The sequence below is a fragment of the Natrix helvetica genome (assembly GCF_964273705.1).
Source record: "Natrix helvetica genome assembly, chromosome: 1".
In the NCBI taxonomy this organism is placed as follows: Eukaryota; Metazoa; Chordata; class Lepidosauria; order Squamata; family Natricidae; genus Natrix; species Natrix helvetica.
Genome location: NC_138548.1, coordinates 109,590,350 through 109,734,528, shown reverse-complemented (window position 1 = coordinate 109,734,528; position 144,179 = coordinate 109,590,350). Strand labels below are relative to the sequence as shown.

The window sequence follows — 144,179 nt, the reverse complement described above, 5'->3', positions numbered from 1 at the left end:
GAGTCCAGTAGTGAGATCCTGCTGGTTTAACAACCGGGTTGGTGATCACATGTTGCGCATGCATGTGTGCATGCACAGTTTTACCAAAACTTACCTTCCACATTACTTCTTGGTAAGTAACACAGCTGAGGTGTGGCAATCTGCTCTGCCACGCTAATCAGCTGAGAGGATATAGGTAAGTGAAGCATAAGGGCGGGCCCACCTGATCATCGGAGCGAACTGGTTTGCTCTCAGCTGATTGTCAGAACTACCGATTCATCCTAACCGGTCCAAACCGGCTAAATCCCTCCTCTGGTTGAGTCCAAACAGTAGTGTTGGCTTATTTGAGGAAGGAGATGGCTCTATCAGGCATAATGAGGAAGTGGTGCATCCTTCTTTAACAAATCATCACTAGACACAACAATTCTGGACAATTTCTTTCCCAGGGTCCAACTCTCCTTTTTTAGGGAAGGTTATTGAGAAGGTGGTCAGGTTCTGTGGAATGGTTTATCTCAACTTATTTTAGTCAGTTTTCAGATCAGGGCACAGCACAGAGACAATATTGTACTTCTTTACGATCTTGAATAGAGACAAAATGGGAGTCATGCATCCATCTTGATTCTGCTTTATTTTCTTAGCGAGACACCTTATTATCAATCATGGTTCTGGACGTTGGAAGGAACACGATTGGAAGGAACACAAGAGTGCAATCTGATTCCCTTGCTAACCAGTTGTGGCAAGGCACAAGCCACACCACAGATGAAAGCGGTAATCAATTAACTTATTAGGGTTAAGCAGACAGCTTATTAGTACAGTAACAGGCAGCAGCATGTGGGGCACAAGCGGCTTCGGAGGTGAAAGCAGTAACCAATTAACTTATTAAGGTCAGAGCAAGGGACTTGTTAGTTTGTGGTTTGTGCTTGTTAAGCATGCAGCACACCGCGGAAGAAGGCCACTCAGGAAGAGATAGCTTGCTTAAGCAATCTCTCTCCCAGGATTAAGGAAAAGAATGGGTCAATCACAGGGCAGGGAGGGATTCCTTCTTATATTGGTGACAGCTATGGCCAAGATTCATCTTGTGCATCAGTCACGCTCATTCCAACATTTGAGAGGTTCTTCAGACAACCACTCACTTCTCCAGTTCTCTCCGGTTCAGGTGAATCGGTAGCGGGGGCTGTGGGAGGCTCTGCCCACCTGTCCCAACGTAATGTGTGAGCACTGCGCATGCACAGATGGCAGTGCGCATGCATAGACATGCACGTTCACATTTGTGAACCAGTAGGGAAGGTAAGTGAGTCCCACTGCTGCCTCACAGGTGGACTACTACACTATGTTGTATGTGGGGCTGCCTTGAAGACTAAATATATTACATATATTATATATTAAGCAGTAAATACATGCTGATGATGATACCACAGTAGTAAGTTGTTTTTATATTTTGCAGTCTCTGCTTTGGGATACAACTGACACTGATCTATCATTAACGAGATACATCTCAAGTAATTAAGTGTGGATAGATGCTTGTGGAAATGATCTGGGGACTATATTGTGTTTTTGCAGTTTATCCAATGATGATGATGTCATAGAACTCACATTGTTTACCCATTGAATTAAATAGATACATCTCAAGTGAAGACAACCTTACGAAAGGATGCACATATGGCAGGGAGGAGTAGAGGTGGGCTGCTGCCGCTTCGGCCCAGTTTGGGCAAACCGGTAGTTCTGACCAGCAGATGGGCCCACCCCACGCCCTGCCCCTGCGCTATCCTGTCCTGTAGATTTACATGTACAATGCCTGTACATTTAGGCAAGAAAAACGAAATGCACACGTACAGAATAGGCGGTACCTTGCTCAACAGCAGTAACTGTGAAAGGGATCTTGGAGTCCTAGTGGACAACCATTTAAATATGAGCCAGCAGTGTGCAGCAGCTGCCGAAAAAGCCAACACAGTTCTAGGCTGCATCAACAGAAGAATAGAATTAAGATCACGTGAAGTGTTAATACCACTTTATAATGCCTTGGTAAGGCCACACTTGGAATACTGCATTCAGTTTTGGTCACCACGATGTAGAAAAGATGTGGAAACTCTAGAAAGAGTGCAGAGAAGAGCAACAAAGATGATTAGAGGACTGGAGGCTTAAACATATGAAGAACGGTTGCAGGAACTGGGTATGTCTAGTTTAATGAAAAGAAGGACTAGGGAGACATGATAGCAGTGTTCCGATATTTCAGGGGTTGCCACAAAGAAGAGGGAGTCAAACTACTCTCCAAGGCACCTGAGGGTAGAACAAGAAGCAATGGGTGGAAACTAATCAAGGAGAGAAGCAATTTAGAACTGAGGAGAAATTTCCTGACAGTTAGAACAATTAATTAGTGGAAAATCTTGCCTCCAGAAGTTGTGAATGCCCCAACACTGGAAGTCTTTAAGAAGTTGTTGGATAGCCATTTGTCTGAAACGATATAGGGTTTCCTGCCTAGGCAAGGGGTTGGACTAGAAGACCTCCAAGGTCCCTTCCAACTCTGCTATTGCATTGCATTGCATTGCATTGCATTGCATTGCATTGCATTGCATTGCATTGCATTGCATTGCATTGTATAATCGTGTTTTTGAAGCCACGTGCATGCACGGAAGGCACGCGCTCACATTTTTGGTTCTGGGCAAACCAGTTGTTACATTATGTAACACCCACCTCTGAGGAGGAGTGTATTTGTACTTTATCTACCATGATGATGATGCCACAACTCTCATATGTCTGTCCCCATCTCGTCTGGCTGTTCATGTCACAAGCATGCATGCCCTGAATGGACCTTTCATGCAGATTAGTGACACAGCCATATTTTATATTTAAGCCCCACACCACACGTACACAAGTGTTGTTGTATTATTATTATTATTATTATTATTATTATTATTATTATTATTATTATTATTATTATTATTATTATTATTATTATTATTATATGATTGTATCACAGCGGCCAGTTGTTTCGCTGGATTTGGCATTGATTACTAGTCGGGCCCCACCCAGGGGCCTAGGACGTCTTAACGTATTTTCGTAATATACGTGCAGATCCAAGCAATGCAGTTTTTTGCATTTGACTGATGGTGATTTTGTCAAGTTTTAACTGTTTTAAATGTAATTCGGGTGCTTTTGGAATAGCACCCAGTGTGCTGATTACCACTGGAATTACCACTGCTGGTTTGTGCCATAATCGTTGAATTTCAATTTTTAAGTCCTGGTATTTCACAACTTTTTTCATGTTCCTTCTCCTCAACCCTGCTATCACCTGGTATTGCGATGTCTATGATTGTAACCTTATTTTTCTCAACCAGTGTGATGTCTGGTGTATTATGGGCCAGTATTTTGTCTATTATTATTATTATTATTATTATTATTATTATTATTATTATTATTATTATTATTATTATTATTATTATTATTATTATTATTATTATTATTATTATTATTATTATTATTATTATTTCATTCATAATAAGTTCCTTTTCAACTGTAGATACTGACTTATTGTGAGTTTATGTGACATCCCTGTCAGATTTCTCTCTCTGTTAATTTCTTTCCTGCCTTTTAACACTAGACCAGAAGAATTGTGGAAAAAAGAACATGCTTAAATATTAAAAATAGGCTCTTTTCTTCACTTTTTAATCACTGGTAAAATACAATTGCTGTCCATTTATCCTGTCCCTCTCCATAGAACCTCACACCCTCAAAAATTGCAGTCTTTACTGGTACTTCACCATCTCCAATTAACGGTCCCCTGGAGTCACACACCTAACACACACACACACACACATACACACCAGTACAATCCCCCATATGAGTGCAACTCTCCCCAGAGTACAAGTCCATCAGGCTCTCCCCACTAAATTCCAGGTCCATCAATAAGTCCAAACACAAATCACCAAGGCAAAATCCAGATACAAGGTTCCAGAAAGCCAAATCTAAAATCCAAAAGAGCAAAGAGTCAATCTAGTTCCAGAGTCAAGGCACGAATTCATGAAAGCTGACCAAATACACACACAAAACAGCCAAGTTGTTCACAGCGTCACTCTGCTCCAGGTACTGTGTTAAATAGTGGCTAGCCAGTGTAGCTCATAAGGAGGAACGAGGCCGCCCCCTCGCGCTCGCTGACTTCTGCTGAGCCTGCCTCCTTTCTGCTTTGCATGCCTGTGGATCAAGTGAACAAGGCAATTCCATCTCATTTGCATTGGCCAGCTACAGCTGTACATCTCTCTAAGCCTCTGGTGCTTCCAGTGGGGCCTTAGGGGTCTCCAGCTGCAGATGCCCATCTCATGTTCCTGCTTTAGCTGGCCATTCATCCGGTTGCCCCTTTGATCGCCCCTCCAGCGATCTCTCCTCTGTGTTTGGCCCTGGCTCAAGAATCTTCAGCAGCTTCTCGGTGCTCCTCCTCACCTCCATCCGAAGTCCCTGGAGCTGCTCTTCCTTCTCTTCTGAGCTGGCGCCTGGGAAACTATCACATTATTCTGTGTAAGCCACCTAGATAAAGAGGTGAGCAAGCCCCACATTTCTTGCATTGCAATAAAAAAGGCATCAGTACTGTATGTTTGGTGAAAGCTGCAAATGTCTCATGGACTTTTCTACATACTTTTCAAATAACAAATATTTATTCCCTAATTTATTCTTTTATTGCCTCCACACCTCACCACACTAATGAAAGCTTACATAATGTGGGATGGAGAAAACTACTTAAAACATCCACAGTATGATTAAAATGTCTAATTTGAATAACAGTTATAAGCCACAGAAAAACTGCAAACCTCTGGTCAAAAGAAATCAGATGCTGTTGAATACCAATAATCACTACAAACATTCTCAATGGTGGGATTCAAAAAATTTTCACTACCGGTTCTGTGGGTGTGACTTAGTGGGCATGGCTTGGTGGGTGTGGCAGGGGAAGGACACCGTAAATTCTCCATTCCCACCCCATTCCAGGGGAAGGATACTGTAAATTCTCCATTCCCATCCCACACCAGGGGAAGGATATTGTAAATTCTCCATTCCCACCCCACACCAGGGGAAGGATACTGTAAATTCTCCATTCCCACCCCACTCCAGGGGAAGGATACTGTAAATTCTCCATTCCCACCCCATTCCAAGGGAAGGATACTGTAAATTCTCCATTCCCACCCCACTCCAGGGGAAGGATACTGTAAATTCTCCATTCCCACCCCACACCAGGGGAGGGATACTGTAAATTCTCCATTCCCACCCCACATCAGGGCAAGGATACTGTAAATTCTCCATTCCCACCCCACACCAGGGGAAGGTTGCTGCGAAACCCCTATTTCCTCCCAATCAGCTGGGACTCAGGAGGCAGGGAATACATGGGGGCGGGGCCAGTCAGAGGTGGTATTTACCGGTTCTCCAAACTTCCAAAATTTCCGCTACCGGTTCTCCAGAACTGGTCAGAAGCTGCTGAATACCACCTCTGATTCAGCTCCATTAATCTCTGTGGGTGGATGTTAATATAGTAGAGAACCAGATAGACACTGCTTGATATAAGCAGCAGTATGAATATATGCTGTTCTTTACATAAATAACAGGCTAAACAGCCTTTTAAAATATGCTTAGAGACCATGCCAATTAATTGTCCAGATAACTGTTATTCAACCAATGTCTCTAGAGCATTTATGCATTGATCATATATCTATGCTACTAAAACTCTCAAAGTGTCTATTTGTCTATTGTACCCTCAAATTAGCCAAATGGTGCAAAATACTGCTATAATTTTGAATCAAGGTATGCGCTAACTTAAAGAATGTGTAAAAAAAAAATCCATTACTTCTGTGGAATTAAAGTTTCCACAATGTTTAAACCAGCTTCCCCTGTGATCTCTGACTTCTGATACAGGCAAAGCTGGCAGGAAATTGGAAGCTGTTCCTGCTCCCACTGTTTTTTGTTTGTTTTGTTTTGCTCAATCATGGTCATTTTTTCTCTGTTTAGGTAAGAAAATATTGACTTCTTATTGAAGTTTATTTGCCAACACAAATATTTTTTTCTATCTATGATACATTCTTTTTTTAAATGATCATGGGACTGACCAGCTTTGGGCTTAAAAAAATATATGGTCAGCCTAAAATGTAATGTTCAATTCTGATCCCATCAGACTGCACCACCTTCCTTTCAAAGAACGATCCAACAGCTCAGGATCGTCTAACTCACCTCTGGATATCCCAGTCATTTTGATGGTGAAATGGACGATATGCACACAATAATTAGGTGTCACATGAAAGTGAACCAAAATGAAACACACACGAAACCACAAATGCAGTTCGTCATTATGACTACATTTCCCAAGATGCAATGATGCAACTTTTTCTGGCAGTCCCTTTAGCAACTTCTCTAATAGTTAGTGATAAGAAATGGAAGGCATGGGAAAGAGATCCTGGGTCCGAGCTACGAAATGCCAGCTGCTGGTGACCAGCCTCTTCATTATGGTAATAAAATGGGAAATGTAGCACGTGCAGGTTGTACCACGTTGACTGCTGAAATTTTAATAAGGGGGTAATTTCATTATGAACATTATTAATGGTGCTGAATGTTTAAATAGTTTTAGGGAGCCTGAACTTAAACTGAAGGATTCTACAAGGCTGAAGGTCTTATCAGGACTGCACAGCACTACATTGTTTTAACCAGTGGCTTGCGGTTTCTCTTTGTCAGTTGTAGTTAGAAATGTAGTCTTGAAAGTTAGAAAGATCTTAACGTTGCAGTCTTTGAGCAGAGGCAGATCAGTACATTCTCCTTTGCCCAGAAAACATTATATTATTATTATTATTATTTGTGGAAAACACAAATTTAAAGGCTTTTAAAAATGGAAAGTGATGTAGCACCAGGTTTTTAAACAATTTTAAATCTTGGGAGATGCAGCTTTGGTTGACTTTTACAATAACTTAAACAGGGGAAGCAAATGGTAACTTCTGAAATTCCTCCCAAGCCCTTTTTCATCAGCAACCAAAGAAAGGATCTATTCTATGTAAAAAAAGTAAGCTGTGGTATTTGTGTATGAGTGTGTGCTCTTTCTTCCTGATCTAGAAGTGTGTGTGTGTGTGTGAGTTGTGCATGTGACTTTGGGCCCTCCACCTGTGTTGCACCTGTTATGTTTTTGTTTTTATTTTATTTTATTTGGTTTGTCAAGCATGTATGAAAAAACAAGTATGAATATGAATATAACTTATAAACATCTAAATATAAGCAGGTATAAGAAATGAGTACAAATTAATGGGAACAGTAGGATAGGGACGATAGGCTTATGCATACCCCCTTACAGACCTCTTAGGAATGGGGTGAGGTCAACAGTAGACAGTTTAAGGTTAAAGTTTTGGAGGTTTGAGGATGTAACAACAGAGTCGGGTAGAGCATTCCAGGCATTGACCACTGTGTTGCTGAAGTCATATTTTCTGCAAACAGGTTTGGAGCGGTTTACTATAAGTTTGTATCTATTGTTGGCTCGTGTATTATTGCGGGTGAAGCTGAAGTAGTCATTGACAGGTAGGACGTAGTAGCAGACAATTTTGTGTACTAAGCTTAGGTCAGACCGTAGGCGGCATAGTTCTAGATTATTTCAATTCTAGTGGCCTAAGGTATATGAGTTCCCTCTTGATCATGTGACCAGGAGGGAGGGAGCCTTAGAATGGAGCAATTGACAACGTTCTAAGCACTTCTTACCCTTCCCATAAGGATTCATTGAGAGTATTTGTTCAGCAATATTTGTCTCTGCAATCCTGTTTGGATCAAGCTTATGAGTCCAAGCTAAGCTTCAGCCCTGGTCTGTAATGCATGTGACAGTCTCGATGAGATCCCCGGCTTGGAGCCCACTATACCTATGGACATCTCCTCCAACCTCCTGCTCAGTTTGCTGATGCATCCTTAATGTTTGTTTTGGGGGAAAAAATGTTGGATGCTAGCACGTTGTGGATGAAGCTCAAAGGCATTCTTAGAAAATGAGAATAAAAGGTGGACAAAGCCCAATGCTTTGTTTCCAAGGGTCTCTACATGCCAGAACTGAAACACTCAGTTAAGGGACTGGCTTTTGTCCTGGAAATTTACCCCTTGAAATAATTAGTCTTAGTAACTTCTTTCATCTCCTTGTGGTAATCTTGCTTTTCTATATATTCCTTCCCATACTGTGAAGTGCAAAAACAAAAAGTTGGAAACTTCTGGATTCAGTCCTGGAAGCAGAGTGGGAAGTTTTTTACAGCCCCATTAACCCCCACCCCCTCAAATATTCCCCAAGGCAAGTTTCTCCCAGTCCACAATCCTGAATATCCCATGAAATAAAAGCAAGCACATGCTGTTTATTCCCTTCTCATCAGAATATTTCAGAAGCAACAGCAGTCCTGCAAGCCAAACTGAATTATCTATTTTATTGGAATAAAAAAAAAAAATAGTAGCAGACTCTAAGCACCTGGAACCAATTCACACTTTATCAGTTCAGCTCTGGTACCAATGTGTTACAGGTAGCCTCTGTTAACAATCATTTATTTAGTAACCATTCAAACTTGGGACGATGCTGAACAATCCTGACTAATCCTTGGAGTTTGGCTGTTGCAGTGTCCCTGGGTCACATGATCCAAGTACTTGGCGCCCAGCCTGCAATTATGACACTGGAACATCCTACAATCGTGTGGGTGCCATTTGCAACTTTTTTTGCTGGTCAAAAGCCACAGGAGGTCACAAATGATGATCATGTGAGGTTCTGTTTAACAACCTCTCATGATTCGCTCAACCACTGCAATCAGGAGTAACAGAGTGCTAAGTGTGAGGCCGTGCATTATGTTCATGTTGGTTAGCAATGGCAGATCTGAACCCAATTGCCATGGTTAATTGAAGACTAGCTGTAGTTTATTGAACTGGGGCAAAGGACTGTGTTAACTTTCTGAATTGTGTGTTGATCCCCCCCTCCCCCAATCATGTTCTACTACTTTGTTAGGGACAGAGATAAACTTTGCTCATCCTTATTATCTTTTAAGTGGAGAGTGGGAGTGAATCACAGTGAATAACTTTTTTTTGCTAAGTTCCATTGTGGCAGACTAAGAAAGAGGCAAGTAGCCAAAATCATATTCTGAATTAGCTATAAGTAAGGAAGCTGTATGTGGCTTGACAATTGATGAGCCAATTATATTTCCTGGATTTGGCTTGGCTTGGTTTGGTTTGTTGTGTTGTTTTGTTTTTGACTGGGATCAATAGGGGAAGATTTGCTAAAATTCTCTAGAATTCTATAGGTCAGGACTACATACTTGCAAATGACCACTAGATGGCAGCAACAAACTTTCTGTACCTCTTTGCCGCTTTATAGTGGTTATCTGGAGTTCTGTACCTTTGATATGCTGATCCCAACTTAGTCTTACTTGCCTCTTCCCACCAGCCTACATAGGTAATAAAACCCAAACAGTTCTATCCATGTTTTTAATGACTTAATTAAGTATGTCATGATAAATATTGACTTGAGACTGGCTTTTTCTAGTCCCCAGGACTAGCCGGCCTGGCCTAATTGTAATTACAAGTAACACTCACTACTGACCTTCCTGGATGGCTTTTTAAATTTTAAATTTTGGGGTTTTAAATTGGTTTTAGAATTGTTTTAATTATTTAATTAGTTTGGGTTATATTTACAGACTGTATGTTTGCGTTGTTATGTCTGGTGTTTTATGTAATGTTTTGTTGTTTTTATATATGAACGGTCTGTACACCGCCCTGAGTCCCTGCGGGGAGAGGGGGCGGTCTATAAATTTAATAAACCTAAACCTAAACCCATTCCAACTTTGTAAACATGCTTTTTTTCCTCTTCTTAGCTACTTGGAGTATCAGTTGGCGTACTGGCCATTATCACCCACAGTGGGAAACATTTCATTGTTATAAATTCTGCCTCTTCAGAGACGAACTCCTATTACAGAAATTTCCATACTTTTGGTAAGTATTGGGAAATTCAAGATTCAGTCTCTAATACTGGAGTACAAAATTAAAAGCAATTTATTTCACTGACAAGATAGGAATTTTGTTCTATTTAGCATTTATTTTAAAGACTGATCATGATCTAAATTTCTATGATTTACATTCCTTATATGGAAAAAATATATAATTTATTTCAACTTTTTATTAGGTTCTGGCTTCAATTGGTTGAATCCTATACTGATCAGCTAATAAATTTCTTGGTTAATGAACATATGATCAATTTAATTGGTGGAGTTGGTTAAGATGTTAACTTTGACTGGGGAGCCCACATTCCAAATACTCCCTCAACTTCAAAAGACAAGTTGTTCCTCCGGGCTCACTATATTCTCTCAAACCAAACTTAGTTTATAGAGAAGTTATTGTAGGATATAAAATTAAGTTGATCTTCTCAACTTAAAGCAAGATATGTATTCAGTAAATACACGTGGTAAGAATTCTTAAAATACATGACAGTTCTAAGAAAAGGTCATTTTCGAGACGGGATACTTGTATGTAACTGAATTTTAAAACGGAAGTTAAATAATTAAAAGATCAATAGGAAATTGTAATGATTTAGCCAGAGCATAGAACTATGATGGCGAACCTATGGCAAACATGCATGCATTGCATGCAGGTGGCATGCAATGCCCTCTCTGTGGGCACACAAGCTGTCACCCCAGTTCAGGTCCACTGCGCATGCATGCATGCCTCCCAGGAGCCAGGTGGTCTTTGTCGTGCATGCACAGGGGGTGGGCAGGGTGCATGCAAGGGGAGTGCACGCACGGGAGGCGAGAGCAAGCAGGGATTGCATTTTGGGGGTTTGGGCACCACTGGCATAAAACAATGCAAAGTAGTAGTGCAAGATCAGAAGACATGGAGAAACCTGGCCCACAGAATCGCCAAGAGTTAGACAGGACTGAGTGAATCATCATCATCTTCATCTGTCTACAGCAGTGTTTCTCAAACTTGGCGACTTTAAGTCCTGTGGACTTCAACTCCCAGAATTCCCCAGCCAGCTATGGAGTTGAAGTCCACAGGACTTAAAGTCGCCAAGTTTGAGAAACACTGGTCTACAGAATCATATTGAGTCAGGAAGGCCCTTTTCCCCATCCAGTCCAACCTCCTACTTATAGTAACAAGGGCACTAAGCAGCAGAAAATGAAACAAAATAGAATGTAGACCTGAGAACTCAAATCGCCCACCTGCAGAGAGAATGGAGAAAAGAGAGAATCCCAAAACCCCAAAATGAAGATCAAGTGTTCCATGTATCTTGGTGGATTTTTGGTTTTCAGGGTTGTCCTCTGTTAAAGAACGGATTGCGTAACACCAATTTTCCACAACTTCACTAGAAAAATCAATCTAATTTTTTTTTATTAGTAGCCTTATTTCTCACATACTGGAACTTTATTATGAGAGCCACTGAATGTCCTAGCTTGGAAAGAAAAGCAAGATGTATCCATATAATACTATTTACTAGTAGAATTCAACTCAGTAGAAATTCAAAGATGAATTTGTTTAAATTGGTTGGCTGAACTTGGTTGATCTCAAAAACAGTTAGGTCAGATTTGCTTAGTTAGTCCTACCCTGTTTCCCCGAAAATACATCCTGTTCTGAAACTAAGGCCTTGCCACATTTTTTGCATGGAAAAAAATATAAGCCCCCCCCCCCTGAAAATAAGCCCCCTGGACAACCCCCCCCCTCCAGCCAGGCAGAGCACCGCTCACCAACCTAGCGGTATCCTGAAGGCGCCAAGCCGTGGGAGCCGGGGGGAAGGCACTCACATTGCTTGCAGCCTTCGGGATACCGTTAGGTTGGGGAGTGGCATTCTGCCTGGCCAGAGGAGGGAGTTGCCGGGCAGCTGCTTCCTTGCGAGTGGGCTCCCAAAGAGCCGGGCACAGCCTCAGGGGTGAAGCAGCCATGAGGTGACCATGCTCACGAGCAGCCGCATGGCAAACCCCCTCTCCAGCCGGGCAGAGCACCATTCACTGACCTAGGGGGTATCCCTAAGGCACCGAGCCATGTGGCTCTCTGCCCGCTCCCCCCCCCCCAGCTCCTGCAGCTTTGCACATTCAGGATACCCCCTAGGTCAGTGCATGGAGCTCTGCCCGGCTGGAGAGGGTGGTTGCGCGAGTGCCTGTTCTGCCCCCAGCTCGCATGCCTCCCAGCCTCACCATGCCCTGACCCAGCTCTCCCTGCAGGGCCAGGGCGCCGCCGTCGCTTTCGCCGCCAAAGCTGCGTTCAGAGCATAACTTCTTCTCCGGCTTCCAAACTCTAGGACTTGGCTTCCAATTCTTCCAGCAGCGATCGCTCTAGGAGTACACTCTATGGTTGTGGGTCCTATGGCAGCTGGCCCACAACCATAGAATGCACTCCTAAAGCGGCCGTTGCTGGAAGAATCAGAAGCCAAATCCTGGAGTTTGGAAGCCGGAGAAGAAGTTATGCTCAAAGCGCAGTGGCAGCGGCAAAAGCGGCGGTGGTGCCCTGGCCCAGCAGGGAGAGCTGAGCCAGGGCATGGTGAGGCTGAGAGGCATGCGAGCTGGGGGCAGAACAGGCACTCGTGCAACCACCCTCTCCAGCCGGGCAGAGCTCCATGCACTGACCTAGGGGGTATCCCGAATGTGCCAAGCCGCGGGAGCTGGGGAGTGGGCAGAGTGCCACATGGCTTGGCGCCTTAGGGATACTTCCTAGGTCAGTGAATGGCGCTCTGTCCGGCTGGAGAGGGGGTTTGCCGGGCGGCTGCTCTTGAGCATAGTTGCTTCACCCCTGAGGCTGTGCCCGGCTCTTTGGGAGCCCGCTCGCAAGGGAGCAGCCACCCGGCAACCCCAAAACAATAAGCCCTCCCCTGATAATAAGGCCCAAGCCATATTTTGTGGGTCAAAAGAAAATAAGACCCTGTCTTATTTTGGGGAAAACGGTGGAATGGGAGACACTGGTATCAGGAAGTTCTAGGTCTGTAGATTAGGCTGGAAAGTAAAAGAAAAAAGCAATGGCAAATCTCCTGTATTTCTGCACACCTGAAGTAGGACCCAGATCAGAGATATAGCTGTTACAAAGACATACTATCATCATTCAGTATCAAGGCTACCAAATGCCACTTAAAAACCCATGAACTCAGAAAGGAAGAAGGCAATAATTTCATTCCCAAGATTATGAAAGTCATTTACACCCTTTCACTACCAACAGTCAATCACCCCTTGGATATGTCTTCATTCTTGGCTACCATAAGGATTCTAATCTGGCCAATCCATATCTATGAGTGTTTTACCAAGTCCAGCTAAGCTATGAAATGTCAGGAGATCAATGATCTGTTACCAAGTACCAGTCAGAGGATCCTAACAACATTCTTGCCAAGCAAAAAAAAATCACAGGCATGTCCATATTATTTTACTTTACTTACTCTGATGCTGGAGGATAGTTATCAGAAGGGACCTTACTATACAGAGTGTTGTATACCTTTTTCTGTATTACCTTCATTCCTACAGTTTCCTACATCGGGATGTGTCTGAGTATTATTCTGGCTATGGCTGCTCTGATGAGCATTGTTGCCACAATAAAAGAACTGGAAGGTGCTATGGCAGCTGTAAGTAGACTCTGTTGTTGAATAATATAAACATCAATTAGATTTTTCTAAAAACTATTTTTGAAATATGCCTGTATTTAAGTGTGAATGACTTTCAAGCAAGAACCTAAGTGATTCCATCTTGGGATACTTTCTTGAATTATTATAGATATCAAGATATGTTGGAAAGTTCCTGTGTGGGATATCTTGTACAATCTATACTGCATGGAAAATAATATACTGTACATGAAAATATACGTTAAAACCAATGTCAACTGAAAGACATAACGAAATTAACACGAAAAGGATATTTTCCCCCTCAGTGCTCCAAATCTAAATTACTTTAAACAAAATCTTATCTAATTTCATATGTTATTATAAATTTGCATACTGTGTACTAAAAATGGCTTCCTATTAGCTTATGGTTTGCTTACAATAATGTTTTCCAGTATGGGATAAACTTGAGATGATAAATTATATTTCTGAGACTTGCCTGAATGTAAAGATGGTTCTTCAATAGCAATAGCACTTAGACTTATATACTGCTTCATACTGTTGTGCAGCGCTCCCTAATCAGTTTACAGAGTCAGCGTAGTGCCACTCCAACAATCTGGGTCCTCATTTTACCAACCTCAGAATTTCGGAAGGATGGAAGGCTGAGTCGACCTTGAGCCAGTCAGAATCTAACTCCTGGAGTGAGCAGTGAGTTACCCTATAGTACTGCATTCTAACCACTGCACCACCACAGCTCATTCATTCATGTTAAATGAATAATCTCCAATGCTCTTTCAGAATTGGTTTTAGAATTTATCTGGATTTTCTGAAGCAAATTCTTCAGTTTCTCTAATCATATCCACATACATATTATTATTATTATTTTGCATTACACTCTAAACCAGTGGTAGTCAACCTGGTCCCTACCGCCCGCTAGTGGGTGTTCCAGCTTTCATGGTGGGCGGTAGGGGTTTGCTGTAACTCTGCTTTATAAATTTTATAAAGGAAAGTTACTTCCCTACTTTATAAATCACCATGACTGTGGAACCAGTGGGCGGTTAGAAAATTTTACTACTAACAGAGATACAAAAGTGGGCGGTAGGTATAAAAAGGTTGACTATCCCTGCTCTAAACTAACCATGCCCTTTATAAGTATAGCATCATCACAAGCAATGTGTCCGATAGTTGTGTTATATTTATATTTTATATTTATGTATACTTAACTATATCTATATGTATTTATATTGTGTTTTTAATATGACTGTACACCGCCCCAAGTCCCTTCTGGGAGAGGGCGCGGTTTATAAATTGAATAAAAGTTAAAGTTAAAAAGTTGTGTTATCAGTGACATTAGATAACACAAGAAATGTTTGCTATACATTTTCACACAATGCTAACCTGATACAAGCTTTATATTCAGGATCAATTAGGCCATGCTATTGGCACATGAATGGCCTTGGACAGCACATAAATTTGAATCTCTGCACTATTATTTTCGTTTCCTATGAATAATTCACACAAGCAGGTGCCACAGGCCAGAGACGATTTAATATATCTCAAGAATTTTCAGTATCTCTGTCGTCCCAAACATCTAACTCCCTGTTATTACTAGTCTTATTGTCTAGACTTGCCATGACATTGATATATGGTTCTGGGCCACACCAAATTACAAGGTGAAACAATCCTTTTGAGAAGATGATCTATGTTGAGGGAAGATTTCCCCCCCTCCCCCCCAATATACTGCATTGGATTTAGTCACAGATTCAGAGGTATGTAATAATGAAGGAATTCGTGCTGCTGTTGCTGTTGATTGCTTTTGTTTTATTTTTTAGTGTGTGTGTGTGTGTGTGTGTGTGTGTGTGTGTGTGTGAGAGAGAGAGAGAGAGAGAGAGAGAGAGAGAGAGAGAGAGAGGTGAGGGTTGCTTGTTCAAGTCATAACCATGCCACATCTAGTTAGCTTTGGCACGTTTTTTTCCATATGCCATCAGCACAACCAAGCAAATGTACCCCAAACACGATTACTTTATTCTGCCCAAGTTAAAATCTCTGATTTTGCAAGTTGATATAGATGCTTGCCTGCATCCCACCAGCCAGAAGGTATATGCAGTGTACGGTACTGACACATTCACACTTAGGTTGCTAGAAGTTAACCTTTTCCTAAATCTAGAGGAAACACATTGGCAAACTTCCTCCAGCAATTCATGATGGAATCCTTAAGGTTTGAGAGAACACTTCCAGTTCCTCCTAACAGCTTCATTCTAAAAACCATCCATTATGAATATGTTTAGCATAACCAAAGAAGGAATCATTCCCTTGCATTATTACAGTGTCAAAGAATCAGAATTCACAATTATGACCTTGGATTTAGGGATCAAGGCCTCGTGCCAGTAAGCAGCTAATTACTACTATTTTAAAGTCTATTTTTAATTAAGACTATTAGTACTTCTGAACTATTCTGCACAAGTCTAACTCTGCTGGGAACTTATCAGGAGGTTATCAACAGGGCAAGATTGTCTTGTATGTGAAAGGACATCAAAATAACAGCTGCTCTGTGAAAGCTGTCATTTGGGAAATGACTGAATCATATGGATTTGCAATGTGTTCAGTTTTGTCCTTTAAATAACAATTTCTATTTTTTTAAAAAAAAAAAATAGAAGAGACTTCTCCCATCTTTTGCTTCTCATCCTTCTGTGCCAGAGGTGGGTTGCTCCCGGTTCAGCCCAGTTTGGCTGAACCGGTAGAGGGTTGCAGAACCGGCTGCAACCCAGGTCTGCCACACCCCCAAACCAGTTCTCTCGCTGCTGCTGGGCCACCCCCATTTTGGTTTTAGTGATTGCGTGTGCGCAGTTCACTGTAAATTGTTCTGCACATGCACGAAGAACAATTTACATTGAACAATGCATGCACGCCTGGCGCACACGTGTTGCAAACCAGTAGTAAAACTGGCAGCAACCTTCCCCTGTTCTGTGCCCTCTGTTACTGTCTGACTACCCGTAAGAACTGTAGAGCCTGATTTTCCATTTCAGGGGAAACTGACTGAATTTCTATGAAACATTCAAGTAACAGCTAAACAATAATTTTTATGAAATGCTTTAATGTGGATTCTTACATTGAGCAGATGGTTCAGCTTGATGACTGAAACGGCCTTTTCCAATTCTATGATTCTTTACTTATACCAATATTTAATCCTTATTTTTCTGCAAGTCATCTTAGATATTGGACTGTATATATAGTTGTTGTGTATCTGTTTTTTTAAAATGGCCCCCCACATAATTCAAAAGGAAAGATCAAAGCCCATGTAATAAAGACTGAATTGAAAATAAATGTAGACGTTAGTCTCACAAAGTAGGCAATGACCACTTATCTTAATGTCACTTTTTATATGTCAGCTTTATACAGGAATCAGTGGGCTAATTTATTTCAAGGAAGTGAATGGAAGACTATTACATATATTCCAGTTATTATGAAAAAGTAAAGAACAACATACTGGCTTAATGAGGTGCAGTATAGGTAGAACCAAACTGTGCTTGGGACTTATTTTTTTCCTGTCAAGGGATTAATTAGTGGATTTTGTAACCAGTCTAAGGACCAGTAATTATGACAAGTAAAAGCTTCTTGCAAAAGAAAAGGTAAACATCTTGGTTTAGCTGACTTAGTATGCATGCTGAAAGTATTTGCTTTATGTTGCAAAAAAAATAATAATCACCTGCAAAAGATCCATATACTGGTTGATTACTTTATATGGTTCAGGTGAGATTAATATGCATGTACAGTACCTAGAATTGATAGCTTTCCTAGCAGCATCAACAGTTTTATGTCACTAGAGTAGTGATCAGCATCAATGATAATAATGATTAAATGATAATATTTGGTTTGGAAACCCATTTCTGAGTTTTGAAGATGACTCTGTTTGGCTCAGTCCATTTGAAAGTGAGTGGTACAAAACTGAGTGGGTGGCTCAGGTATAAATTTGTTTAATAAATATAGTGATCAACTCTTTTGTGCAGTGATACAATGAAAGTAGAACATCCTTCCAAACAAAAAAGAATTAAACCTGGCAGAGGTCGTGGGACACAGCTCATGAACTCTAATGAGTTAAACATGCAGTTAAAGATGGTTTGAGGCCATGTCAGGCAGACTGTGTATATATTTAAGATTAATAAATCATGTCCAGGACTGATGGATTAATGTATTTATTTACTAAATTTATGTCAATGTACTTCCAAAAGAATCATGGCAGTGTGTGTGTGTGTGTGTTTGTGTTTGTGTGTGTGTTTGTGTGTGTGTTCAGCATAACTCTGGAATGCCTCGAGCAATTTCAACCAAACTTGGTAGATAGATGACTTACTCTCTGGAAAGACAGCCCTAACACCCCTCATGGGTGTGTGTTTTGTTAACATACAGCCTGTTGTGCCTTAAAATGGATTCTACTGTACAGTGGAATTGCCATGGTAACAGCTTCATAGTACTCCACATAGAGGCTCCCTCTGGTAAGGGAGAATACAATACAATACAATACAATACAATACAATACAATAGCAGAGTTGGAAGGCACGTTGGAGGTCTTCTAGTCCAACCCCCTGCCTAGGCAGGAAACCCTATACCTTTTCAGACAAATGGCTTAAAGACTTCCAGTGTTGGGGAAGTCCCTCTTCTTTGTGGCAACCTCTGAGATATTGAAACACTGCTATCATGTCTCCCTTAGTCCTTCTTTTCATTAAACTAGACATACCCACTTCCTGCGACCGTTCTTCATATGTTTTAGCCTCCAGTCCCCTAATCATCTTTGTTGCTCTTCTCTGCACTCTTTCTAGAGTCTCCACATCTTTTCTGCATTGTGGCAACCAAAACTGAATGCAGTATTCCAAGTGTGGCCTTACCAAGGCGTTATAAAGTGGTATTAACACTTCGCGTGATCTTGAGTCTATCCCTCTGTTTATGCAGCCTAGAACTGTGCTGGCTTTTTTGGCAGCTGTTGCACACTGCTGGCTCATATTTAAATGGTTGTCCACTAGGATTCCAAGATCCCTCTCACAGTTACTACTATTGAGCAAGGTACCACCTATACTGTACCTGTGCATTTCGTTTTTCTTGCCTAAATGTAGAACCTTACTCTTTTCACCATTGAATTTCATTTTATTAGATAGTGCCCAATGTTCAAGTTTGTCAAGATCCTTCTGTATCTTAAGCCTATCTTCTGGAGTGTTGGCTATTCCTGCCAGCTTGGTGTCATCTGCAAATTTGATGAGTTCCCCATTCATTCCCTCATCCAAATCATTGATGAAGATGTTGAAGATACTGGGCCTAAAACAGAGCCTTGGGGTACTCCACTGCATACTTCCCTCCATGTAGATGCAGCTCCATTGAAGACTACACGTTGAGTGTGGTTGGTCAGCCAGTTACGACTCCATCTGGTGGTGATGCTGTCTAACCCACATTCTTCTACTTCATCTAGTAGTAGGTTATGGCCTACCTTGTCAAATTCCTTACTGAAGTCCAAGTAAACTATATTGACGGCATTCCTCTGGTCCACTAATTTTGTCACTTTGTCAAAGAATGCAATAAGATTAGTCTGGCATGATCTGTTTTTGACAAACCCATGTTAGCTTTTGGCCAACATCTAACATTAGAAATTACATTTGGTCCTGACATTTCCCCCCTATACATAAATACCTGGGCAACACCGGGTTATCAGCTAGTTCACAGTAAAAATCATAACATGTCACTACAATTCAAATAAATCAACATAATTAATCAACGAATAAAGGCAAATATATGTATCCCAGGATCCAATCTGGGTTGGTTACCCAAGACCAGAGGTTTAGTCTTCCAAGCATGCTGTGTCACATTCAGTTGAAAGAGAAGTTTCCTGAGGATGGGCTCCAGCTTGAGTCTGAAAGCTTGGAGGATCAAACCTCTGGTCCCAGTGATCAACCCAGATTAGATCCTGTGTAACTAATCAAACCCAATAAATTTACACATCAGTAATAACATTAATATAAATAGGCATCCAATGACAGTAGCTATATGTGTTTCTGAGTATAGTAATTCTGAGTTTGACTAATATCAAAGTCTTCCTGAAGTTCAGGAAAAGTTTCTGGATTTTTGATAAGAGATTGTCCAAAGGATATCCGGGGGGTGGGGGGTGGGGGTGGTGTATTTTTCACATAGCCCCAAATCTCCTAATGGGGTACCTGCAATGTGTCCACCCAAGGCTGAAATGAGTATTTATTCAGAAAAATTCAAAGTCAGATTTCCAGGTCACCATCTGATTTTATATTTTAAATAAGAAAACTACAAATCACAAAACTTTTCATTTTTGTTTTTGTGATATGTTCTTTAACAAAGATATTGCTGAAAAAGGGATTTTGAGATGTATTCTGGCAATGTAATGCACATACTTTTGTTGAATAGGAGATTGCTTCATCTCTGTGATCTCACAATTCATGACTCCAGCTGGTTATCATGGAAATTTAAATCAGACATATATATTTTTTTAAAGGCATTTCCTTTTTTGCATGCATGGACTTGATTGTATAAACAAAATCTGGTCTGAACAAACTGGCCAAGTTCTGAAAAGGAGTTTTAAGAGCTTGGCAGTCTATAGGATTTTGCTCTGTTGGGTTTCCTACATAGAGATAATATTTATTCAATAAACTGCCCTGATTTTCCTTCAATCGATCCCACAATTATGTTCATTTTTATTTTGCCAATCTATTATACCAACCAAGTATATCATAAGAAACTAAAGTGATTGCTTTCTTTTATTCAGAAAATCATGATCTAATCCACTGAAATGGAGTCCTGTACAAAAACACTGAAAGAAAAAATGAAGATTGTTTTGAGGAAGAAATATATAGGAAAGCACCTAGGAAGAACATGGCTGGAAATGATTTCTGGGGCCAAAAGCTATAACCGCTGCACTTCATTTAACTGAAAGCATTAGCTGATTAAAACTTGAACGGTGTCATTTTTACTGCCACTTTTTCATTTTTGTTCAAATACATGAACCTCTAAGGAAAAAAAAACATTTAAAAAGTGATATATACAATACAATACAATACAATAGTAGAGTTGGAAGGGACCTTGGAGGTCTTCTAGTCCAACCCCCTGCCTAGGCAGGAAACCCTATACCGTTTCAGACAAATAGCTATCCAACATCTTCTTAAAGACTTCCAGTGTTGGGGCATTCACAACTTCACAACTTCTGGAGGCAAGCTGTTCCACTGATTAATTGTAATATATGTTAATATATGTCTTTCTAATCATATGTTGCTCACAATCCTTTTATGTTATCAGATTTCTGTTTGCTTTAATGTATAAAAAAATGGAGAGAGAAAATCCTGAAAGCCGGTGCAAAGTTTTGACTGTTAGACTGATACCAAGGAAGATCCAGATTCAAGTTCCTCTCCAGCCATGGAGGTTTTCTGGGTGACTGAGCTACTCTCTCTCTTTCGGCCCAACCTATCAAAAGAACAAGGGAAACCTCAAGCCAAAACAATACTTGTTTCCAATATACATCCACTCACTCGCAGGCAGGCAGAAAAATCCATTTGCTCTCAGAGGAAAACTTACGTCTCCGTGTCTTTCAATTTAAATCAATTAAGTACTCTAGGTTTGAAATTAATTGAAGGAAATAGAATAAATATTGTCTTTTATTTAGGGACACAGTGGCTTTGTGGCTAAAACACTGAGCTTGTCGATCAGAAAGGTCAGCAGTTCAACAGTTCGAATCCACAGAGTAAAAATGCAAGTAGAAAAATAGGGACAACTTTGGTGGGAAGGTAAACAGCATTCCGTGCGCCTTTGGCATTTAGTCATGCCAGCCACATGACCACAGAGACACCTTCGGACAGCCCTGGCTCTTCGGCTTTGAAATGGAGATGAGCACCGCCCTCTAGAGTTGGGAACAACTAGCACATATGTGCGAGGGGTACCTTTACATGTACCTTAGTTTTTTGTTCTGTTATGGGTGTGAAGAACAACCTTTCTATTTCTTAAAGCTTGTATGTTAAAATAAATAAGGTACTGGAAGTAGCAATGGCAGCACTTACTAAGGATATTTTGATCTTTTTTATTGTAGTGTTTCTTCTGTTTTACTATGGTTTTCTGTGCTTCGGGAATGGCCACGTATTGGACTGTCACCAACAGTATTGTGGTAAGTGAACAAAGCGAAAAGACAAATAGTTAAATATTGCACTGCACATCAACTGCCAAAATTGTTCTGCACTTTCAAATAGACTATTTACAACAATCTCATTCATGTAAACTTAGAGCCATAAAATGTTTCAAACCTCTCAAGTGTCTTCAATCCCTTTTTGTTTCCAAAGTCTACAAACTCGATAATTCTCAAATAAACATGTTTCTGAGATCTGTTGCATGGTATTATCCCTTAGGAATATTTCACTGGAGCTTATAGGATAATTGTAAGGCTAATTTTTGGAATTGTGCATGGCTTCAGTTGGGTTGTGATGTGGAAAGGCAGAATGTAGATCATAGGAACGTAGAGAAAGGGCAGTTATACAGCAATTCTCCTCAGATTTTTTTATGCTGCTCCTGATTTGGCTAGTTGAGGGAGTGCTGGTCACCTCAGGAAAGGTTCTCTGAATTGTGAGGCCAAGAGTGATAAGAATACTCTCAGGATAGCTCAAAAATGTTTCTAAGTTTTAGGGAGTGAAAAATCATACTTCTGTGGAAGTGTTTCTACAGGGAAAGAGTTCTAGAACTGGAAAGATTTGGAGCAAAGCCAGAAAGGACAGAAACTACAAGTAGTCATGATTGGGTCCCAAATTTTTGTTGCTAAGCAAGACATTTTTAAAGCAAGTTTTGCCCCATTTTACAACTTTTCTTGCCACAGTTGTTAAGTGAATCACTGGACTTGTCGAGTGAATTACATGGTTGTTAAGTGAATCTGGCTTCCTTGTTGACTTTGCTTGTCAGAAGGTCGCAAAGCGGGATCCTGACCCTGCAACCATCATAAATATGAGTCAGTTCCCAATTGTCTGAATGTTGATCGTGTGGCCATGGAGATGCTGCAATTGTCCTAAGTGTAAAAAAAAATGGTATTAAGTCACTTTTTGCAACCCCGTTGTAACTTCAAATGGTCATTAAATGACCATTTATACAAGGATTGCTTGTAAATTACCCCTGATAATGTACTTCAAGAAATAGCTGTGATGTTTGTGAGAATGGTTCAAGCCCATATATATATATTTATCTAGGCTTTATCTAAGCTTATTGCTGTCATTTCTTTGCACAAAATATCACCTGTGTAAAAGACAATCGCATGAGTCTTCTTGTCACCTATCCTTCTTCCTAAGCATATTCATGCATAAATAACTCTCTTGTGTGAATTGGGTTACTGAGTTCAGTGGGATGAAGTAGGTACAGTTTACTTTTATTACAAAAAATATGTTTGGAAGTGCAGTTTTAACTTGAGAAAGTATCTCATTGACAAGAAACAGCATTGGAAACATGCAGAACCTATTGATCACCACTTGGTAGAATTTATTATGGCATATCATAAACTGGGAGTATGGGTGTCTTTAAATGCACATGATTTCTGTTTAAACACAGTTGCTTCCAAGTTGGTAATATATTGTTTACCAACAAATGCATAGAGTTATGCAATCCTTGACACTCAGTTTTATATTCCCAGCAATATATTAAAATATTATTTCAAAATATAATCCCAAGAATTATTTCATTAATCTGGACTTGCTTGCACTATTAGGTTGTTAAACTCCATGAGAAGAAAAGCTACATTTATTTGACATGTAATAAGAAGGAAGTTGGAATGTGTTCAGATGACTGTTCTACCTCCTGGATTCTCAAAATCTTAAAAAGACTGTGATTCAGAATCAGTATTGACAAGGAATTAAAATTTTATAATTGAACATCTATCCAGGGCTTAAGGAGGTGGTCTTATCAATATTCTGCTTCTATGGATCCAATGCCATTTATCTATGATGCCATCGGTTTAATTTCCAATATACTGAATTTGCTGGAATGAGGAAAACCAACAAGCAAGAAGCTGAACAAAAATAAACATAGTTGTAGCTCAGAGTTGAAATGAAGGGTCCTTGGTGCTCTCTGAGCTTCTTATCTTGCAGATGTTGCATTATCAACATCATCATTAACAACAACAACTTTAACATCAGACCAATAATCAAACAATACCCCAATTTATCAAAGGGATAGCTACATACAAATTCAACAATTCTTGAGAAAAGCCTCGCTACAGCTGTAAAGGAAAGAATATCTCAATCTGGACTTTCATGCCAGTACCCAATCCTCTGGACCAGTGTTTCTCAACCTTGACCACTTGAGGTTGTGTGGTCTTCAACTCCCAGAATTTCCCAGTCAGCCATACTTGGCCAAGATTGAGACACACAGCTTTCCCTACTATCCAGACTAGGAATTATGAGTGAGATATTCATATATGTATATGGGAGACTCCACAGTTAATTTAGATTACTTTGCTTAGGGAAGTGAGCCATGTGGCATGAGATTCTTCAGAGGCTGTTCTTTTCATGCATCAGCATAGTAATGATGACAAAGGAATATTGTGTAAGCTGTCTTGGCCTGCAGTATTTTGATTAGAGAGCAGAGCTGATATAAACTAAAATCCTATTCTCTGGGTCATCCAAACTGGATGCAGTTTGCTATGTTGAAAGACCCAGAGAATAGGATTTTAGTTTGCTGTGTCTGACTGGCACCAGGTTGGAGAAATCGTGCTTAATATAATGTTCTTTTAGAGAATTGTCTGTTCATTTGTTATAAGACTTCTGGAACACTTGCACTGTGAAACAATTGGATTTGATTCCAATGACAATCCAGACTAAAAACACACAGAGCTGCTGTATTTTAAAAACACATGGCATTGCTCTTTTAAAGCCAAGAAACAGGCAATCTGCCATTCCAGCTAATAACCATCTTTCATAGATGTTAATGTGTGGTGTTCTTTTGGAACTCTTAGTTGAGGTTATAATTATATGTATTAATATAAAAGTGTCTCTTGTCATCACCTACATAAGAGATACAAAAAGTATTCCATGCTTCCCCCTAGATCCAGCCTTCAAAGTCAGAAAGGCTTTAAAACTGATCTTTAAAAAAAATTAATTGTTTGGGAGAAATTAGACGCTAGCTCCACCAATCTATAGAATATGGCCCTTTATGAACAGTGCAAGGTTTGCCAGTGGTCCTTGAGCAATCAAAATTGTAGCGTCTTGATTTCAGTACATTGTAGAGTGGAATATATTATGTAGCATCTTTCATTCTCAAACTGAACTTACTGGTGATAACAAAGAAAATTATTAACAAAACAAACCAACATCCCAGTTGGCTAAAGAAAATTTTTACACATTATGTTAACATAGGCAGCCCTGATAAATTAAGCTATAGGCTACAGGTAGTCTTTAACTTATGACCACAACCGAGCAAATTTACTGTTGCTAAGTGCGACATTTGTTAAGTGTGTTTTGTCCCATTTTACAACTTTTCTTGCCACAATTGTTAAGCAAATCACTGCAATTGTTAAATCACGTCACAGTTGGAAGTGGATCTGGGTTTCCCCATTGACTTCGCTTGTCAGAAGGTTGCAAAAAGTGTTCACATGACTCCAGGACATTGCAACCGTCATAAAGGTGAGTCAGCATCCAAAGGTAAATCACATGATCATGGGGATGCTGCAACAGTCATAGATGTGAAAAATAGCCATAAGTCACTTTTTTCAGTGTTGTAGATTCAAATGGTCATTAAGTAAGCTGCCTGCCTGTATATAGCTGTATGGCCTAGTATATATTTTTAAACCTTAATAGTTGTTGTGGCACAGTGGTTAGAAATGCAGCACTGGCAGGCTACTGACTGCTAGCTGCAGTTTGGCAGATTCTCACTGGTGCCAGGTTGGCTCAGCCTTCCATCCTTCCGAGATCAGTAAAATCAGGACCCAGATTGTTGGAGAAATATGCTGACTCTGTAAACCACTTAGAGAGGACGGTAAAGCACGTGAAGTCTAAGTGCTATTGTTTAGCAACTTTAAGGTGTGAGGACATCAATGCTGGCTGCTGAATTCTGGGAGTTGAAGTCCACGTATCTTAAGGTTGAAAAACACTGGTCTTGCATTTCATGCAAAAGAACCAAGGTCAACTAGAGCCAGATAAAGCTCTGCTGAAAGATTGGAGAATCATTGCAAGTCAGTGCTGGCAATGCAGCACTAGAGAAATGAATGGTCTGATTCAATTTGGACCAATTTCCTATGTTCTTAATCTCTGTTCCTTTGCTAAGGAAGGCATATCATCCTGGTACCCCATTGAATTCAGAATATAGGACTGCACTTTTGGTCCATGGAATGAAAATCAGTAGCAAAGGAATAGTTCTGTAAATATAATAATAGATGAAGCTTTTTAAATTACTGTGTCCACAGTATACATTTAATAGAACTGCAGAGAAGAATAAGGAAAGAGTATATGTATATGTACAGTATGTGCGAGAGAGTAATTTTGTTTGCTATTAATTTTTCTTTTAAAATTCTGATAAATACATTTTCTGAAAACTAATTAATTACTTTAATGGAACCAACGTTTTACTTTCCAAGCAATCCCATGCGTATTTTCATAAAATCAAGAAGCATTCTACTGAGTGTTGATTCAGGAAATTGCGCCTAAAAGGAAAACTTTATTTTAAATTAATTATGAACACTTAACTTTTAAATTATCTATGAAAAGCGGGGAAACTGTCATATAATATCCTTAAGGACAAAAGTATTCTAAAAGAATTTCCAGAATAATTGTGGTATTAATTTGCTGCAACAAAACACAGCAACCTTTGCCATTTTCACAAATTTATTACTGCACAAACCTTTTTCGTCCAGAGTTTTGCTCTATGCACCATTGAATCCATTCTGCCTTTGGGATGTTACTTCAGAGAAACCAAAGAAATATAAATAATGCAGACTACATAATAAATAATGTACCAAAATCGCAGATGTAATTGAAAGCATTTGAAGTCAAAGGAGAACTTTCTGTCTTTCACTTCTCAGCCTTGTAGTCAAGGAAGATTTTGATTTGTGTGCTTCTCATTTGGCTAGCTTAGAAATTAAGTACTTCCATTATGCCACACAACGTATACCTTGGAAGACAGTAGTTTTGAAATTATATTTGGCTAAAACAGAACAGAACAAAACAATTTTAGGCTAACAGGATTTACATTCTTTTTCAAAGAAACCTGAAAGTCCCCCAACAGGTATTCACTGTAAATTAGCTTTCAAGAATACATTTGTTTATTCACCTTGTACTGTATAGTGCCCATGTCCCCCAGAAATGACACTAGGCCGCTTAAAATCATTAAACCATTGTAAGAACGGGAACAAGATGCACATGGGAAGGAGGTTGGGTCTTATCTGATCCGTTAATCACCTCCAGAATGATGCGACCCCATTGAGACCCCAGGCCGGTTGGAAGAGCCAAGTCTTCAGGTCCTTATGGAGGGCCAAAATATATGAACTGGCGTAACTTCGAAGGACTCCTTAGTTCATCCCAATTGTGTCCTTTTCTGGACTGGGAAGGCATTTGGATTACTGCAATGCACTCCCTTTAAGTGGCCTTTGAAGTCACTCAAAGTTACACTGGTCCAGAATGTGCCATGTTGGACATTCCTAGGTTCCCCTTTATTATACTCTGTTGCATGAACTAAACTGGCTCAGTTTCTTTTGGGGTACAATTCCAGATTTATCGCCTTTAAAGTCCTACATGGCATAGGACCAGATTATCTGTGAAAGTGGCCCTCCCTGAGGCTATCTGCCTATCCCACTATGTTCCGTTCCTGTTGCAGCCCCTGTCTCATGGATCACATTCCCCCTTGATATCTCATAAGCCCCCGACTCACCCGTTTATCCTACTGAAGAGCATTTAAAACTTGCTATTCCTAAGTACTGAGATAGTATGAGTTCACAGCAGAATAAGAATGCTGTTGGTTCATGAAGGAATGGTGGTTGGGGTGCTGGGTTTTGTTGTCCTTTTTGCATTTATAGCTGTAGATATTGTTTTCATTGGTTGCAAATATGGCAATACAAACGTGATAGATGATAGATGATAGATGATAGATAGATAGATAGATAGATAGATAGATAGATAGATAGATAGATGATAGATAGATAGATAGATAGATAGATGATAGATAGATAGATAGATAGATAGATGATAGATAGATAGATGATAGATAGATAGATGATAGATGATAGATAGATAGATAGATAGATAGATAGATAGATAGATGATAGATAGATAGATGATAGATAGATAGATAGATAGATAGATAGATAGATGATAGATAGATAGATAGATAGATAGATAGATAGATAGATAGATAGATAGATAGATAGATAGATGATAGATAGATAGATACAAACAAACAAACAAACAAACAAACGTTATACAATTTGCTAACTTTTGTTGCATATTGAGTTATAATGTTCTTGGGGGTGAGAGGGGAGGTTGTTGTCAGCTTAAATGTAGATGCAACTTGATTCCACGCTAATCAGCTTACTTCCATAATTTAAAAAACAACTTCTTTTTTATTTCCTATCAGCCACTCCAATAATTATTCAGTTACATTTTCATTGTTTCCACTATACTGTTATATTTTATTGAATCTGATATTTGCACAACATTTAGATATCTTTTATTTGCACAACATTTATATATTCATTTTGAAAAGTACTCCACAAGTCCTTTTATAGGGATACTTTAACAATTCCTGCAAATAGAGAGAGAGGATAATGCAGGGATATGAAGTGATAAATTAGGTGATAGAATCTTACAGTGTTTTATCCATACATTTTAGTTGCTCAGTTTTGTGCAAGAAAAAGAATTGGCTTATTGCTATTGGTTTGTATACAGTACATACAGTAAATATATACAGTAAAATACTAGCCTCCCCTATATTTTTAAACTCTTTTTTGAGTGATGTCATGCACAGCTCCACAAAATGGTTTTGCTTTAAAATAAAAATATTTAAATCTCACTGAAGTCAATAAAGATACATTTATTTTAATGCCCTTTGATTAGTCCTTTATTGGACCTTTCCTCAGTTTTAATGCACTTTTTATTGAATAATTTTCAACCAATCAGCCATCCCCAGCTAACATCAAGCTCATAAAAATATTCTAAACTTCCCATATTCTAGTCTGTTTTAGCAAAATGTGCATGTGCTTTTTTATTGGTTGGCTTTTGTATATTTACAAGACAATAATCTTGAAAATAAGCAGTGTGTGGGTGATCATAAATAATACCACCTCCCTCCAAAAAAATTCATCAAACAGTCAGAATTGCTAGTTATATAATTGTCCACTGAATCCCATATTCATTAAGTCTGAGAAAACAAACAAGGTATGAATTGCTGAAAACTGAGAAATAAACTACATTGGGATGCACGTAAGGCCATGCAAACATCCGGTGCACAAACTGTGTTGAGCACAGAACCACTGCTTTCATATTTATGTAGAATTTGAAATGGATATTTTTCAATGGAAAAAGTTGGAAAGTATTTCAGAGTACGGAGAGCAGGAAAAAGACAAAGCCGACAGCAGCAATGCTTGGTGGCTAAGAGGAAGTACAAGAAGACAAACCCTGGAAAATCAAGGGTAGGGTTGGATTTGCTGCTCTTAAATTCAAGGGGAGCAGTGGCAGGTGGCAGCCTAAGGGAGATGAAAAAAGGAAGATGTTGCAAAGGTCAGAGGAAAGGTGGGTGAACTTCCTTTGATTTGAGAATGGTGTATCCAGTCCAGTGGTAAAATTCAAATTTTTTTTACTACCGGTTCTGTGGGCGTGTCTTGGTAGGCGTGGTGTAGCTTGGTGGGTGTGGCTTGGTGGGCATGGCAGGGGAAGGATTCCATTCCCACCCCATTCCAGGGGAAAGTACTGCAAAATCTCCATTCCCACCTCATTCTGGGGCCAGCCAGAGGTGGCATTTGCCGGTTCTTCAAATCACTCAAAGTTTCCGCTACCAGTTCTTCAGAACCTACTGGATTTCACCCCTGATCCATTCCCTATGCACAAAAACATGTAAATGTATAGCAACCACATTTTATTTTACCAAATTATTGACATTCACACATTGTGATGGTGATATCATCTATGTAGGTGGAAAATGCCATGATTGATGTATATGATGTTGTTTATGAAGATGTGAGAAACAACATTTCCAGCCCCAGAAGACAGGAGCTATATTCCATTCACAAGATGGTAAGTTGCCGATGGTTTTGGAATAGGTTAACTTTGCCCCAGCTTAGTTCACTTTTTACTCTTTCGTCCCAGAATTGCCAGTTGAGATAGCCAATGAGCAACTTATCAGTGGCAGTTCAATGTAGGAGATCTCTGGCTGAGGCATTTTGAAAAACACCAGTTCCCAATAGTCATATCCAATATTTTATTTCAGCAGAATTTCTTTCACATTTTGAATAATACGAAACTAATCATGCTTTGGGAATAATCTGATGCAAGATAAGTGCATTTCTGCCACTGATTTAAATGGAGAACAATGAATTGTTTTCTGTAAGAAACTTGAAGAGATCTGAAAATATTAATTCCTTTTATTTCCCTTCATTTATTTCAGAGAATGGAAAAAGTAGGAGGGGCATACAAATAAATATAAAAAATAGTGTCATGTTTAAAAAGGAAATAATAGTCCAGAAGTTTGGGAGAATGCAATACCTTTCTTGGCACTGGCATAGGCAAATCTCTATTTCGAAGTGATCAGCTTTGGCATAAACATGCCACTTTTTGCAACAGTCGCAAGTCTTTTACTCTTCTCAATGGCTTACTAGGGAAAATGGATTAGCAGCTGGAACAATAATTAGTACAGCAAACATCAATAATTGCACTGAACTGAAGAGATAACTTTATTTTGTTTCCTACACAATTAATTCAAATTTATGTTGGCCTTTCTCTGGTACTTCATTTGGAGTTGCTTTCACCTCTTCAGAGCTTTGACAAAAGAATTATTTTGCTTAATCATTAATATACTAATTCCTACTTTCCCCATACTGTTACATGTGCATCATATTTCTAAATGAGGAAAACACTTGCCCTATCAAGGAATCTACAATAGAAGCTAACTAACAAAGCAAAGTGGAAGGAAGATGTAGTGTTGTAACTGAATGACATCTGCAACTCAGTGTAGTAATTCTGAATGAGAGGATAGCTAATGAATAAGGCATGAAAAATAGCAGTATTCTGAATATTTGAAAAATACTGCAAGATAAAGAAAACATTGTGGGAGGAGTCATATACAAGTCCTCTCCAAAAGGGGACTAAATGAAATATTTTTCCTGTCAGATTGTTTTTTTAAAATATCTAACAAGGGCCATAAGAAATATCTGTTTCTTATACTTAACAGTTCTTGCCTCCTTTCTGTACAAAATTCACTTTTTTTAGAACTCAAAATTCATAGCTATATTTTATGTTTATAATTGCATAGTTATCGTTGTATTCAAAAATAACTGCAATCCCAGATTCTGTTATGAGCTTTGGCAACACATAGCTAAAACAGTGACAACTGATTTTATATATATATATAGTTAAGGAACTTACAAAATATAAAAGGAGTTTGTTTCCAAGCTTGTTGGGAACCAGAATATATAGTTTTATGATGGCCCTTCTATGCTGCCTTTAATCACTGTGAAATCTGGGAACAATCTAGAAGCAATTATCAGACCACTGGACTAATTAATGAAATGCAATCATAGAAAACTATCACATGTGTCACTCAGAGTCTTACTAAAGTCTGTAAGGGCTAAGAAATGGAGCCCTGAACTAAAAGTAAGATAAATCTCCTTCCTCTCTTCAGTGAAAAGTGAAAGAAGCTTTATTGAATTAAATAAATTAAAAAGGTTACATTAAATAATGATAATGACCCAAATACAGTTAATATGTTTCTATCAGAAGTCTTACTGGGCCTCTATGTGTGCATGTCTGGAAATAAAGCATGTAGCCTTTTTGTGGGGAAATGAGGGGGAGCTTTTGTAAATACTTTCTATTCCTATTGTCCTGCAACTAACAAGATTTGCATAACATGCTACGGCCAAATATCAGCCCAAGATATCTATTAGATATCTATATTTCCACATAACCAAGGTACTGATTTTACCTTCAAAGCCTTTCATGCCACAGGACCAGGTTATTTGCAGAACTTTTCTTTTTCCACAAGATATGACAAGGTTAGGTGCTGCAGGTCTCTTCGATTACAAAATGTCACCTGATGGGACCCAGAAGGCAGCCCTTCTCTATTATGGTACCAACTCTATGGAACAACATGTCAGAATATTCATGAACTGGAATAGGACATAACAACAGGTCAGCCATTGGGGACTGGCTGGAATAGGACATAGTAACAAAGGACAGCCAATGAGGGCAGCAAGGAGCCTGGGCGTGGCTTAGGTTTAGCTTAACTGCCCTATACAGAGGAGATTCTCTGTCTGTATTAAGCTCTGAAATGAAACAAAACTGGTCTGCTGCTCTGATCTGAAACTGAAGAATCACTCTTGTTATTGTATATATTACTTCATGTGTTATTATGTATATAAAGAGAAGTTAATGAATCCTGCTGAATCAGTTGCCTGTGTGTGCTTTCTGGATTTGATTCTGCAACAAACTCTGACACAACATATATCTCAGATACAGATTGTCTTGTTTGCTGGCCATTCATCAGGTTTTCTCCTTTGGCACTGGGCCAGAAATAAAGTGAATCCATTTGAGAAGTTTACATGTGTGGATACAGTATATATGAGTTGCCTTGGGTTCAGTGTGTTTTTATTAATATTGTGTGAATTTGAGGTTTTTAATTTGATATTAGCACTCCAGACTCATATGACAAGTGGGCAATTATACAAATTAAATAAATAAATAATCTCATGAGTAACCAACTGGTTATCAAGATTTTACCAACCACAAGAAAGAACAAATCAGAATAACCAAAGAGTATCAAGTAAAAGAATAATAAAAAAGAAACAAAATCGAAAGTGGGCAGATTCCTTCTCAAAAGCTTGTAACAACTCCAATCTAGTTTTTTTTCTCTCTAAATAAATAATAATATGTTTAAAATTCTATTTTAGTTTCTATGTTGTGGGAAGAAGTCGGCCTTTGCAGAAAGAAACAGCATAGAAGATGAAATGTGTACATCAGAAATTCTGGAAATAGAAGAAGAGGTAATAAAACACTGGACTGTGAGGCCATTCCTTTCTCTTCAGGCACTCAGGGATACTTTCTGTACAGTATGGGAGTAACATCAGAATCCCCCCTCACCCAGGGGTAACTTCAAAAATTTCAGCAACGAATTCTCTACCTGGTTGCTGGGTGGGTGTGGCAATGGTGGGCGTGGCCTGGTTGGCCTTATCCACCATAGCGGAGGGGGACATTTTCACCTTCCCTAGGCTCCGGAAGCTTTCCTCAAGCCTCTGGGGGAGCGAAAACTGCCTTCACCAGACTCTGGCGGCCCTCCAAAAGGCCCATTTTCCCCCTCCCCAAGCCTCCACATGGGCCCTGCACTTACCTCGCATACAAAATGGGCCATGTGGAGACTCTTGGGAGGGGCAGGGAGAGACGGGAACAACCAGGGGTGGGATTTGGAGGCTCTTCGAACCAGTTATAATGTTAGCTATGGGTTCTTCTGAACCTGGGCAAACCCATAGCAGCCCACCCTTGCCCCCACCCCAATCTTTGTCCCATGTTCTGCTGTGAAGCAGGATTCCGAGCAGCTGTCATGAGGTTAGAATACAGTGATAGAGATTGTCACTTTCATCGTGGCATTGAGCTTTCTCTGTAGGGTGAAGCACAGTTCCCAAAAATATAGTAGACCTGTGAACAGCACTATAGAAAAAATGGCATCCTTGGCACTTTTGAAGCATATAATGCTTGGGTGTGCAAATCATCTTGCAGCCCTAGGATTCAGGACTTAAAATTATTGCTTTCATGGTACCATGGTAGGAAGGTTGATTTTACCTCATCATCACTAGAGGCTAAATTATCAACTTCTTTTACTGCCTTTTGATAAGGCTTATGGGAATTTAAGAAACAAACAAACCTTCGTAGCTTTATTAAGCCTACTGGAAAGGAACAGCTGAAATGAACAAAATGTAAAATATGTCAGTTTTGTCTCCATTAAAACAAAAGTAGGATTTCCTCTGCTCTAGTGTTCACATTGACATTTTATTTAAAATGTGAATAAAATTCAATCAAATTCCAATAATTTGCGGTCTTACTTCCACGCCTTACACATATTTAGTCAGAGAATAAGGACATTGTACTTTGAAGGCTCTCTTCTTGTTTTGTGAACTTAGAGAAGCCCTGGGAGAGATGAAAAGATTTGCTTTGCAAAACACAAAATGACTCTGCAATCCAAAGTAAGTGATCTGCTCTTTCAGCAGTTAATTAAAAAGATGCAGCAGTGAGAAAACACAGGGCCATTACAAATGAATTATGAGGGCATCTGGATCCTCCACAAAACTCAGTGGTTGAGCCAGAGAGAGATTGTACTGAAAAAGCTTTTTGAAAGAACATTTAGTTGTTCTTCCCTTCTGAGAGGAGATTTGTGGGAAGAATATGCTAGAAGTTTCATTCCCTGAAATTAGATGCCTGCCTTTTGTTTTTGGTTTTTCCTATTGCTGGATTTGGAGACATGCTACCATTCTTGTTATATCGGCTTTCTACTTATGAATAATTGTAGCCCAAAGATGAAACATGCTGATTTGTTCATTAAAAATAGATGTACACTCTTAGCTCCAGGTTATGATGTGTCAGAGTCACCATGAGATAATATTATCCTGTAAGCCAGAATGAGATACAGCATCATAGTTAATGATTAGCCATTACCAAAGTAATTATACTGCACTTCCTGTTTTACCCCCTTTTGGTTAAGATGGTCAGCATAGCAAACTATACAACCTGGCTTCCTTTTGTTGTTAGCTTTCTTGCATGGAACCGAGACAGAAAGCCCAAACTATAATAAAATGACATCATGATTAATTCTGAATTACCTTACAGGCCTTTCTACTATAGGAAGGCATTTGAGGTAATGCAAAAATACTTAATAACTGCAAAGCATCTTTCACCTAAATTAAGTGAAACTTCATTTTTATTCTGAAGATCATTTGTATTCTAAATTGTGGAATTTAAAACGCAAGTGTAGTCAGCAATACAGATATAATAATATGAGCATTACAGACCTCAGTGGTAGCCTTTATTTCAAAAAAATAAATGAAAACGTTTTTGGTCGGAGTCTGCTGATCTGTTATCTGTGCTGCTCCCTATTTATTTTTTTAAAATTTATTTTATTTGATAGGTTGTCAAAGAGCCAAATCTCTGGGCCTGGCAATTGCTTCTATTAACTTCCTTTCCTAAATCTTTCAATATCATTTTAAGTGGCGTTTCACTTAAGAAAATAATTTCCAATTTGTAACAGACAGGCAACACATCATGCTAAATGTTAAGCTTACCATAAAATCTGAATTCTACCTTAATTTCAAGCATACATCAGAATTGAAATGAGCATCATAGTGTATGAAATGGAGTGGAAACCCACCTCACTCTCCAGACAAAAATCTCTTTCTTTCCACTCCACAAAGTAGCAATAAAACTTAGGGGAAAAATAACCTGAATCCTAATTAACAAGAATGTGACTAAGAATATAAGTAGGGAATATAACATAGAGATGAAACCTATCAATGAAGGCTGATAGAACTGTAAAGTCCAATGTGTTTCAATAAGAGTTTACTCCCATGTGAGTGGATATTAAGTCTATTTTTTTTCAAACTGCAGGATTGTCTCCAAGAAATCAAATACTTCCTGAAAAAACATATGGACATTGTCTCTGTACTGATGACCATCACAATTTTCTTCATGGTAATTCTTTGTGTTCCAGTATCTCTCTCTCTTTCCTCCTTTCCTCCCTCCCTCCCTCCCTCCCTCCCTCCCTCCCTCTCTGCCTCTGATTGAAGCAGCATTGCAAACTGAACAAGGAGATGGAACTAAAGTTGTGCAAAAACTGAGTAAAATTTAAGTTTTGGTTAAACCAAAAGAACTGGCAGAGATAAATTATTTGTTTGGAATTCAGACTTGTTCTCTATGGCCATCTAAGACACCAAGAGTTACCTCTGGATAAGAGGGACGGCACATCAATCAATCCAATAAATAAATAAATAAATCTTCATTGAGGATCAAATCCTGAGCCCCATAAAACACTCAATATACTCTGAATTGTTCTTGGGCTAGTCTTTTTATCCAAACCAGAAAGTCGTCTTCTTCTTAGCGTTATTCTCACGCTATCGCGGTTCCACTTATCTCAACCAGAAAGTAAGAAGAAATAATTTTGGCTGTCATGGTTATTAGCCATTACAGTTTTTCTTTCTGAAAAGAAGAAATTCCAGCTCTATTATTCTGAATAAATTATACTGGTAAATACAGTATCTTCAGACATTTCTAGATTAACCTTCTCTGATCCCTATCAGTGAATCACTGTCCTAGATCTAGCAGAAGTGTTTCCAAATTGCTGCTCTCTGATCTTTCAGAGGCTTCATAGTAAAATCTACCCCATCATTTTAAACCAAAATGTGATTTATTTAATTTTGACTTAGCACTAAATTTAGCCCAGAAGTCTGCCTTGTGAACCAAGGTTTATGGCTTAATGTGATGTGTGAACCCAACCAATTAATGATCAATTAGAACTCCATAGTATTAGCTTATAGTAATTAAGTTACTAATAAAAGTATCATTCAGACATGATTTTAGATAATTTTAATTTCTTTCACAGAGAAATATAACTCTTTGTTTTCTAATGGTCCATTTATTAGTCCACTGCATTTATAAATACAAATCTACATAATCAGACCTGCTTAAATTTGCATAGAGGTAAACATTTTTCTTTTATAAAATAATTTTTTTAATGTACACAAGTATGAATCAACATTTTAAAACTTGCATTATTTTCTGCTTATGTAAGGATGTGCAAACACCTGCTCTCTAATTGTCAATAGTTTCTTTTAAGCTAATGAATTAAAAACAGAATTAGATTGTCCAGTAACTAAATATGGCATATTAAATGATCAAGAAGTTCTTCTAATGGATTAATTTAATCAATCACCTGAGAAGCATTGCTGCTTCATGCACCGGAATGAAACCTCAGTAAATTCAGTGTGATTTGAGTTAGATCTGTATTGGATTAGACTGCAAATTTTATATGCCAATATTGTTTGCATTTACTATATCATATCTCCCCCTAATATATTGGGGTAGAATTTCTTTCTAATTCTCAGTCTGGCATAGATATTTCTTTTCCAAGCTTGAATGTCAAGACAAGCTCAGGCCTTATAATTATATAATTATAAATGAATTGATGAGCAATATTTTTTTTAAATCTACTTGAATTTTGGTACTGAGATCAGGTAAAATGTTTCCCACTGCAGTTTCTTAAGATAAACCCCACTGTACTTTTAGTGCCTTGCTTTTTCTCCCGAAATCATGATGATTGGATCAAAGTCTGTGTCACATATTCTATTTTGCGGCTGATTTAGGATTAATATCATGACAGAAAATGCACATACACACATAATTGCATCGTCTGCATCTGCTTTATCCTGTTTTGTTGCTCCCTTCTCTTTTAGACATTTATTGCATTTTATTATTGGTTTCTTTAATTGCTGGTAGCTGCATTAGGGTATAAAAGAAATGGATTTCTGGGAAATTGCTTTGAGGAGAAAGAAGGAATAGCAGTGTAAGAATTAAGATGAAAGATTACAACATTTCCTAATTATGTTTTAAGAACATAAAGTATTGATCCTCCCCTTTGGAAAGAACATTTGCCTCCTTCCTTGCATTAATCTTTCCATTTTACGTGGAATTATTGAAGGCGTGACAAGGCTTTGCAAGTCACTCCTTTTTGCTAATGGTATGCAATGTCAACTTATTGATCAGCATTTTTTCTATTCATAACGACTACCTCTTCCCACTGGAATGGCCTCTCCAGCTGAGATCTAGTCAGCAGGTATTCTATCAGACAATTTAAAGCTCGTTTGAATAGCAATGGTTGGTTCTCCTATTGCTTAGATTAGAAGGATTTTTTGGCTGTGCATTCCAGGAGTACGGAGACTTGACCTGGAAGAAGTAAAAATTATCTTTTGGTTTATTTTCCTGAAAGACTTTTGTTTTCTCAGTCATTTCAAGCCCAATCCATTCTGTTTGACCTTACACAATGAATTCAGCATTTTTATATATTGAGGAAGAAAAGGAGATAAAATGCACTGTGTGTGGAGGATGATGCATGGATAGATGTTGTGTGTTGTATGGATGTGGTGGGTGACACCCACTTCTGGCTTTGATATGCCTCCTCCAACAAATTATCCATGAGAAAATCGGTCTAAAAAAATACTCTATTCCTAGTTCAAAAAATTGATTTTATTGTAATTGCATTTTGTTACTTCTCATAGCTTGAAAGAGCGGTGCAGAAATGTTCTATTTAACCTATATATTTTCAAATGTTTGTTTCCTTTTCATTTATTTATTTTGTCTAGATTTATGGGATGATACTAACTTCGTTCCTTTGGTACTCTATCCATTGTAAGAACAATTTGGATCGGAAGGGCAAATATGTCCTGGCAAAGCTATCCGAAACTGGCTTCTGATCTGCACAGAAGAAGGACTGGGACTTTCCATAGATGCGAGTGAACAATGTGGGAAGCTTATTCTCCTTGTCACCTGTTTTCTCCCCACAAATGACCTGTTCCAAATATACTTGAGCAAATAGGCAAGTAAGAAGCCTGCACTATTTGTTGATAGGCTATTTAAAATGGTGCTCATCCAGGACTTCAGAAGCACAGTATTGACTGTAAACACAAAGGCATGACATAAACCCAGCAGCAAGAATTGTTCAACCACAAGCATACTCGGCAACTGAAAGCCATCATTTGGGGCTCCCAAAATAGCAAGTCAAAACAGAACAACTCTGAACTCATTAACTAGCAAACATCTTTTTAAAACTCTGCTGAATGAATGAGGAAAAATGCTCTGCTTTTATTTATTTTTTGTCCATCAATTTTCAGGATAATCAGTTCTGCTGCAATACCTGAATTTAAACCCTACTGACACTTTTGTATACTTTCTTGATTTAAGTAAACCTCTGGAGATAACTTACAGTATCTGTCTAATGTAAACATCAGTCTTGCTTCTATGACAGAAATTGAGTTTTGGTTTGATCCATCATCACTGAATTTCATTCCAATCAACTAAAGTTTGCAGTTATTTAAGCTGGACTATTAAAGAAATTTATGGAATTGAGTGTGACTTCCCATGCATTCAGCTTTGCTCTGTGTTTAGTGAAGGCAATGAAAAACAATCACAGTCTTTTCTTCCAAAACAAGCATTGATTGACCAATTTCAGCACAGTAACCTAAATTCTTAACTTCCTATGGGAAGTGAAAATCTGTTAGCTCTGAAGATATACCGTATATCAAGTTTTCTTTAATAGGTGTCATGAAAAATATTAAGACTTGTCATTTATAACTAGTCAGTTGATAGCGTAGTCCTGTGTCCCTTTAGATTCACAGAGAAGAAGGCACTTTGGTGATAGCATGGGCACTCACAGAGCATCCATCACCAAATGTTTCTTTTCCAGCACTATGCTATAGCCCTTGAAGGCACCCATGCAATCCTGGGAAGACATAGTTGCCTCAAGGGACTGCCAACAGGGGCCATGTGCTGCAAAAGTACCTTTTCCCCATTGAATCCAAAGTAGTGCTCAGCTATCAGTTCATGATACAGGTGCTTACAAAAAGGCAACGTATGAATAAATGCTGGAAAAAAAATCCAAGCAGAACAAGAAAGAGGAAACCAAACCTCAAAGTTTCCAAATCATGAACAGGCAACTGTTTTCTTCTTTTTTAAAAATATTTTTTTTATTTTTCATTTTCAAAACAAACACAACACAAAAAATCTTCCTTCTTTACATACTGTAGAAAGTGTATCAGTTGGTTACAAAAGACTTTCGTGCATCTCTTCCACAGTCAACAAACATAATTCATATTAACTCAAGTATTTTAACTCAGATATTTATACATGTTACCATCATCATACCTCCATTTTCATTTGACTATAACTGTTTAAACGTCCTTCAACATAAAATATACCAAGATTTAATACATAACCACATACTGGCATTTCATTTACTATTTCTAAAATCCTCCAATAACACTGAATCCTTATGTCCTATTCTAGCTAAACATCCATAATATTTAGTAACAAAAGTTTCTAATCCTCCTTTCTAAATCACTGTTTACAATTTACATCCAGTTTCCTTATGTTGTACACATACATACATACATACATACATACATACATATACATATACATATATATATGTTTCCAATTCTACGCGGGAGAAAACCCGAACAACCAAAGACGTACATATATATATATATACATACATACATACATACATACATACATACATACATATATATATATATATATATACACATATACATATATATATATATATATACACATACATACATACATACATACATACATACATACATACATACATACATACATACACACGTTGTTATCATTATCCCTCCTTTATTTGACTATATCCTGTATCATAACATTTCCCCCCCTGATAATCAAGACTTAACTGAATCTAACTTAGTTCTTTTTTATTAACCTTTATATATAATCAAAAAGATTTCTAATCTTCCTTTCATGGGTACCATTCAATATTCATATCCAATTATTACTTATCATGACGCTACACATGTATACATTATTATCATTATCAATTATTTATTTAACTATATCTATTGTCACTAAATTTCACTAAGCTTAACTAATTTTAAATTATACACTTCCATCTATCAACCTGTATCTTTCCAGTAGCAAAACAGTCTCATGTCTTCTGCCATTTGTGGTATCAGTCCTCTAATCATCTCCTTAATCAAATTTGTATGGACTCCTCTTAGCAACTCATTGCTTATAAAATCTCTCATGTAATTTCGATGCTCTTCTTCTGTTTCCTTAATTAGCTTATCTTTAATTGTCAGTAGTGTTATCAATGATGTTGCTAATAAAATTTCTCTCTTTAAATCCATAAATTCTTTTGTTTTTTCTTCTTCAGTGTCTTGCCATCTGGGGTAGAGTTCCCCTCCATTTAATTCCTCTTTCAGTATTCCACTCTTTCCATTTCCAGACACAAACCAATCACCATAAATATCAGCAGATTTAATTTCATTTTCCTCTTCGGTTTTTAGGATTCTAACCTCCACTTTTTCCACTTGATAAACATCTACAACTTCTTCATCATATTTTACTGTTAGATGTCTCTAAGTCTTCTAACTTCTTCTCTGTCCTCTCAAATGTGTTTGATAATTTCTGAATTTCTAAGAATATCTTTTACAGCCTTAAAGTTTGTTTGTTGTTCAAAACTTTGTTGAAGTTGCGCCATTATTTCCAGCTAACAAACACTGCTGCTCTGGCTTAGAAGGTTTTTACAAGATTAAGCATAAATTCACAATAAAGTTTTATTTTCACTTTTCTCTGTTAAAGATATACTTCAAAGGGACATCTGTATGCTTTTCTTCTTATCACTCTCTATAAACAAGCAGTGAGACCTTGGAATGCCAAGCCAGGATAATCAGTAAGGAAAGTAAAAGTGTTTCTTTTCCAATACACAGACTTCCAGCCTCCAAGTAGCAGTGTTATTGTTACAATTTTCTTTGTTTCTTTTTGTATCTTTTTTATATTCCAAGTTAAAAAAAAGATCCGATTCTTGAATGAGTTAGAAAAACACCCACAGTAATGAAAGAGGAGAATTTTAGTCCATAGGTTACAAAGAATAATAAAAGAAAAAAATAGAAGAAAACTTAATCCATTCGTTTTAAAAGGCTTGCATAAATTCCATCCATGAACATAGCATTTAAAAAGTAAGATAACCCACTGTCCAAAACCATTCAAACCTTAATTCCGCCACTTATTCCTTCTGTTCTCCAATTTAAATTAATTTTAAGTTTTTTATAGGCATTCTCTTTTAAAAGGGTAAAAATTCCGCACCAACTGGAAACACTTTCTCTTTCCGTATCCTTCCATTTTGGAGCCTCCCCGACTTCATCAGCCTTGGCTGGATTTTTTGTCGCCGGCTTGAAGAACTTCTCTTGCATCAATCAGGGACTTTGTGATGTCCCTGAGATCAGCAAGACGTATTCTTCCTGTTCACCATCTCTGCGGGACAGTTTAGGTCCGATTGGACCACCCAGCGGCAAAAGTATTGGCTGTACGTCCATATCGTTGCGACGTTGGCTCCTCCTCCAACAGGAACTGTTTTCTTATAATGTACCCAAAAATTTGGAGATTCCTACAATTCCAGTAAAAATCACACATAGTATTACACCAGGAGTCCATAAGTTTTAAAAGGGGAAGAGAAGTCATAGCATTTTTAAGCTAATCAGACTTGCCTGATTAGGCAAAGTGAGAGCATTATAAAAATGTCCCAATAAAGGAGAATATTTGTAGCTCAGGGTTGAAATCCTTGTTGCTCTCTGAGATTGGTTGTAAACTTGCAGATGTTTTATTATCCAAACTAGGTGACACCATCAATGCTAATTATTAGCACTGATGGTTTTACCTCGTTTGGGTAATGAAATTTTTGTAACAAAACAACCAAGCTCAGAGATCACTAAGGACCCCTCATCAAAATGTACTCCTGCCTTGCCAATGCAAGCACATATCAGGCTTACATGGCAAAGCCCAGCATGAGTTTTGAGAAATAGTTAAAATATAGGATCTAGCCTTTTGTCATAGCTACATAATACTGAGAATAGGGATTTCTGATGTAGCATGTAACAGTATATCTATACCCTATAGATTTCAGAGGAAGGTATTAGTAAAATTAATGACTAATCAACTGGTAACATTAAGCTAAATCAAGAAAGTACAATGGAAGTTCTGCATCTTAGAGGAAGTAGTTTGATGGTTTCCTGAAATCCTTAATCCAAATGATGATCATTCATTTTATCAACAATTTGTGGGCATGCAAGTTCATTTATCATTTTGGAACATTTTGCTATTTCAAAAAATGAGAACTCTTGCATAAAACTATTATGGTATTTAATCTACATATGACTTTTAAACGTGCTTCCATAATCAACCAAGAACCCAACTAAGAGAAATTCATCTATTTGCTTTCCTTTTTCTTCACTTGTTGCTCCCTTTTCTTTGCCAAATTTACCTAGCGGTCTTTGATATGTCTTTGATATGAATTTTCAGATTCATATTCCACATTGCATTATATAATGTATTCAATTTTCACTGAAAATTATTTGAGTTCTCAGCTAACAACACAGTATCAACTGCGTACACCTACATTCACATCCTCACAAATACTACGCTGTTGCTAGCACAAGCATTCCATATAAATTTATCCATAAATATATTAAATTATCAAAGAGAACACACAATCCTTGACTTACTGTCTGTTCAGTAATTCAATAATAATTCAATTTATGTTTTGTTATTCAAGCACTACATAATGGAATCATTCATCAACCACACTTCAATTTCATTCTCTTGAAAAATACTATATAATTCAAGTCTATCAACTTTATTAAATGGCTTTACTAAACCTGTTGCATAATACATTTTTATATATTTCTCAGTTTATCTGCTGCAAATAAAAAATCTGTTTTGAAAACCTTTTGCCTGATTCTCCCCAAATGTTGCTCATTGTCACTTCTCATACTATTTCAGTCAAAATTCTGCCAACAACTCTGTCACACTTAACACTTAGCCACACTTAAAAAATGAAATCTCCTTTAGTTTTTGTGTGCATTCTTCCTACCTATATATTAGCAGAGTGCAACAATACTCCTTGGGTCACCCTGGCAATTGAGACAAGAATTCCATTTGTTTCATTTTTAACAACATTCACACTCCTTGATTAATCTATCTTATTTACTTCAGATACTAACAATTTCAATTTCTTGGTCTCTTTGAGTATATCAGCCACACTGAGTCTGACTGGACACAAGGAAGAGTCTATATTGGGATGCTTTTTTCCCAACCATGTCCATTTCTTGGAGAGTGCCTGAACAAGCCCTGCAGTTTTCTTGTCAAGGTTTTTCAAAGGAGGTTTGCCATTTCCTCCTTCCTTGAGACAAAGTGAGTGGCTTTGTACCTAAGACAGGACTAGAACTCATGGTCTCCCAGTTTCTAGACTGATGCCTTAGGCTCAGGCTAGCCGTAGAAACTACCCCAAACTGGATCTCATATTAGAGATTAGCTCATGGCAATAAGGCAGCAAATTGTAAATGTTTTCTTACCCTTACTGCATTCCCCGATAGCTGGCCAGCACTCCTACTTAGGATGAACCAGTCCCTATTGGATAAGGAGAGCTCCCTTACTGGGCCATTGTGAAGATTATTCAGGCTGTCATTATTATTATTCAGGATATAGTCACTCAGATTTATTCCTCCTTGGACTCTGACTGGGCACGTAGGCTGAGTTGCCTGGGGCCTGGTCTGGTGTGATCTGGGATGTTTGAGCCAATGACTCCTGAGGAAATAGCTCTCCATTCTGTCATGCTGTCAAGTAGCCAAGAAAGTGAGCTGTGATTGAGTCCGTGCCACAGCATCAGCTTCCTTGATGGTGGGGGTGGTGCCCGCAGCCTTGAAAGTGGCAGTGGTGCCCCTAAAGAGGCCATCTCTGGACCCAATAGCCTTTGATAACTATCAACTATTCCAATCCTTTTTTGGTATAGTTTGCTAAGAGGTTTGGTCTGCAGCTGATGACAACTCTGGAGGATATGGACTATCTAAACTACTTTTAGTCAAGTTTTATGCTGGAATTTAGTACTGATACAACTTTGGTTATGCTAAATAAATAAAATAGTAGAACTTTTCATAATTTTCATTGAATATTTTGATTAATTTGCTATTAAAGCATTTAATAGTAAAAGCAGATACAGACTAAACTCAGGGGACAAAAAGAAAGAATGAAAAAATAAAGTGCAAAGAAAGAAAAAGAAGTATGATTAAAAAAAAGATAAAAATGAAAGTAGTGACTTCCAAAAATGTATTTTACTTCATAACAAGTAAAAACAAAATTGCTAACTCTTCACCCCTTATAAACTTACAAGCAAATCTCTTTTTCCCATAACCCATCTATAGGCAAATCATTAAATCAGTATACAAATAATTTTATAGAGATAAGTTTCACTTGTCTCACATGTGTTTGATCTGTGTCAGTGGTGGGTTTCTGCCGATTCGCACCTGCTCGGGAGAACCGGATGATGAAAGTTACGGATCTGGTGAGAGGAGGTTCGACCAGAAGTAACTTTCACACCACCTGCCCCTGCCCTGTTGCCCGCTCGCTCACTCCCCCCCCCCGTCTGCCCGTCAGCACTATCCTAGCCTAATTCAGTGTCAAGTCCAATACCTGGGAGTGAAGGTGGTGAACTAAGAAACATGGAGAGGTCCAGTGGCACAATCCACCAGACAGCAGCGGAAAGCTCAAGAGTTTTCTCCTGGATTCCCCTCTGATCTCCCAAGGTTCTTTCCCCAGCGTGCGATAGCTTTCTCCTGGATTCCCCTCTATCTTGCCTTCTCCGATCTCCCAAGGTTCTTTCCCAGCATGCGATAGCTTTCTACTGGATTCCCCTCTGTCCTGCCTCCTCAAATCTCCCAAGGTTCTTTCTCCAGCGTGCGATAGCTTTCTACTGGATTCCCCTCTGTCTTGCCTCCTCCGATCTCCCAAGATTCTTTCCCCAGCGTGTGATAGCTTTCTACTGGATTCTTCTCTGTCTTGCCTTCTCCGATCTCCCTAATTTTGGCCCTTAATTCTCCAGTTGTCTATTTTTGGGAGGTTTTCCCCTCTCTTCCCCCCCTTCATAGGAGTCCCAAAAAATTTTGCCACATAGCTTGGGCTGGTGGTGGTCATGTGACTGAGTGTGCATGAGTGATGTCAAGTTGGCCATACCCCCCGGTCACATGACTGTCAAGCCACACCCACAAAATAGGCCACACCCACAAAATAGATTCTAAAAATATTTGAAACCCACCACTGATCTGTGTTGAAGTTCTAATCAATGAATTTCTAAAGCAGAATAAGCTAAAGAGAAACTTAAAATTAAACTTTGAAAGGGAAGAAGAGTTTCAACAACAGAGATTGGACACTCCAGTCAATAAAGCTGTACACTGTATCCTGTGCAGCAACCTAACCTTTGTTTTTCTCATGCTGCTTGACAGACTGCAAAGCAAAGCAAATGATATGCTACGTATTGATGGGGACCTGCTGAAATCAGGAAATAGAGACATGGTAGACATGACCTACGGGGACGATCTTGCAAAAAAATTGAATAGATACTAATGTCAAGTGACACTCTTCATACATATATTCATGATATATCAAAAGATATTAAATAACAAATGGCTGAAGTAATGCTCACTTGAAAACAAGCGAGCAGTTTGATTTGCAGCTGAATGAAACAAGTGATGGGAGTTACATTATTAATTCAGAACTAAATTAGGCCAAAAAAATGTCCATGCCCTTTTTGCTACTCTGTATAAAAACAATCTCTTTCTCTGGAATGAAAATTAACAATTGCATTCAAGCGGAAACCATCTTTTTGTTCACTAAACAGCAAGAGTTTCTTTTGAAGTAAGGTCAAAATAAAAACAGTGTTCTGCATATTTTTGCACAGGAAGAAAAAGACCAGGAATGGTGAAAAGGAACAGTTTGTGGTGTTTAGTTTATACAACTGGTTCCTGTCTTTCACTGCTATTGTTTTCAATGCGTTGTGTCTGCTCATCTGTTAAAAGCAGACCTTTTCTTCTTTGTTGCAGTAGACCAAGGCAACAGCTGGTTATTGGTGATTTCTCCCCTCTTCCAGTCCACTATTCTTCAGATACAAGGAATTTCAGGGGAATTTTCCCCAAATCCACCTCCCCCACTCACTGGCAACATCCCAATAGCTGCAGCCACTTATTCGTCTATACAGATTTACAACCAGGAAAGAGTTAAACAAACCTTCTCTTGGCTGTCACTGCAGTAACAATGGGCAGGCAGCAGGATGTGGAACTTTTGCCTGTTTCAAGGAAAATTAAATTAAAAGGCTTTGCTTCCCCTCTTTTATGGATCCATAAAGCATCCATAAGAGTTGTCAAGTTGTTTAATGGGTACTAGGGAGTAAATCTCCTCACACTGAGAAGACATATGGACAGCTAGCAGTGGTTCTGACAGGGACATAAATGACAAAAAAAACACCCCAAAACCCGGTGTTAAACTGATACGTAACCCAATTTGGCTCAGATGGAGGTATTTTCCTAGATTCTGACCTTGGCTTCCCCTTTTTCACCTCATCTCCTACTATATCTATTAAATCATTGAGCATTAGGGGGGGAAAAAACCAGGAATGGGATCCTATGTCCCTTCAAATTCTCCTGAACACTCACACTAATGCTTAGGGTGGGTTATTCACCAATTGATGGGAAAATCAGGATATATATTCTGAACAGTCTCTGCATCCTTGAGAGACATGGGCAATGGGAAGCACCACCATAATCCCATTTGACCTCAATTTCAGAATAGGAAGTTGGCATATAAATTGATTTCCAGCAGTACAGGATGTGAAGTCCAACTTGTCCAAATATTGAAAGAATTGTTTTGTAACTGAGGATTGTTTCCGTATTTGCATGTTGGAAAATACAGCTGCCATTTTTGATACTTTGACACAAACTCACCCTCATCAACACTAGGCCGTCTAACTGCCTACACTTATATTAGCCTATTCTGAACCAGAAATGGATGGTGTTGTTTTTAATTGTCTATTTTTGTTCAAGCTGAATATTCATGTCACTCATACAATTGCTCACTGTACTTTTGAAAGAGAGATAAGTACTGTAGAATCCAATGGAGATCAGAATATAAGAAGAGAGACAGGAGGGGAGAAATGGCACTAAATGAGAATATTTGTAGCTCAGGGTTGATATAGGAGGTCCTTGGATGTCTCTGAGCTTGGTTGAGTTCTTGTAGATGTTTCATTATTCAATTCATTGTTTGTTTCATTGGGTAATGAAATGTCTGCAAGAAAAAGGGTGTTGGTACTTACCTGATATGCCTCTTCTCATAGTGGGGGAGGAGTATCCAGGATAGGTTGACCTTGTCCTCTCTTGATTGGACTGAGTCAGATAAGCTCTTTTAGCCATGCCTTGGTCACCAGGCTCCACCCAGTTATTGGCAAAGAACTCTATCCAACTCACTGTGTCATCCACTCTAGACTTTATTTTATTTTCAAACCTTTATTTATTACTTCAACAGAACAGTTCAACAAACAACATAACAATTTTGCAAGATACCCATATCAAGAAGGGGCTGGATACTCCTCCCCACTATGAGAAGAGGCGTATCAGGTAAGTACCAACGCCATTTCTCCATAGTGAGGGGAGGAGTATCCAGGATGGGACATACCAAAGCCCTAGGGAGGGTTACACATTTGAGTATATGCCCAAACTTATGCCTGGTGAGGTGTGTCCCCCGCCCTGTGAACAGCCTGCAACACCCTACATCCGAATGAGGCTTCCGCAGAAGCAAAGGAGTCCAACTTGTAATTCCTCACAAATGGTGAGGGGGAAAACCCTGTGACTGCCCTATAGATCTCAGATAGTGAGGCCTGCATGGCCCAGGCCACCGAAGTGGCCGCGCTTCATGTAGAATGCGCTGTGATAGAGCTCAGTGTTTGCAGACCCTGTGCCTGATAGGCAGAAGCAATACAGGTTCTTAACCACCTGCCTATCGTGGTGGAAGTCACTTTGTTCCCCAGGGACCCCGGCTGGAAGGAAACAAATAGGGCTTCCGACTTCCTGTTCGGCCTGATTCTTCTGAGGTAAAGCCTCAGAGCCCTCCTCATGTCCAAGGTGTGCCACTTCCTCTCTAATGGGTGAGAAGGGTCCGGGCAGAAATTGGGCAATATCAGCTCCTGCGAGCAATGGAAGCAAGAACACACCTTGGGTATGAAGGAGGGGTCCAACCTTAGCACTACCCTTTCCTGGTGGAACACGCAGAGATCTTCCCTGGTAGACAGAGCCTGCAGTTTGGATATCCTCCTGGCAGATGTGATGGCCACCAAAAAGGCCACCTTAAGTGTCAGGAACTTCAGAGACACATTATGTAATGGTCCGAACAGAGGGCCTGTCAGAGCGTCCAACACCTTCTGTAAGTCCCAGGAAGGGTACCTGTGCACCATGGCCAGTTTAAGATTGGAGGCCCCCTTGAGGAACTGCTTGACCATCGGATGGTGAGTCAGTGTCTGAGATCTACCGCACAGGAGTACCAATGAAATGGCCGAGACTTGTCTCCTAATCGTGTTGGGAGCCAACCCTCTGTCCAGCCCCACCTGAAGGAAGTCCAGAACTTGTGCAACAGTGGCCCAGACTGGATCGTGGCCCCTAGAGATGTACCATGTTGAAAAAGCCTGCCCTGTAGCGCCGTAAATAAGCTCTGTGGAAAGTCTGTGAGCTGCCTGGATAGTCTGTATAACCCTAGGGGAGAAGTGGTCTTCCCCCAGGATGCTCCGCTCAAGCGCCAAGCGGTCAACTGGAGCCACTGAGGGTCCGGGTGTTCCAGCGACCCCTGACTGAGGGAGATCCTCTTCTGGGGGATCCTCCAGGGCCTGTCCACCGAGAGGGATTGGGGATCGGCAAACCAAGACCTTCGGGGCCAGTGTGGGGCAATCAGTACCACCTCCGCCCCCTCCTGCAAGATTTTTGTATGACACTGGGGATCAGGGGTAAGGGTGGATAGGCATAGAGGAGCCCCCGGGACCAAGGGAGAGTGTCTACCCCCTCCGCCCCCTGTGTCCAGTACCTGGAGTAAAACTTCAGGAGCTGGGCATTGAGAGGGGTGGCAAATAAGTTGACCTCTGGGTGTCCGAAGTGCTCTGCCAGCTCTTCAAAGATTGCTGGCTACAGCTTCCACTCCAAATTGTCCACCTTGGTCCGGCTGAGCCAGTTGGCTCTGATGTTGTCCACCCCTGCTATATGTTCTGCCCTCAGCGAATACTGTCTAAGGTCATAGGCTATCTGAGGTGCTTCTGCGTTTTCTCATAGTTGGATATCCAATTCTGAGTTTGTGGTGGGTTCAGGCATGGGGACCAGCCTGTCTGACCCGTTTGCCATGGCTAGAAGGGTGCTATGATTCTATGACTAGGATTAGCTCAGAAAATTTCCTGAATGTATTATGAATTCTTTGAATTCAATTCACTTGTCGGCCACTAGGGTGGGTTGCAAGACTTTGTAGATGCAGGCACAGTTCACGTATCAGCCACTAGAGTGCATTGCAAAACTTGTAGACACAGATGCAGTTCACAGTTCACTGGTCAGCCACTAGAGTGCATTGCACAACTCAGTAGACGTGGATGCAGTTCAGTGGTCAGCCACTAGAGTGCATTGCAGGGCTTTGGAAATGCAGGGCAGTTCACGAGTTGGCCACTAGGGTATGATGCAATGCTTTGTAGATGCAGGCGCACATCACTTGTCGGCCACTAGGCGTTGCAAGTGTTGACTTGGAATACTGGATTGCAGTTTGTAGAGGAGCCACTAGTGGGCGCTGCTTGTGCCTACTGTTTGGAGTGATTGGTAATGGCGCCTTCTTTGCTGTTAAAGGATGGAAGGCTGAGTCAATCTTGAGCCAGTGAGATTTGAACAGCCAAACTGCAGCTAGCAGTCAGCTGAAGTAGCCTACAGTACTGCACTCTAATCTCTGTGCCACCTTGGCTCTAGTTGCCAAGGCTATTCTGCTGGTTAAATTTGTCAAGTTGACTCTCCAATTTTGGAATTCCTAAGGGTCTTTACCCAAACTCGGAACCCGTCTTGGACCTGGCTAATTTGGTACCTTCTATAGGGGTTGAGCCCTTCCCAAATAATTCATAAACAATAGTAACCAATCCACAAGAGCGTAACAATCTCTTCAGCTGAACTACACCTGCCTTTTGGCCCTTTGGCTGCCGAAGGCTTTGCAAGGTAAACTGGTGTTGGGATGGTTGGGGTGTCTTTATTGCCCCTCATTGTCAGGACAACTTACCATTAAATTTCAAAGGATTTGGGAAGTGAGTCTGGGCTAGCTGACCTCTTTCTCATTCGTTTCATTTCCATGGAGATCTTTCCATGAGGCTTTTACAACCACTTAAGGAGTAAGGCTTGGAATCTGCATCAGGTTTCTCTTTCTTTGTTAGGACACATGTGTTTGGCCTTAACAACAGCAGATCAGATTACATAGGTTGGGAAGGGGTGGGGTTGCTTTATCATGCGATTCCTGGATCCCTTCCCCTGGAGCTCAATTAGATGGAAACAAGGTCGATCTTGCTTTCAAACAAGGAAAGAGAGGAAACATGATTTTCTAACTTTGCAGGATCTGCTTTCTCAGTGTATCAGAGAAGAACAAAAACAGGCTTTTCAGAGCAGATTGAATCAGCTAGGTGGTAGACGCTGCATTTCTCATGCAACTCTTGGCCCCCTTTTAACATATTTTCTTAATCACAACAGAGTCCTTCATCTCAGGAGAGATAATCAGCCTTTCTCACTGAAACCTGATGTTGGTGGGGGAAATCCCGGCAGCTGATTTCAGTTAGACTGCAAACAGAGTTAGGGATTCAACTTCAATGTCCCTTTTACTCGAGGGGAGCTCAAAATAACCTCATCTTTACATGTTCTGCCTCGGGTGGTTGCCCCACCCCATGCCTGCAGAGGTAGAAGGGAGGCTTGAGGAGAATGCCCCGTAGTGAGGGTGACTGCCATCCCTGGATAGAGTCCCAGATGCCTGAGGTATCAATGGGAATCCTCACTTGCTGGGAGGAATCCTCCTCTGTGATCGCTTCAGGCTCCAGACCAGGGGGAACCTTCTTGCTGATGGCCTTATGGCAGATGCACCCTAAGGCTTTATGCCTCTGCCTTTCATATTTAGAGGCAGGTTTGGGAGACTCGGAGCCAGAGCTTGCCTCTTTAGCCGCCCTGGAGGAGGTGTGCTTCATTTTGCTCTTTGCCTTGCCTCCCCCACCCTTGGATGGACCTTCAGGGTAATATCTAACCTGGTTGGAGGCTCTTCTGCCCTTCCAGTAGGGAAGCTGGCTTTAGAAGCAAGGACTTGATTCCTGCCTGTGTCCTCCGTGCTGCAGGAGGCCGCCATCTTGGGCCACATGGGGACTCTCCTCCTCCTCCTTTTCAAATGGTGCTGCCGGTCAGGGCTTTGAAAAAGCGGCTTGTGCTACTAAGAGCTGCTGCGCTCTCTCCTGTGGCCTCCTGCTGTTAACAGCAGCTGGCTGAGAGCCTTGCCGCCCCCTCCTCCAGCTGCTTTCCTTTCTCTTCCTTAAAGGGAAAGTTTTTCCTTAAAGGGAAGACCTTCTTTAAAGGGAACGCCTCAGCAGCTGAGTCTCGTTGCCCTGTCTGGGCTTCTCCGGCTAGTCAGGCACTCAGAAAAGGATTGAATAGGGCGTGCATAAATCGTGATAGCAAGGGACATAGGATGACAAAGCCCAAGGTGGCGAAGGGAATCCTCACCTGGAGGGAGGGGTCCCCTTCTGCAGCTTTGCCAGGTGAAGAAAAACCTAGTAATCTTTCCTCAGGTTCCAGGCCGGGGAGGATGGTGCTGCTGGCCTTGTAGCCGATGCACTCCAAGGCTTGGTGCCTCTGCCTTTCATACTTGGAGCTAGGCTTGGGGGGGTTGGATCCACAGCCTGCCTCTTTAGCCCCCTTGGTGGAGATATGCTTCCTTTTTGGCCTTTGCCTTGCCTCCCCCGCCCTTGGCTGATGCCTCCAAGATGGTTTCTAACCTTTTTAAGGGCTCCTCAGTGCCTCCGGTGGTTGCTGGCTGCGGGGCTGAGTGCTTGGCTCCTGCCAGCCTCCTCTGAGCTGCTGGGGGGGGGGCATCTTGGACCATGTGATTTCAAAATGGCTCCCGGATCCAAATTCAAAAAGCTCCTGTTTGCTGGAGCACCTGGAAGCAGCTTGTGCCTTTGCAGGCTGCTGTGTGGCTTCCGCTGCTCTCGCCTCCCCCTGCCTCCTGCAGCTCTTTCTGAGCCTCTCTGGCTCTCACCTTGTTTTCTGGCGATCGCTGCCAGCGCGGGTGCTCTAGGGCATTTTAAAACGCTGCGGTTTGTCGCCCAGCCCCTGAGGGGAGTGGTGGAGTGTTCCAGCACTCTTAGAGCTTCCTTGGGCGTCACCCTTGCTGAAGAGGCCTCTGCGGAGCTCGCTTGCCTGTCTTTGGTGAGAGTCCTCACTTACTGCCCTCGCTCTGTGACCTGGGCTGTGCGCCACCTTAGCGGTTGTTGTGTGGGCTTTCTACCCCCGCTGGGGGTTTTCTCAGCCTCTAGTGATTGCTCAGGCAGCGTGGAGGCAATTTGCAGCAATTTAAAAATTTTCCTTTTAAGTTTCTTCAGGATCTCAGGATGAACACAGCCGTCCGTTGATGGACTGAGTCGATAAGTGGGTGGAGCCTGGTGACCAAGGCATGGCTAAAAGAGCTTATCTGACTCAGTCCAATCAAGAGAGGACAAGGTCAACCCCCATCCTGGATACTCCTCCCCTCACTATGGAGAACAACCAAGTTCAGAGACCACCAAGGACCCCTAACTTGTTGTTATGGAAGGAAGTTTCTCTGCCTATATCAACAGCAAATATCAGACCTCTAACCAATATAGGTGAGGGGCGGCAAAGGGTTAGAGCCAATCAAATTAATATTCTGATCTTAGTAAGGCCTTCCATGTGTGTTATATATTTTCAAAAGGACATTTTATTCTTAATTATGTGAATGGCATCTCACAGTTTGGTTCTTGTGTTTTCATTTTATATAGAGCAGGATAGAGTAAAAGAGAAATTCATCTCATTTGAATGCCAAACTGGCTTCTGAGCAACTCTAATGCAACCCATTTGCTTTAGATATTGTGTCCCCATTTTCCAATGCAGGAAGAAGATGCTTTTTGCAACCAAGATGAAGTTTGGAGCTAAATAAGGAATTCTTTTAAAATACTTCCCTGACTGAAAAATAAAAATAAATAACAACAGCGACCAATTCCATATGTTATGGTCAATCAGAGTCCTATTCAGATTCTGAAGTATATTTAGCTCATTGCTGTAACAGGCTGTTTGTTTATTTGGTCTCAGCAACTGGTGGTCTGTGGCTAACTTTGTCTGGGTTTAGGAGCTAAGCCGTATTGGGTCTGGTTAATATGTGGAGGGGGTCTCCCAGGAATACCAGGATTGTAAACTATACTGAAAAGTAAAAAAAAAAAAAACAATATCAGAAGATGGTAATACTAAATCATTTCTGTATTGTGGTCAAGAATGCAAGAATAATATGTATGGATATATTGGTGCAGTCACCAGGAGTTAAACTCAAATTGAGGGTGTCTTCACTTCTCTTGTTTGTTTAGAACACGTTTGACGGGAGGAGCACTAGAACCATATAACATAAACAGTGTCTGCCTTCATCTGGGAGAAATATAAAACATTTGCTTGGTCTGAGTTCTTCCTATGTTAATGGAATGCTTTAAAATGAAGCCTGAGCTATCCAGCCAGAAATCTTCTATTATACTGAAGCAGAGTTTCAAGAACTACAGCCAAACTCAGGCCTGGAAACAATTTGCAAAGCTAGAAACAAATCTGGAATCTGTCTTTTTTCCCTCCTCAGACACAGAAGCAGCCAGAAGTGGAGGCCATGGGGAACAGGAGAAAGAGGATCAGATTCCAAATTCTTTTTTCCAAGATGAGAACCCAGAGAGGAAAATATTCCTGTCAGCATTGGCATGCAATGGAGAGGCCTAAGGATTGTGCCCTAAGTAATCTCAGGCTAAAATGATTCGGCCTTCCCACCCCCCACTCCAAACCTTTGATCATAACAAATAATTTGTAATCTAGGGCTTGGTTGTGTATTTGGGGGTGGGGGACAAAAAATTGATCCTTCACATGTCAAACTGTTTGATTACACTACAGGCTTAAATCAAGAGCAAGGGGAAAAAAAGATTGGTCTAGTTCTGCATCACAGGAAGGAGAAACTCCATCTAGCATTTGCTTCTATTCTTGAAAATAGACCTGAATTTCTTAGAATTACACAAAAGCTAATGGTTGGAAGAGATTCATGTTAGTCTATGATAGCAAAACACCAAAAGAAGCCAGATAGCACTGTTTCCAGTTAACACGTGTTATTAAAAGACATACACGTTCATTAACAGTTCGCTTCATCTGATGCATAGAGGAGCTATATTGATTGGGTTTTTTTTTACAAGAGTTATTTAAACTGAGAGTATAGCAAACATTGGAATGAGAAGAACCATGGTAACTGGGTAACTATGCAAAATATTTGGAGACTTTAGCAAAGCTGAGATTGGATTCCTCCCTCCCCCTCCCCCTAAAGTTTGGGTTAGGGAATGTGTGTAGAGGTAAAATTAGACTTAAATTTTAATAGCTAAAAGTCTGTAGAGATTCTCTGTCATCCAGGTCATGGTTGTTCCAAAGCAGGGGTGGGTTCCTGCCAGTCCTAACCTCTTCTATAGAAGAGGTTCCACAAATCTACCATGCCGTTTAGAACCAGTTCCAGCTCCCTCCCCCCACCCATCCGCACCGCCCTTGCCCCGCCAACCGCTTGCTGATTGGCTGGCTCACCAATCACCCCACCCGCCTCTAAGAGTCCTATCTAAACCTTAAAGTCTTAAAGCTGTCAAGTTTGAACACCCCTGGGGTTTTTTTTCTAAAGGGTTTGGGGTGCAAGTGTCTTGTAACTTGACAGCTTTAAGACTTGCGTGCTTCAGATGCCAGAATTTCAGAGCCAACATTTTGGTTGCTAAGCAAGAGCGTTGTTAAGTGAGTTTCACCACATTTTACAAGTTGGCCACGCCCACCCAGTCACATGGCTGACAAGCCATTCCCACTCAGTCACATGGCTGGCAAGCCACTCCCACCCGGTCACATGGCCGGCAAGCCACTCCCACCCAGTCACATGGCCGGCAAGCCACTCCCACAAAACAGGCTACACCTACAGAAGAGGTTCTAAAAAAATTGAAACCCACACCACTGTCCCAAAGGTGCTTTTTCAGGAGGCGAACTGGACTTTCTTGTTTTTTTCTTTGGAGACATTTCACTTCTCATCCAAGAAGCTTCTTCAGCTTTTGACACGATGGTGGGGAATGGAAGGATTTATATTCCTTGCAGACAGCTGGTAGTCTGCATCCTTTTAGAGGGTCCTTGAAGCACTTGGAAGTTTACCTGTGTCCTCAGGGTCACCTGAGAAGTGCTCCTGATTCCTGTAGTCTGCAATTTTTTCCTCTGGAAATCCATTCCTACTCCCATTCAAAGGGTGTTCATCCCAAATTGTATAGCCAAAAGTCTGAAGAGATTCTCAGTCATCCAGGTCATGGTTAAATAAATAAAATAAAATTTAAAAATAAATTTAATTTAATTTAAAAATAAAATTATTATGGTTGGCCACACAGTCGTGAATTTGATATCTTTATCTATCTATCAAGTCTTCTGCAAGGCGAAGTTGTTGTTTGAGGGTGTTAAAATCATGGTCACAAGATATAAGTTATTCCAAATATAGCTGCCTTTTGCAGCTAACAGGACATTTTGTCAATGCCAATGGTGTTCAAATGGTGCTCCAAATACCGTATTTCAGGATTGCACCCAAGACGCTTATTTTTTACTTTCTTTTGTCACAGTCTTTCTACTTCTTTTTGCAGATCTTTGTATTATCTTCATATCTTCCTCTTCTATTCTCCTAAATCCAGCTACTGCAATGCCCACTATTCAGACTTGTTTTGATTTTTGGTAATTATTGAATTTGGGTATCATCTGTCATCAGTGGTGGGTTCCGGATCCCGTTGCAACCGATACAGTTGCAACAGGGCCCGGCGTCCACCACATGAACACGCACGGCACAAACATGCATCTTATCTCTTGCAACGCCTCCGTGATGCTCCAGCTGTTCGGCGGAGCATCACGCAGACGCCGTGTGCTCTGTGCACATGCACGGAAGCGCCAAAGAGCTCAAATACAGGTAAGGAGCTCGGGCAGGCGGGTGGGCCCTCTGGAGCACCATACCGGAACGGTACCCGGTGCTCCGGGTAGGCACCGTTATGCCCGTACCGGGGTGTACCAACTGCAACCCACCATTGTGAGTCAAAGCACTTCAGCTTCTTTATTTTCTATTACCTTGTCTATTTTGTGCTCCTACTGTTCTTGGTTGCAGGCGAATAGCATTTGTTATTGTCGTTGATAGGATTATTATAAATATTATGTCAAGTTCCTGAGCATCCTCTCCCTAAACACTTGCAATGGACAAGCAGAATCAATTTGTGGGAGACTAAGATGCCTAAAGCCAAACCATAAAGGAATTTATAGGTTAAACCAAATATTTTGAACTGGACTTAAGGCCTATTGGCAAAAGGCTGCAATTGCAAAATTAGTAATACCTGGCAACCTGATTTTTCACATTTTGTTCCAACTGCAAAGTCTAAGTCATCTTCAAAAGTAGTCCCACACAGATCACATTGTTCTAGTCTAAAGTACATGAAGATGAAAGCATTAATCACTGTCACCATGGCCTCTCAGTCCAGGAAGAGCTACAATTGGGGCATCCAATAACTCCATCCTTCTGGGATTAAATTTCGGCTTGTTTTATCCAATTTAGTCCCTCCCAGCCTCAAAGCATTAGCAAAAGGCGAGAGCTTCAATGACATTTATGTCCTGGATAACAATCTATATCAGTACTATCAGCATACTGATAACTCCCCTCAGATTGACAGGGGACCTTTCCCAATGGCTTCATATAGGCCAGTGGTTCTCAACCTGTGGGTCGGGACCCCTTTGGGGGTCAAACGACCCTTTCACAGGGATCACCTAAGACCTTCAGAAAACACATATTTTTGAAAAAATACGGAAACCATAAAATAATTTTATGGTTGGGGGTCACCACAACATGAGGAACTGTAATAAAGGGTCGCGGCATTAGGAAGGTCGAGACCCACTGATATAGATAAAAGAGAGCCAAACCCTAGCATCCAATACAGAAGCAGATCCTTAAAGGTTCTTTCCTCATTACCTTTAATTGGAACAACCCACAAAAGGAGAGGATCACCATTAAAAAAGTGCTCCTTACTCCCAAACCTTATAGGCAGTCCAGTAGGATACATTGGTCAATATTACAGAATGCTGCCAAGAGATCAAACGACCAAGAGGTATAAAAAGAAAATAAAGAGATTTAGCTCATTAATTGCCAATAAGGTACAACACAATGTTAAATATATGTTAAATAAAGTCTTTCAAGGAAGTTCCTTTTCTTAGCTCATATTTTGTTAATCCATGAGAATGGCAAGCACATTACATTAAATTCAAATATTTAGAAAGCTATGTGGAATTTATTTAACTTTTGTGTTAACTTTAACTTTTGTGTGCTCTTTTTTTTTATCCCTTGCTTTTTTGCTGTTATTTGTAGGTACTCTTCTCATTTTGGGGGGGAAAAGTTTCCCATGTTGATTGTGACAGTAATTAGGCTTCCTAAAGAAGTCTTATAATATAATCATCCTCTTTGTTCTCCATCATTCCTACATAAAACATGTCATATTGGATTCGGGTGGCCTATAAATTCAATAATATAAAAAAACAAAAACCATAAATAAAAAATCTGGCTCATCCTTCTTAACTATAAATCTTTAAGTCTGACAAAACCCATATTGTATACGTGGGAAATATTCCTAAATTGGTTTTTAAAAAAGTAAGGAAACAAGCAGTAAATTCTAGAACAGTGTTTCTCCTACTTGTCACAGAACATATCCCTGTGCAAAATTAAGAACTTTTATACCCCAAAGATTTTGAGAGAAAACTTAAAACTATTCTATTAAAACAATGAGGTTGGTTTTGAAAGGATAACTCGAAGATTAAATATTGAGTATATTCATCTAAAAGAATAGATAAATACATATGTAGAAAATTGGCTAAATTCTAAGAAATTCAGAACTATGTGTGACAGATAAATGTAACTTCTATGTCTGCTTTTTACTTCACAAAAAGGAAATAAATGTTCCCAGTGGACTAAACACAAACTTCAGAAATGTTTCTCAATCAGACATGAAAAATTGTTTCCACTCTAAAGAGAGCTGCCAGCTATAATTAACACATGGCACATTCTGTTAACTCTGTAATGCTCTTTTCAATGAATGTCTTAGTTCAGCCTTTTCCTGAATGCCCTGTGTAAGATCCCACTATAATTCTGAGTGAGAAATTTTTCCATGGGTAGTCATCTGCCAAGCCAAATAAGCAAGCCTTGTTTAGTTATTTCCTAGGTTTTTGTTTCATTTCATCATGAATTCCTTACTTACTCCTGAAACAAGAGACTGACCTTGTATGAGCTCCTTTAGAAAGGTGCAAGGATTTTCACATATCCAAGCCTTTTGTTGAAGCTTCTTTCCCCTACAACCCTCATGTTTTATACTGAAAGGCCATGGGTTACTATCATTACAAAATAAATTAAAGGTGAACAGGACTCTATTGACAAAAATATCAAAATGTGGTTTCATTTCCCCCTTTTGTGAAAATAATTTACATTGGCCTCACACCTTCATTCTTGTATGTAGTTATGTCATCATAAAGCCAAACCTGTTTCATGACTCCACTCACTGTAAAATTCCTAACTGGAGAGATTCACACATGTAATTAATTCAAGAAGAAAAAAAATGTAGAGAAGCCTAACAATGATACCCAGTTTGGGGACAGCTGCCCTAGACAAATATTATCCAGGCACAGAAATTACAAGGTAATCCAGATCCAAGATTAAAGGCAAAGGATCCTAGTTTTACTTTTTGTTTAAGATTAGATACTTCCAAACCACTGAATTTCAAATCCCAATGCTCTCACTAGATAGTTTGGAACCAGCCTGGGATCATTTTCACATGTGCTCATTTCAAACTGCAAAAAGCAGGCAGGGAACACCATGAGACAATCTGTGTTTTTCCTTCCGAAGACAAAGAGGAGAATAACAACAACAAAACCCAACAACAAATGTTCTGCAAATAGCCTGACCAATTGCACAGACAGATCCTGGGGTTTGGAAGTAGCCCAATTCATTTCCCATCAACCTAGGGTTTGTTTGCTTTAAATTATGCAAGTTCAGAGGCATGAATTTGGAAGAAGTGACATTTCCCCTGCATCAAGAACTTTACAAAATAATCACAAATCCCAGGCAGGGTATCCATTCTTCCCTCTCTGTTCCCCATTCATGGCAAAGATATTTCAGAATTTTTCAAAAAGTGGCAAAGTTGTGATGGTTGGAGGTCACATTTAATGCTTGTGTGCATGCATCTGCGCGTGTGCGCGCGCACACACACACACACACACAGACAGACAATGGACAAAATGAGTGAATAAATGGTCAGTGCCACCATATTTCAAAATGGGACCTTTGAGTATCAGGAGAATTTGAAACTTGTTTGTTTTGTTTAAACTATGCAAAGCCTATTTTAGAGGTTTTATTATTCTGCATTTTTCAGCCAGCTTACCAACAAAGGGCTCAGGACAGACTATGTTTATGAGTCCTAGGCTGTTCACTTTTAAAAGACTTCAGAAACAGATAAGTTTACAATACAATACAATACAATACAATACAATAGTAGAGTTGGAAGGGACCTTGGAGGTCTTCTAGTCCAACCCCCTGCCTAGGCAGGAAACCCTATACCGTTTCAGACAAATAGCTATCCAACATCTTCTTAAAGACTTCCAGTGTTGGGGCATTCACAACTTCTGGAGGCAAGCTTTTAGGCCAGGACTTCTTTTATAAACCACCTTCACTACATAGTTAGGGAGTCATAATAGCCCAAACGCTTGCACAGAAAAGGAAGTTGCTGTTTGCATACTATAGCAAGAAGAGAAGCTAACCCAGACCACAAAATAGTCTGAATTCAGCATAAGCCGTCACAGGGCCTATGTTTTTGCTGCTTACACAGGAATTTGAAATTAAGCAATTGCTTGCTCAGATCACTTCTTTGGAATTGGGAAATCTCAGAAATCCTTGGGAAAGAAATTTGACTGTAAGATGCCCTATCCTTGGCCGATCTTCGCTCTGTTCTATCATGGGCCAGCCAGGGCGAGGGGATTTTGATTTTACGGCAATCTTATCAATGTAATATGGCCCCCTTCAACATGTTTTATTTTGAGCTCCTTAATTCTTTGGCAGACTTGCTGTAGATTGCTGTAGATATGCCATCCCTTGCAGTGCTGGGGAAGCGTTCCGCATTTCTGAACAAACAAACTTGTTGCTTGAATCATGGAGGGTTCTGTTTTCCGGGATGGAAAAGGAATGCTTTCTGTGTGGAATAACGGAGGCTGAAAGCAATCACAGATAATTTTATTGCATCAGCGATCAGTCCTTTTTATTGGTTCATCGCTTTAGCAACCTTTTCGTCATAGATACTACCATCAGCAGATCGCTTATTAAATGAAAATAACGGGCAGCAGATTGCTTAATAATGAAAAATGTTTAGATGGTTTTAAAAAAACAAACAAACCACGATGACCAGATAGCAAGTCTGCTTCCCTCCTTTTGGAGGAAGGGAAGGTGAGGGAAGGGAACTCTTTCCTCTGTGGTTCCATTTCAATACAAAACCAGCCCTGCGCTTCGATTTCACCAAAAGCTGCATCGGGAGACCGCATCCCACGGCAGGGACTAGTTTAGGTTTAGATTTATTGGATTTATATGCCGCCCTTCTCCTAAAGGACTCAGGGCGGCGTACAACACAAAGACACATATTACAAAAGTTAAAAGAAAGATTAAATAGAATATACAAAAAAAACCAATAGACATTTACAATGAGATTTAGAAATTAAATTAAAATTAACAATTAAAATTAATAGTTTCTCTCCTTTTATTGAGCCCCCCCCTTCCATTGAGACAGTGGCGGCCGGAGCCACGGCCTCTAGGAGGCAGTGTGATTTTTTTTTCGTTTTGCCTTTCTACAGCCAGTGGGAGGAGCTACTTGGCTAGAGTCCAGGGAGAAGAGGGAGGGTGTCTGCAATCCCAAGCAAGGGAGGGGAAATAACGGGAAAAGAGAAGGGGTGGCTTGGTTGTCTTGTGCCTGAAGGGAAAGGGGGCAAAAAACAACAACCCATCTCGCCGACCTCGTAGCTACAAGACGCGCAGCTCCTCCTTTCCAAAAGAAGAGGCTAAATCCTCGCCGCAGCGATGGGAGTGGAAGGCTGTACCAAGTGTATCAAATACCTGCTGTTTGTCTTCAATTTTGTCTTTTGGGTGAGTGGCGTCTTCCTGGGCCTTCGCTTGCTCCGTCCCGGGTTGGAGCGGATTGGTGGTGGTGGTGGTGGTGGTGGGAATCTCTCCGTGATTAACGTCGTGGTTGCTTTTCTCCTCGCTCCACCAAAACAAAGAAGCGAGCTCCGAAAGGAAGCTCCAGGCTGGCGTCTCCTGCTACCTTGCCCTGGTGCACGAAGAAGCCCGGGCCGGGAGAGCCTTTTTCCTCCCCGATTTTCCTCCCCCACCCGCCGGCGCGAGGTTGAAGGGATGGCTGCCTCATCCAGGCAGCAAGGCACGTTTCTCCTGCAAAAGCGCTCTGCTGCATCGCCCGAAAAGGGACGTCGCGTGGAGGGAGACAGCAGAGCTCAAGGACCTGGGTTTGCCCCAAAGCAATCTGAGTACGGGGTGGAAGAGTAGGAAGAGCCGAGCGGGCACAGATTCGAGAAAAAAAAAATCCCCCCCAAACCGGTTTTCTTTCTTACGTCTCCCCCTTAACCTGTTGTTGTTGTTTTAATACAAAGTAGAGAAGCCTCCTTTGGTTTTGATGCCCTGTGATGTTTCGTGCAACCGTGTACTTGTAGCATCTTTAAACTCCTACTTAGCCAACTTTCATGTTATTCTTTATACTAACTCCCCAACCGAAGGCTGATTCGTAATAGGAGACTCTTGTGAGAGCTTTGTTGCGTGGAGCAGATTTGGATCTCCCAAGAGACTTCTTGTCCCTTGCAGTTTGTGCCAACTCCTCTCTATAAATCTAGTGGAAAGGATGAGTTTCCTGTTTGTTAAACAGCTTTTTTTTTAAAAGGGAGCTTGTATTCCGTAGATTGGGGGGGGGGGGGGTTGGAACACTAGCTAAGTGGTTATGTCTAAGGGGGTTTCATTTATTTATTTTTCAAAGTAACATGTCGGAGGGGAAAAAAATCTAGCATTCATTTTGCTTCTTTCTATTTAATGAATTATGGAAATTAGCCTGAGAACTGAAGTGATTGGGAAGAAGAACGTTCGTGTCTATAAAAGAAGAAATTGAATATTCATGTGAATGTTGGTTTAAAATGGATGACTTACAGCGTTTTTTTAGACTGCCTTTCATGATCTCATCTTTCCCTCCTTGGTTGTTGCACCAACCACACCCCGAATCTCAGAAGGTCTTGAGTTTCTCCAAGTTTCCGTGGTTTCAAGTAGAAAAGAAATTCAGGCTTTCACATATTACTTAAAATTAATATGGGGAGGAAATTAAGTTTTCACCTTCAGATTTTGAGGCTTGCTCTTGGCTAAAAATAAAAAAAAATTGTGGGAATGTAGTGTGAAAATGTTTATAAATCTAATTACGTTCCAATGTTAGCAATGTTGAGTACTTGTTGAGGAAGAGGGCTAAGATATCTTGTATATGTTAAATGCTTCTCTGAAACTGTCCCAATTAAACCATTTCAATGAGAAGCTGTATAGAAATGTTTTACATGCCATCATCTCAGATAAGGAAGGGTTTAAAAGTAAACAGCAAGATATGTATGTCTGTTTCTGGAATGTTCTCTATAAACACTGTTTAACTTACTTCTGAGTAAATATATATACAATGCTAAAACTTATTGATAGAAATTCTTATAGACATATTTGGAAACTCATAAACAATCTTAAATAAAACAAATTCCTGTGTTTTCTTTTATCCCATTCGTGCTAGAGTTACCCTGTTTTCAAGCTGCGTCAATTTGTGATGCTCCTTAAATCTGTGCCCTGTACTCTTCATTAAACTCTGGAGAGAGAAAGGGATTAAGAAGAGGTAGTAGATTACAACTGAGTTCATATATTACATTAGTGCCAGTGTGGTTAACACTTTTTGAATAAGTAAACCGTAAGTTTATGTGTTGTGGTTTGCTTCATCCTTGTACACCAACCAGAATCACTGTTGTGAGATGTGTAGCATTATAGAATAATTTTGTAGTTTAGAAACCAACAGTGGCTGGTTTCACACACAGCCCTGTTTCCCCAAATCAAACATCCAGTGTTTTAACTTGCTACAGGATATAAACACTTGAACACAGTAGATCAGGTTTCCCCAATCAGTTTTTATACCTAATGGAATTCATAGAATTCCCAGGGTTCTGTGAAAAGAGCTGGACAATTTGTAGACATCTGGTTTGGAGTCTCTGGGAATTCTTTATAAGCAATTTCTAAACAGCTTGGTCAATCAAGATTATTTCTCAAGATTTTATCTATTGTGTGTTTTTGTGTGTTTAGATATTGTGTGTACATATTCATACATGCACATTCACCTACAGTGGCAATGGGTGCTCTATTGGAAGACCTGAAAGCCCAAGTAGGGAGAATTTGAAGAATATATGTTTGGTCTATAAGAGTCATCAACAACTTGCTCACATATAATACATATATATCATTCATTTAATATGCTTGAAAAAATTGAAGTGATCTTGGAATTTCCTTTTTTCCTTTTTCATGATTAATTACATAAAGACTGGCTGTACTCATGTACTCTTGGTATGGTTAATCTGTTCCTAGAATCTTAAAACAAAAGCAGAGTGTAGAGAAAGGCTCTCAGATTAGCCTTCATGCATGCACCAGCTGCAGTTCATTAATTATCCTTTAGCTTCACTCATGGAGGCTAACTGTGACAATGGTTTAGAGCTCTGTTTCTCAGACTGTCAACATTCAATTTGAATTTGGGATTCTGAGAGTTATAAGGGTCCTGTTTTAAAAGGATTCTGATCAGGTACCAGAAAAGAGTTGAGGGACAGAAAAAAGGGATAGCTGCAAATGAAATTATAGTTGTTATTATTATAATTGATATTGAACAGATGGAGAGAGAATTATGAATAAATAGGCATAAGGGATTTGTAGTATGTTGAAAACCAGGGAATGAGTCCCTGAATGTGTTCCAAAACAATTGTATTGACTAAAGCAAAATGGACAAAATTGCTGTAATCTCAAATCGTTCCATTCTGCCTCCCAAAATAGGGGAGGGGAGACAAAAATAACATCTGTATCTCTCTCCACTTTCTCCTTATCTAGAATTCTTTCTTATCTTTAGGTAGTGTTTATAGTGGTAAAATCTGAAAAGGCTGAAACTTTCAAAGAAGGCTATATAAGATTTATTGCGCAACTAATCAGTTCAGATTTTTCTTCTGCTGTGTTACCAGACATTTGTTTTCAACTTCTTGTAGTGAAGGTTAAAGTTAAACTTTCCTTACTGTTTTGTCCATTCAGTTCCACATTTCCTTGTGAGCGATTGCTTAATAAGAGAATTTTCTACAGTATAACTGCCCTTGTTATTGCCATTTCTCTCAGCCTCCATTAGTCCACTTCCAAATACTTTAAAAAGATGAATATATGAATGTTGCACACAGGTGTTAGGAAATCTTGCGTTAAGAGAAGATCTAATTAAGATATATTTATGGGGGTTTCATGCATTGGGTACAAGAAGGCATAATGTTTCCTGCCTCATTTTTGGAAATTGTTTCTCTTTGCCTTTTTCTAGATTGTATTTTCTTTTTCCCAGACAAGAATGAAGTTTACTGACTGTCCCAACAGCAGAATCATAGAGTCAAATGGAAGTGAGGAGCTTTTGGTGAAACTTAGAGCATTTCGTGCTAAATGTTTCCTTAGAATAAGAAAAATAAATCTCATGTTCAAGAATAGAAGCAAGGACATTGGACTGATATGAGATCATTTCTTGTAGCATTTTTATGAGTTGTACAAACTTTAAGGTCATTCCATGCGAAACAAAACATACTGTAGCCTGTCAAAATAGTGGTGGATGGGAAGAAAAATATCCCTTCTGAAAATTAGGGGGGGGGGGTTTCCTTAAAATTTCAAGCTTAAAATTAGCTTGAAATGTAAAGAAGCAGCACATGGGAAAGACAATGCAGTGAGATAATTTTTGCATTTCTCTAAAGTAAACAATTATGGAAAATGATCCTATTAATATTAGCACACATGTCTCCTTATATTTCCATAAAGTCTGCATAAATAAAGTCCATAAATGCAGAGCCTCTGTGATTGGTATTGGGGACAATGAGTTAGCAAATTCTTATAAACAACCACTTGCTAAAACATGCTTACAAATTGAAGAGAAGCAGGAAGAAATAAATTATATTTCCAGCTGCAAATGGCCTTGCCAATAACATTTCAATGAAGCCCGTTCCTTGGTGTTTTTATGCAAGTTGGGATTTAAATCTAAATAAACATTTTCTTCTATTCTTCCTATAATAGAACTCTCATAGCAAGTGGCAGTCCCCAGGAACTATCCTAGGTGTGCAGTTTGCTAAATTCACAGTTGGAAGAATCACAAACTCTAAGAATTTGTATCCTTAACAGTAATTGAAAAGTGAATATACTGGGGACAAAGAGGGCATAGAAGTTAACCTTTGTTGCAAATCATGTTAATTATGATTAAGAACTTCATCATGATTCTTGTTTGAACATATCCCCTGATACTCTATGGCAGGGCTGTCAAACTCCTGGCCCATGGGCCAGATGTGTCACGTGCTGGCCACACCCATGCCTGGTTTAGCAAAGGGGAAAAAAGTCCCAATACATCACATGGCGCCACTGTGATGATGTGAGTTTGACAGCCCTGCTCTATGGTGTCCAGGCAAACAAAAGTATAAGAGTCAGAAGAGCCCTTAAGAGTGTCCTCAAACCCAATCATCAGGCAAATCTGTTCTCTCATATTCCTTTCTTAGTGTTCATTGACTTATCTGTGTATGGGCACTGAAGGCAACAAGATATATGAAGCTGAACAACAAATTGACTGCTTTGTGAAGGAGAAAGCTTGTTTGGAGGTTAGAGAAAAAGAAAAAACAGTATGAATGTTGATTGTACAATCATACAAAAAGTTGCCCTATTTTTCATTTTAATCTTGTAATAAGCTTTAGTATAAATAAACAAGTGAGATGAAGGATGTGGCATTGTTTAAATGCGTTCTTGTAGCTGTAGAAACCAAGAATTAAAACTTGAGCACTTTTTGGGCAAAGTAAGTCAGCTGTCTCATGGCAGCTCCTGGTGATCTGAAAACAATTTGGACGTCCCACCTGTATTCTTGCAATTAATCTATTATTTTCAGGTGAGTAGAAAACTTTTCCCATCAGCAAAGTTGAAATAAACTTCAACTACAGGTATGACCAACACCTGAGTATCAAATTAAGAGAAGCTGCTTTTATTTATTTTGTTTATCACACTTATCTAGCTGTCTGTCTCACTCTTTTACTTAGCTTTGGGGGACAGCACAATGTTTTGATGATGTCATACAATGCTGCTCCTGCTTTCTCTCTATTTCTGGATTGTGTTTACAGCTGTTTGCTGTGAAGTCCAAACTGGATAAACTGTTTAGTGCCAGTCTCAAGACAGCTGAAGAGAGTTTGTAAAACTATGGCTTGTAAATCAATTTGTTTAGCAGCTTATAGGTTTACATAAGGATGAAGGAGACAATTGATGAAGATAAAGGAGAGAAGCATGTATATAGGCTCATGATACATTCCTAATTCTCAAACCATGGTTGAAGCAACATCTGAATTGAGGTTTCATCTCCTACTATTATGCCACTTCATTCTTTGTTTTTGAGAACTCTGGAACTGTCTCTTAAATCTCATGAACATTGGAGGTGCTATAGAAGGAAAAGTGTTGGGTGTTCCATTGGAGATTTTATCATGTCATTCATAAGGTACTTCATAATATAGTATTTATAATAAATAATTAAAGGCAGGATCTATTATGCTTGTTTCCATAGCAGTTGAATTGATACAACTGCATTTGTCCTTTGATCTCAAATGTTACACATTTACCACTATACGTGTACTTTTAGACAGTGTTCGAAGAAATGTAGGCAGAATTCCTGCAGTTCCAATTCCCTCCAGTTTTTTTTTTTAAATAACGGCTATATCTGATGATCAAGCTACAGGAAGCATCCCCCATTGTGCAATCCTTTACTGGTAAATATAAATGTTGCATTTCTAAAGTATATCTGGCAAACAGTGGTCAAAGTATTTATTGAAGAATCAGAGAGAGGTGACCTTTCTTGATGGTTTGCTCTAAGTACTCAGCTGCTGTTTAGTAAATATTTACTCAGCTGGGGCTTCCTATTTAGTGTAAATCTGTTTCCCTATTACCATTGTTAACTTGGAGTGAATACCTAATGCTGTTAATAACTTAAAACTGTTACAGTCATTTTCCCTCTAAGCTAAGTACCCCAATGGATCTTAATCTTGTTGGATTGCTTTATATTTTATTAGTCTCCTTTAAATATTGGAATATAAACTTGGATATTGCTGCTAATGTGGCTGCATTGTCTTTCTCTATTTCCTCCTCCCTACTTTCAGGATAAAAATCCTCTCTCAACAGCTTGCAAATAATAGATACAATTAAAAATGAAAGCTACAATAGGTAGAATTTTAAAAGAAATGTTCAAGGGTTAGTGAGCCAGCAGATTTCCCATTCATGGAAAGGGATGTACAAGATTTGTTTGCTGAATTCTTGTTACGTTCCAAGCAGATAATAGAAGAGGGAAGGATTTTTTCCCACTTTCCAGTGACCGGAGGTTCTTTAAATACTATTAACTCTATACTCAATTATTTGTGAGCATCAAGTTGTGCACATTCTAACACCCCAAAGTTTTCTTAATAAGCTATACAAGGCATGGTTTTTACCAATATCTTGAGGAATAAATGCTGTACAATATAAGGAACTAAGGATTTTTTTCATTTTAGATGTATAATTTATCTAAGCCCAAGTTTCATATGGTTTTAAGGGGATATGAAGAAAAACCATGTTCTTATATATGAGCTAATTTGACTTTTGTTCACAAACAATTCTGAAAAATAAAGAGCATCCCATATCATTTGTGAATATCATCTGACTCTTTGGGTGGAGCACTTCGAGTTTTTTAAAGCCTTTTAAGGGTTTTAAGTATCATGTCAGGATCCAGGCCATATAAATGTATAGAGGGAGGATTCTATCCAGACAGCAGATACTGTGACAGAAAATCCCACTTCCAGGTTCCCATAATGTGACATTATTTGGACTAGCACTGATGATGTTACCTTGTTTGGATAATGAAACGTCTGCAAGAAAACAAGCTCACGGAATACCAAGGACTTATTATTTTTTTGGACTTGGCCCTGGACCATGTCCGCTCTCTCCAATCACATAGTCTTCTTTACATCTTCTTTTACCAATTCTGGGGCTGAGAAAAATCATATAGTAACTACTTAAAAACAGACAATTCTTCAGATAGCCAGGTTCTATCATATGAAGAGCTTTATAGGTGGCAAACAGCATCTTGAGAGCTGTGGTGGCACAATGTTTAGAATGCAGTATTGCAGGCTAACTCTGCCCACTGCCCTTTCCGAGGCCAGTAAAATGATGACCCAGATTGATGGGGGGTATATGTTGACTCTGTAAACCACTTAGAGGGAGCTGTAAAGCACTCTGAAGCAGTATATAAGTTTAAGTGCTATTGTTATTTACATTCACCCAGAAACCCCTGTTTTGAAGCAACAGTGTAACTTGGCCATCTTACTGCAATTTCTGAGTGGTCTTCAAAGGCAGCCTCAGTAGACCACATTACAGATATAAGGTAACAAGGGCATGAGTATCTGAAGGACTTCCTAATCCACAAACAGGCACATCTTGTGCAACAGATGGATCTGTGCAAAGGCTGTCTTGGCCACTTTTATCATCTGCTTTTTAAGCAGGAGCTATGAATTGAGGAAAACTCCTAGATTGCATCCCAGTCCTGAATAGGATATCATACTCCATCATGGACAAAAAAAAGAGAAAAATCTCTGGTCTTGGGTGACTCAAATATCCTTTTTGTCATTTAGAAATGAGCTTGATTCTCACTTCCCATCAAGTCCTTGGGTATTGGACAAGACAAACTGCATCATTTGATTGATCTGAGGTCAAGAGGTTTAGCTGGTGACACCTGATCCAAAACCAATGGATGGCCTTACCTAATGGCCTCACGTAAATGCTAAACAAAGAGGCAAGAGTGTCAATCTCTGGGGCATCCCACCTCCCTAAATTAGAGCTTTAGACTTAGTTTCTCCCCCTAATAACATAGACTCATTCTTCAGCAGACTTTGCCTAATCAGAGTTCAGTTCCAAAGGAATCCAAGCAACTTTATCTATTAGATAACTAAAATTGTTCATACATCTCTGTCTCTAATTCAAACTGGGCAGCTGTCCAAGTCAAGAACATGCATTTAACACTGCAAACTGGGTTATATAATTACAAGTAGTAACTGTTAGTGAATTTCCGTTGTATTTGTCACTCCTAAACTTCACACACACATTTCTGTTTCTTGTGGTCGCTGTAAACATGACATAGACTTAAAATAAGATATTTGAGTCATGTATGTTGCCATTTTTATTTCATGGAGATTATATACATACTGATTAGCTGTTGGCTATTTTCCATAGTGAGGGGAGGAGTGTCCAGGATAGGTTGACCTTGTCCTCTCTTGATTGGACTGAATCAGATAAGGTCTTTGTGGCCACGCCCTGGTCACCAGGTACTACCCAGTTATCAACTCAGTCCATCAACGGATGGCCGTGTTCATCCTGAGATCCTGAGAAAACTTAAAGAAATATTATTTGCTGCAAACGCGATCGCAATTGCCTCCAAGCTGCCTGAGCAATTACCATTGGCTTGGCTAAACCCCCGGTGGGGGTAGAAAGCCTGTGCAGCAGCTGCTAAGGTGGCACGCAGCCCAGGTCACTAGAGTGAGACCCAGCGCACTAAGTGAGGACTCTCACCAAAATAGACAAGCGAGCTCTGCAGAAGCCTCTGCAGCGAGGACTACGCCCGAAGAAGATCTAAGGGCGCCGGAGCACTCCGTCGCTCCCCACGGGTTGAGCGACAAACCACAGCATTTTAAAACGCTATGGAGTGCTCGCACCTGCAGCAATCACTGGAAACAGGAGGCAAGAGCTGGAGAGGCTTGGAACAAGCTGCGGGAAGCAGGGGGAGGCGAGAAGAGCCCCCTGCGGCAGCGGAAGCCACGCGGCAGCCTGCAAAGGCACAAGCCGCTTCCACGTGCTCCAAGGAATAGGAACGTTTGAATTTAGAGCCCAACGCTATGTTGAAACCACATGGTCCAAGATGGCAGTCCCCAGCAGCTCAGAGGATGCCGGCTATCACACTATCTTCATTTAAATATTTAAAGCTACAGAAATAAAAGCACGTGTTCTCACTGATGGCAAAAACTACTATAATCACAGCACAAATGCAGTGTTTCCGAGAATGATTGCAATAGTGAAACAAACTTTAAACTTGTCCTGGTTGTCTTCATTCATTGGACTGTTCTGTGAAGCTGATTTCTTTTCATCATGTGAGAAAGCAAACCCAGGAGGTCATAATTTATGAGGATTCCAAATTTGGGATTCTAATTTGTGGCTCCAAAATAAGGCTGGAATGTGAAAGATAGCAACTAACCAAGATTAGAAGACCTGTTAAAGACAAGGAATACTGTTTGCATGAAGGGAGGAGGGAATAATCAAAGTATGGTACTCTTAATAATCTAGGATGCATATAAAAATAATCACCCATAATGTTTATTTTTATATAAAAAAATTGGCTTTAGTGAATGTTTAAACAAGTGATGACTTAATGCAATGTAGAGTCAAATTGTGTTATCTTGTACTCTCTTAAAGCTCTGTGCATATGCATTTTAGGATGTTAAGTTATATATATAGGAGTCTTAGGGTGGATTTTTTTCTTCTTCATTTCTCTCTGGAACTACTGGCTTTGGCTATTGCAAATCTGTTTTTTTAAAAAAAAACATCACAGCCAAAACTACAGTTTGAAATCTAGTTTGATTATAAATGGTTATGCTGACAGTGTACTGGCAGCACATATTATGACAGTGTTTGAGGGATACGTATTTATGTTTGCTAATTCCCAAACATAACATTCCTCTCTGACAATTGTAGATTTTTTTTCTTTTAAGAATAATACATGGATTTGGTTATCTTAGATGCTTTATCCAACAATAATACAGGTCTTCTCTTCAGACAATTTGAGTTAACACAGCTTGTAACACAGCTTGTTTTCAAGGTTCATTTCAAGTTCAGTTTATAGTAATTCATAACAACCCGAGTAAGAGATTATACTCCATAATATATTTTGTCACTGAATATTTCATATATGGCTGTAAAACATAAAATGACTTTAGTGACTGTAGCTCAGCAGTGAATCATTTTGACTTACAGAAAATCTGTGAGAGAACTCTGTCCAAGACTTTCTTTAAGAATTTTTGCCTATCAAAAGTCACAATATAGGGCTAGATGAATAAAATAGCCTGATCTTAAAACAGCTCAATCAAATAAAATATTAATATTTGGTGAATCAGGTTTGACTCATAGGAACAATGTGGACATATCAGAGTTGTTTTGTGAGAGATGGACGGCTCTATAAATGATTAATAAATGTTTTTCAACAGCAATACAAACATGGTATTTACCAATGTCTACTTCCAGAATACTTTCAATTTACTAATTAATTTATAGCCCTGAGATGTATGGTGTCTGTCATCAAAGTGATAACATGTCTGATCTTGTTTAACTCTTTGAGATTAGCCAGGGTTAGCTGGGTGTGGCCACTTGATGGGATAATGTAAGTGTCTTGAAGTTGATGTTGATCCTTGGTGATTTCATAGACAGAAATTAGTTTTTGCAAAGTAACACAAAAGTGATACAAACTTCAGTACAAATGCTCTAAAATAGGAATGTGGCAGATGAAGCACTTGTGTTTTCAAGTCACCTGCAGTTTGATTACAAACAAATAACCATATCATAATTTTAAATAAATAATATTAATTTATATTTTATTTATGTGCCTTAATAAGCAAAAGTAACAACATGTCTTTCTGGATTTCTGGTGAATGAATTGCTTTCTTCCAAGGCACAAGCTTGCCTCTGTGTATTTGATACAATTTTTGCTGTATAAATCTCTCACCGATGTCCCAGGGAAATGTAGGAAACAGCCAGGTCTATTTGCAGTTTTGGCCATGAGCCTAATGCGGAAGGTCAAATTATTTCAATAGAATGATTTCCACGTAATGTGTGTTTATTGCTTCTCCTGGTTTGCTTTGCTACTGTAATGATGATTTCTGGTTTGCATTAAGGGATTTTTTTTTTAGTCCAGGGAGTCACCCATTTGAAAGGATTAAAATTCACATCTATTTTTGGATCGTATTGCATGCTGTTCTTTGCCAGTATTGGCAGTGGCCAACTGGTCTGTTCATAGATAAATATTCCATTCTCCTCAGAGGCGTCAATAACAGGAACTGTTACTTCTCTTCTACCCTCCATGCACTTTCTTTACTCTGTAAATAACAATATCCACATATTCCTAATGTACTCAGCATAGTTTCTTACATTCATATTATGATAACTTATTTATTTGAAAACCCCATAAGGTTTAATGATATTTATGTTCACGATGCTATTATTTCATGCATATTATTATGATGATTAATCTACGATTAGACTCACAGTCGTTGAATAATTGATGGAGGTGGTGATTCCATATATAATAAACTCCTTAAAAGAGTTTTATTTAATGGGAGTAAAGAATCCAGATCATGGAAGGTAATTACCCTATTGCCTGATCAGGATTTCAGTTGGAATACCATGCCTGCGGTCGGACCTCAGCATAGTACACAAAATTGTCTACTACAATGTCCTACCTGTAAACGACTACTTCAGGTTCAACCACAATAATACATGGGCAAATAATCGATACAAACTCAAGGTAAACCACTCCAAACTCAACTGCAGAAAATGCGACTTCAGCAAAAGACTGGTCAATGCCTGGAATGCTCTACCCAACTCCATTGCTATATCCTCAAACCCTCACAGCTTCAATCTTAAACTGTCTACCGTGGACCTCTCCCCATTCCTAAGAGGTACTTAAAGGGGGCGTGCATAAGTACACTAGCTTGCCTTCCCTCCCTGTCTTACTGTCCCCATTTATCAGTATTTTAACTAAGAATTGTACAGTATATTTTTTACCTCCTCCGTCTACGTCTATGTCTACGTCTATGTCTATGTTCATGTCTATGTATTTGTATATGGTTTTAACATGACTGTACACCGCCCCGAGTCCTGTCTAGGAAAGGGTGCGGTCTAGAAATAAAAGTTTTTATTATTATTATTATTATTATTATTATTATTATTATTATTATTATTATTATTATTATTATTATTATTATTATTATTATTATTATTATTATTATTATTAATAAAAGTTTATTATTATTATTATTATTATTATTATTATTATTATTATTATTATTATTAATTTCCTTTGTTTATATTTATGTTCATAATTATACTTGCTACCTTGAACATGTTTGACAAACAAATAAAATAAAAATAAAATAAATAAAAATGTCCAGTTCTCTATAACAAAATTCAAAAATAATTTCCACAAATTGGAGCAAATTCATTGACAATGAAGGACCTGAAAACCAAGCCCTATGAGGAATAAGAAAAATCCCTGAGTATCTTAACTTATAGAAGAGGTGAATGAAGGGTGACATGAAGATTTGTCACATTGAAGAAAAAGTGGACTCACTGCCTTAGAGGGCAGTACCAAAATCTGTGGGTTGACTCTACCAGAAAGAAGTATCTGACTAAAAGGAACTTCCTTAGCTGAGCTTGGGGAACTATTCCTTTCTCCTCCCCCAAAGGTAGTTAAATAATGAACTGCAATGTCTTCTCTTGCTAAATTGAAATGAGGAGGAATCTGGAGGTACCAAGCAGAGTTTCACAATGCTGTGTATTTTTTTAGCAGCACTGATATCTCTTCTGGTAGATGAGATCAGCCTTTGTGAGACCCTTGTTCAGTGTCTAGAATGTGGAATGAACAAGTATTATTTTGTGCTCGAAAAATCTTGCCTTTATTCGTGTTTCTGAAGGCCAGATTATATTTATGTATTGAAACACTTTCCTGTGGGAAAACCATTAATTAGAATATGAATTTTGTTAGCATCTTAGTATAGTAGTTATAAACTGCTAAGCTTAACATTTCCTTCTACAACCCAGTGTCCTCCAGAATTGCTGATCTAAAAGATACAGAATCCTCATCCCAGCATGTTGAGGAACATATGGACGGCAAATAACATAATTATTATGGATCAATTAACTTGTGTGATCCAGGGTTACTTTCCATTAGACAAATATAAAGCATTGAATGTAATAGCTTATATTCTAGTATCAAGAATATAATATTATTTCATATTTTTAATTATAATTTAATTTTAGTTATTGGATTTGTGTGCTATTATTATCATGTCCAAAGTCAGTCCAATGTAAATTGAAATTATAGGGGTGACATACACCAGGCACTGTGGCCAGATTTTGCTTGTTACTGCAATAACTAATATTTTTGTGTTATTGCAAGGAAAGCTTTTGTTTTTGTTTTACTGCTATGGTACCACAGACCTTGTGCTGTAGAATCATTCTATACATACATACATACATACATACATACATACATACATACATACACATACATACATACATACATACATTGTTAAAATCTTTCTGATGAGTAATGTGGCCTTGGTGCTGCTTAGAAAAATCAGAAAGTATTTATTTTAGATTATTTATCTCTTGTTCCATTCCTATGATTCTGTGTAGTTTAGGACAATTAAAACAAACAAAAAAGTTGCTGAAAAACAGATACTTGTTATTAGTGTAAAATGTATAAAAAAACATCTCCATGTGATAAATATAAGAGGGGCCCTTGAATCATCAGGCACACTAGTTAAGATTTGTGGTAAGGTATTCTAGATCCAGAACACGCTGTTGAGCCTTTTAAAATCAATGACAAAAATTCTATCAATTATTTTTCTACTCTGGACTTTTCTTTTAATTTTTTGGTGCTTTCCAGTCAGTACAGTATTACAGTTTTCTTGTCTAGATTTTGGAAGTGGTTTGCCATTGCCTCCTTCCTAGGGCTGAAAAAGAATGCTGTAGTGTCTCTTGGTTTTTAGTCTGGAGCCTTAATCACTATGCCAAACTGGCTCTACTTGAATTAATCTTCAACATATAGTAATTTTTTGGAGTATAAGATGGACATTTTCCCCTCAAAAAAGAGCCTGAAAATCTGGGTGCGTCTTATACACTGAATACAGCATTTTTGCCTACCACCCCACCCCCCTTTCATCAAACTGGCTGTGCATAGCCTTTAGGAGGCTTTTAGAGTGCTCCTGGGAGCTGGGGAAGGCAGAAATGAGTGAAAAACGGGCCATTTTTTGCTCAGTTTTGCTCCTCCAGCCCCCAGGAACACTCTATAAGCCTCCTAAAGACTATGCATGCCCTTTTTTGAACAAAAAGGGCCCATTTTGGGGAGGTCTGTAGAGTGCAAAAACTTTTTTAAAAAAATTTGCCTCTTCAAAATCTTGGTGCGTCTTATACTCTGAAAAATACAGTACTTAGTTATGGTTTGATCATATTCCAAATTAGCTTTCTATAGTAAGCAATTGATTTAAAAGACCTTGGTTTAAGAGACATTAGATTTAAGAAACAAAACTTGCTGATTCTGAGTTTTATCCAAAATTGAGGAACTGTATGGCTTTGGCTTGAATGGTTTGTGTTGCTTCTGTACAATGTACAATGCAAAGTAGATTTTATCATGTATGAATGATTTTGGATTCAAACCCCACCCCCACCCTTTTACATTTTAATGAATGCTTTTTTAAAAGTAAGAAACAGAGGTAAATCTTGGCTGCTTTTAAAAAAAAATGGATGTCTTTATTGTTTTATTGATTTCTTATTGTTTTAACTGTTCTATAGTTTTCAAATTGAAAACCACCCAGATTAACTTAGCTGAGATGAGTTGCTATAGAAATTGAATAAAAAACAAAAATAAGTACGTGAGATAACTGTTTAATTCAGGGTCCTCTGAAAATACGAGGCAATCACTTTCCCGGTCATCTTCTCTCCTCTTCAAATGAAGATAGAGCAAAAGTCATTTAAAATTGTTGGTTTGCAGTGCAGAACTTACAATTTAAAGAATCGTATGTATTTCTTCAAGACTAACAGGATTAAGGCAATTCATTGTGCTGGCCATTTTCATAAAACACTATATGGCATAGGGTCATGGTATTTTGGGGACTGCTTTACTCTCATTGTTTCTATCTATGCCATTAGGTCAGGCAGGAGGAGCATACTCTAGGACTCATCTGTTTGGAGTGTTAGCTAGTGGGAAGCAGGAAGCATCCCTTTTATTGTTATATTTTTTTCTAAAATTACACATGCATTTTTGTGTGTATTCTTATTAGTCATTTAAATTGCATTGGTAAGATGGTCAGCCATATAAATTGATATAAACAAACAAACCAGATACACTTTTAACCTTGTGCATACATCCTGATATTTCTTTCTGAATACTTGAATCAATTTAGTTCTCAATTATGTGGATTGTTAAAGCATCTATTTAGAGGGGAAGAAAAAGGAGGGTGTGGTAGCCATACTATTTCCAAGTGGTTTCCTCAGTTCAAATGAGTCATGGTGCTGTTTAAAGACAGTTGTTCAAAGATTGTTGCGGATAGAGTTTGTCTGTTCCTCCTTTCCACTCCACTCTCCTTCAACTACAATTTCTAAATACAAAGGCAAGTGGCTACAAATAAGGATCCTGTCAGGGTTCCGAGTAACACCCCCAATAAAAGAAGACTCAGAGACTAAGCATTCTCAAAGATCCATTTTATTAGAAATGTCATATTGGCACATCTGGGAAAATCCGAATCTGAAAGCTTCCAGTTTTTCCCCACCCAAAAGAAAGTCTAAGTCCCTGTTCCATCATTCACAGGTCCATCACATGGTCTAATCCATGCACTGTCCTAACTAGCAAATACTCGCCAGTCACACCCCTCAAAGTGCAGGGCAGGATGGCCTTGACTCTGGGAGAAAGGAATGTTATTTTGATTACATATCTCCCAGCTTCATGTAATCCCCCCTCCCAGTTTCCCATAGCACTAAATGTGGCAGGCTGAAGATCTAAGGTCCAAGATGGCTTCCAGGCCTGACAGATCCTAGATAAGAGACTCTTAACAGTACTGACAGAAGTAAACTTTTTTTGTGATACTAAATGATTTGGATCTATTGCAGAGAGACAAGGATGTCACCATTCAAAGAGTTAGTTTCCAGCTTTGTTTTCAATAGCCTCCTAAACCTCCTTTTCATAGGTTGGTTCGTCAGATGGGAAGCACCTTGTCACAATTTAGTCCAAGTATATTTTAGCTGGGCTACTTTGTGTAATATTTCCCTGTCAAATTTCTTCTCAGCTCCTGTCCAATTACTCCATAAGAAGGTAAAGCACGGGGGTGAGTAGTAGCAAAGTTGAGAATGTCAGTATTTCTTCCTTGAAACAGTATCTCTGTGGCTGGAGGAAAAGGAAGAAAGGAAAGGATTCCAGAGGCTGTGTCGGCGATCTTGTGTATACAGGAATTTGTATGCATTCAGGAATGCTTTCCTTCCAAGGTCAAAGCCTTTTTTACGGCCCCCCTGAGGCTATGCCAATCTCAACACTGCAAATTTGGTTTCCTTCCTTCGTTTTCCTGTCTGACTTTCCTGCAGGATTTCATCACAGAATTGGCCGATCCTTTACGTCATTTCTTGATTCTGTATCCCAAGACCATTTTCAAAGGATGATTATCTCTGATAAATGTCTAGTGAGTTTTCAAAAAGGAAATCCCATAGCCTCCCTAGAGTAGGGCTACAGAGATGATAAATTATGGTCTATAAATATATATCTAAGTATTGATCTGTAATGAAATTGAACAGGATGTCTAGCTTCCATTGCTTTAGCCACAGCAGCAGTAAAATGGCACTTCCCCAGATTAATTCAGTATTGCTCCTTACTCCACTTTAGTGATATACAGTGTTTTTGAGTCACCAAGGGAACATCAGTTATAGAGCTGCTGTGTTACAGGAATGCAACAACAAATAAATCAGTCGAAACACAGAAAGCTTGAGGTTAGCAGGAAGAATATTTGTGTGAAATGACTGTAGTTTAAATTATTATAAACTTTACACCTGACTTTGGCAAATGAGTTCTAATTAAAAAAGATTCCACAGACTTGTAGTTTCCCTCCCTCTCTGAGGATCTGATTGTAGTACGTATAAGATTACGTATAAGATGTTTGATTCTATACAGTACTTTCCTATTTTGAAAGTAACTTTTGTCATCACTGGTGAATGACATCTTTTGAAATATTTGAAGAGAGACTACATTATCTAAGCCTTTTTAAAACGGTTTGCTCTTGTAAAATCTTTTCTTTTGGTGGGGCCCTTAAACTCTTGAAATTGATTGAAATAATACAGTTTCAACTCTGAAGTTAATTGTGCCAGCCAGTGGTTACAGTTTACAGTATATCTTTAAAAAAATTACAGGGATTTTTTCATGGGAGATGACCCAGGAAAGGATTCCCCACCACAAAGAGATCAAAAGGAGGAATAATCTTCATGGTGATACTGTCAGTTAGGGGACGCAGTGGCTGAGTGGCTAAGATACTGAGCTTGTCAGTCAGAAAGGTCGGCAGTTTGGCATTTGGAATCCCTAACGCTACATAATGGAGTGAGCTCCTTGTCCCAGTTTCTGCCAACCTAGCAGTTCAAAAGCATATAAAAGTGCAAGTAGAAAAATAGGAACCACCTTTGGGGGGAAGGTAACAACGTTCCATGTGCCTTTGGCAATTAGTCATTAGGAGATGTCTTTGGACATCGTTGGCTCTTCAACTTTGAAACGGAGATGAGCATTGCCCCCTAGAGTCAGGAACGACTAGCACATATGTGCGAAGGGAACCTGTTAGATACTTGTTCTAACTACAGTGGTTTCCACCAAGGTCCTCTGTTCCGGTGGGAACAGAGGTTTAATCCTGTTGGTCGAAGGGTCTGACAGCTCCTATAAAAGGGCTGCTGTCAGACTCAACCTTTGCTGGATTGTTCTCACTTGTACTTCATAAAGAGGTGTTGTTACCATTAAAGCTGTGTGTGCCTATTCATTACCCAATCTAACACTGGTGACGAGGATGGGATTGGAAGGCAACTAGGCGAACCAAAAAGAGCATAGCAATCCAGAAGTACATCCAGCCCAGAGCTCAGCGCAGCTTCAAGCAGCCATTTTTGAGCGGCAAACTCAAAACGCCCTCAGAACACAAAATGGCCATGCACGCCCCACCGACTCCGTATGACTCAGTCACTGAGCACTGGGACTCGTACATGCTATGATGTGACTGCTTCCTCGAGGCAAACGACCTCATGGGCCTTTCTGAAGGCCGCAAGAAGAACATGTTCCTTGGATACTGTGGCCGGGAAGTGTTTGAGACGGCGAAAGACCTCTCTGAGCCAACACCGCTGCAATCAGTTGCCTGGTCCATGCTCCAGCAGATGCTGAGGACCCACTATGCCCCCAAGCCGTCCAAGCACCTTCGCCGGCATGAGTTTAACATTAGGAACCAGAAAGAGGGTGAGTCAATGAATGAGCACATTGCGGCACTTTGCAAGGCCGCCACGTATTGTGAATTCCGAGACCTGGACGAGCTGATTCTGGACCACATAATTTGCGGCGTGCAGGACATTGAGGAGGTTACTCGCTAAATCTAACCTCACTCTGCAGATCGCCTTGGAAGAAGCCAGGGCGTCTGAATTAGCCGTCAAATCTACTGAAACTCTGCAGCGCCAAAGCGCTCCACAAGACATGTGAAAGAGTACATGCATACATTGCGAGGCTGCAGAGCTCAGAAGGCGAGGAAAATGAAAGCTGCCGCATGCGTAGTAGCTGTGTCCAGCTGGCGCACACATTCAAACCGCGTCTACTGCCTTGTGCTAGCTGCAGAGGAGACCATGCCAGATCGGCTTGCCTTTTCCGCGACGCAACCTACCAGCACTGCGAGTGAAAGGGGCACATCGCCAAGGTGTGCCGGAGCAAATTCCCTGCCACTACCTGGCAGCCTAAAAGCGCACCAAAGCGCCAACAGAGGCCCAACCAAGGGGCCTGGCAGAAGCCACCACGCCGCTCAGAGGGTGACAATAGAGTCGCCTACCATACGTCAATTGGCCAAGTCTGCACCAAGTGGCCAAAAAACCTGAAAGTCACAGTCCTCATCGAGGACTCTCCATGTGAGATAGAGATCGACACCGGGTCATCACTGACCATCATGCTGTGCTCTACCCTAAAGCAGGCTATCCCTAGCCTAAAGAAGCAGCATCTTCGCACCCCTGACATCCGCCTATGAGACTACCAGGGGAACTGGGTCCCCGAGTCCTTTCCGGGAGAGGGGGCGGTCTATAAGTGTGAATAATAATAATAATAATAATAATAATCGTGGGCCAAGGTACCTTCCAGGTGAAGTTTAAGCAGTTCAGCAGGAAACTCCCAGTGACAGTGGTCAGCGGCAACCTGCAGAGCCACCTAGGGCTAGATTGGTTCCAAGCCCTGGGCCTAGAAGTGACTGGTATCAACGCCTTGAAAGACAACAGCGCTGAAGCCATCTTTAAAGGAGTTTGAGGACATCTTCGGCACTGGTCTGGGTAAGTATGTGGGGGCTCCAATATCCTTTTGTTTGGACCCCAACATAGCCCCAATAAGGCTAAAACCCAGGAGAGTACCTTTTGCTCTCTGTCCCCAAATTGACAGGGAAATTGACAAGCTCGTATGCCAGAGAATCCTAGAGCCGGTCGATCATGCACGATGGGAGACCCCTATAGTGACACCTGTCAAATCTGACGGGCCTGTCCGCATCTGCACGGACTACAAGTGCACAATAAATAAAGCGCTACAACAAAGCGCCTACCCTGTACCCATTGTACAGCACCTCCTTCATTAGGCCCCGGAAATTTATTTTGCAAAATTGGACATGGCACAGGCATACCAACAATTGCCTGTAGATGGTGCTACAGCAGAGGCCCAAATCATTGTGACGCACAGAGGTGCATTCAAATGAGATCGAAGAATGGGTGGCTACCTGCACACCGTGCCAGGAGTCCACACCAGCTTCCCCAGAGGCGTCCGCTAAGGAGTGGGGGCGACCTCGAGCACCATGGTCTAGGGTGCACATTGACTTTGCAGGCTCACTTCATGGCCAGACATTCCTCGTAGTTGTGGACGCCTACTTGAAATGGTTGGAGGTAGTCCTGATGACCTCCACTACAGCAGAAGTGGTCATCAAGGTGCTACAGAGATTTTTCTCCACGCACGGCCTGCCCGACATCTTGGTCTCTGACAATGGGCCCCAATTCACGGCCATGCAATTTGAGACCTTCCTAGCAGCTCAGGGAATCAGGCATGCCCTGGTCGCGCCATTTCATTCGGCCTCCAATGGTCAGGCGGACAGAATGGTGAGATCTGCAAAAGAGACCCTCTCTAGGATGGGTCCGGGAGATTGGCAAACACGGGTTGACCACTATTTGCTAATTCAGCACATCACACCCAGTGCCGCTACAGGGAGAAGCCCCTCCGAGCTTCTCATGGGTCGCCGCCTAAGGTCCCACTTAGAACGGCTACACCCCAATTATTCTGCCTTATTGCCCCCAGACTCCACAAGCAAGATTTGGACATTTAGCATAGGGGATTTGGTATACGCCCACAACTACGCCAGGGGAACTCTGTGGATTCCTGCCACAGTGATAGGGATCACCAGCCCTTGCTCTTACCTCCTAGAGCTCAAGGATTGTAGGAATTGGAGAAGGCATGTTGACCAACTCCATGGCCGCCTTTCCAACTCCATTCTTAGACAACCAGAGGTAACTCCTGCACGAGTTAGCCAAAGCCCTACCCAAGGAGCAAACACTCCTTCCACGGCCAGCTCAAGCCCGAGGGTACCGGGAAACTTATCTGGTTATGTTGCAGGCCTGTAGTGAGCTCCGAGCGAACCGGCTCTAGAAGCTCCAGCCGTGGCCTGTGAAAGGTTCCAGGAGCTTTCACCAAGCAAAGCTGCGGAGCAAACAGGTCCTTCCGACCTGTCCAAGGAAACCCCTCCTACTGAACTGTGCAGATCAGGCAGAGCTACCCAAAAGCCCGCCTATCTGCGTGACTACATAACAAGTAGGATTGTTCCATCCAAGAGGGGAGGGTTGTTAGATACTTGTTCTAACTACAGTGGTTTCCACCAAGGTCCTCTGTTCCAGCGGGAACAGAGGTTTAATCCTATTGGTCGAAGGGTCTGACAGCTCCCTATAAAAGGGCTGCTGTCAGACTCAACCTTCGCTGGATTGTTCTCACTTGTTGCACTTCATAAAGAGCTGTTGTTACCGTTAAGCCTGTGTGTGCCTACCCATTACCCAATCTAACAGAACCTTTACCTAACCTTACTGTAAGACAGAAGTAAGAGATGTAGAAAGTACTAGAAAACCAAGACTCCGAAATATTTTTTTACGTAAAGAGATAAACAGAATGACCACAGGCAAGCAAACATGCACTGGGAGTGAGAACAATTTTCAAATTCCTCCGGGTTTCCCTATTAACTTTGCTTGTGGGAGGCAGGCAGGGAACATTGGAAATTGTGACCGTTACGACTGTGGCTGTTACAACTGATGTGAAGATCCTTAAAATATCAATTGCATGGGAGTAATGGGATTTTGTACACATGAATTTGAGGTTCCTTGACTCAAAAAAAATTGTTCTGTGACGAACCATTTCGGCTAATTGAAGGTTACAAACAGACAAGATGCTTTTAGCAATACAGTACATAGATTTTGCAGTGCTGGGAATCAACTAGCTTTCAGATTCTTGCACACGAAACAAATTCTGAAGTTTTGGAAAAGAAACAGATCATACTGAGCAGGAAAAAAGAGCCTTTAAGAGAAGAGATACAATTGTTTCTTCAAGAGGACAAAGAGAATAACTGTAGCAGTTGGCAATTCTATAAAGAACCCCCAAAAATATATGCAAACCCAGTGTCTTGTGAAATGCGCTATCTCCTAGAAGATGGGATCTTCTATTCAACCCTTTGCTCAAGCAGGAAACCCTCTAACATTTCAAACAAATGGTTGTGCAATCTCTTCCTAAAAATCTCCAGTGATGAAGCACCCACAACTTCTGTAGACAAGTTGTTCCAGTTGAAGATGTGTGTATTTTCTTAACAATAGAAGATGTACTTTCTTACAAAACAAGAAAGAAAAACAGATGAGATCCCCAAGCAAATCTAGGGATGGGTTAAATTCAGCTTGTCTTCTTGTAAATCAATGGTTTGTAACTGCAGTTTATCACAGTTGTGTGGTGAATAGGCAAGTACAACAGCAACAATGATTTCTCAAAATTCAGATTTGTCCACCAGCCCATTAAAATGTTTCCTCTTACAGGAAACAAAATTATGTCAAACTCTCTAATATGGGGGTTGGGAACTGTGCATTAATAAGCATAAGTAGAATTATTAGCATATACTGCTTGCTATAATGTGTTCATATAAAAATAAATGAAGATTTATAACACATGATATAAAAATCCATGGGAATGAATTTGGTGGCCCTATTGCAAGCATCTGGAACAAAATAAGGCGATTAAAGGGCAACAATATTATTGACTGTGTTCACTTCCAGCCAAGCACATTACTATTTCTTGCCGTACTGAAAGATTTGCAAAGATGGCAGATTAATTATCCTGACATCCTGACATTCTACCAAGCACATCTTCTCCAGGAAATTCCTGACTTGCCTGGCTGATGTTTCTCCTAAAGAATCTTAGATGAGGATTCAAGGGGATCAGCTGTTTTTGATTTTATCCTAAACAAAAGATTTAGGAGAAAAAATAGAAACTATTCTAATGGAGAGGAACTGCAATAGAATACAGTAGAAGAAACAAATGTAACTTAAAAAAAAAAACCTAACCAAAAAGAAAAAGGGGGATATATATTGGAAATAGAGAAGCAGGCCAAATGGTGACGATTACATACACAGCTGACCTGGAATTGTCATGGAATTCAACTTATTATTGTAATAGCCTTCAATTTTAACAAACATTTTAATAAACAGATAATATTAAGTTCAATTCCATGGCAGTGGAAACTAATAGAAATATAAAAGATGGAGAGAGATTTAGAAATTATTCAAATAAGGAGGAAATAAAATAGAATAAGTAGAGGAAATAAAGGTAACTGGAAAAAAAATCTTAAAATTAATGTACATTGAAAATGGAGTGGCAGTCTAGGGAGAGGCCTTTCTGAGACTTACTCAACCTACTTTTTTGGCCTGAGCTTATCCCTCTCATATCTGACCTTTGTCTTGGTAGTGGCTCTTCCTTCTGTCCTTCCAGGCCATTCCCTCTGTCTTCTACAAGAGTGTAAATGTTCCATGAGCAATTGAGAAGAGTAGATTGAAGGACTATAATTAAAGCTACAGCTTGATAGAGACATAAGCAGGATTGCCTACATATTGAAGAATATTAAACCTCCAGTGATAGAATAAATTGTCCTAGGATACTAAAGGGATTTGATAATTTGGCTGCATCTTTATGTATTGAGAAATTCTGGGGAACAAAGATGCTTGGAGGACAGCAAATATTCCTATCTTTAAAGTATGAGAAAGAAAACTTGGGGAAAAGAAAAATATTCAGTTGATGACTGAATGTCAGAGATAAATTGTCTTTTTCTGTAAATAGTAGAGAGCCAGTTTGGTGCAATGGTCAAGGCACCAGATTAGAAATGATGAGACGGTGAATTCTAGTCCTGTTTTAGGCACAAAGCCAATTTTGAGACCTTGGGCTAGTCACTGTTATCACTATGGCAAATGACAAATCAATTATGAAAACTACTTACAAAACTGCAGAGATTCAAGCAACCTCCACCAATCAATATTAACTTGTAGGTAACTCCCCTCCCCTTCCAAAACATATGTAGAATATTATTAGGCAATACATTTTTTGTTGTATCTAAATCCTGAGAATAGTATGTGTTCCTATTTTTGAAGGAAAGGTTTGATGTAACACATCTAAAAAATAAATATATGGTATGGACAATTGTTTCCTGTTGAAGCTTTTTGTGCTTTATCAGTCCAGACAACATTAAAGGATTTCCCTTTTGTGTTTCAATATTAATCTAAGTAAATTTCAAAAGGATAGAAAGGCCTTTATATATAGTAAGGAAAACAATTTACTAGTCTGATTCCAAATCAAAAGGCAGCTGGAGGAAATACATGTTGTCTTTACGACCTCATATATACTTCCTTCTCTCAGCATGATTTAACAGTCATATGGTACACTTAATAAAAGTTATATTTTTATTAAGTAAAAGATCAAGAGGGCCGTCATAATCCTAGGCAGGAGTGGAATTTCAGTCTTAATTATAACAAGCAGATTGATATGAATTATATTCCCTGCAGGAATTATATTCCCTGAATTTACTGTTTATATACACTATTACAAATAACATGAGGACCATTTTTGTATTAAGAAGATAGAATTGGAAAAAAAGAAATTGATCCAGTCTCCCTAACACCTCACTTAGCGGCCTAATGGAGTGCTGGCTTCATCTGGGAATCTGATGTAAGAAGAGCCTAATTAGCTTTCCCAATAGAAATTTGGCATGCTATAGCACTTAAAGATTAAAAACACATCTTGGAGCCTAGATGCAATGTAATTTGCTGGAGACTGAATCCGTTTGACATTCATATCCAAAAAAACATTATTTTTCCCAAAACCCAGCTTTTGATTTAGCGCACAAAAGTTCACTTCTAAAACCATCTTGGGGATCATTGAAAACAGATGTACCAACTACGTTGTTTTTTTTCCCGTATAGGTACTTCATCTTTTGTTATCTCTGCGGGGTAAAAAGTAATTTTGAAAGTTGATAACAGTATGTAATAATGTTGTAATGTTTAATTATTACAAAATTTTAACATGGAATATATAGAGAACAAATGCTCTTTCAAAAAGAAAAAAAGACTTCATTATTTGTCAAAAATCGAAACAAGTTATATTCTGTTTACAAGAAACACATATAGGGGGGGGAAAGATATGAAGTATTTCATTTATAGGACTTTGGGTAAAGAATTTATATTAGCAAGTTTGAAAAACACCAAGTGAATAGTTTGTATATTAATCCACAATTAAAACCAAAACTATTTTACATGGCATTGATTTCCTTATCATATTCCCCTATCATAATTCAAGAAGAATTATAAATTTGAAAAGGATAAAACTAATTTTGTTTTGGAGTTGTGATGTATAAACGTTTATTGAAAATATTGTATGATAAAATGGGCAAAAAAAAATCTGGATATATAAATTTGGGACCAATTGGAGAGTATGTGGAAGTAAAGATTGAAATTTACATTGAATTACATTCTTAAAAGAGAATTATGTAAAATTATGTATTGCAGGTAAATGACAAAAAATGTACAAAGAACACACACATTTGTATTTGCATGACAGTTTATGTCCCCCTTTAACCTATTAAAGCATGTTGCATGAATGTTGTTCCAAAAAAGTTCTGTTGATAAGTAGAGGTACTGGTAGATATATAACAAATGAGTTATATGTGTACTTTTTATTGCTTCATACTAAATCTATAAAAAGAAGTTAATGAACACATTCTTACTTTATGATTAATTTTTAACAATTGCATTAATGCACACATATGCTCACGCGCATAGACGCACACACCCCTACCAGAATCCTATTAACACTTATTAAAACCAGAATGTTTAATTATTCTGTTAGCATGGGAAATAAAGGCTGTTCTTGACTCAAAGTAGAGAATGCTGCTGCTTGGTTATGTCATGCCATATTTCTCAAATTTTCAAACTTTCCTTAAAGAGACACAGATTCTGAGTTTTTCTGTTCTTGTGGCAGAAACTGTTTAGAAACGTCTATCTCTACTCCAGCATGTGTTGCTTTCTTGCTAAAAGACTCGGTGTTATCTGCCATTGGTGAGCACAACTGGAGTAGCTGGCCTTCAACAAGAAGCATCTTAATTAATGCAAAGGAGTTGCTACCTCAGAGTTCTTTATAACATTTTAAATGCTGATCAATTAAATGTCCTAGGAGTTCCGGTTCCGGCGGCGGCGGCGACGGGCAGCTCTTTGCCCGCTCCGGCTCCCCGGTGGGCTTCCCCACTCCTTGGGGGGCACAGGACACCCCGCAGAGGGGTCCTGCCGGAGGGGCGGCATCGCGGAGGTCTCCTGCAGCGGCGGCAGCCGGCGGGGGCTCTCTCGCGCGCCCAAGGCACCGGGGAGCAAGCTCGGAGGGCGCATCGCGTTTCCACGCCTCGCGCCTCGCTACAAGCCGACTGGAGAATGCTACAATTGAAGGAAGCAGCTGCGGTGCGGTGAGGTTGCCTCTCTCTTCATCCCTTACTTTGCATGAAGATTTGATTCAGCTTTTAAAACTTTAAAACAACTTTCGGAGCATTTTGGAGGTGCGGCTGGAGGGAGGGGGGTTTCCCCCCCCCCTTGGACAAGCGGCAAGAAACAATTTTGCTCTCAGCCCCCGGGGAAGGAGGAGGGGGGAGAGCCAACGAATGAAGCCTCACTTAGGCTGAGATGATTTTCTTTTCAATTTAATTTTACATATTACAATGATTTGAGGACTTTTGGAACTTTCTAAAACTTTGTTACGCCTCTGTGCCCAAAACTGGCAGGGCAAGATGGCACACTTCCGTTGTCTTTATGAACTCTGAAACCTGACTCCACCTTTAAAATTCAGGCTTCCGGTCTTTGTCTCCGTGTCTCCCAGAGGAACCTCTTGTGGATTGGTATTTTTTTAACCTTCTAGGGGAAATTTTCTATCTATTGCCAGACTTATTGGAGAGATTCTCTTCTGCCTGGTTATTCTGCTCCCGGATTCACCTGGCTACCCTTCTTTTCTAATTGCTTACTTCATATTTGGACTGAACTTTTAACGTTATAAAGGATGGCATCTAAAAGACCCCCTCCTGGAAAACCTGGCTTTGCCACTTCTGCTCCAACATCCGCAACATCCAGTCCAGCCACACAGTCAAAGATAACAGAGCTGATGCACCATAAGACTACAGAGATGGACTTTCAACAAATGCTTCAACAAATTCTACAGGGCCAGGAGGAAATCAAGAAACAGTTAAGGGAAATGAAAGATGAAATTAAAGAAAATCAAGCCCAAATATATAAGAACTCACAAAGACTGAATCTTGTGGAAGGGGGGGTGGAGGAGGTGAGGGGGGGGGTGGAAGCCGTGCAGAAAGGGAACAAAGATCTTGACATCCAACAGATGAAATTAGAATTTGAGAGAATGTCCTATTATCTTAGATTTCAAAATGTTATAGAAGAAGATGGGGAAAATATAAGGGACATCATGACAAACATTCTGGCTGACTATACACACAAAGAAAAACAACAGATGGGGTGGGATATAGATCTGGTTTATAGAGTGAACTCAGCTTATGCTAGAACACACAATTTACCCAGGGAGGTTCACATTAAATTCCTTAGAAAAACCACAAGAGATGAAATTCTGGGTGTACAAAGGGGGCAAGCATTGACATATCATGATATGGAGATAACCATTCTGAAGCAGATCCCTAAGAAGATTAGAGAAAAAAGAAAAAATTATTCGCAATTAGCGAATAAATTATACCAGAAAGGGGTGTGGTTTAGATGGTTGATGCCTGAAGGTATGCTGATATTCTGGGAGGAGACAAGAATCAGAATTAATTCACCCATAGAGGCGCAGGCCTTTATGGAAAAAAATAAAACACTCCTAGAGAAACCACCAGACACTACAACGGACACGCAGGACACGGGAGGGGCCAGAGCTCTGCCAGTGGAGGGAGATGGGGCAATAGCAAGAAGACTCAGATCACAGAAATAAATATGAAAATCATATTATTATAAATTGACCGAAAGTGAAAATGGAATTATATTTGGATTTTATATTGTAATGTTTAATTTGATTGAATTTAATAATAGAACTAATATGCTGATTATAATCAATTATATACTAATGCATTATATATAAATGTACGCTATGGGTATGGAGGGAGGGGGGCCTCACACACTTTGCAACTGCCAAAATTTGTATACCTGTCCATTTACCCTTTTCCCTATAAATTTTGAAAAACCAATAAAATTTTATTACAAAAAAATTAAATGTCCTAGGTTTTGTGAACTCCGTTTGGATAATTTTGAACTTCAATAGGGATCTGATCAATCATGGACCCATCAGTTACAAATGACAATTTAACGCAGTGATGCTGACACCAGCCCATCCTATTCACATTAAATTTTAAGTTGCAGAAACTGCATGAGCATGTAGTGTGCTCTTGCGTGGCCTCCAGATCCTCTGAAAATTGCATGAGAGCGCGTGCACACACACACACAGAATAAGGATGGGTTTCAGCTGGTACGGATCAGTACGGATGTACTGGTTGGTGAAATTTAGTGTGGCTTCCCGTACCCGTTCTTCCGGAGGCACCATACCGGAATGCTCCCTCCTCTAGCCTGCCCCCCCGCTCGCTCCCCCCAATTGCGCTCGCTCACTCCCCCTGCTTGCCTGCCCAGTTGTCGCTCTCCCTGCTGTCCGCCACAGGCTTGCCTCACTCTCCCACTTCCTTTGTCGGAGCGGAGAATTGGGAAAAGCCCACGCGGCACACTCTCCCTTCCCTTTGACAGCCGCATCGTTTCCAATGAAGGGGGTGGGGAATCCATGCAATTTCCTCTCTCTGCATGAATTCCCCCCCCTTCATTGGAAACGAGGCGGCTATCAAAGAGAAGGGAGCAGCATCCCACACGTGGGCTTTTCCAACAGCCAAATCCTTACCTCCTGTTCCTTCTTTGGCTGTTGGACAAGCCCACATGGCGTGCGCTGCTCTCTTCTCTTTGAAAGCCGCCTTGTTTCCAGTGAAGGGGGTGGGGAATCCATGCAGAGGGAGGAAATCACATGGATTCCCCACCCCCTTCATTGGAAACAAGGCAGCTGTCACACACACACAAAGTGCACCGCCACTTTCCTGGCCAGCCACCCAGCCAGGTAGGGCTACAGCTGGCAGGACGCGGTAAATGAAGAGAGCACCAGCTAGTATCCGCGCCTCCTTCCTTTGCGAGCCGCGAGCTGAGAAAGAGAGACAACAAAGGAAACACAGGCAACAAACAAAGGAAGGAGGCCTGGATGCTGGCTGGCACACTCTTCATTTATCGCAGCCCGCTGGCTACAGCCCTGCCTAGCTGGGTGTCTGGCTGGGAAAGCGGCGAGGGTGGAACGCTGGCCATCACCCCCGCCTCCTTTGCGAGCTCCAGCAATGGAGAAAGAGAGGCTTCTTTTTTGCCAGCCTCTCAGCTGATCCACTCCCCTTTACACATGTGCCTTGCATTGCAGCAAGCATGGTGTGTGTGTGTGTGTGTGTGAGAGAGAGAGATGTGTGTGTGCCTTCCATGGCGTGCCCAACACCTTTGGACACCCACAGGTCACCTGCCGAGCAGCAGAGAAATTGGGCTTTGGCAAAAGGAAAAAAAGCCATTTGAAATTAGCCCCCTCTGCTGCTCTGCTGAAAAGATGGGAACCAAGGCTAAGAGATAACAGGACAACTAACCATATTTTGTTCACCCCCAGAGCGGTAAGAGGCTGAGTTGGGAGCGCTGTGAATTGGCTTGTAGGACACAGAATGCCGTGATCATAGGATTTATTGGGCACCGGTTTTAGTTCATAGAATATATCTATGAATATAATTGGAAGGGATGTGTGTGTGTGAGGGGGGGGGGGAGAGAAAGAGAGAAAGGAAGAGAAAAAGGAAAGAAGGAAGTGGAGAGATACACACAAGGAAGGAAGGACTGAAGGATGGAAGGGAGAGAGAAAAAAGAGACAAAGAGAAAGAAAGAAGGGTAGAGAAAAAAGGAAGAAAGAAAGAAAAAGAAAGTGGGAGAGAGAGATGAAAGAAAGAAAGAAAAGGAGACAGATGGAAGGAAGGAAGGAAGGAAGGAAAGAAAATGAAAGAAAGAGAATGTATGACCACAATTGAGCCCCAAATTTTGGTTGCTAAGCAAGAACATTGTTAATTGAGTTTCACCACATTTTCCAAGTTGGCCACACCTACCTGGTCACATGATTGCCGAACTACTCCCACAAAACAGGCCACACCTACAGAAGAGGTTCTAAAAAATTCTGAAACCCACCACTGACACACATCATTCTTATGCAGCCTCTGCAGCTCCCAAAAGCACAAGAAAGCATTCCCCCACCCCTTTTCTCAAGATTTTCAGAGGCTCTAGAGCAGGGGTCAGCAATCTTAAACACTCAAAGAGCCATTTGGACCCGTTTCCCACAGAAAAGAAAACACTGGAAGCCACAAAACTATTTCCTGAGTGCCACGAAAACCAGCATATGCATTTGAATTAAAGGTTATGTTTTCTTCTGAAACTTTTCTTTTCTTGGATTTATCCATGGTTGGTCTACTGGGGGTCGAAAAGCTCAATACGTTGTGTGCTGATGGGTGTCGCACATTGGCGGTTATGACACATTTTTAGCGACAGGAAACCGCAGCAGAGGGATGAAAGAGCCACATGTGGCTCCAAAGCCGCAGATTGCTGACCCCTGCTGTAGAGGCCATGTAAGAATGGATTGTGTTCTGCAGAGGATGCGAGGTCAAGCAAAAGCATTCACCAAAATTATGGTGAAGGTCTCACACAATCTGGAGCTGCCTCTGGATTTTTTTTTTCCTGACAGATCTGGGATTGCACAGAATAATTATTTTTTGGTAGAATTTCATGTTGTTACAAAAAGCCATTTTACTTTAACAGTTCATACTAAAGTATCTTAGTTATCACAGGTTTCTTGCAGTGAAAGGAAGCATTTGGGAATTTAAACTTGGCGAATATGCAACAGTGGCAAATTTAACAGCATATATTCACAAAGAAGCTAACTAAACTTTAAAAAGGCATACAACATGCATCATGGCAAATACAAATATTTACACTCTGGTTTTTAAGAGGTTCCTAAAGTTGATCAAAATGTAAAATCAGCAGAAGCACAAAAAGGAGAAAGTCAGACGCTAGATAGTCTTTTTTTCCCTTTCTTTACTTTTTGGTATTTTAATTGCCAAAATTGCTCTATCTTCCCTTTTCCCTTTGCAGTATGCACAAAACATTAAGTAACGGTACAGTGAAGATTGTATTGCTACATAATCAGCTCAAGACCAAAACCTTTATTGTACAATGAATACTTTGGTATAATCTTCAGCCTTTTTTAGTGTTATAGTCAATTCTGGATGAAAAAGCCAAATAATGTCATTAATATTGACATTAAAAAACTAACATTAGGTTTTAAAAAGCACTATAAGACATAGAGCAAGCATATCAGACCCTTTGGATTCAGATAATGATTTCATCTTTTCAATAGCTGTGGTTTCTTAAAATTGAACACAAAGAATATTCATAATATAATAAATAAATAAATAAATAAATAAATAAATAAATTTAAATTTATTAGCCGCTCCCTTTCCAGGCAGGACTCGGGGCGGCGAGTTACATTTCCTTCTGAAAGAGAACCAGAGAGTGAACATGGAAAGTTTCTTTTTTAAAAAACCTTTGACATCTGTAAAATCAGTTTGGCTAAAGTTTTAGAACTTAGCAATTTAATTCAGGCATCTTTAAATGATATGCTAAATGTAGTCCATTGCTTTAGCCATGTGTTGTAATTGCAGAGAATTGTAATCTTCTGAAGGGCATTTAGAACAGTTTGCTTGGGAAGATGGACATAGATGAGTTTTCCATTTGTCATTTTTCTTTTATTTTGAATGGAAAAACAATTTTGGAACTTGTGAGAGTCTTTCAATTTCTTATTCCTGTTTATGAACAGCAATGGAATTTTTTTCTTTTATCTGGTGGTACAATATAAACCAGGGATTACTGTGCCAATACTAAATAGTTTCTTTAGTTCCAAGAAGGAGCCAAATAAAATCCAAGTAGACTTTAACATTTTGGCTGATAGTTTGATATACTTGCCTGCTGAATGTATGCAGCCTGCAAATGAAGTTGCTGATTTGATTAATTCTCCTTTTGAGTCCATGGGTTTCAGCTTCCCCCCCCCCCCAAATTTTATTGATTTTACAAATTTTACAGGGAAAAAGGGTTAAAAGGTTATAGAACATTTTGACAGCTACATCGTGCGGGGGGGGGAGCAGCCCTCCCAAGTCTCGCAACTTTTACAAAAAGAATAGAAAAATATCAACATTTGCATAAGTATTAGCAGTTTCAGCTTTATTTTTCATCTTATACTATGATTTGACATTAAAATTCTAACGTTATAGTTCTTCCAGTTTTACTAATGTGTTAGTGCCTTTAAATCTTGTACCTTAATATTTGTTCAATCTACCACATAGAGGACTTCAGTTGTTGTGTAGTGTAATGATGTGATGAATATTCTTTTTTTTTTGAGGGGGGGGAGCTTAAAAGTTCATTTTGGTACAATTCGTCTTTGGCCAAATTTCTCAAAGCACGAATAGGTGGAAACGTGTGTGTGTAAAAATGTGTGTGTGTGTGTAAAATATTTTATAGATTACTTAGTTCAATATAAGTAACATTTGCTAATATGGTTAAAATTTCTGTTTGATGCTTGGATATTTTTTCTTGCATATTTACAACATTACTTTTATTTATTTTTTGGTTCTAGTGCTTAGACTCTTAATTTGCATCTCCTTTATGTTGGCAATTTGCCAGGTAGAATTAGAATTATAAACAGCCTTTAAAAAATACCATTTCATTTCTTATTATACAGTACTAATTCTACAGATTATAAAAAGTTGTACAGCAATCTGAGGATAGTATCTTGATGCCTTCTGAATTTTCTGTAAAGAAGTAAAAGTTCTTGAGGAAAAAGTTTTGGGGAAATCTTAGATTTTCTATCCTTGTTGGTCCTTGCTGTTACAATATGCATTATTTATTATTGGGTAGTTTTTAATGTTCTTTTTTTTCTATGTATGCCTATCTAAGTGTCACAGAAATGTTAGTAATAAAAAGTAATAAAGTGCCATTGCTGTTTAATCATCTTTCATATTTTCATATTTAAATCTGTCATTGAAACCATTAGTATTTTAATTTGCATTCTTGTCTAATGACCAGTTTGTCTATGCTTTCTCTGCATTTCAGTTCTTTTCCATGGTCTTATTCAGGTCCTTAACTGGGGCTAATTATTGCAACTGCCAAGCTAGCAAGATAAATTCACACATACATATTCATTACTTGACAATCTCTGTACAAAAGACCCTTCATAGGTCAAAAATACCCAGATGGGACTTTTACATCTTTTCTTGAAGCATTTCTCACCCTGCATCTATTTCTGCTCATGTTGTCAGTAAACTGACTGGGTATTTCAAGAGTCATTTTTTAAAAATTGTAACTACAGTATTTAAAAATCTATTTAAAATACCGATATGCAAACAAAAAGTCTATGTCGCCAACTCAAAAAAGAGTAAATAATGATTATATTGTAGGGGAAAAGCCATAAACTAAATATAGTGATTAAAATAAACTTAACAAAATTCCTGTAATTAACAGGGAAAATAGCCATATAATAACTATAAATAGCCATATACCAGTAAATTAGTTCAGTTGTGAAACTTAACATTACATCTAGACCATAAACAACATGTTGTATCATTTTCTCACTTTTATAATGCAGAGACTTTTCCAAAGTAAATCAACAAATTAATATCATGGATCTATTTCTTAACATTTGGAGGATTACCTAAAATAATCCTCTTTTGCCATATTCCAAGATTGATAGAACCAAAGTTCTTCGTGAGATGACAGTGCTGTGTTTAGAAATATAATTCAACATCACATTGGGTTTGTTAATTTCCAATTTTTCATTTCACATTTAAATAAATAACAAATGTGACTTTCATTTCATGTTTTATAAAAGTGGATTGTTGGTTTCTATTCAAACACTCTTAGCCATTGGAAGTAAGTCAAATTAAAAACTAATTTCTTAAAATCTTTGAAATAGCCATCCATAACCAGCTGATTTAAAGTATTAATCATTTATTAAGTTCACCTATTCCAATAAAACAGCTTTCTTGTTATTTTTATATTTTAAGTTGCACCACAGCATCGGTTTCTCATGTAATTTTGATTAAAATGTAAAAAGTTATTAATAAATGTATCTAGCAGCTTTCAAAGCAGAAGATGAAAATCCTGTTTCAGTGTACTTGTCAAAATTTCAAATATGTACATTTGCTTCCAAAATGGCCCAAAAGAGGAGAAGTCTTAATCCCAAAGCAAATGGATATTAAAATAAGAATCTACTGATATAGCTGAACATCTGATTAACATCACCACCAATCAAACAGAATGGGCAATTTAGTCAACAATAATCCAGAGGCCTTAACCTGCCATAAAAATGCATTGAATGGGTGTATATATACACACTATATATATATATATATATATATATATATATATATATATATATATATATATATATATATATATATATATATATATATATATATATATATATATATATATATATATATATATATATATATATATATATATATATATATATATACATACACACACACACACACACACACACACACACACACACACACACACAGATTATAGACACACAACCTATAGATCTACAATATATATTTGATAGTTAAAAAGCTGTGTAAAAATAGCATTCTATAGAAACAATTTTGAGGCACAGAAATCAATTTATTTTCTGTTCTCTATGTTTCTTCAAAAATAATGCTTTGGCTTTAATACTAAAAAAAAAATTGAGCTTGAAAATCTGCATTGTGCCTAGTGGAATTTCAGCAGAATTCCACCAGGCACTATGATGGTGGAATTCAGCAGAATTTCAGCAGACATTCAATCTCTGCATTAACACCTATTTAGTCGATTTCTTTGCCCTTATCTAAGTTTAGGGACTATTTCCAGAGACAAGGGACATCAGCAATACCTGTTCAAGACCTGGAATTTGGAATTAGGCACTGAATGCACAATAGAAATTAGAACCAGCTGACTTTAGCCTTTTTTAAGGCCATTTTTTGCCCTCCCCAGGCTCCATAGGCTTTATATGAGCCTAGGGAGGGAGAAAACAGCCTCCCCCGCCCCCCTGGAAGCCCTCCGGAGGCTTCAGGAACTTCCCTGAAGCCCCCAGAGTGCAAAAACCGGCCCTATGGGCAAACCGGAAGTTCAGGAACAGACTTCTGGTTTGCTCGTAGGGCCGGTTTAAGCCCTCTGGAGCCTTCAGAGGCCTTCCCGAGGCTTCCCTGAAGGCTCTGGAGGACAAAAAAAATGACCCTACTAGCAAACTGGAAGTCACTGAAGCTCCTGAAGCCTCCGGAGGGCCTCCGTGGGGGCAGGGGAGGCTGTTTTCGTCATCCCCAGGCTCCTATAAAGCCTCTGGAACCTGGGGAGGGCGAAAAAAGCTTGCAAAAAATAGGGGGTTGTGCCTGTCATGCGCACATGCGTGCTGGGGGGTTGCGCATTGCATTATGGGTGCGGCACGCCCGCGCACAGCCCCCCTGTGCTCCCCCAGCCTTATGGCATGCGAGCCAAAAAAGGTTCGCCATCGCTGCTATATATGGTACCATATATAATACTATCCATATATAATAATAAGTAAGACAGAGCAAATGCTATTCTGAAACGAGGGGTGGGGAAATAAACCCTATTTGCCCTGCAAGTTTTATTCTGCTTGGCAGTTTGTTGCTGACGGAATTGGCGTCACAGAAATCTGGACGGCACAGCAATTCCTGCCAAATAAATGCTTGAAAAAATTATGCCAAAAGGCCTGTAGAGCCTCTTTTACCAAATGTCTATACCACTTTAATCTCTGTATTAGTTGCTTAAAGCAAGCGTAACAGTAATGTATTTACGTCAAGCTTGATTCCTCTGCCTGCATAAAAATCATTGATGTATTGTTGTGAAGAATATGGAAGTGGTTTGCCACTGCCCTCTTTCAGGATGACTTTTCAACTTCTTATAATTGCTTGGTTGTCTCCTATTCAAGGAGTGATCAGGTCCAAACTTGCTTAGCCTTTCTGAAGTCATACGGGTGCGGTTGTTCTCTGCTGTCCATAAGTAAATTGAAACTGGTGAAGGATACTTAAATGTCTCCTGACAATTGGATTAATGTTCACTAATACAAAAGCAAGAAGACATTAAGATAGACTTCTATCAAGATTCCTTCATAATTATATTAGAACCAGTTTTGTCCAGTGGTTAAGGTACCAGGCTAGAAACCAGGAGGCTGTGAATTCTACAGTAGAGATAATCCTCCACTTAACCAATGACTTAAGTTCATTTAAGAATGAACTTAAAATTTTCTAGTGCTAAATAAGACATTTAAATGAATTTTGCCTCATTTTCCTGCCACAATTAAGTGAATCACCGCAGTTGTTAAATTAGTAACACAATTGTTAAGTGAATCTGCCTTCCCCATTGACCTGCTTGCCAGAAGGTTGCAAAAGCTGATCATGTAACCCTGGGACAGTGTAAATATGAATCAATTCCCAAGTGTCCAAATGTTGATCAAGTGATCATGGGGATGCTGCAATAGTCGTAAGTGTGAAAGTGTGTGAAAAACAATCATAAGTCACATTTTTCAGTGCTGGTGTAACTTTGAACAGTTACTAAATGAGTTTTAAGTCAAGAACTATCTGTAATCCTGCCTTAAGATAAAAGTGGCTGGGTGACTTCAGAGGTGGTATTCAGCAGGTTCTGACCAGTTCTGGAGAACCAGTAGCTCAAATTTTGAGTAGTTCAGAGAACTGGTAAATACCATCTCTGACTGGCCCCACCTCCATCTATTCTCTGCCTCCCAAGCCAGCTGATCGGGAGAGAATGGGGATTTTGCAGTAACCTTCCATTGCCATACCCACCAAACCACACAACGCCCACCAAGCCACACCCACAGAACCGGTAGAAAAAAATTTTGAATCCCATCACTGCTTTTGATAGTCAGTCTCTTATCTGAATTCATCTCATAAGGTCGTTGTTGTGGGGAAAATTGGAGAAGGAAAGAGTATTAGTTATGCTCACTGATTTGAGTTATTTATAAAAATAATCAAGCTTGAAAGTATAAGTAAGTATAAAATGATGTGTAGATACGGGATTTCTTTTAATCTTAATTTTGTAAATCAGCTGTTTTCATGGTTTTGATGACTGGTTATTTTTTCAAAATGTAGATTTCTATATACGCTACTTGTCATATTTTAATAAAGTGTTTATAGTATGAACACTTCTTCCATTTATTTAATGGGATCCCTGAAGTATTCATCTTGTTTTCTTCCTCTCCCTCCCCCATTTCTTTTCAGCTGGCAGGAGGGATCATTCTTGGTGTGGGATTATGGATTCGTCATGATTCACAAACCTCACTCATCTTGCAGTCATCACTAGAAGACCAGCCCGCTCCTAACACATTCTACATTGGTAAGATAAAAAGCAATGTAACTAGGGTTTCTAACATAATGGGAGGGAAACGAACCCCAAATTGTTTGGAGTTATGTTTTTTTTTCCTTTGCATCTATGGAGCCTCTGCAATTGACCATCACTGGGTTTTGGGAGAGAAAAAAATTGTGCCTTCTTGCTTAACACCTATTTATTTATGATATATTTTATAGTTGCCCATTTCACACAAGTGATTCTGTGCAGCTCAATAGATTAAAACACAAACCATCATCTAATAACAACACATACACATAGATACATATCCATGTTTAGAGATAAACAATTGACCCCACTCACCATCATCAATACCACCTGGCCCAAATGACTAGGAAAAGAGATAGAACTCCAGTGCTTTGTCAAAGGGTAACAGGAATTGGAGCTCTCTGAATCTCCAGTTATCTCCATTGTGGGTTAACACATTTCATACTGGCATAAGAAGAGTAAAAGAATAGGATGTCTCTTTCTGGTCCCCTATCTTCCTCCCATCCCACCCTGAAAGTCAGCCACAGCATAAAATATAAGAGCAAACCAACAATTTATAGCTGGGTAGATTCTCAGAGGTCATCCATTTAAACCCATGACATCATTATTGCAAATCTAGTAAGTGTTCATCCTACCTTTTTTTTTTACAACCCTGTGACCTCTTAATTTTGGGTAGGGCGACTAAATGGATCCAAGTGTTTATTGACTGGATGCCCTTCCTGATGCTTATGTGAATATTTTCTCTTAGCGCCCTGAGAGAGAAACATCTGTCTGGGGGCTCATTCACAAAGACACCTTTCATCAGCTGTAAAAGCCCCACTTATCCCAGGTTGATGACCTTTTCTCACAGGAGAACCTCAGTCTCATTGTCAGCCTTCTGCTGAGCTAGGCTGAAAACATTCCTCCAAGATGATGTAACACAAAAGTAGTATTTTCCTTGGCAGATAAAAGATTGTCTTCGGAAACAATATTTGTCACATGGAGGAGGAAGGTTGGCAACACCAATTGCCACACTGAAAGATAGGCCCCTCTCGTTTAGCAGAAGAGTTCTCTGCTGCCATGGCCATATTTTGCTGTGGCTCCTTGGAGAGCTTGTATAGCAAACCAGGTTTTAATAAAAGAATAAGCAAGACTTTTGGCAAGAGAAATTAGTAGAAAAGGAGTCCAAGTTGAGTGGGAGTTCCTAAAAATGAGCTACCAAAGTTGATGTATTGCAGAGGCCCTTAGTGCTCTCTGAGCTTGGTTGTTTTCTTGCAAATGTTTCCTTACCCAAACTAGATAACCTCATTAATGCTAGTCAATCAATCAGGACTAGTACTGATGATGTTACCTGTAATGAAACATCTGTAAGAAAATAACCAAGTTCAGAGACCACCAAGGATCTCTCATTCCAACTCCGACATACACATATTTTCCTTCCTTCCTACTATCACAAGAGTTGGTGCTAACATTTAAGGTAGCCAGCCTGCACTTCTCTGGACCTGAGGAGGAAGAGCAGGAGGAGGAAGATCTGAATCTGAGATCATGGCATGTGACTGTTGGAAGAAATGTCCTTCTGGGTTCGCCCCCAAGTGGGGAAAAATACACTGGAGGCATGGAGGCTGCTTACAAAGATGGTTTAATGTTTTAATGGAGGACAGGACCGCACGGCTGGAGGTCCTGGGGAAAAAGGTGATCACATGCTTCCAGGTGTTGGGTGATGAAGAATAAAAGGGAAGAAGAAGGAGAAGAGTCGAAGAAGGGCTTGCAGGGCTTTTTATAATCTGTTCGCCCCCACCTATCTGTTTCCTGTTCCTGTGTAAGAAATGTATTCTGATTGGTTTCAGACTCACGTGGGCCCATGCAAGGGCAATCCTCTAGGCTGAGTTTTGAATCCAGGTTTGGTTGAGTTCAGATGCCATGTGGTCAGTTGAGTAAAGGCTTATATTACCATGCCTTCATTCCCATCCCCCTGGAGCTGAAGGGGAGAAGTCTTTTATTATGTAAAGTGGACTAGCTCGGGCTTTAATGGCTCATGGACAAAAGGTGGGGACTGGAAGCTGCAGGGAGAGTTGCCTTGTCTTTTTGAAACATGTTTCTTTCCACATCCAGAGAAATATTCTGCCTTTTCAATATTTCCTAGGATATTTCATTTTTCTGGGAGAGGGCTGGGTGATAACTTCCTACATGACGGTAGTGGGAAATGAGACACATTCATGAGCAAGTCACTCACCATAATCAAAATAGGACACAGAGGAGAGGGCATAGTCAGTGAGCATAGCAGAGCTATTTCTGAAAACTCATGCCTTACTGTGTGGGCGTTCCATGCGTCTCAGTATATAGTCATGTTGGCCACATAACCATGGAAATGTCTTTGGAAAAACACTGGCTCCCTTGGCTAAGAAACAGAGATGAGTGTCACCCCCTAGAGTCAGACACAATTGGAAAGGGGAAACTTACTTTTTATCTTTAGTTTGAGAAAAAGGAAGTCTTGTAAGAAAAACCAAACCATTCTGAAGCTGAGTATGTTTAGAATGTAAGTTATGCTGTGACCTTCTTAGTAGGTTACTTAGATATTTCTACCAATTTCTCTGGGGAGGAGCAAACACCCAGCATTATTAAAACTAATACACAACTTACAACTATTCATTTAATAACTGCTGAAAGTTGCAACGGCACTGAAAAAAATGACTTAGGATTGGTTTTTACTCTTATGACCTTTGCAGCATCCCCATGGTCACATGATCAGAATTTGGGTGCTTAGCACCTGGCATATATTTTATAACAGCTTCATTGTCCTGTGGTCATGTGATCACCACTTGTAACCTTCCCAGCCAATTTCTGATGACAAAGTTAATGGTGGAAGCCAGATTTGCTTAATGACCACATTCACTTAACTGCTGTGATTTACTTAACAACTGTGGCAAAAAAGGTCATAAAATAGGGTGCAACTCACTTAACCATCTTGCTTAACAATGGGAATTTGGGGGCCAAGTGCGATCATAAGTTGAGGACTACCTGTACATCCCTCTTCCTGAATTCTGAAAAATAAAAATTTCAAAATAGCAGTAAAACTGCTCCAAAGCCTAGAGACTATACCTGACTATACCAGTTTTGTATAGTGGTTAAGACACCAGACTAGAAACTGGAAGGCAATGAGTTCTACTCCTGCCTTAGGCACACAGCCTGCTGGATGACCTTTGGGCCAGTCACTTCTTCCCAGCCATAGGAAAAAGGCAATGGCAAGCCACTTCTGAAAACCACTTGCCAAGAAGATTGCAGGAACTAGTCCAGGAGTCAACAGTGACTTGAAGGCACCTTATTGAATGGTAAAGCTAGGCATCTGGAAAACCTATCTTTTTTTTCTTTTGAAATAGTCTATATTTGGCTGTTTAAGCAATATTTTTAGAAGGCTCTGCTTATATTCCTTTTTTTGTCATTTCCTTTTAATAACAATGCCTTTTCTACACCTGCTCCAAAGCCATTTCCCCAGATCTTTCATGATATACAACTGGGATTTTTGCTATACCTGGCTTGCTACAAATTCTTCTTCTCATTGTATTTTCCTGCTTCCTGGAGGAAAAAAAAGGCTACCCCTTGAGCACATGTTGCTGCATTAGTCACTTTTGCCCCCTATTCTTTACAACATATCTCTCAGATGTCCTAATGTTTTTCAGTCACATTGGAAAGTAAAGCTGCCTTATCCAAGAAACATCCTAGTGATAGGAACTCATTTTAGAAAAATACATAGATTTATTTTACACTGCTGTGCTTTATGCCAAATTTTTAACAGTTTCTCTATATAATTTGTAAGGAGAAAGTTTCCAATATATAACATATGGTGTTTGATTTCCTTGGGAGATGAGGAATGAGGAAATATGTGTCCAATGTATAAATGAAATGGCACAAACAATAGCCATTTAAAATATATGTGATAATTATGCTAAAGTTCTTTTCCTCATATCACATCCTTTTCGCACATCTCTAGAGACCTCCTTTGTTTATTTTGTAGATGCTGTCAACTAACATATGATCCTCCACCCACCCCCCAAAACCATCTTAAAATAAAAGTTGAGATTTCCAAGAATGTATTCACTCTGCTGAATTGATCCAAACGTTCTAACAGAGTATTTTTAGTTAGATAACTCTTAGAATTTGCACCCAGAAAGTGCTCAAAAGCCAGAAATAATGAGGCAGTTTCCTTAGAAGCCACTTGGTTATTTCATCAAAGACTAGAAGGTTATTTATTATTTTATTGTACTTTTGATGCCTATGTGAGAGGCTCAGGTGCCAAAGTAACTGAAGGGACTTGGGTCTTTCTACTCCAGAACAACTGTGGCATGTCCTTGGCCAGTCAAAAAACCTTGATGGTAGAATGTGTAGAAATGTCTCCCAAGGTTTTGGGAGGAGCAGAACATGGCAAGGAGCCAATCAGCGAAAAAGAATTGCCTGTTGCAGTCACATTTACCAAAGCTTAGACTACAAGCAGCACTTGGGGGTGCACTGCCTGGGGAGTGGGAAGCAACAAGTAGCCACAAAGGACTTCAGAAAGTAGGCCTCTTGGGTGTAAACTCTTGGCTGGGTTTGCTGTTGGATTATTTCATCTCCCTTCTCTGAACTGGAGTTCCTTGCTTCCTAGAAGAGATGTGAAGAGATTTCTTCCTCTCCATCTTCTTTTTCTCTGTTTCTTTTCCAGCAGCTTTTATTCCACCTCGGGAAGGTAAGTGAAGCAGCTGTATATTTCTTTCCATGTTAGGAAACGGAGGAGGGAGGGTTCACTCTCCGTTCCATCTTTGGCTGGGCCTCCAGGCTGTAAAGCCTGGTTACTGTCAGTGAAAAGAAAATAAAGAGCTCCTGGAAGTGAGGCAGAGGCAAACATTCAGCGATAAGAAATGGAGGAACAGCGAGAGAGGGAGAAGGGGGAAGAGAGAAGAGAAGCATCTCCCTTGTAACAGTGCTAGGATCCAAATATCAAACAATCTGCAACCTGAAATTAGGAGATATCTAGAGCAGGACAACTCAAGAGGCAACTGGACTTTTTGGTTTTTCTTTGAAGACGTTTTGCTTCTCGTCCAACTGAAGAAGTTTCTTGGATGAGAAGAGAAATGTCTTCAAAGAAAAACCAGAAAGTCCAGTTGCCTCTTGAAAAAGCAGCTTTGGGACAACTGTGGTCTGGATGGCTGAGAATCTCCATAGATATAGAGCAGGATAAGTTTGTTTGCTTATTTTAGGAAGAAAATTCCAATATTATGCTTATTTATACATTGGTATACTACTTTTCCTAAAGGACACGGTGGCTCAGTGGCTAAGATGCTGAGCTTGTCGATCAGAAGGTCAGCAGTTCAGTGGTTTGAATCCCTAGTGGCACATAACGGAGTGAGCTCCTGTTACTTGTCCCAGCTTCTGCCAACCTAACAGTTGGAAAGCATGTAAAAATGCAAGTACAAAAATAGGGACCACTTTGGTGGGAAGGAAACAGCGTTCCGTGCGCCTTTGGCATTTAGTCATGCCAGCCACATGACCACGGAGACATCTTCGGACAATGCTGGCTCTTTGGCTTTGAAATGGAGATGAGCACCGCTCCCTAGAGTCGGGAACGACTAGTACATATGTTCAAACGGAACTTTTACTTTTTATATTACTTTTCAAAACTTGAGTTATTCCAAGGCAACAATATATTTAAAATTACCATATTTAAAAAGTTGAGAATAAGTAATAATTATAACCTTGATATATAAACAATAAAACCAGAACAGCGGACAGGTGAATTCAAGCTAATTCAGTGTATGAATTGGAACTATTTCACTTTCAGAGTGAGCTGTTTTGTGCCTGAAATGGTCTGTTTCAACCATCCTTCAAGCATTTCAAACTATTGTGCCTACTGTGAAATTTCTGTTCAGTTGAAAGCAAGTGCTGAAACAACTGAATTGATAAACTACAATTCTAAGAAATGTTGAGTTTCTGTTTCCTTGCAGGCTCTGTCTTTCCTATCCTATAGTTTTGTGCACTCTGCAGTGGTGCAGTACAAACCATTCTATCTTAACGTTTCATTTTTTTTCCTGCTAGCCTTATCATCTTTTTTTGTTGATTAGTGACCCTGTGAGACAGGAGGAAGAACTGCAGCCTACATAATGATCTGATAAACAAAATCTGAGGCTAAAGAGGGTTGGGGGTGGAAGGAGTGTCTCAGAAATAACCCTTCTTACTTTTGGGAAGAGTAAAAATGAGGGAGGGGACAGCTACTTTCAGACTTGGAAGACTGCTACTGCAAACTTACAATAAGTAATTTTAGTATTCATGGTTGCCGCCTCTTGTCTGGGCTGCTTCAAAGGACTGGCACAGCCCTAGAGTAATGTATCAAATGCAAAACAAGGTTTTCTATTTAATAACTTTAAACAAATTTCTGTAATTGAATTTGCCTTGCTATAAATAAAGTAAATATGCATGTTTTCCATTTAATTTGAAATCAAATGAATGCCTCAGTGTTAGGTATCTTGTCCAGTAACTTTTTCATTTTTTGATCAAATATATGTGGCATTTGGTTCTTGGAACAGAATGCAAATTCTGTTAATTTTTCTTGATGTCTGTTTCCTTCATGCCTTGACACAGTTGTGAGGTATTAAAACCTCAACCTTGACTCTCTCTCCATCTTTTCTCCCTTGTAGCAAACCATGTTACTTGCAGCTCAATATATTATGGTCTTCTCATAGGTCTGACATTTAGGTTTAACGTTTCATCTTAGCCAGGTTATATATTTGCGCTGTGTGTGTGTATGAAGTTATGATCTGAGAAAAAATAGAATTTTAGACTATAATTTAACCTCTAATTCAGATGCACAGCCAATATTTAACCTTTCTTCTGAAATTTGTATATCCTCCCAGTTTCCCTTTCCTTTTGTTTTATACTACTTTTTACTTTTGTTATTTTTGCCTTTTTAAAAAATATTGTTTTACCCCTTGCTTGTAAAGAATTTAATAGAAATCAATCCCATAAACATTTTTTTCCTATGGCTATATCCTTAGAACCAATAAAAAGAGAGGGATGTTTCTGGGAGTTAAGCTTAGGAGAAAAGCAGCAGAATCAACCCACTGCAAAATTAAATAAAAGCAAAGAAAAATAGAGGCCCTTAAACAAGACTGTATTTTGATATTATGTATTTGTTCATTTGGCATCTGCTGCCCTGGAAATGTATCAATATGAAGCCAAGCAGATCTATAGCACAGACAGCAAATGACCACAAATTCCAGAGATGTTTCCAATCCATGGAAAGATTTTGCTCCCTTCCAGATGGATAGGAATGGCCTCTAGTCATAGCCACATCTGAATAACTCTGCTCCAACTCTAGACTTGTGCTTAGTGCGTCTGCTAATAATTGCCACGTTTAGTTGTGAGACGCACACTTGCTACTGGTGAAGGTGATCAAGAGTTTCAAGAAAGCAGAGGAGCAGTCCTCTCCAGAAGGTGGACTGGAGAGCAGAGCCAAGTAGCAAAGCAGGAGAATGAAAATGCCCATCCTCTACTCACAGGTGATAAGTGTGTGATATGAGAATTGTTATCTCTCTCTAATGCTTTTTTATTGGCAAGTATGAGTCTTGTACATGAAATGTGCAAAGAAACTCTATGAAGGAACTCATAGTTATTAGAAGAACTACCTGTAGGTCTCCTGTTCTTTCTTACTTACTTTATTAAATTTATAGGCTACGCATCTACCCAATAAAGGTGAATCTTGCATGTGATGCTTTGTATCTTGCAAAAGTCTGGGCATTCGCAAAGAAAGGACAGCTACAAAACTTCCCAGGTGCTTTCCTTCTAAACAATTTAGAAACAGGTGTCAGATGCAAGAGTGAAAAGTCTGTGGCTTACCTCTAGAGCAAAATTTCCCAAACTGAGATGTACAGCGACTCAGTGTTATCTCCCTTGTGAATCTGCAGACAGAGTCCAGAGGGTGTGAAAATCTTTTCATGGCACATTATTAACAATAAATCCACGTTTTCCAAAGTTGCATTGCATTGTTTTCATTGTTCACTTCTGTTCATTTTTGTGAATTTGAATTTTTAGGAGAGGTGTGTACATTAAAGATTACACTAAAGGCAAATGTGATGGCAAAAAGAAAACCTATTTGGTTTAGTAATTAAGGCATCAGGCCAGAAAGCGGGAGACCATGAGTTCTAGTTTCAGACCTTTGCCATGAATGCCATCTAAGTGACCTTGGGCTAGTCTTTCTTTCTCAGCCCAACCCACCTCACAGGATTGTTGTTGTGTGGAAAATAGGAGGAAGAAATGTTGGATATGTTCTTTATATTGAGTTCTTTATAAAAATAATAAAGGTGCGATGCAAATTGTTGATAGTTGTGAAGTCGTTTCCGACCCATCGCGACCCCCATGGACAATGTTCCTCCAGGCCTGCCTGTCCTCTACCATCCTCTGGAGTCCATTTAAGCTCACACCAACTGCTTCAATGACTCCATCCAGCCACCTCCTTCTCTGTTGTCCCATTCTTCTTTTGCCCTCAATCTTTCCCGGCATTAGGCTCTTCTCCAGTGAGTCCTTCCTTTTCATTAGGTCGCCAAAGTATTTGAGTTTCATCTTCAGGATCTGGTATAAATACATAAATAAAATAAATTTTGGGACTTCCTGACCTAGAACAGGGGGTGTCAAACTCGATTTCATTGAGGGTTGCTTCCATTTTTGGCTGTGAAGGCCTTCTGCAGCCCTCTGCCAGTGAAAATGGAGCTCAGGAGGGCCAAGCTCCATTTTCGCTGGCAGAGGCACCGCAGGCCAGTCCTTCACTGTTTCCAGGACTGCCCCATGGGCCAGATCCGGTCTACGGACCTTGAGGTTGACGCCTTTAGGCTCTCCTAAAGGCAGGATGAGGCAAAGGTTCCTGACAATGGGATAATGTCATCACCACAGAGCCGCAATGTTAAAAAGACTTAGCTAATTCTATGATTCCTGGCACACTGTAGCTAGCTGTGGAGCAGGGGGATGTGGAGCTAACCCATGAGGGACAACTTCTGCCATGCAGAGGTACCTTTTGCCTTAGTTATCTTTCTCTATGAACTTGATACATTATCCAAACTCTGTTAGTATGACTCAATTTAAGGAAGTGAAGTTGTTTACTTGGTGTATAAAATATTTTTAGATATCCTGTATGTGGAGGTGGAGGGGTACAGTTGCGTTTCTCCTGCAGGTACGATATGTGTTTAAAACGTCTGTGACCCATAACAAAATATTTTGAACTGATGTGAACTGAATAAGATCATTTACCATTCACACACTAGATTCTGTAGTTACAGTGTTAGCTGCTGATGTTGTTCCATCTCATTTCTTACTCTTTCCAAATGAAGAAGGAGAGCCAAGGATGGGGTTTCCATTCCTGGCATTCAAAGCATTTTTCCCCCTTAGCTGTGCTGTATATTTAGGCAACCTTCAGAAGCAAAATTTAGTTTGGAAATTCTAGCCAGAGGTGGGGAATTTATGCTTGGCTGTCATTGCTCAAGAGGCCTTTTTTCTGTTCTCTTGCTCAACATTTTGTAAAAGCTTAACTTAAACCACAGAAAACAGCAATACCACAAGAGAAGTCTGGCATTTCTTTAGGCCTGTGATGGTGAACCTAGCGTGCTGGAAGTGGCACCCAGAGCCATCTCTCCAGGCACACCAGCCATCACCAGTTGCTCTCCTAGGTTCCTGAGTGCACATACATGCTGGGCAGCTGGTTTTTTCCTGTGCGGGAGCGACAGAAACGGGAAGAGCAGTTCCCTGTTGTGCATCAGGAAGCTGAGTTTCCAGTTTCTGCTTCATGCGTGTATACATGCCAGAAACCGGAAGACCGGGTGACCGGCACGCATGCGGAAACTGTAAGCTCAGCTTCCCAGCACATGCATGCTCACCGGGAACTGCTCTTCTGGTTTCCGGCACTCCTACATGGGTGCACGCTCCCGTTTTGGCACTCAGTGCCAAAAAGGTTCACCAACACTGCTCTAGGCATTTCCTACTTTGATTGGGAATTGCCTGAGAGTTGCAATGCTTTTCCGTGCTCCTACATTATGGAACACCCTCCTAGCACCATTAATGTGGCAAACCCACCCATCCCTTTAGGCTTTCAGAAAGCCATCAAGACATAGCTTTTTACCCTAACACTGGGGTTGTTATGCAGAAAAGAAGTACAACCAGGAACAAAAGTATTATTACTATTGTAAGGATACATTAAACAGAATCTTGTATTTCTCCTGTCTTTTTTAGTTTCTGGAAAACTAGGGAGGATCTCTTGTGAAAATGGTTCTTTTTCTCCACCTGCAGAATGAGCTGCCTTTTATCACACCAATGCCAAGGCTGTGGGTCTTCCTCCTTTTTCTTGAGGTCATTCCCACATACCAATAAGGGTTAGAGTGAGGAAGTTTGGGCTTGTTTGTGGGGACATCCAGCTGTTGAGGTGCTGGGTTTTGGTTGGGTTTTACTGTTTTATGGTTTTGATAGTTCAGGATTCTTATTGTTGCTGTGAGTTGTGTTTTAAAATAGACAGACATACATATATTTTAAATAAATAAACAAATTCTTGCACTCATCCTGCTAAATTACTAAATAAGTTAGTAACTCACAATTATACCCATGATCACAGTTTGAACGTCTTTGGATATCTGCTGTGTTTCCCCGAAAATAAGACAGGGTCTTATTTTCTCCCCCCCCCCAATTTTGGTTGGGCCTTATTTTCGGGGGGGCTTATTGGTTTGGGATTGCCGGGTGGCTGCTCTTGCGAGCGGGCGCCCGAAGAGCCAGGCACAGCCTCAGGGGCAAACAGCTGTGTTGAGCTGTCGCAGCAGCGCAACAAAGCCGCCATGAGGTGACCATGTTTATGAGCAGCCGCCAGGCAACGCCCCTTTCCAGCAGGGCACAGCGCCACCCACTAACCTAGCGGTATCCCAAAGGCGTCAAGCAATGTGAGCGCCTTCCCCCCCCCCCGGCTCCTGCGGCTTTGTGCCTTCAGGATATCGCTAGGTTGGTGAGTGGCGCTCTGCCTGGGTGGGAGGGAGGGAGGGTTGTCCAGGGGGCTTATTATTGTGGGAGGACGTTTTTTTTTGCCCACAGGAAAAATATGGCATGGTCTTATTATCAGGACATGTCGTAATTTCGGAGACACATGGTGTTTTCAGTTTGATGATGACATCTAAAAGCGTAAGGGTAACTGGATGTGCTGTTGATAACAGCTCTATTTTGCCTACAGAAAAGGCTTTTGTCTGATCGGGGCATTTCTTAGTCATTTACTGCTAGTGACCCTAAACCACAGGAGACCTTTCTTATAGGTGGATTGGTTTGGGCTGCAGCAGCTGTATCATGAGTTCATTGATGACTAAGAAATACGTTCTTGGGAAAGAGAAAACATTAGGGGCTTTCCACCACTTTTTTTGCCCGCCACTAATTCACATGACAAGAATTTGACATAATAGCAATGTGAGCAAAAATATTAGATGGCAGTCTCCATTGCCACATGAACTGATTTCTTGATAGATGTATTCTTTTAGATACCAGAAAAATTCCCTTTCACACTTTTAAGTCCTTTTTAGTACTTGAACACAAGACTTACATGTATATGTTTATATTTGATGATTTAAATGTGTTTTTGTTAATGCTGTAAGCCGTCCAGAGTTGCTTTGAAATGAGTTGGGCAGAAAATAAATGTCAAACTATCTATCTATCTGAGGTTTAATGGCAGCTACCTTATATGGTTTCTAAATATCAATAAACCATTTAGTGATAGCTAGAGATCAGAACTGTATGCTGAATTTGCCACATAGGTTCCACAATTTAAAAAAGAAATCAGATGCATGTTATGCTTGCTCTCTTGTAACTTTAACTTTTCCTATCTTTTGGAAACAAAAGTCTTAAGAATATTTCATGAGAATAAGAAAAATATTCTCCCAAACTTCCCCTTACGATAGCTCTTTCTTTTTTTGACAAGATTAAGGAAATGAAAGGGCAGTCAGAGAAAGGCAATACCTCTCACACATTTCTAATGAGGCATCTGTTGCCTACTTAGCAGCTTGTGTTTTGTTTTTTTCCATTTTGTTTTGGCTGTAGTTCTGAATTATTTCAGCATTCTCCAGCTTAATGATTTCCAAATAACTCTGTCTAGATCATTTGATTCATAATCATGTGGTGTTTTAGTCCAATATATCTGAAGAGTACCAGGTTTTGGGAAGCGGGTTTGAACTAATTCAGATGCTTCCTGCTCACTAATAAAATGTTAAATAATTATACAATACAGATTTCAGGGAATTGGTGCCTCAGAAAGGACTGTCAGATTTCTTCTACAGAGATGACTATAGAGTAGTTGCTGCCACAGGAAGAGTCATTGTGGATTTTTATTATATGATGGTTTTTTAAAATTTTGTAAGCCATCCTTAGTCAGCTATGTGAGAGTTGGGTGGATATATAAATTTGGATGGATGGATGGATGGATGGATAGATAGATAGATAGATAGATAGATAGATAGATAGATAGATAGATAGATAGATAGATAGATAGATGATAGATAGAAGATAGATAGATAGATAGATAGATAGATAGATAGATAGATAGATAGATGATAGATAGATAGATAGATGATAGATAGAGATGATTGAATGCCAAGAGAAGCTTGAACATATTTTTGGAAGCTAAGAAAATATAATACTATTAAAAATATATGACATACTCTCTTGATTTGCTCAAATAATGTTGTCTCATGTAGATGGTCACTGTATGCTTGGGTGTTTGGTATTGTTTGCGTTTTAAATTAAATTGCACAAAATAGTCTCATTTTATTAGTCTCCAGTTGTCTGCTTGGCTCTGCTGTTAGGGACAACTCAATGAAGGCTATTCGTCTGTATTTCAGAGAAATTCTGGCTCTACTCCCAATAGCTTCTCAATTATTTTATTACTTCCTGACTGCCATTAAGTGATCAAATCTCTCTTTCTCTCTTCCCATTGTGTTTCATCCTATCCATTTCTCCCTCTTTTTGCTTTTTGTTTTTTGCAAGCTGTGCTGAAAATTTGGCAGAATTGTTGTGCTGATGCTTTCCAGTGAGAAAACTTTAATTCATCCTGATGCTCCTCAGATTTCTGGGAACGTAAATACTGTCACATCCACCCAAAATAATAAAAGGTGTTAGATGAACATGAAATAAAATGTAATGCATGAGATTTTTAAAACAAATGAAATGTTGCAGCCTCTGCAATTCATTGATTTTTCTTTGCTCGTGAGTAAAGGTAAAGGAGTCCCTCTGGATTTTACTCAGCTAGTCGTTGCCTACTATAGGGGGCACTGCTCATCTCTGTTTCAAGAGCCATTGAGTGGTACCTATTAATCTACTTGCATTTGTATTCCTTCAAACTGCTAGATGGGTAGAAGCTGAGGCAAAGTAACAGGAGCTCACCCAGTTGTGTGGGTGACTTGAGTAGATCTCAAGTCAAGTTTTATTGTCATTTCAACAATATACAGTACAATACACAAGTGAAACGAAATAATATTTCCCCAGGACCAAGGACCAGTCTCAAACCGGGACTGTCTTTAACCACTGAGTCGTTGTGCCCTTTTAGAGAAAGCAAAGGATGTTTTTTTTTTAAAAAAAATGCACCTTCAAGTAAGTGTTGACTCTTGACAACTGCTTGGCAAGTCTCTGCAGTTTTTTTGGCAAGATTTCATAAGTTGTTTGCCATTTCCCCCTTCCTAGGGCTGAGAGGGTATGACCGGCCTAAGGTCAATCAGTTGCCTTTGTGCCTAAGGTGAGATCAGAACTCACTTAATAACTACAGCAAACTGGCTCTTTTTAAAAAGTTACTAGTACAACCAAAGAAATGAATGGGCAAGTCATATGTCATAAACCAAAGAGAATACATCAAGCTGTATCTTTATCCACTTCTATTCCTTGAAAGTATTGTTACCGTGTTTCCCCGAAATTACAACATGTCCTGATAATAAGGCCATGCCACATTTTTCTGGTGGGCAAAAATATAAGCCCCTCCCAGCAAATAAGCCCCTTGGACAACCTCCCACCTCCGGCCAGGCAGAGCGCCACTCACCAACCAAGCAGTATCCCAAAGGTGCCAAGCCGCAGAAACCGGGGGGGGGAGGCAAAGGTTATTGCGTTGCTTAGCGTCTTTGGGATACCGCTAGGTTGGTGAGCGGCTCTGTGCCTAGCTGAAGAGGGGGGTTGCCGGGCGGCTGCTCTCTTGCGAGCGGGCTCCCAAAGAGCCAGGCACAGCCTCATGGGCGAATGTGTTGCGCTGTTGCAGCAGCACAATACAGCAGCCATGAAGCGATCACACTCATGAGCAGCCACCCGACAACCTCCTTTCCAGCCAGGCACAGCGCCATTCACTGACCTAGGGGTATCGCCAAGCCGCGTGAGCGCCTGTTCGCCACCGCCCGGCTCCCACAGCTTGGCGCCTTTAGGATACCATGTCCGGAGGTGGAGGGTTGTCCAGGGGGCTTATTTGTGGGGAAGGGCTTATATTTTTGCCCACCAGAAAAAATGTGGCATGGCCTTATTATCAAGACATGTCATAATTTGTTTGTCAGGAGGCTGTGCCCGGCTCTTTGGGAGCCCACTCGCAAGAGAGCAGCCACCAGGCAACCCCAAAACAATAAACCCTCCCTTATAATAAGGCCCAAGCCATATTTTGTGTGTAAAAAGAAAATAAAACCCTGTCTTATTTTCGGGGAAACACGGCAGCTTTCAAACAAGTGGATCTAAATGAGCCTGGAATAGAAAATACAGGTAATCCTCAACTTACAGCAGTTCATTTAGTGACCATTCGGTGTTACAACCCCACTGAAAAAAGTGATTTATAACTATTTTTCACACTTGCGACCGCTTCAGCATCTTCAGTCACATGACCAAAATTCATATGCCTGATAACTAACTCATATTTGTGCTGGTTGTAGGGTCACGGGACCATGTAATCACTTTTTGTGGCCTTCTGATAAGCAAAGTCAATGGGGAAGCCAGATTCAAACAACCATGCTACTAATTTAACAACTTACAGTGATTCACTTAACAACTGTGGCAAAATTCACTTAACAGCAGCAACAACACTCGCCTAGCAGCAGACCTTTTGGGCTCAAGTCCAATTGTGGTCATAAGTGTCCTTGGTTTCACCATAGCTTGACATAGGATAGGATATGTCTGTTACCAGAGGTCGGCTGAAAGAAGAGTCTGTTCCTTCAGTTCGAAGAACTTGGGAGAAGCCCCTCTTCTTTTGAATCCCTTCACCTCTCCCAGCCCAGTGCACTAAAATGAAGTCTTTGCAAATGGTTTCTTGCTGCTCTTCTGGCCTCCAGCCAGTCTACTAAACGCATCGTATTCATGGCAGCAACTCCCACTCCTTTTTACTTTATGTGCATCACCATATAGTCAACAAAAGCTTTTGTGGGCCACAAGGCGCCACGATCCACCTAATTCTCCACTTGGTGTCTGTGGGATTTGAAATTAAATGCAAAATTTTGTTTTTAGGGGCTACAAATCTTGATAGTTTTTTGAGCAGGAGTGCCAGTATTTTATTATCTCTGTTCTTTGTCCATATCAAGCATTCAGTTCTCCTCCACACCTATAATGAAATGAGTGTGTGACACCCCCCTGCGCAACCCGCTCCCTGCGCACATGCACACAACCCGCCTACCCACCCACGCATGAGCGTGCCACACCCCTTCCCCCACGCCCTGTTTTGGGCCTAGCAGGCCTCCCTGCAGCCTCCTGGGACCAAAAACAGGCCCCGCCCCCACACATGTGCAGCGGAGACCCCAAATCAGTTGGTCACCGGGAGGCATGCGAACTTCACAGTGGAGCTGAGTTGGGGGAGATGGCTCGTATGCATTTTTCAAGTTGTTATTTCCCCCCCCCCCTTCATATTCCACCAGTACTATATGTTCAATATGTCAAAATATAAACACCATCACCATCATCCTCCCATAGTCATGCATTTTGACTTCTTATTGGTTGGTCGTCTTCTGACACAGCTCCTAAAGAAACTTTGCCATAGCAACCATTTGTTTAGTGACTGTTTAAAGTTACAACAGCAGTGAAAAAAGTGAATTATGATTGGTCCTCACACAATTATCGCGTATCCCCAGGGTCATGTGATCAAAATGTGGGTGCTTGGCAACCGGCATGTATTCACAATGATTGCATTGTCCTGTGCCCGTGTCATCACCATTTGCAATTTTCCCAGTCAGCTTCTGACTCAATGGGGAAAATCAGATTTTTGTTAACAAAATCTTAACAACCACAGATTCACTTACCAAACATGGCAAAAAGGTCACTTCAGGCAGGAATGCCTTAATAACCACCTTGCTTAGCAAAGGAAATTCTGGTCCCTATTTTCATCATAGGCTGAGGACTATCTGTATGGAACAAAATTTCCAATTATCATTAACTTGGCCGTGCTCCCTCGATTTGAATAAGAAGTGCTGGAAAGCTCCCTTCATTCACGACTTTGTGAGATACTCTGAAACATCTGATTCACTACTTGTTAGAAAGTTGTTCAAAACACAGCTTTGGTTTCATACAATCTGATTCATATTTATGAGGTGGATTGTTGTCCTCCTGCCGCTGTCTAATTCTGTAATCCAACTGTCATAGAATATCCATGCCTGTTAATCATATAACAAGATATGTTCCTCCTGAGTTAATTAACGTACCTTTCTTTCATCTTCCCCTGCAGGAATCTACATTTTGATTGCTGTTGGAGCAGTGATGATGTTTGTGGGTTTCCTAGGATGTTATGGAGCTATCCAGGAATCACAGTGCCTTCTGGGAACAGTAAGAGACCATTTACACTCTTGGTTACATTTTCCAGCATTTCCTGTGAGACTTTCATTGAGTTTAATGATTACTATTATGATGGCGAACAGTAAAGAGACTTAATGATCATAAGGCATTCTTACTGTTCCATAGTAGAACTTCCTGTATCTGTAATTATGATTTACTTTATTATTTTACTGCATCCAATAAGGCAAAATTAAATCTGACAATATGGAGGTGCTACCGGTATTGTAAGTAGATAATTGAATTTGGGGGCTGAGGTTCAGATTATTTTGAAAAAGGTTATACTGTACTTCTCCTGAAAGAAAAGGTTTGAAGTGTTCTTTGATGCTTAACTACCGTGTTTCCCCGAAAATACGACAGGGTCTTATATTTTTTTGACCCACGAAATATGGCCTTGGGCTTATTAAAGGGGAGGGCTTGTTATTTTTGGGTTGCCGTGCGGCTGCTTCCTTGCGACTGGGTTCCCGAAGAGCCGAGCACAGCCTCGGGGTCGAATGGCTGTGTTGCGCTGTCGCAGCAGCAACGCAGCAGCCATGAGGTGACCAAGCTCGCGAGCAGCCGCCCGGCAACCCCCCTTTCCAGCCGGGTATAGCGCCGCTGACCGACCTAGCAGTACCCGGAAGGCACCAAGCAACGTGAGCGCCTGTTTGCCACCCTGCCGCTCTGGAAGTACGCTCTATGGTTGTGGGCTGCAGATCGTACAACCATAGAGCGTACTTCCAGAGCGGCATCCATCCTCCGTGCTTTGGGGAAAAAAACCAAGCGGCGGGCGGCGCCAGCAGCGGAGATGCCCTTCACGCGAGTGGGGAGCGGAAAAGCCACTGCACAACTCCCCTCTTCAGCCATGCAGAGCCCCATTCACTCACCTAGGGGCATTCCGAAGGCACCGAGTCGCGGGAGGCGGAGGGCGGTGAACAGGCGCTCGCGTTGCTTGGTGCCTTCCGGGTACTGGTAGGTCAGTCAGCGGCGCTGACAGCACAACACAGCCATTCAACCCTGAGGCTGTGCTCTTCAGGAGCCCGCTCGCAAGAGAGCAGCTGCCCAACAACCCCCTCTCTTCAGCTGGGCACAGCGCCGCTGACCGACCTAGCGGTACCCCAAAAGCACCAAGCAACGCAAGCGCCTTTGCCCCCACCTCATTCCCGTGGCTTGGTGCCTTCGGGATACCGCTAGGTCGGCGAGCGGTGCTCTGCCTGGCTGGAGGGGGGGGATTGTCCAGAGGGCTTATTTTCGGGGGTGGGCTTATATTTTTGCCCATGCGAAAAATGTGGCAAGGCTTTAGTTTCAGGACAGGTTGTATTTTCAGGGAAACACGGTACCACTTGATTTATAATTGTGGCAGTTGTGGTGTGGAGTGCCATCTCTCAATTACATCCAGTGTGCCAGTTTTGTCTCTTCCTAAACTGGTCACATTTCAGCAATCATTACTCATAACTTTCTTACAGTCTGTGTTGACTTTATTAGGAGCTGCTTTCGAAACCTGACCAGAAACTGCAGTTAATGTAAAATGCTGTTGTTAGGTCGATTAATTCAAAGTGCAGGGATCATCATTCAGAGCGTGCATATTAGATATAATGTGGGAAAGGATGGAGATCAGAAATGAGAAGGAATAATTAGGACTGTCCTTTGTTTTTTTTAAAAAGGTAGTATAACTCTGATGTTTGGAATAGTTTAGGTGCTATTTTCATTAATTATAATGACATTTGCATTGAAAAGGATCTTTCCCTGTATCACATCCGATTATTTTAAATTTAAAATATGCCAGTGCAAATATGTGAAAATAAGTGCAAATATCTGCTAAAGAAAGAACAGTCTGAAGAAGGAAGACAAACATGGCTGAGCTCCAGAGAATTAGCAAGTAAACAGATTTCAAGAAAATAGTGATTTAAAATTTAATTAGTTTCATTTAAAATAGAGTTGTCTGAAGTAAGTTGCATATAGTCCTCAGAAACATATTCCTCTCTGACAAAGTGAAAGTTAGTTCCCTATATAGAGTAGTTCCATTTCATTCCATTTCATCCACATTGCTTTATTAATGGTTCCTCTGTCTTTTCTTTCCATTGCGTCTTCATGTATTCTGTCACCATGCACCAGGGGCTGGAAATTAATTGTTTTCATTTTTAATGACTTGTTACAGTAAAGGGGCTTCTAGATCATAATGTACCTAATATCTATCTTCATTCTACCTGCTGTTCTGTTCCTTTCCACAATCCAGGTCTCATGTCCATTTTCTTTGATTTCCCCTTTGCAATTTGTTTTCATTAGCCTGGCATATAATTTTGTTTAAAAATTAATCCTCTCATCAAAATGATAATTTAATTGTATTTAACACAATTAAAATGTTGATGTCCTTGTACTCTACCTAGGAACTTTGTTAATGGGTTGTCTGAAATCAATGAGGGAGGGGGGAGAGAGAGAGAGAGAGAGAGATTCTTTTTATTCCAGCCCTCCGATATACAGTGTGAATATGAAACAAACAAGTAGCAGTCTTGAATGAAAGGCTAAACAAAATGTATGCCTTATTAACTGAGGGCTAAAACTAATAACGGTTTTAGTATTGTAAAAGCAGTGTTTCATCATTTGGTGCTCTGTTTATCAACAGTTTAGTCTATCACTGCAAAATATATGGATGAACCAAATACCTTTTCTTTAGTGGAAATACCTCTAGACAGGGGTAGTATTCACTTATCTTCACTACCGGTTCGCAAATGTGAGCACGCTCAGCCTTCTACGCGTGCGCTTTAGGCTAAAAAACAGGACCTAAATGGGATGTGATAGAGCCCGGGTGGGCGGGGCCACCCGCAATTTCCGCTACTGGTTCAGGTGAAGCGGTAGAATACCACCACTGCCTCTAGATTTCCTTAATCTGATATTTATCTTTTTTATTTCAGTTTTTTACATGCCTCGTCATCTTATTTGCTTGTGAAGTGGCTGCTGGCATCTGGGGATTCGTTAATAAGGATCAGGTAAACATTTTATTATGATGATTTATGGTATGCATTTGTGCGTAGCTTTTATGTTTATGATGCATCTGAGAGCCTTACAATTACTTGAGGGCAGGATGTTTAATGTTTATTGTGGCATAGGTTTTCCAGGTATTCAAAGCTACTTTATTTTCACCTTCCAACCTCCCAGTAGGTTGGCTTGATTGACAGCCGGATTAAACATTTATAGAAGATAAGGTTGTCCTGCTGTTTCTTTACTTTTCTAGTATCAATAGTTTCACGAGACATCGTCCTTCTCAATGCCTCTCTGCTCTGTGCTAGCCAACCTGCTGCTGCAGAAAGCGTATTGCCATAATTTGTGATTAATGGAGAATGAGAAAATAATGGCATTTGATATATTACAACGAAAGGCAAGAAAGATGGGATAAGCAAGGGCTCTAAATCCTAACTTCTCAAAGAAAGCTGCTGGTAATAAAAGCTTTCCAGTGAGCTTCCTGATTAATAGGAATTGAGTCTTGGATTTATTCCCTCTGAAACCAGTCTTGAGATCATGTCATTTCAGCAGCTATGAATGGTGTCAGTTTTTATATGTGGAGGATGATCAGTCCCTGGGGAGCAGCACGATGCCCCCACCTGGTAGTGCCATAACAAACTATTTGTCTGCTGTCCTCATTTCTTTTCCATTTGTTGTGGAAAGCAGGCACCAAGTCTGGAAGCTTAATAAAAACAAATGCACTGCAACTATCTAGCTGTCACCAGAGCTACTATGATGCATGCATAGGTGGTGCTTTTACAAGTGTCATGACAGGAAGAAGACAAATACTTGTCCCCAAGAGTTTTAACAATCCTGATTTCAAGGTAGAATGAGAAAAAAGACTGTTGGAAGGTGGGCCTTAGAATGTAAGGTTGCCATGTAGTGCAGAGATCCCCAACCTTTTCGGTTTTGCAGACTGCCGGTGGTGGAGAAGGGTGATTCCACACGTGGGGTGGGCAAGTGCGTGCGCACACAGCTCCATTTGCACAAGCATGCTGTTCTGACCTAGGCTTCCTGGTACAGTAAAACGCACACAATTAAGTCCAAAAACCCTTTGAATTTTTTATTTCAAAGGCCGTGAATTATATGCATTCACAGCCTGTAATGAGTTCCAAATAGTAGTAAAGAGTTCTACCGCAGGCTGCCAAAGTCCTTCAGGATAAGGCTGATAAACACCCACCTTTATCTTCTTTGAAAACCCTGCCAAAGACTTAATTGGCCATTAGCTTGGCAAGACCACATGGAGCAAAGAGTCCAAACGTATTTTCAGAAGGTAAACTGACCAGCATGAACCAAGTTGCTTCCTGCAAAGGCTCATGAGCCTTTGCTCCTCCTTTATGTCCTATGAGAGGGGTCAATCACCTCCAAACCTTACTCCCGAGTCGTTTCTTCTGTTTATAACTGTTCTTGCCTTCCGGCAGCTCTGCGTATGGACGCACCGAGAACACGGGGAGCCTGTTCCTCTGCCTCGCTGCTGTCCGACTCTGGAAGCTCCAGAGACAGCACATAACTCCCAGATGGCCCTGGCCCACTCTCTGCCTAGGACTCTAGGACGCAGAGCCCTTGTCCGAGCCTTCCCCAGACTCTAAGACTGGCTCATATTCCTCCCCAACCTCCTTGCTGTCTGACTCTAAGCATATTCTTCAATTTGACATGATCAACCCAATCATATTCTCCCAGCAGCTATATTCTTACTTATTTGTAGAAATTGGTAGCAATGACATTAATTCAGTGAATCAATTCAGTGAATCACTGAATTAATGTATCCTTTTTTAGAGTGTATGTTTGGATTATAATAAAACCTTACTAACCTTTTTAGTAGTACTATTATTTCCTTTTCTAAAGGCAAATAATAGTTTTCTTTTTGTCTGTCTTGTTGCTCTCTGGCTGAATCTCTCCTCTCTTGTCTGGTTTCACCTCACTCGCTGCTCCAAAATGATTACACCAGTGAAGAGACAATAATAAAATTCTGACATATTACTCCATGTTCCATTTATCCTGCTACCAGAGGTGTAGTTTCAGCTTTGTTTATGCAGAAAGGAATGAAACAATTATAGTGCAGAATAATAATTTAAATAACCCGCATCCATTTTTCAGTATTGAATGGCCACTTTGTTTTCATTACTACTGCTGACTTTTGAAATCCTAAGTGTACAAAATGGGTGAAAATTGTATTGTGCTTTTTTCCAATAGTCCATTCCAGGAAACACATGGGCATTATGTTACACTTAAAACTCCTCCCCAGGGCAAATTATTCCATAAAGGAAGTCTTCATTTTCTTCATTTTCTGTTTTTAAATTAAATCAGACATCCAGCTTCTCAGCTGTTCACATTTCAAGGGAGAATTTAGAACAGATTTTTTTTTTACTGTAGCATGTTAGTGAACAACTGGCTCAGACTTCTAGTAGTCCAGTATAATTGCTCATTGTTGACATTTTGGCCAAAGCAAGAGAACTGGATGGTTTAAAAACAAAATAGAAATAGCATTTTAGGCTTATATACCATCCCATAGTGCTTTATATGCACTGTCTGGGCAGTTTGCAGTATAAGCATTATTTGCATATTGCTCCCAACAATCTGGATCCTCATTTTACCAACCTCATACGAATGGAAGGCTGAGTCAATCTTGAGCTGGTCAGGATCCAACTCCAGGCTGTGGGAAGAGTTAGCCTGCAGTACTACACTTTGACTACTACGCCACCACTTCAGTACACTATCTTATTCCTTCTGCAGTATTATCATGAACTACTATATAAAATGATTGCTTTGGAACTGTGGACTGAAACATTCAGGATGATTGATTTACCGCTCTCTTCCTTTTTTAAACTCACAAGGGGGAATTCAATCTTTTGCTTGCATATTTTAGCCTGGATATATAAAATTAAGAAATCAAAACAATCTCACAGATGCAAAGGGAGAGCAGGATTTTTCTGTTTGTATCTTCTTCTTTGCCTTTTTATTTTTCATTGATGTTTTGTTTATTTACCTTCTTTTCTTATACAATTTTGCTCTACTGTTAAACAATTTTACACAACTTAGTGTACTCTTTCTTTATTGATGCTGTCTGGATGTATTAGACTATAATACTGTTTCCAGACATTAAGATGCCAAGTTGTAGAAGCCTGGAAACAAATATTTATAGTGTCTATAGCTTGCTTTTTTTGTTTCAAACTGAATTCATAGCAGAGTTAAGATAAAATAAGAGAAAACATTTAAAATAGTTCTTCTGGAATAATTTGTATTCTGTAATTATATCCTGAAAAGCTTTCAAGATCTGTCCAAATGGACTAACAAAGTCTACATGTTGTGTTTGAGATGAAAAGAGATTTTTAGAAAAATCTCTAAAAACACTGTTATTCTTAGCACTGGTCACTCTTCTCTTTTAATGAAAGACTTATTGCTTGCAAAGGCTGATCTCTACTGATCTCTAGTCAAAGCATTTTCATAGTTTAAAGATGAAAAATGACACACCAGAGTTTGTCTAGAAAAGGTAATAGGCAGAGAAAGCAGTACTAGTATATAACATTCCACATGGCTGTTTTTTAATACAAATAATGCTATAGAATACTGTAGCAATTAAAACTCTTCAGGGATTTCCAGACTCATCCTCATAGTCAAGTCAGAGTCTTCAGTATATACACAATGCTGTATCCTTTTCTCCACTTGTTGCCTTTCCCAAACATTTTCTGAAGCCATTGTATACAACTGCAAGAGCCTTCAGAATCAAAAACACTACATCTTTTCTTTTAAAGGAAATTAACCCAATTCACCCTCTGTCCAGGTACTCACCAGGCTACCTAACCTAAGCGTATTTTGTCCAAATTGAGTTTCATTTGTTTTTTTATCTTGCTCACTGGTTCTCAAAACAGTATGTATTAGTTTTAAAAAAACTCACTCTTGGTGACATTACCCAGACCCTAGGAAGCAGCATATAAGACATACGCACTGTGTAATATTTCCTATGTTAAGGTTTACATATTACAGTGGGGCAAAAAAAGTTACATATTACAGTTAAAAAAAGTTTTTTTTAACTTTTGGGATGTGTTTTTTTTTAATGTTGTACGCCGCCCTGAGTCCTTTTGGAGAAGGGCGGCATATAAATACAAACAAACAAACAAACAAACAAAAAAGTATCTAGTCAACCACCAATTGTGCAAGTTCTCCCACTTAAAAAGATGAGAGAGGCCTGTAATTGGCATCATAGGTAGACCTCAATTATGAGAGACAAAATGAGAGAACAAATCCAGATAATCACATTGGCTGATTTGGAAAGAATTTATTTGCAAATTATGGTGGAAAATAAGTATTTGGTCAATATCAAAAGTTCATCTCAATACTTTGTTATATATCCTTTGTTGGCAATTTCCTGTAAGTCTTCACAAGGTTGGCACACACTGTTGGTGGTATGTTGGCCCATTCCTCCATGCAGATCTCCTCTAGAGCAGTGATGTTTTGGGGCTGTCGCTGGGCAACACGGACTTTCAACTCCCTCCAAAGGTTTTCTAGGGGTTGAGATCTGGAGACTGGCTAGGCCACTCCTAGGACCTTGAAATGCTTCTTACGAAGCCACTCCTTCGTTGCCCGGGAGGTATGTTTGGGATCATTGTCATGTTGAAAGACCCAGCCACGTTTCATCTTCAATGCCCTTGCTGATGGAAGGAGGTTTGCACTCAAAATCTCACGATACATGCCCCGTTCATTCTGTCCTGTACACGGATCAGTCGTCCTGGTCCCTTTGCAGAGAAACAGCCCCAAAGCATGATGTTGCCACCCCCATGCTTCACAGTAGGTATGGTGTTCTTTGGATGCAACTCAGCATTCTCTCTCCTCCAAACACGACGAGTTGTGTTTCTACCAAACAGTTCTATTTTGGTTTCATCTGACCATATGACATTCTCCCAATCCTCTTCTGGATCATCCAAATGCTCTCTAGCAAACTTCAGATGGGCCCGGACATGTACTGGCTTAAGCAGTGGGACATGCCTGGCACTGCATGGTCTGAGTCCCTGGCGGCGTAGTGTGTTATTGATGGTAGCCTTTGTTACGTCGGTCCCAGCTCTCTGCAGGTCATTCACTAGGTCCCCCCGTATGGTCCTGGGATTTTTGCTCATCGTTCTTGTGATCATTTTGACCCCACGGGGTGAGATCTTGCATGGAGCCCCAGATCGAGGGAGATTATCAGTGGTCTTGTATGTCTTCCATTTTCTAATTATTGCTCCCACAGTTGATTTGTTCACACCAAGCTGCTTGCCTATTGCAGATTCAGTCTTCCCAGCCTGGTGCAGGTCTACAATTTTGTTTCTGGTGTCCTTCAATAGCTCTTTGGTCTTCACCATAGTGGAGTTTGGAGTGTGACTGTTTGAGGTTGTGGACAGGTGTCTTTTATACTGATAACAAGTTCAAACAGGTGCCATTGATACAGGTAATGAGTGCAGGACAGAGGAACCTCTTAAAGAAGAAGGTACAGGTCTGTGAGAGCCAGAAATCTTGCTTGTTTGTAGGTGACCAAATACTTATTTTTCCACCATAATTTGCAAATAAATTCTTTCCAAATCAGCCAATGTGATTGATTGGTTGTTGTTTTTTTTACATTTTGTCTCTCATAGTTGAGGTCTACCTATGATGCCAATTACAGGCCTCTCTCATCTTTTTAAGTGGGAGAACCTGCACAATTGGTGGCTGACTAAATACTTTTTTGCCCCACTACTTCTACAGTACAACTGAATGTTGCCCTAAGTTATTTTATCATGCATAGAGTCCTTGCTCATCAGTATAGTTGATACCATGATTCATATCGTGAAATTTTCTCATCACTACTAAACATTTCCTGTTAGAGTTTCCACAATACTTGAATGGTTAGTAGGCTGTTTTACACCACAGTTAGGACGTTTAACAGTATTTTTTTCACACTCACCGGAAGCAGAGTATAAAAAAAAGTTTTGATACTGCCCCAGTAGCAGAGTTGTATCCCCTCTCTAATTTTAGAATAACAAGCCAGAATAGAAAAAAAGACCTTCACAATATGTCCGGTGTACTATTTTGTGGATATTCTGTTCTATATTGTCAACTAGCTTCAACTATGTGGATTTGCAAATTTAATTCGGGTGTCTGAGCTTTGTTGCTTGATTATCCGGTTGTTAAGATTATTGGAATCAGCAAGAACAAGCAGCTGAATAGACCAATGGGTAAAGAGTGCCTGAGAGTATATTGTCTCCTGTTCTCTTTTGCAGATTGCCAAAGATATCAAACAGTTTTATGATCAAGCATTGCTTCAATCAAAAGACAAGGATGAGAACAAAGCAAAAAAGGCACACGCTGTTGTGAAAACCTTCCAAGAAACAGTAAGTTATACAGTACACTTCTGTTGAGAATCAAATGTAATCTTCACAGGTTTTTGCTTGCTCAGTTAGTTGGTTAAATACCTGCTTGAAGTAACTATAGATTAGAGGTAGTCCTTGTTCAGCAATCACAATTGAGACCAGCAACTGGATCATTAAGCAAAATGACCACTAAGTGTAACTGTACTTCTAATCTAAACTTTAGCTTTTCTTTGCTTTCCAGACATGTGAAGGTCCTAAATAGGAGGATTGGTCACAAAGATATTTTTTTATCACCATCACAACTGCGAATGGTTGCTAAGCAAGGGTTACCTGTATATCTGTTGAAGCCCAACTCTGTATTCTGTAAAAAAAAAACGGTCTTACTACAAAGGATCTATCCCCCATTATTTATGGCTTAAGTATTTGTAGTTTTCTGAGGAGAAATCTTTAAGGAGTGTTTTTTTTAAAAAAAATTATTCATTGATTTTGCAAGTGTAATCAAACAAAAATGAAAAGAATAAAAAAGATTTACAAACATTATAAGATGAAGCTTTAAAAAGCACAAAAAGACAATTATATCAATTTGAAACCATATATTTGTATTAAAAGTCAATATTACACTATTATGCAATAGTTAGCCACTCAAACCAATTTAACTCAAATTGTAAACGAAGATAAAGAAATTACAATACTGCTTAATGTATAAAATTTAATAGATTTATCAAATCATAATCTTAAGGAAAACCTAAACTTTGTGAGATGAACCTGTTTATAAGATTATAATTCAAAAATTATTTTTACATTAATTTCTAATTCAGATGTATTTTTTAGTTGGGAGTTTAATTTTGATTTTGAAGCATCTTCCATAAATTTGTTTGTCTTTATTCTACAGAAGGAATTGGTTATAATTTCCAGGGAGAAACATAAAGGATTCTTACATCTATTACCATATGCAAAGCCAGTTCAACATACCTTATAAGAATATTTTATTTTATTTATTCATTCATTCAATTTTTATAGCCACCTATCTCTGTTAATAACTCTGAGCAGCTTACAATTAACAAATATATTAAAATTAAGACATTAAAACATTTTAAAGCAATAAAACATCAAAAATAAATCTATATTTGTGTATCATACAAATTCATTTATATAGTTTTATATTTAAATGTATATTTATATGTTTGATTTAGTAATATGTAACTCAAAATGATAGGCAGCCATTAAAATAGCACAATAGTATGTAAAAGTATTATTTGATTAACTTATATCTCACATGTATTGTACAACCTAAAGTGACATGCAACTGTCCTTTCTTTAAAAAATAGAAAAATACTTTAAAATATCTTATTTTTTGGAGTAAAAGACACACCATTTTCCCTCAAAAAAGAGGCTGAAAATCTGGGTGAGTCTTATACACTGAATACAGCATTTTTTGCCTCTGAAACCCTGCCCCCTTCACCAAAATGTCCATGCATAGCCTTTAGGAGGCTTCCAGAGTGCTCCTGGGGGCTGGGGAGGGCAGAAATGAGCAAAAAACCAGACAATTTTTTGCTCAATTTTGCCGAGCCCCCAGGAGCACTCTATAAGGATCCTAAAGGCTATGCATGCCCTTTTTTTGACAAAAAGGGCCCATTTTGGGGAGGTCTGTAGAGTGCAAAAACTTTTTTTAAAAAAATTGCCTCTTCAAAATCTTGATGCGTCAAAATAATTGCATGCATAGCCTTATGGAGGCTTATAGAGTGCTGCTGGGGGGGGGGGGGGGAATGACCCATTTTTTGCTAATTTCTGCCCTCCCCAACCCCCGGGAGCTCTCTGAAAGCCTCCATAAGGCAATGCACAGCCATTTTGGCTTCGGGAGGCAAAAAATTATGTATTCGATGTATAAGACGCACCCAGATTTTCAGCCTCTTTTTTGAGGAACAAAGGTGCGTCTTATACTCTGAAAAATACAGTACTCTTGGAGAGGAGTGCGGTGACGGAGCCATGTCAGTTTAGCATTCTTAACCCATGAACTGCCAGAACCCATGTGATGCATATGAGAAAAATAGATGGCAACAGACTTGTGTCATTGCTTCCATGTGCTGGTGCACTTCTACTGAGAACAGACTGTATTTTGAAGTAAAAAAAAAATGAGTGACAGATTTCTTTGGTATACTTGGCCCTAGTTCTTTTTCTTCCCTTAAAAAGTCTTCTGCAAAGAAGAAATGGGTCATATGGAACAAGAGTGATTAAAATGAAATGACAAAAAGCAAAACAGTAACTGTAACTAAAAGAAATGTAAATATTAAAAACCTTCACATGTTAATAGATCTAAGAATAAAGCTAAAAGGATTAAAATAAATGACCGGGAGTAAATAAAAAACATAGTTTTTGATTAAAAGAAAAAGGTTCACTTAAACTTTTGAGTAGTTTGGACTAATACAAAGTTGGCAAGTCCTGAATTTACTGTAAGGAATAAACCATATCTAATAGGCCAGGGGTGTCCAACCTTGGGAACTTTAAGACTTGTGGACTTCAACTCCCAGAATTCCCCAGCCAGCCATGCTGGCTGGGGAATTCTGGGAGTTGAAGTCCACAAGTCTTAAAGTTCCCAAGGTTGGACACCCCTGTAATAGGCATATTCAAGCAGGTTCTATGGCTTTAAGTTGGTGTATGCATTATTTTACATGCACCCATGCAGAGCCAGGTTACAGGTAATTCTCGACTTACAACCGTTCATTTAGTGACTGTTCCAAGTTGCAACAGCAGTAGAAAAAAATCACTTATTACGGTTTTCAAACTTCTGACCGTTGCAGCACCCTCATGGTCACGTCATCAACATTTGGTGTTTGTGGCGGCTGATATGTCTTGAAGTCACGTAATCACCTTTTGTGATTGTCTGACAAGCAAAATCAAAGGGGAAATCACATTCACTTAACAATGTGTTAGTAACTTAACAACTGCAATGATTCACTTAACAACTATGGTTAGAAAGATCCTAAAACGGGGCAAAGCTGACTTAACAAATTTCTCACTTAGCAACAGAAGTTTGGGGCTCAATTGTGGTCATAAGCCAAGGACTACCTGTAATCACAAATCTTCCATTTTATTAGACAGCCTCTAATGGCATGGTGAGCTGTTTATAAAAAAGGAAGAGAAGGGAAATAATTCTGCTCTTCTTCTTTATGAAGTATAACCTTTCATTGAGATCTTAGCTTCTACATCATTTCACTTAAAAATTTATTTTCCAGGGAAGGATTGCCTGTTTTTGAGATTCTGTCTTTTGAGAGTTTTGAAAATCAAGTGATTTGGTTTCCTTTCTGGTTGAAAGTTCTTTTATAATGATTCTGATACACAACTTCCCGTTTATCCCTGCCTGATATTGTTGTGGTCCGCTGGCGGCCTGCAGAGCTGGCAGCAGAGTTGGACAGTGAGGAGGTTGGGGAGGAACATGGGCCAGTCGTGGAGTCTGGGGAAGGTTCAGATGAGGGCTGTGCATTGGAAGCAGAGAGGGAGCCAAGCACCTGGTAGTTATTTGCTGCCTTTGGAATCTGACATCAGTGAGGCAGAAGAACAGCAGGAGCCTGTTCCCAGTATGCGCATGCGCAGAGCTGCCAGAAGGCAAGAACAATTAAGAAAACAGGGTCGACTTGGGAGTAAGGCTTGCAGATGATTGGCCCTTTCCATAAGACATAAAAGAGGAGCAAACGGGAGGTGAGCCTTTGCAGGAAGCAATTAATTCATCTGATCAGTTTACGTTTTGAAAAGATCTGCTTGACTCTGTGCTAAGTTTGGCCTTGCTCTGCATTTGGCAATTAGGTCTCTGGCAGCATTTCAAGGAAGATAAGGTAGGTGTTTATCAACACTCTCCTGAAAGATTGTGGCAACTCAAGCAGACATCTGTCGGAACCTTCACAGACTGTGAAGCCCTGCGGGCTGTGAATGACCATAATTCATGGCCGTATAAATAAAAGAGGGTTTTGGGGACTAAGATTGTGATTTATGCTTTCTCAGGAAGCCTAGGTCAGAACAGATATGATACAAATTCACTGCAGGTGATGAGTAAGTAATAGGAGGAAAGTTCAGGTATCAAGCACCGTAGGATGAAAACTGGAATCTGTGTGTGTGTGTGTGTGTGTGTGTGTGTGTGTGTGTGTGTGTAATTTTAAAGTATTTGTAGAAAATGCCTACACTTAATTTTTCTTTTTCTCTCTGTTCTCCCATCCTCACCCTCTTAGCTAAGTTGCTGTGGCAGTGATTCTTCACTTTCAGCTCTGTTCACCAATGAATGCACTATAGCAGAAGCAACACAAGTAAGAAAATCATCAATATATTTTATGTATAATATAATACATAATACATATAATACATTTAATGTAATATATATTAAAGATAACTTCCTACACCTATCAAAAGATAAAGATACATCCATTTTCTTCAATAGGGCAAATTAATTGGGACAAGTGTGCCACTAGACCAGGGGTGTCAAACACGCGTCATCACAGCATCACGTGACGTATCAGGACTTTTTCCCCCTTCGCTAAACCGGGCGGGGGGCAGAACCAGCCCGTGGCGCATCTAGCCCGCGGGCACCGAGCTTGACACTCACTAGACCATTTTATTTTTTCCAAACTCAGCAAAATGCTGGAAAGAAATCATGGACAGGGGCTCAGCATTCTTGTCTGATTGACTGCCTGTCAGGAAGATAGCTTTCTGACATTTGAGCTGAATGAGACCAAATGTATATGATGGGAGAAGCTGACAGTAATGAGATTGAGTTTGAAAATGGTCTGATCCAATCACTCAGCCCATCCCATGGGGCAAACATTTGGGGAGCTGCTTGGAATTTGATGACTCTTCTTTTCTAAATCCTCCCCCTTCCAATTTATATGAGCCAAAGCATCTGCATTCAGATGCAGAAGGCAACAAATATTGAATAGACATGCCACATTTTGCCGTATTATACAAAAAAAAATTACAGATGCCTTCTGTAGCCATTGCTAGTAAAGGGAGTAAGAAAAATTTCCAAAGCCATCTTCTGTGTGATTTCTCTGCTTATCTTGTTCGTTTTGCAGCATTAGCTGTTGTGGGAGGACTCCTACCTTAATGTCTTCCATTCCCGCAGTTAGAATTTTCAATGAGTCTAAAGTCGCACAGTTCTGTGAGGTTCTGGATTAAAGTTGTAGTGATGCAAAGTAGGGATAGTTTGCAGAATGGGTCAGTTTTAAATTTAGAGGTGGTTCCAATGCAGAGCAAGACACACATGGGGGTTTTTTTCATGAATTTGGTTCAGCTATGGAGCAAAACACATTCATTTCATGTGGAATCGTTTTGAGTGTTCCATGCTATTTTAGGTAGTGTGATTTATCTGAGAATACTGAGAATTTAATTAATAAATCTATCCTCTTTTACTTCAGACAGGCACTTGTCACTCTAAAATCGATGAGCTGTTCTCTGGAAAGCTGTACTTGATTGGCATTGTTGCCATAGTAGTGGCTGTAATCATGGTAAGTGCTGGCTGTTGTGCACAGTGGAATGTTCCCAAAGAGCAAAATACATTGCCACACTTTCAGGAACTGTGTGTAGCTGGACATTGGAAGGCTTAAAAAAAAAGTGGGGGGGGGAGGAAGTTTGACCTTTCAAACATATATTATCCTGTCCATAAGTCTGTGGTTTTGGATGGGAGAAGGGAGTTTATTAGCAAGATGAAAGAAAGCAAAGAAACTCAAGAGCTCTTTCCATCTCATTGAATAATATTCAGCCTTGCTAAGAAGAAATAGCAGGCGTGCCACTCCCCTCTTCTATTGTGATTGCTGTGAATAGAATAGAAGTAGAATGGAATGGAATTCTTTATTGGCCAAGTGTGGTTGGATATGCTAGGAATTTGTCTTTGGTGCACATGCTCTCAGTGTACATAAAAAGACAAGATACATTCATCAAGAATCATAAGTTTCTTACAATCATAATATCCTATATCTATCAAGGGATCTTTTTCCCTGGGGAAGCTGATGTGCATTATCCCAAAGAGAAAAGAGGCCCTGCCACTTCTGCCAATATTCCTTAATTTGCTCCTTCTCCACAGAGAAAGCTGCAGGTTGACCATGCAAAAGCCTTCTTGGGCCTCCAGGTAGCAAGGCTGGAAAAGGGAACCTTTTAGGTCAACCTTTTCCAGGTGGGATGCACTTCAGTGTGGGGAGATCAACTCCAGAATTTCCTAAACAGGACAATACATGCTGATAATGGATCTGGAAGGGACAAAAGTTGAGGAAAGACTATTCTAGGCAAGCAACTCACACAGACAATTTGGACTCGCCCTCCTCAAATCAGGGCTCCTTAAATATCCCTTTCTGCCTTTTCAATGAAGATAGTGAATTTTGTTATCATGCCGGTTTCCTTCTAAAGGTGGTTTACTTTACAGTAGTCTTGAGTTTGTGACAGTGAGTGAGACTGGGATTGCTGGTGCTAAGCAATGTTTCCTCTAAGCTGCGCGGGTGCACGGCCGTGCACGTGGCAAAAAAACACCACGCAGCAGTTTCCAACTGCCTTGCAGTGTTTTTTGTGAGATGCCTTCCACGATAATAGAAGAGGAGAGCCAGCCTGGAGTCAGCAATCAGTTCTAGGTCCACAAGGCAGAAAGTAGCTGAGAGAAGGGGTGTGGGGGTTGGGAGAAGGCATGGGACAGGCTCCCAGCAGCGGCTGCTCGGATTTGCCATTTGCGAGAGGGAGAGGGAGAGCGCTAGCATGTGTATCCCTCCTTCCTTCAGCCCAACACTCTCGTCTGGCCGGGATGCCAGCAGAGGGTCTCCTCGAGTCTAGGGCAGCAAGTCATTCAATGGGAAAGTTGCCTCTTGGAAGAAATGACCCAGCTTGGCTCCCGCTTCATCTCTCCTGCCTCTTCGCTTCTCTGTTGGGTCGTTGGGCGGCAGATCGAAAGCGGGGGTCATTCCTTCCAAGAGGCAAGTTTCCCATCGAATGACTTGCTGCCCTAGACTTGGGGAGACCTTCTGCAGTCCCTCTCGTCTGGCCAGGATGCCAGCGAGAGTGTTATGCTGAAGGAAGGAGGGATACTCTCTCTCTCTCTCTCTCTCGCATTAAAAGAGAGAGAGAGAGTTAGTTGGTGGGCAGACTTAGCACTTTGTTAAGTTTGTTTCTCTGTGTGTTGTGTATATATGTCACCGTGAAAGACCGAAATTGGTGAATGTCGACATTCACCGGTGAATGTTGGTGAATGTCGACATTCATCGGTGAATGTCGACACATACCAATTTCGGTCTTTCACGGTGACATATATATAACGAGTCAGCGTAACGCTTTACTTTTGCTTTTCAATTCGCGGTCCTGGAAACTACTCGTTCTAACCGCGCAGGATCGCAGGTTTTTTAAAAAAAGAAGTCCGCGAATAGAAGACGCTTAAAAGGAAGCGAGGAGCCGAGGTATTAGGGTAAGGGTATTAGGGTAAGGGTGTCGAGAGGATAAGGGTATTTAGCAAATATTTCGGACATACACCAAGCGACTATGTGAATGTCGACATTCACCAGATTTCGGACTTTCACAGTAACATATATACATGTCTCCATGGATGCAATTATGCAAGCAGTTTTTTCCGCCCAACGACCCATCCAAAGAATTTTTGGATTTCTCCTCACCAAATCTTTAAGACTGAAAGAGTTAAGAGTTGAAATATAAAGAGATTGTCAATCACCATACTGTTAGATTGATAGGCAATTATGGACTATCTTGATTATATCCTCCTTAGAAAGAATATGCTACTGTATGGTTGAGAAAAAGATCAAACTTCATTTCATGGAAACCCAACAAAGTTCATAGGGAGCGTTTCTTTCTACGATGGGCTTCTTGGGTCAACAGTGAATATCAGTTATCAAAAATGTAGGTAGAAAATTAAGCAGACAATAGGCAATTACAAAAAGGGAAGCCAACTTTCTGAATTCTGTTTCTTTGCACTTAGTGACTTATAACTAGACTAATGTTCCAAAAACCTGACCTAAATTACTATATATTTTAAATAGCTGTAAAGCTATGCTGAAAAAGTTGTTCTCAAGGTATTGTGATAAATTCAATAAAAAGAAGGGAATTCTTGATGAACTTAAAAAGAAATGAGAGTATTGGATAGTAAATGGACAAATACAATTACCAATCAAAGAGAATATTTGCACCTCAGGGTTAAAATGAGATGTTCTCTCTTACTCTTTCCTCTTCCTCTCTTCTCTCTCTGTCTCTCTCATCCTCTTTCTCTTTGTCTCTCTTCTCTTTGTCTCTCCTTCTTTTCTATTCTTCTGTCACTTTCTCCTCCCTTCTCTCTTCTCTTTGTCTCTTTCTGTCTCTCTCACCCTCTTCCTCTTTATCTCTCTTTCTCTCTTCTTCTTTCCCACTCTTCTGTCACTTTCTCTCTCCTTCTCTGTCTCTTTCTGTCTCTCTTCCCTCTTTTTCCTTCCTCTCTTCCTCTCTCCCACTCTTTTATCACTTTCTCTCTACCGCCCAACCTGTCCCCATACTTATCTTCGACTGATCATGTTTGCAATAATTTACCTTTTCTAAATAGGCGCAGTTCCCTTACCGGACCCCTCACTCACTCAAACACACACACACTCACGCACGCACGCACAAAACCATTTTTCTCCATTCCAATTCAAATTCTATAAATCAATTGCTCTGTGAAATATCTGTGAAAAAAATTCAGGTGCTCAGGCATGAAAATGTGCTGCTCAAACACTATACTTTTCCGCACACGCTGAAAAAAAATTAGAGGGAACATTGGTGCTAAGTGACATAAAGGCAACACCACCCAACCACCCTAGGAGTCCTACTTGTTGTTAGAATCTCAACATGCACAGGTCAGAAAGCAGGAAGTCCCAAGTAAGAAATAAAAGAATGCTGTGGGGATGTGTGTATATGGGGCAGAGAAGCCCAGCACAATCTATGCACAACTTGGAGGAAACCAGGACCCGGGGGGCGGGGGGGGAGTGCTGTGGCACATTAGTGCAGGAGGGCCAGAGTGACACAATGGAGCAATTTGTGATCTTCCCTGCTGGCTTCTCCAATGACTTTACCAGTGAGAAGCTGGCAGGGAAGGTTGCACATGGTGATCACGTGACTGAAGAAATGATGCTTTCTGATCAGAGCTTCAAGAATTGGTCATATGTCCATTTTTTCAGTGCTGCCCTAACTTTGGTTTCTGAACAAATCGACTTAAGTTGAGGATTGTCAATTTGATCCAATTAAAATTAAGTGTGACAGCATTTAGTTTCCAGCACGATTAATTTTGCTGCATTTGCAATGCAACGCAATTTAGAAGTTCTGTAACATTTTCAACATTAACAAAACCCCATCTATCAAGTTCATGTTTGGTCTTTACTGCTTAGTATTTAAAATAATTAGATAAAGATATGATTAGAATTAATTTTTGCTTATATGATTTCAAATATTTTTGTTAAGTCACCAATAAATTCCATTTGCATTAAAGCCCATTTCAGACTTGCTGCCTAGAACGTATTTATCCACTAGGCTGCTCGAAAGAGAATGAAATGATGGCTTTCCTGCAGTTATACAGATGGTCCTCGACTTATGACCACAATTCAACCCAAAATTTCCATTGAGACATTGGTTACGTGAGTTTTGCCTCGTTTTTGATAAGGTGGATGACCTGGTTGTTAAAGGAACCTGGCCTCCCCGTTGACTTTGCATGTCAGAAGGTGACCAAAGGGCATCACATGAGTGCAGGACACGGACCCATACACAAAGGCATTTGGATTTTAATCACGTGATCAGGGGGATGCTGCAAAGATCGTAACTGTGAAAAAACGGTAACGAGTCACATTTTTCAGTGCCGTTGTCACTAAACAAACTGTTGCAAGTCGGAGACTATCTGCAATGTGACTGGAGTCTCATAGTCCTCATTTTTTGTTTTTTTCTCGGCCTGCAGATCTTTGAGATGATTCTGAGCATGGTGTTGTGCTGTGGCATTAGGAATAGTTCTGTCTATTGAGAAGAAGAAGAAGAAGAAGAAGAGCACGTGGTGGTGCCAGCGTGACCCGAAGTGCCACTGCCTGATCAGGAGACACTTGTAACAAAAAAGAAAATTATGTATATAACTTTTCAGATATTATCCCACAGAGCGTTTCATTCTTACTTGGAAGTCTTGTTCATTTTAAAGGATTTGGGGGGGGGGGGAGGGGAGTTTTCTGTATATTTGTGGCAAAATTAGTTACACACCGGTTTATGGGTTTAAAAAAAAAAAAAGCTATCCTGCTGGTGGCTCCTGGCTTTTATCAAAAATAGCCTTTCTCTCCTCCTTCTCGGCCATTGCTCCCATTTTATCAAGAGGGAATTTATGAATTTATTCTTCAAGGGGTTTATCTTTCTGAGGAATGTGGAAAGTGTTTTGCTTTTTTTTTTTTTTTTTTTTTGTCCTCTGGTGGAAATAAAGTAAAATCTTTCTATTCCAACTTTTTTTATCTTGGTTATAAGAACTCTTGGATTCTTGGACTTAATGTGTGAGCATAAGTGTACAAGAGTCCCTGAGCAGAATTAAACTGTTTTGCTATTCTGTTACTAAACATGCACATTTGTCAGTATTTTTTATAACAACAACCCCACCTTCATTAAAAAGATTTTTAACCAATTTGCATAAATCTATTACCTTGATGTCCATTATGTTTCCTGGAGACAAAGCAAGGATCCAAGTCACAAATCTTCACCAAATACTAATTTACAGAAAGGAAAAGTTAGCCCCCAACCTGGTTTCTTAATTTTGATATAATTCTCTCTTTTTTTTAGATGTAGGTCTAATAATGGAATATACACGCTTTCAATATCTTAACACCCACATTGCTTACATTATTACTTCCGCTGCAAATATTGCCTAACGTTTGCTTGATAAATGTGTAGTATTCTAATGCCAAAAATAATTATTGGGAGAAACCAATTGAATAATTCTTGGAAGCCTGTTTATTAAATGTAATTTGTTGGTTTTTAAGGAAGCAACTATTCTGTGTCATTGAAAAGACTTGAATAAAGCTAGATAATGTCCCTCAAGATAACATAAATAGGGGTATGAGCCCAAAAGTAAAACTTTGAACCTGTTCTCCAGTAGGCAACCTGTACAAATCGTCACAACGAAGAAATATTTTTTTAAACCTAAGCCTTTCATACTTGTTTTCTGACATCAGACACAAGTACCCAAATCACCAGGTTTTTGCATCATGACATGCATTTCATTGTTTGTCCCATCTCCTGCAGAGTCCTGTGTTTCCTCATCTCTACACACCAGAAATAAAACAAGAAAACTATAAGCTGGGCAATTTTCCAGAACTTCTAACCTCATCCATCATGTTTCCAGACAGATGCCTCTTTCATATCTATCCAGCTGAGAGTTCACAAAATGATCTCCTCTTTAATTTTCTGACCATTCTTTTCCACTTATCCATCCTTAGTGCAAAACTGGAAATTGTCTTCTCCTCTCCCCAATTCTGCTAACTGTATTTTCTGTTAGCCTCCAAATGTTTGAAAATCATCTGGGACAATTGGTATTGTTGTCCAATACATCTGGAAGTTCCCAAATCGGGGAATATTCACTGTGCCATAGAAGGCCCATAAGTGTAGAGTTCTGTTTTTGAAATTCAGAATTCACTAATACAGATACTTATCCTGTTCACTACCTCTTAGTTCCTCAAATTTATCTTCCACACTGTTTTCATGCTGTTCTTGAAGAAATCATTTTAATCTTGGTTTCTTCTGCTGTCCCACATCAGGTGCAGTAGGTTCAGCGTCCTTTAAAATAGTAGTTGGAACAAATGAGCTGGATGTGAGCTGAATCAATCCACATTTACCTAAAAGGAAGACAATTCTAAAGTTAAAATATTAGTCTCTTCCCATTGAAAGAATGGGACTTAACTGCCTCCTTCACTGTATTCTTGTCACTTTTTAAAGTAAATTATTTGGAGTAAAAACTACTCCTTTCAGGCAGGCAAAGAAAATTTAACAATCTGGGTAAATTAGAATCTCAGGGTACACAAGACAGATCAGAAAATGAATCTGTTGATTAAACATTTATTTCTCTCTCAGTCCCACCACGCTGCCTCTTGTTCTCACTTTCTGGTGTAGGCAGCAACCAGATTCAATTCCTCCATAGGGACTCTTTAAATATCTGTCCCAAATCAAAAACATTTTGTTTCTGGCATCCTTAGGAAACTATGTCTCAAGAGTCTTGCTGATTATGCTTGCAGGAAATAAGGAAGACATCTTTTAGCCTTAGAAATAGCCTTAAAGCAACACTGCCCTGAATGTCAAGTTTGCATGCACTAAAAACAAAAGTGATTCTACCAGTTTTCAAAGGCTTTGGGGTTACATGGTCCAATATAATAACACTACACTATACGTACAAATCCTAGGTATCAGTTGTGCATGTACATTTTATCTACATACATATATTGTGTGTGCGTGTGCATGTGCATTGGAATCACCAGAGTACAGAATGGATATATGTAACTCACAGCCTTTTATTGGGTGTCCATGAGAAATGTGTGTAAATGTACAACTAAATAGTCTCTGTCTTGTTTTTCCTATATCGTATTTGAATATTGTTCAGTGTTCAGTTGGTGAAATGTAAGCAGCCAGAGTTCTCTCTTGAAAATTAAATACTTTATCCTCTAGCAACTGAAGTGGATCAAGTGCATTATTAGGACAAAAAGTTAGCTTTGAGCAAGAACGCCTTTTAAATAGAAAGTGTGGTATAGGCCAGTGTTTCCAAAATTAGCAGCTTTTAAGATGGGTGGACTTCAACTCCTGAATTCCCCAGCCAGCATGCTTGAGGTCTCTAAAAGTTGTTGAGGTTGGTAAATATTGGCATGAAGATTGGATGTCCTGGCTCAATATAAATTTTAATAGGCCAAAAGAAAATTAAGGAAATTTTTCTCCAGGTTGTTGGCAAAACCTGCCTATTTGGATGAAAAACAGAGTTAGAAATGGCAAAAAGAAGAGGATGCTTAAAAAGATACCTGCCCTTTTAGAAGTTTTTATTAGGAGCAAAATGTTTTTTTGAGCAATAGATTGAATGTGTACCTCTCTAAATCAAGTAAAGTGGAGACTGCTAGATTTTTTTATGTATACTTTTTATTTATTTTAAATGGCAAGTATGTTGCTTTTGTTCCTGGCACTAGAAAAGCAAAAGTGTTCACAAGCATGAAGTCTTGATTCAAATTCCCATTCTAAAAACCAAGAAAAGTGAGTAGCAATTGAGCCAATTCGGTTGACTTGAGCAGTGTAACTATACCTGACATTTCCAAAACAAAGAGTTTGTAATGCTTAGTCAACAACAAAGATAGGTAAGAAGCATCTTCCAGCTGTTTTGAATGTCTACTCCCAAGATTCTTTGCTTTTGTGCTGGGTCTGATGGGAGTTGCAGTACAAAACATCAGATTGATTATATAGTCTAGAGAAATTTAGAAATTTAAATCTAGAGAAGATCCCATTGGAAAACAAGTTTTCCCCTCTTACTTCAAGCTGCAGCTGACAAATGATTTACAGAAATGAAATTCATGTATTGAAAACAAGGTGGTGGAGATCTTCCTGTTATTTGGGGGGGGTTCCCCTGTATGTAGATTCCCCCCTCCCCCTCTGTCTAGCAGAGCACGCACATGCATGCCGTCTGAAATGATGCAGTCTCTGATCAGTCATATTGTGTGAACTGCTGTTTGTGTAAATGTGCCTAAGTCCTTTTTCAGTACCAGTAATGACAGGATCTGTTTCTTTAATCTGTCTACAAAGAGCTGAGGGATTAGCAAAAGAGACACAGATGCCTTCCAGATTCAAAAACTGGCTGATAAATTGGCTAGTGAAGTATCCCATGTGCGATACCATCTGCCATAAAATCAAGCCATAAAAGTGCCTATGTTGAGATTGAAAAATTCCCTTTCAATACAGCTGTCAATGTTTGGAGGAAAGCGGAGAATCAAAAATGTTCATTTCTAAAATGAGATGAAAGGCTTAGGTAGAATGAAGGGTTCATGCCAATTGGAGCCAAATTCAGCAAACCATGAAGTTTTATCTTCACAAGAATTTGTATTAGATCTAAGAAAATTCATACTGGTTATGTGTCCCAGATGACGTAAATTGGCCGACTTGGAATATGGATATGCCCCAGTCTTAATTTTTTAAGATGCTTGGGGAAGGGTGGGAAGGAGAGAGAAATTATGATAAAGGAAAAAAAATCTTATAAAAAGCCAGTGCAGAGTCAATGTGCTCTTTTAAGACTGCTTATTTAAGGAGGGTAGACTTTCTCAGTTCCTTCTTCTCTGTAACATTTGGGGAATTCTAAGAATTGAAATCCATTATTCTGGAGGGGACCAGATTGTGGAAAGTCAGTATACTGTACTGGGAGGCCAAACTGAGCTGCTGGCAACATGGAACTGAATGCTTTGTTTTGTTTTATATAAGAGAACCTGTCACAAGCTATGTTAACTTTTCTTCTTTGGCTTTTTTTTTTTTACTTTTAAATATCTCAATAAACATTTTCTCTAGCGTGTGTTGTGCTAGGAAACTCTCTTTTTTACAACCAGTCAATCCTAACACCTGAGTACTTCAACTATCACATCTCTGCAGCAATAGCAGAGCCAGCCCTGGAACAAAGAACAAGGGGAGACAGGCCAAAACACACAGGAAGGGCACCACAGCTGTTAGCCATTTCCATTTGAATCTTGCTTTTTTCTTAGAAAAGCCTAAAACTCCATTTACCCTCAAATTCGGTATGTTTAATTAGAGGGTAAATGCAGCATCTACTTTTCCAAAGTGGTCAATCTTTTCCTTGTGTGGCAAATTGTAGCTATTTGAAGAATTTTGTTATAGCTAGGTAAAAACATTGTAACAACAAACCTGCTTTCAAATCTAAGGGCAATACATGGAGTCGTGATCTTGCAAATGGAGTTTTTTCTCTTGCAAAAAATCTTGCCGCTTATTAATTAATTTAATTTTATTTAATTTATAGACCGCCCCCTCTCCCCAAAGGGACTCGGGGCGGTGTACAGACCACAATAAAACAATATACAAACTTAAATAATTATAAATACCCATTAAAACAAATTATATGATAGGCTGTACAGTATAGTTAAAAATTAAAACAACCTATAAAATCTATCCCTAAACATTTAAAATTTAAAATACAGGCTAGAGGGACACAAAAGCTACAGTTATTCCCAATTCTGTCTAAAAAAGCAACTTCCCATCTTCTCATTGTTTCGTTAGTGTTGTGCCTTCAAATCACATCTATTTGCTGTTGTCCTGTTCGTTTATTAAATGTTAAAAGTATCTCTCAAAATAACTTTTTTTAAACGATACATGCAAATAATTTAAGCAGCCAGAAAGGTATATTGTCAAATTTACTCTTGGTCTAGTATGGATGTGCTAACCCACATTCTGGATGAAATCCAATTTCACTTTGCTTTTTAAATACTTTTTTCCTGTTTAAAAACAGTCTGCTTCCTATTCCCCAAAATAAATGTGAAAATTGAAATTACATTGAAACTCAAGAATGCTTCATGCTGGTATTGTGTAAGATGACTCCAGTATGTCCTGTATCAGAAAGCCCAGTTGTGTTAAATATCTCAAGAAGGATGTCAAAAACAAAGTACCGTATTTTTCGGAGTATAAGACACACCCTCTTCCCTTTAAAAAGAGGCTGAAAATCTGGGTGCGTCTTATACACTGAATACAGCACTTTTTGCCTCCCGAAACCCCACCCCTTTCACCAAAATGGCTGTGCATAGCCTTTAAGAGGCTTTCAGAATGCCCCTGGGGCGTTTCTTGCTCAATTTTGCTCCACATCCCCCAGGAGCACTCTATAAGCCTCCTAAAGGCTAGCCATGCCCTCTGTTTGACAAAAAACGGGCCCTTTTTTTTTTTAGTGCAAATTATGATTTAATACACAAGCCTTTTGTGAGAGTGACGTCTGAACAAATACGTATCTAGTGAATCAAAGGTTTGCTGAACCAGTGTATTAAAAGGGAATGGTTTTGGAAAATTATAGCTAATTGTTCCAGTTGTAACCCCTTTATGTACATAACAGCAGCAGAATAGAGATATGGTGTTTTTTTCCACTCAAGATTTATCAGCTTAACTCTTGACTGACTTAAGATGATTCTTGCTTAATATTTGGATCATGGATCAACCAAAGAAGCTTCTTGGATAATAAGTGAAACATTTTCAGAGGAAAAAAAAACAAGAAAGTCCAGTTCCCTTTGGGAAAAAGCACTTTTGGGATAATCACGACCTGAGAATTTTCATGGACAACTGGTATTTATGGCAGGAGGGATTTAGGACTCTGCTTTTCTTTTCTTATTGAAATGCCATTTGGAGGACATGGCTTCCCATTACTTTCTGAACATTCCTTGGATGGTTATTAAACAAACCCCTGAATATTACCATTAATACTAAAAGCTAATGTTGTGTATTAATGTGTCTGTTCAAAGTTAAATGTCCTTATTACTCTTGATCCCTTAATTTTCTCTTCCTTGATACAGATCACTAAAAGGAAGAGAATTGCAAAAGTAACAAAATGAAGATTACAAAGTGTAGTGTGATTAATTCTCACATACTACCGAACTGCTAAATTAGAGAACGGACCAAGGACACCTTGGTCTCAACAGTTATGACACCCAAACAAGTCTTTGCTTAATGAAGTTATCCAGGGAGATTAACTACCCTGGAAGCAGTTCAAAAGATCAAATGTCTTTTCGGGTAGTGAGTTTTCAACATCAAAATGGCACAGAGAAGTGTCCACGTCATTTAGTTGATTTCAAAATGGAAGAAATGACACCCCTCCATTTTAAACTAAACATTCAGATCAATTAAAAATGTACACTTGTTCGGCCCAGATACAGGAGCCTCTGAATCTAAACCTTTTAAAGAATATTAAAGTCTCTGTCCCCTCTTACACGCTGCTTACAAACTCTCCTTACTGTATCTTTAATAGCATATACTGTGTGATAGAAATAAATTTATTTGCAGTCCATCTTGTTTCAAATGACTGGGTGGCTTACAGTAAAATAAACATTAAAAGAAACATTCAAATCATTGGATATAAAATGACAGAGCAGATAAAATCATTAACACAAGATGGAGAAGGGAGGTGGGGAGGAGTTAGGTTTAGCTTTTATTAAGTCAAGCACCTCCAGTGTGAAATTCCCCCATTGGTACCCCAAGCCATTTGGCAGAACCAGGTTAAGATATTCCAAAAAATAAGAGCCTTGGCAGAGAAGGCTGTTCTCTTTTCTATAATCAATAGGAATATCAAGAAGTGTAATGCAAAAAAACCCTAGAAAATACCAGGTGACTGACTGACTGACTTCTGCTCTACTATGTAGCTCCATTTCAATGGCAGTGAAATGTGATTATTTATTTATTTTGTGAATGGGCAAATGTACTGAGCACTGTATCCTCTGGAAAAAAAAACTTTCAAGATTTCCACTTAAATTTTTCTTTCAAGAAAACCAGATAATTACTTTTCACTGTTACTACTGAATGAATGTGAAAAATAGCTCATCTTACAAACAACAATCCTTCAAACAACACAGATTGAAATAGAGATGCAAGTTTTTTAAAAAGTTATTGATATAAGAGATAGCCGATTAAGAACAAAAATCCAATTTGTAAGCAAAACCAATCAATTGCTTGCAATCTCAATTGTGCAACTTAATCTTCAAGACATATAGTCTGAGGAAGGACTTCAAGGGGAAAATGGCAGACTGGAAGACAGCTCTGGAGAAAAGCAGTTGACACTAGCAGTATTAACAATCCTATCTGGATCAGAGATGTGAAATCATCCAAACTATTTCTTACAATTGTTCCTCTTCCTCATAAATGGACCATAAGACAGTGATTCCTGGTGTGTGGAGGGTAATTGTGACACAGAAGGGAGTAGATTCGCCATTTTCAGCTGCAAACAGAGCTTTTTCAAGGGCACTAAGCTTGTGCACTTCTCTTGCTAACTATTTTCAGAAATTGCCTATTAATGGCTTCAATGAAGTTAGACACTCGCAAAGTGACAAGGTTGGAAATTACAGATGATGCCTTCAATCCTCAGTAAAAATTATTTGAAAATTTATTTTTATAATATTTTAAAACTCAAAATGAACAGCAGAAAGCAAGACAAGGTATTGGCCTCAAAGCTTTGTAGGGTCAGAAAACATTGAGTTTTGGACTTTGAAAATTAAAACTTTGAAACTATTTTTAAAAGATAAATCTATGCTTGTTGCGAGAAAGAAAAATTGTTTTTGCGATTGGAGATGTAATAAGACACATAATGGCATTTTGAGACATCTTTGAGAAACTGCACAGGGACCTGCCTCATGAATTTAATTCGATTATGTCAGATATTGTGTCTTCTTGAGAACAATATATTCCCTGATGAAGATGTTACAGAACAATATATGCAGCAAAATTTACCCAAGAAAAATATGAACAAGCCTCTGAATAAGAATTCATCATCAGAAATAAAGAGAAAGCTGACTGAGGTTTTAAAAATTAAGAAGGAATTTAAAATTATAATGGCAGAGAACACTTTCAACAACTTTCTTTTATTGGATTTACAAGAGGCTGCTTAAAAAGTGCTAAAAAATCTGTAACAATGATCAATAAAACCAGAATGAATTACAGAAGACAGTTCTGTATGGAAGAAAAAATATTTTCTTACTTTTCTGTATGGAAGAAAAAATTCCTTACTTTTATTAAAAGTAAGGAATTTTAGAAAACATTTTAAAGGATAAATTATTCTTTAATTTAAATTGTAATAGTTTGTTTATACAGTAGAACCATGATGGCAAACCTATGGCATGCGTGCCCTAGGTGGCACGCAGAGCTCTCTCGACGGGCACATCATTCATTGCCCCAGCCTAGCTCTACTGCGCATGTGATTCCTGCTGGCCAGCTGGTCCT

At 39.7% G+C, this 144,179-nt stretch overlaps 2 protein-coding genes across 2 annotated transcripts; both read left to right on the top strand.

Annotated features, from left to right (window-relative positions):
• The first annotated feature begins 6,347 nt into the window (after positions 1-6,347).
• Positions 6,348-38,833, top strand: TSPAN32 (tetraspanin 32). The gene is made up of 8 exons (XM_081939188.1): positions 6,348-6,458; positions 9,813-9,930; positions 13,434-13,531; positions 21,588-21,662; positions 29,644-29,745; positions 32,613-32,705; positions 35,314-35,397; positions 38,061-38,833. The coding sequence occupies exons 1-8, from the start codon at positions 6,384-6,386 to the stop codon at positions 38,169-38,171; spliced, it is 756 nt and encodes a 251-aa protein (XP_081795314.1). The 5' UTR covers positions 6,348-6,383; the 3' UTR covers positions 38,172-38,833.
• Positions 38,834-61,569: 22,736 nt separating this feature from the next.
• On the top strand, positions 61,570-139,776 carry CD81 (CD81 molecule). Its single transcript, XM_081936147.1, has 8 exons — positions 61,570-61,812; positions 99,060-99,174; positions 115,853-115,950; positions 118,848-118,922; positions 125,166-125,276; positions 129,476-129,550; positions 130,655-130,744; positions 135,178-139,776. The coding sequence occupies exons 1-8, from the start codon at positions 61,747-61,749 to the stop codon at positions 135,238-135,240; spliced, it is 693 nt and encodes a 230-aa protein (XP_081792273.1). The 5' UTR covers positions 61,570-61,746; the 3' UTR covers positions 135,241-139,776.
• The last annotated feature ends 4,403 nt before the right edge of the window (positions 139,777-144,179 follow it).

Bases quoted from the DNA above. Each gene is read 5' to 3' on its own strand.
- TSPAN32 (XM_081939188.1), top strand. From the start codon at position 6,384: ATGGAAGGCATGGGAAAGAGATCCTGGGTCCGAGCTACGAAATGCCAG. The intron at 13,532-21,587 runs GTAAGTAGACTC...TTTTTATTGTAG, and splicing joins TGGAAGGTGCTATGGCAGCT to TGTTTCTTCTGTTTTACTAT. The intron at 29,746-32,612 runs GTAAGTTGCCGA...ATTCTATTTTAG, and splicing joins TATATTCCATTCACAAGATG to TTTCTATGTTGTGGGAAGAA.
- CD81 (XM_081936147.1), top strand. From the start codon at position 61,747: ATGGGAGTGGAAGGCTGTACCAAGTGTATCAAATACCTGCTGTTTGTC. The intron at 61,813-99,059 runs GTGAGTGGCGTC...ATTTCTTTTCAG, and splicing joins TCTTCAATTTTGTCTTTTGG to CTGGCAGGAGGGATCATTCT. The intron at 115,951-118,847 runs GTAAGAGACCAT...TTTTTATTTCAG, and splicing joins CACAGTGCCTTCTGGGAACA to TTTTTTACATGCCTCGTCAT.